Source organism: Garra rufa, chromosome 5 (assembly GCF_049309525.1).
Source record: "Garra rufa chromosome 5, GarRuf1.0, whole genome shotgun sequence".
NCBI classification, from domain to species: Eukaryota; Metazoa; Chordata; class Actinopteri; order Cypriniformes; family Cyprinidae; genus Garra; species Garra rufa.
In genome coordinates, this window is record NC_133365.1 from 19,307,705 (window position 1) to 19,451,883 (window position 144,179).

Genomic DNA, 144,179 nt, shown 5'->3' on the forward strand with positions numbered 1-144,179 from the left:
AAAAACTATGCACAAGTGCACCTAGGGCAAAAACTGCTTTAAACGCAAAGGATGGTCACACCAAATGTTGATTTAATTTAGTTTATGAAGTTAATTGATGAAGAAAATCTATTTATGACATTATTTTTGACAGCATCCTCATTTTACAGCATTTTTACACAAGTGCCTAAAACTTTTAACTCTACTGTAGCTTTGCAGGTAGGTTTCTTGAAGCATCTTGGAGACGTTGCCACAGTTCTTCTAGATTTAGTCTGCCTCAGTTTGTTGTGTTTCTTCATGTCATTCCAGACAGACTGGATGAGGATGCGATCAGATCTCCGTGTGGAGCACTGGCTGTTGTCAGATTCCTTGTGCAAACAAAAATCTCAATTCCCCCTCAAAATGAGAAGCATGGATTATGAAGTTATTTCCATGACATTTCCATGACCATTCTATGTTGTGAATAAAGTCAAAGAAGGAAAAAAAAGAAGAATTAGGGAAAACATATCAATTATGAATAATTTGCTGCCATTGTGTGAATAATATGTAATCATGTAATCCATAAAGAAGTAACTGTAATCTGATTCTTTGCATTTTAAAATGTAATGTCATCTAATTACGAGTACTTCATTTTTGAATCTGATTATGTAATCCAGATTACATGTAATCAGTTACTACCCAGTGCTATTTTTATTTATTCATTTATTGATTTGGGTATAACTGGAGTAAAAACAAGAGTCTTGTAATAAGCAGGTTTTGTTCTAAAAATATGATTAATATTTAACACTTTTGTTTGCCAAATCTGGTATAGATGACAAGAAAACAATAAAAATGAAATTAAAAACCCCTGTAAACCCACACAATGTACAATGACAGAAAATATTAAATCTGTACAATATTTATGTGTCAAGATAGGTAACCAAATTTTCTAAATTTATAAAAAAGTAAATTTGTGATTTTAAAAAATAGCTTTTTTTTTACTTTTACTCAACTTTATAACTAATTTTTGTCTTTAAATAATGAAATAAAATTGAGTATGAAACACTTATACAGAAATAAAATTTCTAAGCAAATGTGTTGTGTCACTGACCCTTATATTGTTCACTGTGTATCTCAAATCTAGTCTTGTTTCTCATCAAACATAATTCCTGAAATACGCAAACAAGCATAGCCTGTAACAGGAAAGATAATTAAGTCATATTCCTAATATTTAGGTCTTTACACACTATGACGGATAGGGACTGCAGCCCCTGATCATTTGATTTCTATTTGTAACAATTACATGTCACTTTCGGCATGTCAGGGCACAAGCGTGAGGTGGGTCCCCATGAAGCCCTTCTGGTCTGTCCTGCAGTGGCGCAGCTGTGGGGGGTTCAGTCAAACAGATGGGCTCAGACTGCCCTCCGCCCTTTATGGGTCCCTCCCACGCACGCATGTATACAAACTCTCTCCCTTTACCGTCCACACACAGCACACACTGACGTCCATACAAAGGACAGCTGCCCGTACCTGCCAACATTCAAGCCTGGACTAATTACTTCCCAGTCATCAGTTACCCAATGGGCCTTGGACAACAAAAGCACAGGGGTGGGAGATCATAACTTCACAGAGCTTCATTAGAAAGGGTCATTTATCAGGACTAACAAGCCAAGCTACACAATCAGGGTCTCTAGACCAGCTTCTTCACAAAAGTTTCACCATCAAGCACCAATGTTATGAGAGTACAATATTGCAAATGACTAGATATACTCTCTATACGTTTTAATAAATATGGTCATGACGTGAATGCATAAAGAATGAATGCATGAGTAAACGCATAACAGAAACAAAAAGATAGATGGATGATTTGTTCAAAAGGGCTTAATTTTGGTGGTGACTGAATAAAGAAAACAATTTTAATATGGCCAGGGTAGCTGGGGCAAGGTGCATGATGGAAAAATAGGACAAATATGGACATAGGATATATCTAGCTTTAATATACACTACTAGTCAAAGGTTTGGACACACTTCCCCATTCTCTTTGATGGGTAAGTGTGTTCAAACTTTTGACTAGTAGTGTATACAAAGAAAATTAAGTGTAAGTGAGACCGGGGGTAGTTGTTACATAAGGAAATTACCTCAAAAGTGTATTTTAGTAACTATAAAATTCTAAAATCTAAAGCTAAATCACACAAAGTGTATTTTCACTTACCAAATTGTGCATGTTGGTTCGAAAATCTAGTTTAAAATTTTCTTTCTCAAATCATTAAAAAATTTTTTATTATTTGTGTGCAGTGTTCACTCAAAAACTGAGGTGCATAAGTTCAGTGAGGCTTAATATGGTGGATATTTTGACTGGTCATGCTGTGAATGCATATAGAATGAATGCATGAGTAAATGCATAAAGGAAACAAAAAGATGGATGGATGATTTGTTTAGGAGGGCTCAATTATGGTGGCAACTGAATAAAGAAAATGAGTTTTAAATATGGTCAGGGCAGCTGGGGCAAGGTGCGTGATGGAAATATAGGACATTGGATACATCTAGCTTTATAATATACAAAGAAAAATAAGTGTAAGAGAGACCGGGGCTAGTTGTCACATAGGGAATTTAGCTCAAAAGTGTCTTAGTAACTATAAAGTTTGAAATTTAAAGTCAAATCAAATGCAAATGTATGTAAGTTTAATAATTATTATTATAATTATTTATTTAAAAAAATATTTATTTAAAAATGAAGTTCAGTGATATTTATGAGCAATCAGTTTCAAAAAGAAATAAAAAAAAAAAAAAATACAAAATAAAAAAAGCATGCATTCATTGAAAGAAAACAACCTAAAAGACTGAATAGGTAATTACATAGCATAAGAAGAATTTAGCAATTTTTTCTATAAACCGGTCTTTTTTGAACACCACTAGTGTAAGAAGGTGGAAAAAAATATCCTGAAAAAAGAAAAAAAAAAAATATATAAAAAAATGTTTTGGGGAGGAAGTTATACTCTGTGTTAACAAAGTCAAAGTTTTAGACCAATGTGATAAAATTTACTTCAAATTTCAGAGAAAAAAGATCCTCTCAAAATGATTGGAAAACAACATGAGGGTTTAAATAAATAAATAATTTATTTTATATTATTATAAATTATATAACAGCTTGTGTATTTGTTACTGCTGACTTTTTAAACACTATAATACTATATTAAATAGTATTAATAGCAGTTATTTTAAATAGTAAAAATATTTCAGAATTTTACAATTTAATTTGGGTTAAAAAAACTTTTGACTGGTAGTGTAAATATAATATTATCATCATTATCCTTGTCATTAAAAAGTAAATTAAAATGTATACACTTACAACCGAAGTGACATTGAGTGTTGAATGTTAAATTGTGCAATTTATGTGAAGTGACTATTAGAAAAAAACATTATAATCCAACAAAACAATAAAACAGAATTAGATTTCTATCGCAACTAACTGAGCCAGAGAGGGAGAAAGAGAAAAAATGGAGAGAGATATAAAAAGAGAAGGAGAGAGAAAGAGAAAGGGAGGGCTGGAGGTGGGGTGCTTACTAATGAGAGCAATGCCTAGATGGGCTGTAAATAGGAGTACCAATATATCAAAAGCTATTCTCTTCAGTGAAGGCTGTGAAATCTTGAGCAGACCCTTTCCTAATTGAATTTCATGCCTTGCTTTTGTCATGTGCCACTGCAGCTTCTGTCCCACCAGCTCTATACAGCAGCAGGGTCCGAAAAGGAGGGAGAGACCGTGCGCATGGGACAGAGAGATTAACACGGGGTGTGCACGTCATTCGGCTCGCCCGAAAAGTGTGCGCAGCCTTATGAAAAAAAAAAAAGAAGTGGATCCAAGATTCAAAGCGCGATAACGAGGACGGAAGGAACATGCGGAGAACTTCTGTCGGGATACGGATGCAGGAGCGATTCCCCCACCTGCACACATTCCGGCCCTCGTCTCGGCCCCACCACAAAGGCCCCTCCTCTGGCCAGATCAAGGGGCTGGATCCCATGAATTAATTACTGTCCGCCTCTCCGCCTCCGGGTTATTAATAGTATGAAATGAGCAATAAAAGGGCTTAGGAGTGGGAACAGGGGTGGCAGACTGCAGAGGTGATCCGGTGGGGGGGACGAGAGGGGGGATTTGCGGAGACAGAGAGAAACTTTTGTGGACGGGGAGAAAGAGAGCAGAAAACACTATGGAGCTAATCTTCAATCCATCTGGGGTTCATTAGCATTTAGTGTGTTTGCAGTTGCCAATCAAGCCTTAAAGGCGCCTTTCTCATCCTCTTTCAGGCCTCCAATGTAAGCCCTGTTAGAATGGCGCGTAAAAGACTTGACAAAATATTTTTGGACAAGTGCTTTTGTCAGCGGCCTCACCCCCCTGAGGATTGGCCTCTGTACCGGCGCTCTCAACGGCACAAGAGCTCAACCATACAATTCGCCTATTACAGCCGCAAAGCTTATTATCCTCCAAAATAGTTAATAATTAGATTAAAACTTCAAATAAATGAAGTGCTTCTGTGAATGAGCCAGGCGTAGTCTCCCTACACGCAATCTGTCTCGCAGTCTATCAATATGGATTGCCGGGATCTCTCTCTTTCACAACGTGCGCACAATGCCGCCGCAGATGCGGCTGTAAAGAAAATATTATAGCCATGTGTCCTTTCTTTGCAGCACGAGGAATTCATGGCCTTTGCGAGAGAGGCGGCAGAGGGAACGATGTAGCCATTTAAATGTGTTTGTGGTTAAACGCCGCTTCTTAGCTATTCACGTCGGTTTTATTTGCTGATTGTGATCGCCGTTGAGATTGAACGCAAAGAATGAAGAACAAAAATGCGGAGAGAGAATAAAACCACTTTTCAAAGTATATAAATAAATATTTTCCTGGGTTTCATTTGAGAAGGTTGATATTTACATTTACAACCTGTTTGTGTTTTTATACTTTGCTGCATTATACTTCATTTATTCATTTAGTTTTCTACATATTATGAAGTGTTTACTAAGGATAACCTTCAAACTTTCAATGCAATAAAGTGTCTAAATGACAGCTATAGAAACTGTAACAAACATAAGTCAGGCCAAAAAGTCTGAGATGTCTAGTGAAAATGCTTTCAAATTAAATAACTCACCTCACTCACAATTCCAGTGAAAAATCAGCACTTTCAAGGATATTTGTAACTTTTCTTACGTTATGGTGGGTAATTTATATGAATTTGTACAATCTTAGTTAGAGGTGAGCCTACATGATTTTTCTGGCAACATTTTAGATTAGGGAACGAAGAGTTTCCTCCAAACTCAAACTCTTATAGAGTTAGTTACTCTTAGCTTATTAATTGTAAGTAAGGTAGTTGTTTGTAACATTTATGTTTAGGAATTGGTTAGGGTTAAAGGGATAATTCACCCAAAAATGAAATTTCTTTATTAATTACTCACACTCATGTCATTCAAAAGACAAATGAAGATATTTTTGATGAAACAGCAATGCAACTGAAACGTTCCCAGACCCAGAAACTTAACATTAAATTACAGTTGTTGTCTATGGCGGGTCAGAAACCTCTTGGTTTTCATCAAAACTATCCTAATTTGTGCTCTGAAGATAAATGAAGGTCTTACGGGTCTGGAACTACACGAGGGTTAGTAATTAATGACAGAATTTTCATTTTTGGGTGAACTATCCCTTCTAGAATAAACTCACATAGAATACTAATAAACATCTAGTATACTAGTAATATGCATGCTAATAAGCAGCAGTAGAAAAATTTGCATTACTTTCACAATGGTTTAGTATTAGGTTTGTTTCTCTTCTGGTTTAATGAACAGCAGAACACAAAATGCAGAAAAACCAGATGATGTTCACCATCATGATTTGAGATGATCCAAAATGATTTTGAGCTTCAACATAAGAAAAACGGTAACACTTTACAATAAGCTTCATAATTAACTACATTAGTTAATATGAACTAAGAATGAACAATACCTCTACAGTGTTTATTAATCTTTGTTAATGTTAATTTCAGTATTTACTAATGCATTATTAAAATCAAAAGTTGTTCTTGTCAGGCTTCGTGTCAGGCTGCTGATAAATCTGTTGGGCTTTATTCTGCGATAACAACCGGCTGGGTGTACATTATCCCGGTTATTACATGGCTACTTGCCACAAAACTAAATAATGAGACACAAAATATTGGAGTTGAAATATTTGAATGCAAAGCTTCTCTGAAGAAAGCAGTTGCTAGCAAGTGGCTAATTCAAACTAGACGACATTTTACCACATGAATAATTATGGCAATAAAAGACAATGATTTGAGATTAAGCTGTTTTAAAATCTTACCATTGTGTTATTTATCTTACAATCCATTACAATCATCACAAAATGGCAGCAGATGCATTTTATAATTTTATCAGCCAACCAAACGCAAAAATTCCACAAAGAAAAAAAAAATTATTAACAAGCGAATAGTGCTGACTGTAGTTACCCAGATGAGCCTGTGTCATTAGTTATTACTGGTTGTTATCGGGGAATGACATCTAAATGTGGTGACTGACCAATCAGAATCGAGTATTCTGTATAGCCATGTAATAACATTAGTTAATGCACTGTGAATTAACATGAACTAACAATGAACAACTGTATTTTCATTAAAGGATTACTTCACTTCCAAAATAAAAAATTCCTGATAAGATGTTCAAGATGTTCATTTCTTTCTTTCTTCAGTCGCAAAAAAATATTTTTTTTTGAGGAAAACATTCCAGGATTTTTCGCCATATAGTGGACTTTAATGGTGCTCAACATATTGAAGGTTAAAAATGCAGTTTCAGTGAAACTTTAAAGGGCTCTACATGAACCCAGCCGAGGAATAAGAATCCTATCTAGCAAAACGATTGCTTTTTTTCTAAAAAAAATTGACAATTTATATTCTTTTTAACCTCAAATCCTCGTCATTGCGCATGTGTACTCTGTGCACTCCGGTTCAATACAATTACGGTATGTCGAAAAACTCCCACCTCATTTTCTCTTCCAACTTCAAATTGCCCTACATCGCTGCAGAAGTACCAACCCACTGTTTACATAGTGAACATGCAAAGAAGATCAAACGAAGATTTGAGGAGAAAATGAGATTGGATTTTTTTCCGACATACTCTAACTTTCTTGGACCAGAGTGCACAGAGTACACATATGCATCGCAGAGCTAGACAAGATGAGCATTTATGGTTCAAAAGTGTTAACTAGATAAGACCCTCATTCCTCATCTGGGATTGTTTAGATCTCTTCAAAACTGCATTGAAACTGAATTTTTAACCTTCAAGCCATTGAGCACCATTGAAGTCCACTACATAGAGAAAGATCCTGAAATTGTTTCCTCAAAAAACTTAATTTCTTTGCGACTGAAGAAAGAAAGACATGAATATCTTGGATGACAAGGTGGTGAGTAAATTATCAGGAATTTTTCACTCTGGAAGTGGAGTAATCCTTAACAAAGATTAATAAATACTGTAATAAATGTATTGTTCATTGTTTGTTCATGTTAGTTGTCAATGTCAATGTTTCTGTTTAATAAACAAGTTCCAAGTTTTGAATCTCAGGCTGTCTTCGTAGTCTCAGACTTGTGGCCTCCAGACTCTACTATTAGGCTGTAACAGTGAAGGAGAAACAGATCAGAAAGAAAGAAATAGAGTCACAGAAAATGGAATGGGGGGGGGGGGGGGGCAGCGAATCCAACGAGAATAGAAAGAAGAGAGCGCAATGATATTTTCTCATCTTGATGGTTTCACTCCACCTGAACAAACATTCACAGCTGGAGGCTTGAGAGAGAATAGAGAGAGCGAGAGACTCAGGGTGAGAAAGGGTAAATGAGAGCGAAAGAGTGCACGACATGTAGACAGAGACGGTCTATAGAGGTTAAATACTGCTTAGTTTGTGAGGTCACATATACTTGATCTGATGAGAACATGTAACAGTCGCACGAAGAAAAGTGCATTTCTATCTTGAATTAAAGGCATTGTTGGGAATAACGCTCATCAATAAATGAAATTCCAACTGCATTCAGCGTGCTGGAAAGAAAAGAAAAAGTCATTTCTGTTTGAAGATACTCGTCCCTGAAGCAGTTATAGAATGTTTCTGCTTGATACACAAGAGAGGAATCTATTTGAATGTGAAGAGAGATTCACAAGCACATGCACCTGTCACTTATTAAAAAAAAGAGACTCAAAAAAAAAAAACCCTCTGTTAGTCATTCTCAAAATTCAGAAAAGAAAATCATCAAAAATCGCACAAACTCTACACCCTGGTTGTCCAGTTGTCGGACGTGGTGGCGTAACCCCTTTCTCTCGGACAACCTTCTCAATCGTTCTCTCGCTTTCTCTCTCCCTGACTCTCTTTAAATCCTTGGAACAGTTCAAGAGACAAATTGCTTCTTGTGCCCGTATCAATGCATTTCATTTAAACCTCCTCAGCAGGGGGGTCCGGCCGAAAGATGTCATTCTGCAAGAGAGGAAAAGATAAAAAATATGCGGGGGAGAAAGAGGAGAGCATTGGAGGTAAATGGGCCGTGAACTGAACCATCATGTAGCCGCTAAGAACCTGCTTGCAGGCTTTATTCAATCGCTTCTCATTGTGGAGCGGCGGGCAGCTGAATGCTCTCTTTCAGAGAGGTCTGCAGCATGAACTTAAAGCAAGTAAATTTCTATCTTTCTGCGCATTAGCTGCCTCATTGCCCTTCAATTGAGTCCCTAAGAGCCTAGAGAAAAGAAACTGGTGGCGGTGGAAAGAGGGAGAGAATGGAGTGAAAAGTTAGCCACACAGGCAGAGAGGATGGGAAAAAAAGAAAAGTAGGAATAGAAAAGAACCGGAATAAACCGAGCAACCATTTCCATCTTCAAACTTCATACTACGTCGATACTAATGACGGTTATCATAAATTCCTTGCTTTTTCATCTATGCCTTGATTTAACCCGTGACCTCCAGAGAAATCTGAGGACGCAGCCGATGACCGTCCCTCGGGCTCTTGCCGTGGTGTCAATCAGACAACGGAAGACAATAGAAATCACCGGCAGATCGCTCACACTTCCTGTAGCACTGTGAGGCATAATCTACCCCTCCTTCTCTTTCCTCTCCTCCACCACAACATCAACAGGTTGCTCTTGCCATGATCAAAGAGGCTCTTGTGTTTATCCAACATGGACAATAAGAGCAAATGTTAGATTTCGTGTCAGGGATAAAGGGCTGTAGGAAGTGTGTCGAGAGCTGGGAGGGGTGGATGTTGACAGATCCCTCGAGACTGGAAGAGCACCTGATCACCTGAGAGCTGCGTGAGGGTCGAGGCAACAGGTGGATCTTAAGATGGCCTGAATTAAGCATGAAGGGGTTGCAACCTCTGTAGCTGTTACTATATTCACATTATAACACATCCCACGTGCTTTTATGAAAGTTGTACATTATTAAAGATTACACTGCATTTTAAGATGGTGTTATTACAGTGTAATTACATAGAGATGCTGAGGAATGTTAATAAGGTCATTTCTGTGCCACTAGCATCACCAATTATATAAATAATGAATGTTGCAAACAGGTTTCCCCAAAGACTCCCGTAGTCCTTTCTGCTTCTGCTTAGTCAAACTCCAGTGGTTGAGTTAAATTAATGGATCTCATGGTATTTAGCTGCTTTTTGACTCAAAGGCCCCCCGTTTGCCCAACACAATATTTAATATTGCCCCCTGGTATTCTCAGTATTTTTGCTGTAATTCTGACAAAGATGCTTTGTGTAATTGTGTTATTAATATATTGAATTAAATAACATGGTTAATTTATGCAATACATATTAAATTAGTTAACCACAATTTCTTTCTTTTCTTTTTTTAATCTCAGAAATGATGCTCTGCATTCCAGAACTGTTTGGACGAAAATGATTTTCTTTTCTTTTTATGTGTTTATTTTTTTCAGTATACACTACCAGTCAAGTTTTTTCTACTCACCAAGTCTCTTCTGCATTTATTTGCACAGCAAATACAGTAAATTAAAATAACTGTTTTCTATTTGAATATAATTTAAAATGTAATTTATTCCTGTGATCAAATCTAAAATTTTCAGCATCATTATTCCAGTCTTACGTGTCCTATGATTCTTCAGAAATCATTCTAATATGCTGATTTGCTGTTCAAGAAACATTTTTATTATACAATACAATATTTAAAACACTTGAGTACATTTTTCAGGATTCTTTGTTGAATAGACAGATCCAAAAATCAGCATTTATCTGAAATAAAAAGCTTTTGTAACATTATACACTACACAAAATGATAGAAATTCTTACTTTTATTTAGCAAGGATGCTTTAAATTGATCAAAAGCGATGATAAAGACATTTATAATGTTACAAAAGATTTTTATTTCAGGCAAATGCTGTTTATCTGAACTTTATTTTCATCAAAGAAACCTGAAAAATAATTAACATTATTCATTCAACATTTTTGAGCAGTAAATCAGAATATTAGAATGACTTCTGAAGGATCATGTGACTGGAGTAATGATGCTAAAAATTCAGCTTTGAAATCACAGCAATAAATTACATTTTAAAATATATTCAAATAGAAAGCAGTTCATTTAAATAGTAAAAATATTTCAAAATTATATTGTTTTCGCTGTACTTTGGATCAAATAAATGCAGGCTTGGTGGGCAGAAGAGACTTCTTTAAAAAAAACATTAAAAATCTTACTGTTCAAAAACTTTGGTACAGGTCTGATATTTTTGAAACACTAGAGAAACACACTGTGTCTCTATAATTAATGAATGCAGCGAATTCAATGTTGTTATATATATTTTTTATATTATATATTAGGTAAAATGGAGCATCTTATAGATAATAGAGGGACACAAGGAGAATCCTCCCCTAGACCCGGCTCATGTTCCCCTCATGGGAGTTTGTCCCCTATGTACAGTGTACTCTGCATACAGCAGTACTGGAACCACTGTTTAATTTTATTTAATTTTTACAACGTGGTCAATGTGGTCCTGTTTATTTAATGCATTTACCTATGTTTACACTGAAAGTTTGACTCATACATAAATACCTTTAAAAGGACAGTTCATGCAAAAGTGAAATTCTGTCATCATTTACTCACCCTCAAGTTGTTCTAAACCTGTAGGAGTTTTTGTTTACTTTATACTTTTTTTGCAAAATTTTGACATTTCCTTTTTTTTTTAAGCAAAGCAATGAGCTATGATCTTTTGCAAATCATAGCTCATAGCTGTGCTTAAAAAAAAAAAAAAAAAGGAAATGTCAACATTTTGCCATAGTACAAGATATAATTATAACAATTTTGGCTCATTTTCCAAGAATGAAAAGCATTTTTTAATGCATGATGTCTCGAATTTAAGAGTTCACTATCAAAAAGTTGACCTCAAAGCTAACCAAAATGGACTAAAAGTCATAAAACTCCTTCCATTACAGTCAGACTTGTCAACCTACCTAGTGCTAATGTAAAAGTTGGTCTCTAGGTATATCACCGTGATATACAGGTGAAGAGATGATTTGTAGCTGTAATGATGAATTGACCAATCAGCATCCGGGACAGGAGCCGTTTAGTGTCTTGGAGAAAGGAGATAATGTCTATGACAGAACAGAAAGAACATTCTTATATCAGACCAGATAGCAATCACAAATCAACTACTGATCAAATTATCTAACGATCTGTCAACAGTATTGCCGATTTCACAGTGCCAGCACTGAGAACAGACAACTGTTTAACTAGAGAATGTATCGGATGATTGACAGCACTAACAAGTGTGAGAAAGAAGCCACATTTCCACACACGTCACATCAAAGAGCAGAACAAGCATGACACCATTGAATCTGACTTGCTGAACTTGAGTCACCCTCACCGATGACCCCTTTTATGGCTTATGAGGAGCGTCGCTCATGAATGCCTCCGATTTTGCAGCGCATGGTTAATGGTGACATTTGGCTGTCGGGGCGCTCCGAGTAAAAGCGTCCCGCACACACAGTGGCCTGCGGCTGGGGCGCTAACAATGGCACGGCCCACAGTGGACACACATACTTCCAGCTGTTGCTGACCATCCTGGCCTCTTCTCCGGCTCCCATGAAATTGGAAATTATCAGGGCCGTTTCTGGTGACAAATCATTGTCTGTGTGTTCCTGCCACTTTCCGACGAAGAGAACAGACCCAAGGAGAGAAGAAACTCTTTTTGATGAGACTTGAAGGCTGACCTCGTCACCCTTATCCTTCAAAAATGCTGACCCCACAGAGATAGACTCAAAGTGTGGCCTGAGGTTGACTCTCTTAAAGTGCCACATTGATCTTTAACCATTCCCACATTTCCTGTAGAGACCTCCAAGATGCCAACGGGAAAGCTGTAAACTTCAATCTGCCCTTCTGTACCTTTAACTAAAGGCTTGTGAATGGGGTTTGTATGGCAAACTAAGGTATCTTCATTGACCTGCAGCTGAACTTTGCCGTACCCACAGCATCTTTTCAAACTCGTGCTACTGTGGCCAAAAAAGGAGGCAGTATTTGTTTATAAATAACGTTTCCTTTACAGAGCAATCGCTGCTTGGCTAAAGGCTGAGGAAGTGAGTCAGGCTCAAGGAGGAGGAAAACAAAAAGATAAAGGGAAAACAGTGACTGCTAGTTTTGTTGCCAGAGGGCCCGGTCTCAATATCAAACCTGATTCAGGGCCAGATACAATAAGCCTGTGAAAAGGAAATCAATCCTGAGATAAATTTCTTACAGTTACAGATTCATCAAGGAAAATCAATTGTGTAGACTGTAATAACTCTTGCAAAGTGGTACAGAATCATCATTACAATGGGAATAGGGCAAAATGTTGAAAAAGGCTATTATCTCATCAGCTAAGGGTTTTAAATCTAAGCCAAACCATGAAGGCTTCAAAGCCTTCTTTTATAATAGAATAATTGAAGTTTTAGTTTAAATTCCTGTAAACTTCAGTTCCAGTATCATACTATGTTTGTAATAACTTGTGAACACATGTTGTCACTTATCTTAAATATTAATGTAATAATCATTTGATGGGAAAAAAACAACTGTTTAACTTGTTTTCGTGATTGTTTACGCTTTAGATTTAGCTGAAAAGCATATAGTTGGTCAACTACATGCTATAACTTGCCAGTATTAGCATATGTTACCGTTTTTAGTGTCATGTCACATTTTTGTTTCCTGGCTAATAACAGTGAAAATGTTCAATAGTTGTTTAGCCAAACCATTAAGCTAGAAACTGACGTTAAAATACCTGACTAGTACCAGAAACTTACATTAAAAATAAGCCTAAAATAGAGCAGATAACTTACATGCTAGTTCGGTACCTTAAGAAAAACATACCAATTATTTTGAAAAAGCTTCATGGCATTTTTTTGGTAGCTAACGTTAAATTTAGAAGTCCACCGAAAGTCTGCTTTTTTAGATATTAGCTAAAAATACAAAATAACATCATGTAAGATATTTCTGGATTAATGAACGTTAAACCTTCCCATTCAGTATGAACATTGATTAACGTATTTTTGTACGTTGCGTTTTATACAGTATGTAATTAACAGAAACAGTAAAGGAAAACAACAACAATTACCTTACAATATTAGCAATAGCTTATCGGAAGACTTGAGTAGGTAATTAACTGAATCCAATGATGAGACTAAAATATCACATTTTAGAAAATGGCTTGAAGCAACTAGTCGCCATGTAGTCCCATAAACCATTAGAAACGGCTTTAGCGCCCTCTACTGCTTAACTTCACGAATAGCCTTGCTTTATGAAGTTAAGCCCCCACCCCTCCAAAAAAAATTCTATATTTAAACCAACTGCTTTCTATTTGAATACATTTTAAAATGTAATTTATTTCTGTGATCAAAGCTAAATTTTAGCATCATTACTCCAGTCTTTAGTGTCACATGATCCTTTAGAAATCATTCTAACGTGCTGATTTGCTGTTCAAGAAACATTATTTTTATCATTATCAGCAATATTTAAAACAGTTAAGCACATTTTTTCATGATTTGATGAATAGAGAGATTCAAAGGTCAGCATTTACCTGAAGTAAAAAGCTTATTGTTATAAAAAACATTATACACTATATCATTCAAAACTTTGAAGCCAGTATCATTTTTTTATTTTCGAAAATAAATTATAGAAATTAATACTTTTATTTAGCAAGGTTGCTTTTAATTGCTTAAAAGAGATAAGGACATTTATAATGTTAAAATATTTCTATTTCAGACAAATGCTGTTCTTCTGAACTTTCTATTCATCAAAGAAACCTGAAAAAAAAATCTCAGCTGTCTTCGACATCATAATTACTAATGTTTTTATTTATGTTTTTTAAAGCAGTAAATCAGTATATTAGAATGATTTCTAAAGAATAATTTGAGTAATGATGCTAAAAAAATCAGCTTTGAAATCAGGAATAAATGACATTTAAAAATATATATTAACATTTAATACAGTTATTTTAAACAGTACAAATATTCTTTAAAAATTTACTGTTTTTGCTGTACTTTGAATCAAATAAATGCAGGCTTGATGAACAGAAGAGACTTCTTTAGAAAACAAAAAAATCTTACTGTTCAAAACTTTTGACTGGTAGTGTGTGTGTATATATATAGATCTTACAAAATGAACATTGGTAACTGCCGAAAACCACAATGTAATTGTTGCTTTACATTAAAAATGTCTTAAAATGAAAAGGTTGTAGTTATTTCACCTCTCTCTCAACATACAAACAAAAGCAACATTATTGTGTGAACATGAATAAAAGCACCTTTATGCACTGCAGCCGATCACAAACCATTTAAGATCCTGGGATAGAATGGAAGTCCTGTGGTGATCCTGTAAGGTTTTTCTGGTGGTCTGCAAGACTTTCTCACATAAATTTTAACGAAAACATCAAATCATTGTCTAGAAGGAACAGCTAATTAGTGTTCTGTTGGTTAACAATTATACAAGAAGATAAAAAAAAAAAAACTATAATGCAAATATGAGGAAGCTTTACTTTTTTTACATTTTTGCTTTTGGGTTTTTTTGCAGGAGAAATCTGCAGACACACAAAACCATTTTTTTTTTTAAATCTTTTAAAAAAAATGTCTATATATTTGAAAATATAATTATAAATTTAGTACATTATTACTATATCAAACATTGTTTCAAGCAATGTTGGCTAATGAATCTGTAAAGATTAGGCCTACACAAAATCAAACCTCTTCACATTTGTGACCCTGGACAACAAAATCAGTCATAAAGGTCTGGCAAATTTTCTGAAAGCTGAATAAATAAGCTTTTATTGATGTATGGTTTGTTAGGACAATATTTGGCTGAGATACAACCATTTGAAAATCTAGAATCTGAGGGTGCAAAAAAAAAAAAAATCTAAATATTGAGAAAGTCTCCTTTAAAGTTGTCCAAATGAAGTTTTTAGCAATGCAAATGACCAATTTTACGGTAGGAAATTTACTAAATATGTTAATGGAACATGATCTTTACTTAATATTTCAATGATTTTTGGCATAAGAAAAATCTATAATTTTGACCCATACACTGTACTTTTGGCTATTGCTACAAATATACCTGTGCTTCTTACGACTGTTTTTGTGGTCCAGGGTCACATTTTATGTGCTAAATGTTTGAGAAGGTTTAGGAGACATTGACATGGTGACCACTTTTTTGAATATTACAGCTCAAACATTATTTCTGTTTATCTTCAGACAACCGACCATTCATCTGTTTTCATGTCATGTAGACCAAAAGGTTTGTTTGAATATCACTAGAGTTTTATTGTTGATTACTTAAAAAAAAGAAACCTATAAAGATTAAAAAAGAAAAATTAAACAACCAACGACATTTTTTCTTTTCCCTTTATATGTCAAAACAAATATTTAAAACACTTAGAAAACCAATATTTTTCTGTCATTTCTTTTTTGTACAAAGAGGATAAACACCGAGTCTGACAAACCCCAGGGTTTCAATATGATCATCTCACTCTCTGCTTGTTTCGAGAAACACTATAACTCACTTTTTGTAAACTTTAAAGTGACCTGACGACAGACAGCGAACACGCTAACTAACAGCTTCTTACACGGACATGAGATGCCAATGAATCTTTAGAATGGAATGAAACGCTGTTCAAAATGGCCGTTAAACTACTTCGAAACGGTAGAAAAAAAAATCATGAATAATATGCCTTTTTTTGCAAAATCTTCTGTGACCTGTTTGGCTTGTTGACGGGGAGAGCTCAACACATTTAAAACAACCAGTGTGCAATAGTTTTTTAACACAGCAACAATATTAGTGGAGGTCCAGCCCAGTGACAGCACATGGAACACGACTGACCGACCAATTAAAAGAAAAAAAAACAAAAAAAACATTTTCAATGATTTTGACTTTGCATTATACTTCAAATTCATTTTGTGATCGATTAAATGGCTTAAATGAACTTAAAAGGAGAATAACGTAAATATATCTGAAGGATATGTCTTTGGTTTGCTGACTTGCAGTTGGCACCAAAATAAAAAGGCAGAGAAAAATGACAATGGAAAATAATTTGTTATTCGTTCAACATGGTCGCAGCTTTTATAACACAGATGTTTCAGATTTTCAAGGGGGTTCTTAAATAACAGAATCGGACCCGAACCTTAGAAAATAAATATGATAAACTAATATGTCTAAAAGTGCTGGTAGAAATAACTCAGTAAGCACGCAAGATGAAACACACAGACAGTGCATGAGATGTGGAGAACGGGTCGTTCTGTTGGTCCTGGGGTGTTTGTGAGGCCACGTCTCAATTGGCTCGTTCCTCCCTAAGTAGTGTACCTGCTTTGCGTGAAAGCTGCTGCCAAAGGGCAAACTACAGAGTGAGCGAGTGAGCCGTTTGAGTTCAGTCCTGTCTCACCACTCTTTCTTCTTCTCGTCCATGGACACTCCACCTGGACCTAGCGCTACTACTAGCAGAAGGCCTCCGATCACTGATGTGGTCTGGAAGAAGTCGTACTTGAGGAAGTCGTGCATGGGCTTGTAGCCTGGTATGGTCCAGAAAGCGTTGAAGTACACGTTGATAGCCAGCAGCCAGACGACCAGGGTGAGGGCGGCTAGTTTAGTCTTGAAACCGATCGCCACTAGGACAATGAGAGCTGTGCCCACCAGGTTCTGCAAGATCTAAAGGCAAAGAAAAAGGAAGTCAGTGAGACATGCGACTAATGTGAAACTGTGACACAGGAAGCAGGAATTAACACCACTAACAAAAAAACTTGGTCATGTCTGCCCTCTAGTGGTGAAATCGCTGATTACAAATGGAGAAGACATCTTCAATGTCTGTTTTTTGAACCCATATTTCAAATTAAACATCATTAATTTAAACACTAAAATTATTATTATTGCTGTGAATTGGATAGGCTAAACAATACAGCAAATTATCAATGCTGGTTTCCAAATAAAGAGTTTTTGCAAAGACAGATAACAGATACATTTTAAATTTTTAAAAATCACATTTTTTTATGTAATCATGTTTTTATTGTTAGTTAGCTATATTTTTTTAGTTATTTTTACTTAATCAGAATAACCCAACTATGTCTGGTTTCCAAATAAACAGTTTATTTGCAAAAACAGATAACAGATACATTTTTAATTTTTAAAAATCACATTTTTTTTTGTGTTAGCTGTATTTTTTAGTTATTTTTACTTAAATAACCCAACTGCAGTTTGAGATTAACTGAAATGCACAATGAAAAAAAACACGATTTTTTTTATTGTTAAAATTTGTTTTTGCAAATGAACTCTTAAAATATCATACTTTCAAAATTTTGGAATTAATCTTTTTTTTTTTAAAGAAATGAATACTTTTCTTCAGCAAGGATGCATTAAATTGATCAAATGTAAAGACATTCCTAATGTTACAAAAGACTTCTATTACAAATAAATGCTGTTCTTTTAAACATTTATACAATATTGCTGATTTTATTGTATTTTTGATTAAATAAATATGTGACCCTGGACCACAAAACCAGTCTTAAGTCGCTGGGGTATATTTGTAGCAATAGCAAAAATACATTGTATGGGTCAAAATTATTGATTTTTCTTTTATGTCAAAAATCATTAGGAAATTAAGTAAAGATCATGTTCCATGAAGATTCTTTGTAAAATTCCTACTGTAAACCTATCAAAATGTAATTTTTGATTAGTAATATGCATTGCTAAGAACTTAATTTGGACAACTTTAAAGGTGATTTTCTCAGTATTTTGATTTTTTGCACCCTTAGATTTCAGATTTTCAAATAGATGTATCTCGGCCAAATATTGTCCTACCCTAACAAACCATATATCAATAGAAAGCTTATTTATTGAGCTTTCATATGATGTATACATCTCAGTTTTGTAAAATTTAACCTTATGGCTGGTTTTGTGGTCCAGGGTCACATATGGCATTGGTGATGAATTAATGAAAAAAAACGGCAAATGTCAACAACAAAAAAAGATATGCAAAGCATTTCTTTCCTGCCTTTTAAAGGTTTATAAGTCTAAGTATGTATTTTCCCATTCTAACAACTTCCAATCAAATGATTTTAACATTTTGTCCTTGCTATCCATAACTCTTATCAGAAGAGACTGCCACAGTGTTTGGCATAAGTGCTTGCCTTTATAGCTTGTATCAGGGTCAGAATTTAATGCGAGCTTAACAGGAAAAAAGCCCATATATTTAAGACAAAGGGGTAAAAAAAATTAAGCAATGTATCACGGCTGTCGCGATTAAAATGAAATTTGAAAATTAATGAAAAGAGTCAATTTAGATTCACTCTGCATCAGACTTTTACACACTTTTTGTGCAGCGTTGAGTCTTATAACCAAATCAAACACGTTTCTGTTGAACTAATGCACTGGTCACAAAACAACAAAACAAAAGCAACTGTAAAGAGCAATAATCTACAATAAGGATTTTGTCATAATATTGCAGCCCTATGAGCTCCTGTTTTTAACAAGTATAATTTAGATATCAGGCTATTGTTACTGACGACAGTTTAAAGTATTGATTAAAGTAATCGGGTAAATTTAAGTATTTGACATTAACGAGATTAAATGGCTTTAACAATATTAAAGGAGAAGTTCACTTTCAGAACAAAAATTTACAGATAATGTATATTATAGTAAAGAAATTATGTTCTTAGAGGAAAACTTTTCAGGATTTTTCTCCATATAGTGGACTTCTATGGTGCCCCGAGTTCGAACTTCCAAAAAGCAGTTTAAATGCGGCTTCAAATGATCCCAAATGAGGTTGTAAATGGGGCTGGGCCCATAAACGATATAACATCGAATTGCGATAAAATTTATGTTAATAACGATGATAAGCTCTAGACATTTTTTTGCTCGATATGGATTAATCTAAGAGCCAATCACACAGTAGAAATATGCGACAACAGTCAATCAGCGTGCAGCGTGCGTGTGCACGTCAAAGTACAAAGTTCATTTCCTACCGCACTTTGCGAAGCAAACTTAACACCAGGACGACAAAAAAAAAAAAAAGAGTGGAAGCAGCGATGAAACTGAATCTAACCTCGAGCTATTATCCAAAGATGTTGAAATTGTCGACAAAAAAGGTAGCACGAATTCCGTTATATAAGTGGTTAGGCTATCTGAAAAGTGACTCTCAGCTCAGAGTTTGGCGCGATTGTTAAAACTGAAAGCAAAACATGCACGCACATTCAAAAGCAATTTTGATCCCCCTTGTTTAGAGAGACTCCCCAATGCACGCAAATTAGGCTACATGACATATCTAGGCTGTTATTAGTATGTAGGCTAAAATAGATTGTGTATGTCTACAGCTCTGTATCATGCTTGAAATATTCGGTCTCTATTTGCACTTTGAATATTTAGAGAGTAGCCTACTTTGATTATGGCTGAATTGTCTGCACTTAATACGATTAAGAAAGAACTGTCTCATAATTTGTTATTTATACTGTATATTGTTTCAAAATGCAGTGGTTGCCTCTAATTTAAATAGCTGAACCTATAATAGAGAAAATAAACAATTGAGTTAATAATGAATAAATGTTACAAATTATGTTTTTACAATAATTTTATGTTTACATTTTGTACATTTACTCTCATTTACCATACTCTGTCACAACTTTTATTTTTTTTAAATTTATCTTAGTAAGTTGTTTTAATTTTTAAGGCCAAATCTGTAATCTGTTTTTGTTAATAAACTATACTTTAAAATGAAATTTAATGAACCCTTTAATTTTTGTGGCTTCAGTCATTGTTGGGATACTATTTTAAATCTCAACATCAACAGCTTATATCGAAATATATATCGTTATGGTTCAATATGGGAAAAAATTATCGAGATTACATTTTTGCCATATCGCCCAGCCCTAGTTGTAAACCTCAGGATCTTATCTTATCTAGCGAAAAATTACAATTAATTATATTTTTTTTAACCTCAAACGTTTGTCTTGTCTTGCTCTGCTTGAACTCATTTTTTTCTGGGTTCAAGACAGTTAGGGCATGTCAAAAAAACTCCAAACTAATTTTCTCTCTCAACTTCAAAAATGTGTTTGCAAAGTGAACACGCAAAGAACATCAAACACCCTTAACAAAAAAGATAAAACAGCAATGTAGGACGATTTTAAAGTTGAGGGAAAGAATGAGATAAGAGTTTTTCGACGTACCCTAACTGTCTTAAACTGGAAAAAACAGGCAGAGCAAGACTAGACGACCGTTTGAGGTTAGAAAGTATTAGGGCTGTAGCTATCGAATATTTTAGTAACCGAGTATTCTGCCGAAAATTCCATCGATTAATCGAGTAATCGGATAAAACATATTTTTACTTAATTAAAGAGCAATATTAAATATACAAGAGAAAATAAGAAAGGTTTCTTAAAATCTACATTTTTATTTATTTTTTAAATGCATAGTATGCAACAATATTTTCCATCAAAAACAAGCATTTAGTTATTACCCTTTTTTACTGTCTGTGCTTGTACTGTGAACAATAACAAAGTTGATGGGGTTTAAAATAAAGCATTTTTTTCATTATCAAAACTAAGGCATACAATAAAATAAATTATTAATAGTAATACAAAAACACTGCCTTTAAGTCTTGCAACTTAACTTTCAGAACTAAAAGTTTCAAAATCTACAGCTCAGGCATAACATAAGCCTTTACTGTCTTCTTCTTGGAATGCTTTGTGGCATTTAGGAGGCAAAACATAAGACCATGCATGGTTTCACTCGGAGTGCTTTAAGCCATTAAAACTATAAGTTTTAAAACTTATAACTTTTGCTATGGTTAATGTTGCGCATATCGTTTACACTACTCCGTCGATTTCAACCCTCGAAAACTGAGACTTTTGAAAACGCTGTAGACCCACTGATCTACAGATCTGGCCATTAAAAATGCGTCTATTTTCACGCGGCAGCCTGCAATTCGGCACGCGTGGGCACGCGTCCTGCCGCAGCGGCTTTTTTAGATTTTTTTACAACGTTGTTGCACTTCATATAATATCCACCAGGTGGCGCAAGGAACAACATTCTGTAGCCAAACACCATGGCCAGCTCTAGGGGGCGTTGGTCACAAATACCAGTACAATAGTTCAATGATTCCTCTTTCCTGAAATTATGGTTCAAACCAATAGCAAAAAGATAGCCTATTCATAAGCAGGTGCAGTTGTATTGTTATTTTGTTTTCTTTCTTTGTTTTCCTGACGAACATTTATTAGACTGCATCGGAAACAGAAATGTTAATTTCGGTTATTTTATTTCTCCAACCGACAACTGACGTAAACCGCTAAATTCGTTTTCAGGGATTAATTATACACAAGCAAGAAGCAGCATAAACATCAGAACCTCACGCGCAGAGCTTATGCACAGAGAAAAACCCAATAAACCTATATATAATAATAAATAAAATAGGCCCACATAAGAAATATATGTTTTTCTTTTCTGAATGAATAATAATTTAACAAATTAATAAGTAGCAAGCCTATATGCAGAATTTTAGGCAATTTCTGTGATGCACCCGTAAACCAGCAACTTGTTTCCATTTTTTTTTTACAAATAGCCTACACGTTTTTTTTTAAAATTTTATTTAATTTTTATTGTGATTGTACACAAATAACAGAAATATGTAAAATATCATAGTTTTAAGCAATGCCGTACTCTTGAACGAGTATTGTAAGCTGTATCCACTTTATTAAGGGAAAAAAAATCAAGTGATCCTGACGGCGCCGCAGGCAGTTAAATTACTCGACAACTTTCACCTTCAGAATAAAATACATTATATATTTCAGCGTTTTAAAGCAACATCAAATTAAGATATGCATGTTTAAGAGGTAGTTCGTCTTTTTCTTTTTCTAAGATACACAATTTTAGATACACTGACAATTAATTTGAGTAGAGACAGATAGAAATGGGAAGGATAAATATAAACTACAGTATTTTTGCGATTTTGGTGCTTAGAAATTTATTCTAAGCGGGCCGCGGGCGAATAATATAGTTAATATAGCGCGGAGCGGGTGGATGCGGAATAAAACCTCGTGGAAGCGGGACTGGAAAAGCACTTTGTTATATCCTATAGACTATTTAGATACTTCATCATCAAGCAAAAATTTATTCATAAGCAGGAGCAGTTTTATTATTATTTTCTTTTATTTTTTTCCTGTTGAACTTTTATTAGACTGCATTGAAAATAGAAATGTTAATTTCTGTTTTTTTTTTCCAAACGACAACCGACGCGTTTAGTTATTATTAACGACCAGATTGTGTTAAATTACATTTAAATTGAAACGTGGCTGTGACACATTAATAACAGTTAAATTCGTTTTGAGGGGTTAATTGTACACAAGCAAAAAGCAGCATAAACATCAGAACATCACGCGCAGATCTTATGCACAGAGAAAACCCAAAAAAGCTGTATGTAAAATAAAAAAAATGCCCATATGCGAAATATAAATTTCTTAATGAATAATAATTTAACAAAACGAAATAAAATAAAATTAATAAGTAGCAAGCCTATATGCAGAATTGTAGGCAATTTCTGTGACGCGCACTTGAACCAGCATCTTGTTTACATTTTTTTTTTTTTACAAATAGCATACACATCTGTTTTTTCGTTGTGATTGTACACAAATAACAGAAATATGTAAAATAGCATAGTTTTGAGCAATCCCTTACTCTTGAACGAGTATTGTAAGCTGTATCCTCTTAATTAAAAGGGGAAAAAACGTGATCCTGACGGCGCCGCAGGCAGTTAAATAACTGGACCACTTTCACCTTCAGAATAAAATACATTATATATTTCAGCGTTTTAAAGCAACATCAAATTAAGATATGCATGTTTAAGAGGTAGTTCCTCTTTTTCTTTTTCTAAGATACACAATTTTAGATACACTGACAATTAATTTGAGTAGAGAGGAATAGAAATGGAGAGGATAAATATAAACTACAGTTTTTATAGAGTTAAAAATTAATTAATTTATTTATTAGTATTATTACTATTATTATTTTGATTTGTTTTTGCGATTTTGGTGCTTAGAAATTTATTCTAAGCGGGCAGCGGGCGAATAATATAGTTAATATAGCGGGAGCGGGTGGATGCGGAATAAAACCTTGTGGAATCGGGATTGGAAAAGCACTTCATTGTTATATCCTGTAGACTATACTTCATCATCAAGCATGGGCGTCGGAAGCAAAATAAATCTGGGTGGGTCCTCCCCCAGAAAAATAAATACTTTAGTATATGCCATTTTCTGTAGTCTGGTGCCTTTTATTTAATGTTTTTACACAATGCATATACTCCATATTTACAAATATTACAAAAGACGGCTGGACTGCAACATTTTCAGTGGCGTAAGTGATAATACGAGTAACATATCGTTTTTGACGCGGGAGACCCGAGTTCGCATCCGCCTTTTGGTGAAATCATTTTCGAAATCGTCTCCCTTTTCACTTATATCATATCGGAAAGGCATTTGTTTATTAGTTAATTAATGAAATAATTGAAAAGTTGAAACAAAGTAACAACTAGGGTTAGGTCACCTACCGTAAGTGTATCTGAGCACTATACTGTACTTTTAGGAGTGTTAATAATTAATTTTATTATTATTATTGTTATTATTATTATTATTATTATTATTATTATTATTATTATTATTGTTGTCTTTAGATTTGTTCTTACATTTTGATGCCGTACATTATTATGACGCACTGCCCATGCAGTTTTTTTTTTCTTTTTTCTTAAAAACTAATTGAAGTGAAAGGGAAGAAACCCATGTAGATTTGGCCTAATGTCCATAAATACTATAGCCTAGTATTATATCCTAATATAGAAAATAATTTAGACAAATAAACAGAAGGCTCACTTTTCAAAACAATAAAGCTTAGCCTATATGACTGACAACGAATACAACAATTGTTAAGTATCAAATCGACCAGACACCGAAACAGTTTCTTTCCTCAGGCAATCCATCTCATGAACACTTGATCGTGCAACATACAACACTATACATTCTTTATTCATTTTTCCGTTATTTATTTAAAGCACATACTTACTTCTATTCAAATGTCTTTGCTATTTTTGCACATTGTCTGTCTTGTATACCTCTATATTGTTATTTTTATAATATGTATCGTCTTGTCACTGTCATTCTGTAGCACTGTGGAGCTCTGTCACAAAAACAAATTCCTAGTATGTGCAAACATACCTGGCAATAAAGCTCATTCTGATTCTGATTCTGATTCTGAAAAGTGCTCCAGTGAGTTATGCAATTTTTTTCCACCTTTTTTTCTTTTTCTTTTTTTTTTAAGTGGAAAAGTAGTTCTTCTATTTCGGAGAAGTTCATTAAGTCTGTCTCTTAACAGCTTCCAGTCACGAACTGCGGGTTGAATCTCCGACCAACGATCAGTAAAAGTTTTTTTTTTTTTTTTTTTTTTTTTTTATTATCTTTAAACAGCTCCGATTTACATCATTTTAGCCTGGAACTAGGCTTAAGTCTGTTCTGGGAAACCAAAGGGAAGTGTATTTTTTTTTTTTTTTTCTCAGTTTTCTGAAAAGTAGCCGTTAATGAGGCATCAGAGTTAAGCGGCATGCAGTATAAAGAGCGAAATGTTTATGAATGGCAGAGTGGGGGTGGGGTGGGGTGTTGAATGCTGTCTGTTGCCTTGTTGTAATCAACATTTGGAGACTATTTTGGGGGTGCTGGGGGCGGATTCCGACTGCATTCAGTTGCATTTCGAATTCAGCATTCAAATGCATGCCAGGGAGAAGGGGAAAGCTTTCCTCACACGCTCCACTTTTTTCAAAACATTAGTGTCCAACCTGACACGCGGGTCAGTGGATAAACAACCCGAACCCGACCGTTTTCAAATAACCCACCCGCAACTCGGACCGCAGAATAAAAAAAATAAATATTGTACCCGACCCGCCTCCTGACCCGTATGTTTAATACTAAAGTGATTAAGCTGTGGAGATGCAGTCTGAAATATCCGGACATCAGAAATCCATTGGTGTACAAGCTAAAAAATTAAATTAAAATAAAACAATTTGTCCTGTTGTAAAGTCATTGCCGTATTGTTGTGTATGAAGTTCGGATGTTATTTTTTTAAGAAATATATATGTTTTAGGATTCTCCTTATTTTTGTTTTAGACATCCATCAATTACGGTGAATAAAAAAAAATTCCGCGCTGGTGGAAACAAGACTTTCGCTTCTACTTTTGAGACCGGTGTTCGGACGTTTTTCTAAAAAAAAAAAATAAGAATTAAAAATTCAAAATTTATTGTCATAAAAACAGAAGGTGAATATAATTCAAAAATGTTAAGTATTTGCTGATTAAAGAAAACATGAAGGATGCCGCTTAATATTTGGCTTTTACGTGAACTTTAAAGCATATCCCTCATTCCATTTGTTTTCTTTGTTTTGTAATCTTTATATTATTTTCGTGAAATGTATTTTTGCTCAACATGCATTTCTCGTGGCCACGAGTTTAATGAATAAACCAACCTGCGTGACATTAGTAACCCAGAATTATTTGAGATATTTCGTTTTGAGTTAAGAAATTGTTTGCCTATATTAATTGTTATAGAAATTAATACAATATTAAATTATTATACAGGTGATGCTGTATATGCTAATGCTGTCTGTGCGCAATGTAGACAGCTTTCACAAGTGTTTACATGTATTACATGTTGGCCTACTTCAAATTAAATAGCCCTGCAAGAAACATTTCATGCATCCCACAATCTTGTCCATTGACTGACCTTCTTTTTTTCCCATTATATTTGTATTATTCGTTTGTATTCGTTATTTTTCCTTCATTTTGATCTCGTTACATAACATTCTGAATGTAAATGATACTGTAAAGGTGCTATGACTGGGGTTTTTACTGGAATGCAGTTTAAAGGTTAAATTTAACATATATTGTATTTTATTAAGTCTAACTAATAGACAAATAACTGAAGAGTGAATCATTCACGTAGTTTCATTTGGAAATAATTTATCGTCACACAGTAAAATAGGCCTACATTCCTTCTCTTAACTAAAGAATTGAACATATAAAATATGAATTGAACATATTTTATTTTGTTTAGTCTAATTAACAGACTAGACTATATAAATATTAAACTGTTTTACTGAGAAATGAATCATTCACGTAGTTTCATTTGTAAATGAAAACATCATGTATCGTCACACACGGGGATAAATACAATCAAAAAGTCAAAACGAAATTGGCATAATTGTCAGGCGTTAAAAATAAATAGCCCTAACCAGGTATTGAAATAATAATAACCTATAATAAGAATAAATAATAAGTGATTTAGAGCTATCTACTTTTTTCTTTATTGTGAATCGCTTAACCTTAATAACTTTATATATGCTATTTGGCATATATTTAGCAAATATTGTGAACTACAATTATGCCAATAAAGTTTTGACTTTATGATTGTATTAATGCCCGTGTGTGACCATACGATTTACAAATGGAACGTGAATGATTCACTCGACAATGAAACACTATATAGGTTATAATTAGACTAAAAATGAATATATGCCATATAGTATAATCAAAGCTTTCATGGCATGTCAGCATTTATCATTTAGATTCGGAATGTTAAGAGATCGAAATTAAGGGGGACATACTGAATATAAACGAATAATACATTTATTACAGAAAAAAGGATCAATTAATGGATAAGACTTAAGGATGCATAAAATGTTTCTTGCAGGGCTATTTAATTTGAAGTACTTATATGTAATAAATTCTTGATAAACTTTTGAATGCTGTCTACATCGCGCACAGACATTCGCATACAGCATTGCCTATTGTTAATATATAACTTAATATTGCATTAATTTCTATAACAATTAATAAAAACATTTCTTAACTCAAAATAAAAAATATTAATAAACCTATCTCTGACAATCCTGGGTTATGGTTACGCAGGTTTGTTTATGCATTAAACATAAGGATGTCGTTACCTCGACAAAATAATCTTGTGGCCACGACATAATATGACATTCCCAGGAATTAATATCTCGTGGCAATGACAAAAAGTAATATGACGTTCCTACGAATTCATTTGTGTGGCCACGACAAACATAAGTGAACCGAAGGTGTCCCCTCCAGGTTACCGTACCTTTTAGTTTGCAGCAATGTTTTCAGCCTGCTCCAGTCCAGTGCGTTACATGACTGCCCCCTACTGATCATGTCTTTCCTATGTCATTGTATTTTCCGTGTTCCTTTGGAATACACCGGCGTCACGCGAGACCACTTTACATCCCGCGCGCATTTTAAATGGCCAGATCTGTATATAGATCAGTGTGTAGACCCCATTTTAGATTGAAAACTCTGGTGTTGCATTTCAGTGTAAACGGACCAAAACGGAGACTTTTGTAAACGATGGCGTGGCTGCCCACATTCTCTCTGCGTATCCTTGACGACCGTGTAAACAATAACATCATGCTCGTTGCTGTAGCCATAGATATGGATAAGTAGATTCCCTTTTGACCGCTCCAAGCATGTCCTCCATCTTAACAATAGGGAATCTATCTATACATATCTATGGTTGTACATGCATGAATGGTCATATGGCGTGTAGACGGAGATCCGTCGTGCAGTAAATTATATTTTCACTCAATTGCACTGGCCAGCTTTTTTTTTTTTTTTTTACCAGCCTTCATCTCGACTAGCAATCACACTGATTTAACGCTAAGTTACACTGAATTTACCTGTCTCGGGGAACAGCCAGCACGGACGATATGCTGCTGTGGTATGCTAGCTTGATCTTGCAATGGACACACACACCACAGCGTTCTCTTTATTTTTCAATTTGAAATTATCCCAAACCTTGGACGTTTTCTCGTTTCAACTCCTTCCTTGGGATTCCTTTCACTTTGTGGGTGACGTAAGCACATTGTCACACAAACAAAATCATTGCGAAAAAACGAGACGTGAGCTTTAAAATAAATTAAAAGAGGCTTCGAGGCAGAGGAATTTGCCTCGATCAATTTTTGTAACCGAGTTACTCGAGGAATCGTTTCAACTCTAGAAAGTATATGAATTTTGAGTTTTCCTCAAATTATTTCTTTACGACTAAAGAAAGAAAGACATCTACATCTTGGATGACAATGGGATGAGTAAATTATCTTTAAATGTTTGTTCTGGAAGTGAACTTCTCCTTTAAAGTAATTATAAAAAAACTGCCCTCACAAATGTAAATCATTGGCCTTTAATTGAAAAGCTCATTTCTGACACTGGCTTGTATGTTTGCAAACCATGAGCCGTCTGAATGCCCTTTCTATTATAATGCAATATTTATATAGATAAACTGAACATAAACCGCGTGTTTCGGGCTTCATCATGACACAACTGACACAAAAAGTCCACCGCCAACCCACATCCTGAGCAACACAATCACAACATTATCTGTATGATTGCAAGCCTGCAACACTTATCTGCAGAAACAGCTGTACCTGGTGCAATAAACTTTTAGACCTTCTGCCAAGTCATAAGATGTGGTTTATGAGCACATTTTATAAAGCCAGAAAAGGCCAACTATAAACCATAATGACTCACATTTAGTCGTATGTAAACAGGGCTGTTTGAACCCAGTCTTTTACCCAGATCTAAGCTCGTTTCTAAAAAGTGTTTAAAGATAAGCAAAAATATTTATATAAAAAGGCGTTATTGACAAATTCTTGTAATATTCTAAATGCCATTTTCTGTTGCAATTTCAGTAGATAATTTTTATAAGCATTGACCTGATTAGTTTGTGATCCTATGGATGATGTCATGATGAAGGCATCAATGCAGAAAGCACTCGATTTTAAAATAATAAACAAAATATACACTCAGTAGAAAGCACTATTTAAAAGTAGGGGATCAGCAAGACTTTTTGGCAGAAATTAATATTCTATATTAAAATTTAAATAAAATTGAATGAATCAAAAGAGACAGTGATAAAAAAACAAAAATATTTATATTACAAAAAGTTTTTTTTTTTAAGTTTTTTATATAAATTTATTATTTGCCAATTTTATTATAGAAAACAATTATGTAAAATATTAAATAATTAATAACAATATTAATTCAAAATATATAATGGACATTCATTACTGTTACGTTATTTTTTATTTTCATAAAAGAAGAAAAGCATTTAAAAAAACAGTAATACATGGTTTCTACATATGCAGCTAAATTAAGCAAGTTAAAATATTGAATGTGACATTTTATAATCTTGACCTGCTAAAAAAAGTAAAAAAAAAAAAAAAACATTTTACTACAAAGCAAGACATTTTACTTAATTTATCACATATATTATTTAATATATTATTATTATTTAATTAAAAAACATTATTCAGACAATTTTCATGACTGCATTACAGTAATTAAAATGATATTTTCTAGAATTACAGAAAAGAGAACTTAGCGCTAAAGGTGCTTTATTGTCATGAAAATGATGTCAGAAATTTAAAAAAAAAAAATCTTCATGCTACAGATTTTGAATCCTAAAACAGGATATTCTTATGCACAACATGCACAACATATTTTTTTCTCATTTTTATTTCTGGATGATACAACATCAGTCAAAAGTTTTTTAAAATAAGTCTCTTCTACTCACCAAGCCTGCATTTCTTGATCCAAAGTACAGCAAACACAGTACAAGATTGAAATATTTTTACTATTTAAAATAGCTGTTATAGCTGGAATAAAATGCAATTTATTTCTGTGATTTCAAAGCTGATTTAGCATCATAACTCAAGTCACATGATCCTTCAGAAATCATTCTAATATTCTGATTTGCTGTTCAAAAAAACATTTATTATTATGGTAAAAACAGCTGAGCAGAATTTTTCAGGTTTCTTTGATGAATAGAACGTTCAGAACAACAGTATTTATCAAAGAATCCTGAAAAAATATATATTATTGATAATAATAAAAATGTTTCAGCATATTAGAATGATTTTTGAAGGATCATGTAACTCTGAAGACTGGAGTAATGATGCTAAAACATTTTTAGTCAGATGTTTTGATCACAGGAATAAATTACATTTTAAAAATATATTCAAATAGAAAAAGCTTATTTTAAATAGTACAAATATTTCAAAATTGTACAGTTTTTGCTGTATTTTGGATCAAATAAATGCAGGCATGGTGAGCAGAAAAACATTAAAACGCTGTATAATTAAAAAGTGTATAATTTGAGATTTCTTTGTGGTTCACCCATTCATCAGGTTAAGGAAATGTGCTTACCGCGAGGAAGCTTGTCTCAAAGTGCAGCAACGTCATAAACATAAGCACCAGCAGCACTCTGCCACCCAGCTGCATGTACTGTTTAGGAGAGCTCTCTCTCATAGTAGGAACCCCAGCAAACATACTCCTGCCCTCAGAGCGTGACTCTGCAAGCAACAGCAGCAGACCTCCACCCAGAGCCAAATTCCTGAAACACAGATGAGAGAAATCAAGAATGACAAAATCAGAGCATAAACACACAGGATGATCTAATCATTCCTAGCTTATCCTGCAGAACTTACCTCATCAAAAACTTCGGGTCCCAGAGAATGCTATAGGCAACAGTCTGGAAGAGATAAAGATCAGGACTGTAATTAAACAGTTTAACTCAATTATAGTCCCATCCACTGATAACATCTAATTACAATCTTAAAGAACACAAACAAAATGCTCACACCTGTAAGGCGATGATCCCAAATAATCCAAAGCAGGCATACTGCACAAAATTCCTACTCAGGATCAGTATACAACCACCTGTTTAACAGATATTAAAATGTTACATATAAAAAAAACCTAAGGTGTTCCAAGTCGCCAGAGATGTTTTTGCTAAACAAACTTACCCAGCTGTCCGAGCAAGTTGATTAAAACAAACAGCGTGGCCAGAAAGAAGCCACATCCCCACGTCGTCTCAATATATTCTTTCTGCTCACTCCACTGGAACCACATGCGAATGCCGTCCTCCAGGAACGTGCTAATCAGACATAGACGTGCTATGTGAGGCAGGTACTGCTTCGTCACTCGAAGGAACTAGAGATGAACAAAAAGACACAGTTATGAAAATCCCCAAATTTAAGTATGCAGCAGCAACAGTAATGCTTATCTTTGCAAACACAAATAATAAACGTAATGTCTATCCACCTTTTTTATTTCCATAAGAGTGGGTGCAGAGATTTGTAAACGTAAAAGGGTATGGATTCCAGTCTCATCTGCTTCCAGCTATGCAAACAGCTTGTTTTGCTGCTTGATATTGCAAATTAATTTGTCTCTTAACCATATTATTTTCCCTATAGTGCCTAACAAAGCGGAAGTCCTGCCCATAGGCTTACTTCCGCATTGAATAATAAATGTTTTATGGATTTTTCAATAATAACTGATGAAAAAGGCATAGCCTTATGTTAATTGTGTGCATAGACTACAATTAGAAAACACATACTATGTCAGCATAAAAAGAGCTTGTTGAGAGACACTACCAGTCAAAAGTTTTTGAACAGTAAGATTTTTAATGTGTTTTTTTTAAGAAGCCTGCATTTATTTGATCCAAAGTACAGCAAAGAGTCAAATCTTGATATTTAAAACATATTTCAATATATTTTAAAATGTAATTTATTTCTGTGATTTCAAAGCTGAATTTTTAGCACCATAACTCCAGTCACATGATCCTTAAGAAATCATTCTAATATTCTGATTTGCTGCTCAAACATGTATTATTATTATTATGTTGAAAACATCTGAGTAGACTTATAAAGTGTAGAAAAACAGCATTTATCTGAAACAGAAATCTTTTGTAACATTATAAATTTCTTTATTATCACTTCTGAACAATTTAAGCCATCCTTGCTTAAAAAAAAAAAAAAAAAGGTATTAATTTCTAAAATGTACCCCCGCAATAAATAAATAAAAATAAAAAATATATACTGACTTCAAGTTTTTAAATGGTAGAGTGTATAATATTACAAAAGCCTTTTATTTCAAACAAATGCTGATCTTTGGATCTTACTATTCAAAGAATCCTGAAAAAATGTTTTAAATATTGTTGATAATAATACAAATTACAAAATAATAAAAATGTTTCCTGAACAGCAAATCAGCATATTAGAATGATTTCTGAATGATCATGTGACACTGAAGACTGGTGTAATGATGCTGAAAATGTAGCTTTGATCACAGGAATAAATTACATTTTAAAACATAATTAAATAGAAAACAGTTATTTAAATAGTAAAAATATTTCAATATTTTACTGGTTTTGCTGTACTTTAAATCAATTAAATGCAGGCTTGGTGAGCAGAAGGGACTTCTTTAAAAAAACAATAAAATCTTACTGTTCAAAAACTTTTGATTGGTAGTACACTACCGCTCAAAAAATTTGGGGTCAACTTGATTTTTTTATTTAAAAATTAATACTTTTATTTAACAAGGATGCATTTAATTGATCTGAAGTGACTGTAAAGACATTTGTAATGTTACAAATGAATGTAATAATTTTAAATAATGCCATTTCAAACATTTTTGCACTCACAAAAATATTATGCAGCTGATATTATTAAGAAATGTTTCTAGAGCACCAAATCAACATTAAAATGATTTCTGATCATTTGACACTGAACACCAGAGTAATGCTCCTGAAAATGCTACTTTGCATTACAGAAATAAATGACTTTTTTAAATATATTGAACTAGAAATCAATTTTAAATTGTGATAATATTTCACAGTATTACAGTTTTTACTGTACTTTTGGTCAAATGAATGCAGCCTTGGTGAGCATTAGAGACTTGGTTCAAAAACATTTAAAAATATTTTGAACAGTAATTCAAGTCGACATAAAAAGAAAGGACATTTTTTATAGTCTAGCACAGATTTATGCTTTTAGAAAACTATTTTAATAGCTTCTTACAGACCACAAACAAGATGAAAAAAAAAAAGGAAATAAACAGCAAAAAAACTAAAAAATCCATTTACTTCCCACAAATGTCATATTACTTCCCGTAAGCGCTCAAGCAGCTCTTTAAATGAATACTCCTTAATGTTCAACCCCTGAGCTCCAATTACCCTTTTCACTTCTCCCCACATTTTCAGTCAACATCAGAGCACAGGTGGCCAAAAGCACATCCATTTGCAACCGATGACTCACAAGGGCTACGTCTCCAGCTTTTGAATATCATTATGGTGTACTAGTAATCAATCTTTTCCACTTCCTCACGCAACAGGTGTTAAACAGATATGTACAAGGAAGGATAAAGAAAGTGCAATTCACTCTTCCAGGAAGATAATAGGATAATACATGCTCATTGATGCTTAACCTGTAACATGAGCTAGCTTGTTAAATGAAAGTAGGAAAAGAATGAATAACATGCTTTTGAAGGACAACAGCAAGAGTATTTTGATATTTCAGAATGAAAATGATCAGATTGTATGATTGATTACTAAAATGTATATACGTGACCTTGGATGACAAAACCAGTCATAAGGGTCTTTTTTCTTATGCATCACCTGACAGCTGAATAAATAAACTTTGCATTGATATATGGTTTATTAGGATATGGAAATATTGAAAAGTTGTCCAAATGAAGTCCTTAGCAATGCATATTACTAATCAAAAATTAGGTTTTGATATATTTACAGTAGAACATTTACTGATTAATTGATCTTTACTTAATATCCTAATGATTTTTGACATACAAGAAAGATCTATGATTTTGAGCCATACAATATTGTTATATTGTTGGCCATTGCTACAAATATACCTGTGCAACTTATGACTGGTTTTGTGGTCCAGGATAACATATTTGGTCAACATGTCAGCGTTTCATAATTATCTCAGTACTCTAGTGAGCTTTGACACTGCTCTCTTCTAAGCCCCGCCTCCAAATGATCCACATCAGCACTAAGACGGGCCAATCAGCATTCAACAAGTACCACGCAAGACTAAATGAATGGGAAGAGATCTCAGGGCCAATGTCTGCCTGTGGGTCAACACTTTACTCGTAGTCTGGAAGGTATTTGACTGGTTTCCAAGCAGCACAAGAATATCGAAGAGTACAAGATTTGCTTTGTTACATATTAAAAAAGACAGGATTGCTGAGAGCCATATGAACCAAAAATGCTATTTTTTTCCTATTGTTCTTATTGCTGTGATAAAACTATGCTTATAAAATCAATAAAGAAGATAGATTTCATTGGCAGGGGTTTAATTAAATTACTATAATGGCTATAATGAAAATTAGGCTGTAAAATGAGAATATGATGGCCTTGCTTCGGCCTTGAAAACACAAAAGTGGTCAAAAATACACAACTACATCATACACCTAAAAAATAATGACATATTTATTAAGCTGATTTATAATATTTAACCCAAAAATTATCAGAAACAACACAGCATGCACAAAAGCCCCAACAATCGTGCAAAGTATGCACATTCTGCAACGTAAACAAGAAATGCTTTAGATTAATATCCTGCTGTCAATTTCCTGTTGCATATGGACAACAAAATCTCATCTTTTCCTTATCAGACATCTTTATAGGAGTAACACACACTCTTGCTTCATCATATGAACAGATGTTTGAGACACTGATGAAAACGATTCAAGGATAAAGTTTGTATGCTATTCAGCTATTCAAACATTTTGAGTTCGCGAAAATAGAGTATGTATTTATGTATCTTAAATATATATAATATAGCCAAATTACGCCAAAGCAAGCTTTGGCACAGTTTTTCTGAACAGTATTACTGGTAACGTAACTCCTTCCAGTCACAAGACTAGAAGTTAGTTAATAAACAAACCTCGTTTGCTGCCAAGCAAACATGACCCGATACAAGCAGACACGGACTTTCCTGAACTTAGCAAGAGTTTGTTTAGTAAATAAGTGTGGTCTCCGTGATTTACTGTGTAAGTTAGCTGGCAGGGCCTTCTGGTCTCTCACCTGATCCGCCACGTCCTCCGCGTTGCTCATCAAATCATTTTGAGCCATGACACCAGAATCCGAGAGACCGATTCCCGTCTGCAGGACACGTTTGCTTGTTTGTGTGCTTTTAGTCGATATCTATGTCCGCTCGCAGGTATGTCACAGGTCTCGTACTAGCCTTGCTATGCCGTCGTCTCTGTGTGTGTACTAGAATGCCATCTCCGCCCCATAATGCCCTGCAGTTCGTTCTGTCGCCCCCTGTAGGACACGCTTGTGTCTGCATGCCACGTGTACCGATGCATCCAGAATATAGAGCTCAAACGGTGACGTCTGTCTAACAGTCTATTCTAAGTCTTCACTGACATAGATTTTCACAAGACTGCCTTTTTTGCAAATAAATAAATAAATTCTATTGAGGTCATGGAGATTATATACCTTATTCAGAATGTCAACAACCTTGTCCAAATTGTATATGGAAACATTAGTCCTATATTTGTTATACTTTATTACTATTACTGGTCTATAATATTAGAAAGCTTTCTGATGATTTAAGGAAGAAAAAAATACATTGAAATGGACAATGGACACAAGGTCTGTGTCCATTTTTTAACCAAGAAATCTGTCTGCTTTTGGTGACTGAAAAATACCTAAAGTTAATATACACTGCCGTTCAAAGGTATGCTCATCAAGGCTGCATTTATATGATTAAAAATACAGAAATTTTGTGCAATATTATTGCAATTTAAAATAGTGCTTTTCTATTTCAATATACTTTAAAATCGAATTTATTCCTGTTATTTTTAATAAATGCTGTTCTTTTAAACTTTTTATTCTTCAAAAAAAAAAAAATCCTTAAAAAATATTAATATAATATTAAATAGTTTTCAACACTGATAATAAATCAGAATATTAGAATGATTTCTGAAGGATCATGTGACACAATATTAGTTTTTTTCTGTATTTTTACACTACTGTTTTCCACATTAAAAAAATAAATAAATTAGCATATTAGAATGATTTCTGAAGGATTGTGTGACACTAAAGACTGGAGTAATGGCTGATAAAAATTCAGCTTTGCATCACAGAAATGAATTACATTTTAAAATATATTAAAATAGAAAACTGTTATTTTAAATAACATTTCATGATATAACTTTTTTCTGTATTTTGATCAAATAAATGGAACTTTGATGAGCATAAGAGACTTCTTTAAAACACATAAAAAAATCTTACTGATCCCAAACTTTTGTACAGCAGTATATATTAACAAGAATGTATTATGATAAGTAAAAATGCTGTAAAAACAGTTGTTCAACAATTATTATTATGAAATGAGATATATTACAATATTTATGAATTTAAATAAACATTTATTTTACTTTTTTTAAGTAGTATTATTTTCTTTCAGGTTTTCCTTAACACGGAAACTCCTGATAAACTTATATGAACATGATTATTTTTGTGTTTGGTCTTTTCCCATTGCCTCTTTAACCTTGATTGTGTTCTCCTCTGAGTTCAACTGTGATGCATGATGCCAACTGCATGTGGGTGTTGTGTTCATATTTTCTGAGCAATGCACAAGGTCACAGGAAGTCTTGTCTTTTTCACTGGACACAGATTTTGTGTGCTGTAGTTGAGCACTTGAGTCAGTCCTATTGCTTTCTTGGCAGTGTGACTCTTGGCTTGACTCTGAGCCACGGTGTGGAGGACATATTAAGTGCTTCATGACCACGGCAGGCCTCTGTGGAACTACAGAGTTTTTTGACCGTACAGACTTGGATTTGTGAGGTCTTTTAAAAGGCTTAGGTGTTAGCTTCCTCAAGTGTAAGCGCTCTCTTGAGAAATTGATGCGTGGTCTGCTGAGATCTGCTTGGCTGCAGTCATTGGCACAGGAAGCAGTGAGCTCCAGGACTCGAGGGTCGCTGATCGGGCTGCTACATGATGCATCACTCTCACAGTCATCCTGAGGAGCCTTCTTCTGCATCTTCAGGGAGTTGTGTTTCTGAAAGCCAAATACAATTGTAGTATAGTATAATTTCAGATTTGCTCACATCTCAAAGAGATTCCTGGGTCTCATCTAAAATATCTTAATTTGTGTTCCGAAGACGAGCGAAGGTCTTACAGGTTTGGAACGACATGAGGGTGAGTAATTATTAACAGAACTTTCATTTTTGGGTGAACTGTCCCTTTAAATGGTACACACATGAAGAAATAACTGTAGTCACAATACCACTAAATTTTACATAGAACATTTAAAATTCCATCATTTTTCTCACCTGTAAGTTCTGGAAGTGCATTAGAGACCTGCAGTGAGTTTCCCGTGCAGAAGACTCAAAGTGGTAGAATTTATGACACAGCTTACAGAGGAAACCAGCGACAGGGACCACAAAACTAGTGCCTGAGGGTGAGAAAACAATCTGTTAAATTACAAACTATTCTTTGACAGTCTACTCTAGAGAAGTGGTTGAAGGCCAGCACTCACCATATTGTGCGTCTGGATCATATGCCTCATTATCAGTTGTCTCTTCAAGAGCCATATCCCTATGAGCAGGATGCTGTGAACAAAATTCATGTAAAAACTTAAGAGGACTCAACTGTAGAAGAGCACAAGAAGTCATGTAACTAACCTTCTCAAACGCCGCAACCTCTTCGTCATTTCTTTCCTCCTCATAATCATCCTCTCCTTCAAAGCAGCCAATAGCATCCACTGTTATGAGCTCCTCCATAACCTCTGGGCCACCCTCATTTCTTAACTGCAACAATGTTGAAAGAAATACAGTTGAGGTCAAAAGTGTACATATGCCTTGCAGAATCTGCAAAATGTTAATTATTTTACCAAAATAAGAGGGATCATACAAAATGCATGTATTTGTTATTTAGTTCTGACTTGAATAAGATATTTAACATAAAAGAATTTACATATAGTCCACAAGAGAAATTAATAGTTGGATTTATAAAAATGACCCTGTTCAAAGGTTTACATATGCTTGATTCTTAATACTGTGTTGTTACCTGAATTATCCACAACTGTGTTTTTTGTTTAGTGATAGTTTGTCCTGAACAGTTAAACTGTGTGTTTGAACCCTTTCCAAAAATCACTGTATAATTTTGAGATTAATCTTTTCACACTGAGGACAACTGAGAGACTCATATGCAACTATTACAGAAGGTTCAAACACTCACTGATGCTTCAGAAGGAAACACTATGCATTAAGAGCCGGGGGTGTAAACTTTTGAACAGAATGAAGAGGTGTACATTTTTCTTATTTTGCCTGAACATCTTTTTTTTTTTAATTTAGTATGGCACTTCAGAGGCTAGAGAAGATACATGTTCCCCAGAAGACACAATAAGTAAAATTTACCTTGATCTTCAAATTCCACAAGTTTTCACCCCCCACTCTTAATGCATTGTGTTTCATTCTGAAGCATCAGTGAGCACTTGAAGCTTCTGTAACAGTTGCATATGAGTCCCTCAGTTGTCCTCAGTGTGGAAAGATGGATCTCAAAACCATACAGTCATTGTTGGAAAGGGCTCAAATACGCAAAATGCTGAAAAACCAAATAATTTTCAGGACCTGAAAACAGCAGGCAGTTTAACTGTTAAGGCAAACAAGGGACTTTTGAACTCTTGCTGTGGATTATTCAGGTAACAACACAGTATTAAAGCATATGTAAACTTTTGAATAGGGTAATTTTTATAAATTTAACTACTATATGTAAACATCTTTTATGTGAAATATCTTATTCAGGACAGTAGTAAACAAAAAATAACATGCAATTTGTAGGATCCCTATTATTTTGGTCAAATAATTAACATTTTGCAGATTCTGAAAAGTGGATGTAAACTTTTGACCTCAACTGTACGTTACACTGATGTCACTTAATACATTTTCCATTAAAATATCTATAAAAAATACCCACACGAACCTCCTCAACCCTCTGTTTGTGTTCAGGAGACTTCATATGTTCAACAAACTTGCGAGGAGTCCTAAAGTGGCGCTCACACAGGGTACAGAAAGGTCTTGAGGACACTTTGGCCATCTAATAAAGAGATAAACATAGCATTTTCATACAGTTAGTGGTTCAATCTCTGCTCCTCAAGTATATGTGTTTATTTTTCTAGTGGTGGTTTTTGTTAATGTTAATGTTAATGTCACCTTGTGTTTCTTAGTTCTCCTGTGCTCGATGAGGTCACCAGAATAATGACACTGGCAGGTTGGACACCAGCGTTGATGACCCGTCCTCCTCTCTCTATTACAGAGCAAAAAACAAATGTGTTGTAAATATACAGCATTGTGCTGTCATTTTCCTTTAACATTAAGTAACGGAAGAGAAGAAACTGTTGAGTAAAGGCATTATTTTTGTTTTTGTTAGCTTCATAACATTATGGTTGAACCACTGATGTTACATGGACTATTTTAGCAATGTCCTTACTACCTTTCTGGGCATTGGAACGTGTCAGTTGCGTTGCTGTCTATGCAGGATCAAAAATCTCTTGGCTTTTATCAAAAATATCTTAATTCGTGTTCCAAAGCTGAATGAAGGTCTTACAGGTTTGGAACGACATGAGGGTAAGTATTTAATGACAGAATTTTCATTTTTTAGTGAACTATCCCTTTAAATGTACACACTACACCTTTAAAGTGTGAAGAGCATCATTTACCTGTTTGTGCCCTGCAGGGACTCCTGGGTGTGAGGTAACAGTGTGGCCAGATGGGTGTTGCTCAGACGCTGGATTTCCATCATTTGCTGCTGATGATCTAAACTCGTCATGTGAGTCTGGAAGCCCTGCCGATGCCAAACAATTCACTAAGCACCATGATCAACCGACTTATCTCCTCATTAACAAACAGTCAAGTCTCACTTGCTGGTCAGGACAGGTGACGTTGCAAATGTAGCAGGTGAATTTGACTGTGTGTTTGCTTTTCTCTTTCTCGCCCTCATGGCCTGCACCTGCTGCCATCTCTTCAGGCGAAGTGCTGAAGGCTCGACTCTCACTGCTACGCTGGATGGTCACCTTCAGAGACGTACCAACACCCTGCACCTGAAAGACACAGCTCTTATTAAACAAGCATTCCAGGTTCAATTCCACATAAGCTATTGCTAATTAAGTTGAGGAGGAGCTCCATTCAAAGTGGATAATGTCTTGTTATGATATAACCCCTATGGGTGGAGCTTCACGTAAACAGTGTTTTACAGATACAGTTACATCAGAAGCTGAAAGACCGGACACAGCTTTATGCAAACAAGGTTGGTAAGTGCTTCTGTAACACTAGTCTTATGCTAATACATACACTACCATGTCAAATTAATCCTTGTATTTGGCAAGGATGCATTAAATAGATTCACTTTTCTGAGGGTGATTTGAAAAGAAGTGTCAAATTATTATTTGAAGGGCATCTATGATGTCAAATTCACTTTTACAGTGAGAAAAAAATTGATCCCCTGATGATTTTGTATGTTTGCCCACTGACAAAGAAATGATCAGTCTATATTTTAATGGTAGATTTATTTGAACAGTGAGAGACAGAATAACAACAAAAAAACATTTCAGAAAAAAATGATTTGCATTTTAATGAGTGAAAAATGTATTTGACCCCTTCAAAAAACATGAATTAACAAAACCTTTGTTGACAATCACAGAGGTCAGACTATTCTTGTAGTTGGATATCAGGTTTGCGCACATATCAGGAGGGATTTTGTCTCACTCCTCTTTGCAGATCCTCTCCAAGTCATTAAGGTTTTGAGGCTCCCTTCTAGAGCCCTGCGCGGGACTGTTTTCTTCATCCCGCTCCCGCCCGCGCCCGCCGAATTTCTGACCATTACCGCCCGCTCCCACAACGTGTGTGTTACACTCCCGCCTGCTCCCGCAATATGTATGTCCACTCCCGCCCGCACCCGCAAAACTCTGTGAATTTATTCCTGCACGATAATAGAAATGCATTGATTTTGCCTCTTCTCCCGTCCCGCAGGGAAAAAAACGTATTTGTATTGCTGTTATTAAAGAGATCATGTTTGTTTCTTTCCCTGGCCTGCATGTATTCTGACACACTGGTAGGGAATAGTAGCCTGGGCTATCGGGGACATCTAAAACGCTTAGGCTACCGACTTCAAGTACTTTTTTTCACGTAATCGCCGTATGCAGCCAGAGGAGGGAGCGCCGCGCCACTCATTACAACACACAGACTAATCCAGCGCGTTGTGCCGTAGACAGGCCGTTAGAAGTACAGAACGGATTTGCATCGGGCGAGGGAAGAGGGAGGGCACTGCGGGGCAGCCCAAACAACGGGAAAAAGGCGAGTGGACGGAAGAAAACTGGACAGGTTTTCCCGAAACCCCCTCTCGAAATCCCCCTGCAGAACAAGTTAAGCTGTCCAATGAATGGAGTTGCACTTTACCTTATTGGAATACCTCCGTATCCTGAAAACGAAGTAAGTGCAAGACTTTTTTTCCTCACTAACGCAAAGCGAACTGAGCATCCCGATCCCACAGTGCTTTTTTTAGCCGCCCATTCCCACCCGCAGCAAAGTTCAAACCGCCCGCTCCCGCGAGATTTGCGTTGGGTCCCGCGGGACCCGGCGGGTCCCAATCCCAATGCAGCCCTCTATTTTTTTTTTCTATTTTCTGTGGGATTAAGGTGTGGAGACTAGGTAGGCCACTCCAGGACCTTAAAGGTTGTATCAGCGATTTCTAGCCTAAAACATAAAGTGTCAAATTCAGCTGACCTTTATTCACGATCCGCTCGCTGCCTGCCCCATAAATTGTCTGTGAAAAAACCGCGTCTCTCTGGTCAGCCTAGGGTCCGAGATATGCCAAACAAACCGTGTTCCAACCAATCAGCGTCAGGGGGTTCGTGTTGTGGACTTTCCTACTGGTGCAGGGATGTGAGGGAGGCGGAGCGAAAGTCCACAACACCAAACTCCTGACGCTGATTGGTTGGAACAATGTTTGTTTTTGCTGTGGAATGGTTGGTAGTGCCGATTGTTTTTTTTGGCATATCTCGGACCCTAGGCTGACCAGAGAGACGCGTTTTTTTCACAGACAATTTATGGGGCAGGCAGCGAGCGGATCGTGATGAAAGATCAGCTGAATTTTACACTTTATGTTTCAGGCTAGAAATCGCTGATACAACCTTTAATGTGCTTCTTCTTGAGCCACTCCTTTGTTGCCTTGACTGCGTGTTTTGGGTCATACCCATCTACGACCCATTTTCAATGCTATGGCTGGCTTTAATGCCCTGGCCCTGATGGTACATAGCCCTGTCCATCATCCCTTTGATGCAGTGCAGTTGTCCTTTCCCCTTAGCAGAAAAACACCCCCAAAGCATAATGTTTCCCCCTCCATGTTTGATGGTGGGGATGGTGTTCTTGAGTTCATAGGCAACATTCCTCCTCCAAACACAGCGAGTTGAGTCGATGCCAAAGAGCGTAACTTTGGTCTCATCTGACCACAACACGTCACAGTTCTCCTCTGAATCATTCAGATGTTCATTAGAAAACTTCAGACGGGCCTGTGCATGTGCTTTCTTGAGCAGGGGGGTCTTGCGGGCGCTGCAGGATTTCAGTCCTTCAAGTTGTAGTGTGTTACCAATTGTTTTCTTGGTGACTATGGTCCCAGCTGCCTTGAGATCATTGACAAGATCCTCCCGTGTAGTTCTGGGCTGATTCCTTACCTTTCTCATGATCATTGAAACTCCACGAGGTGAGATCTTGCATTCCAGATCGAGGAAGAATGGCAGTTCTTTTGTTTTTCTTTCATTTGAGTATTGCACCGACTGTTGTCACCTTCTCACCAAGCTGCCTGGTGATGGTCTTGTAGCCCATTCCAGCCTTGTGTAGGTCTACAATCTTGTCCCTGACATCCTTGAACAGCTCTTTTGTCTTGGCCATGGTGGAGAGTTTGGAATCTGATTGATTGACTGCTTTTTTGGGCAGGTGTCTTTTGTACAGGTAACAACGTGAGATTAGGAGCATTCCCTTTAAGAGAGTGCTCCTAATCTCAGCTCGTGACCTGTATAAAAGACACCTGGGAGCCAGAAATCTTGCTGACTGATAGGGGACCAAATACTTATTTCATTCATTAAAATGCAAATCAATTTATAACTTTTTTTGAAATGTGTTTTTCTGGATTTTTTGTTGTCATTCTGTCTCTCACTGTTCAAATAAATCTACCATTAAAATTATAGACCAGTACTTTGATCTATGATCAGTTCTTTCATCAGGGGATCAAATCATTTTTTTCCTCACTGAACATGTTGTTTGAACATAAATGTGTGTTGGCAGTGTGTAATGATAACCACAACCACTCTTTAATGATAAAAATCCTTAGCTCCTTTTTTTTAAATCCCCATAAATCATAAGAAGTGTCTCAGAACAAGCCGATCACATTATCGTAAAAGGTGGCATTACATTTTACAGTCCCCACCCACGACTGTTGACAGACACTGCTGTATTAGCAGAGAGACACACAATCCGCCATGTTCATCTTAACGCTAGAGCATTTAAAAGCAGCATTCAAGTAAGAAATATCCTCTTATTAGAGCTATAGAAGTTCTTCAGTCCAGAGCAGTGAGTGATTTTGGCCAATTTGCAGTATAGGCAGTGTATATTACACTGCTGCTCTAATATAAACATGCGATTAGTTTAGTTCTCACATGCCCTGTGACAGCTGCTTTCTGTGCGTTCAGAAAACTGTATATTAGAGGTTTAAACTTATATTGCTATGAAATGCATGATTTCACCGCGATAGCATGATAAATAAAACCCAAACTGATGTTTGAGGTACGTATCTGAGGTACCAGCTGTAAAGGCACAGCCCTATTCTGGAAAATGAAAACAGTGTGTTTCTGCTTCCACTTAAAATAGGCATTTTCAAAATGACATAACAAATGATCTTTGGGGTATTTTAAGCTGGACACCTGAGACTTATATTACATGTTCTAAAAAGGGGCATAATAGTCCTGAGGTAAAGATATGCTACTATTAAAAATATGTTACTGATGCTGGGATACTGCACCTCTGCTGCTCTGTTCTCATCCACACTGTTTTCTTCAAGCTGTGCATTGCCGTTATCATCATCTGCATCGTTTAGAGGGGAAATAAAAGCAATTTCAACTTTTTAACACAATACAAGAGTATAAATATGTTGAAGTTTGCAGATCTAGAGTTTGACAGCAGTGTAGAATGCTAATTCTAGAGTAAACACAGACATTTACACAGTGGATGTGTAGATTGCCTGAGGCTAAAGAAACAAACACAGAGTGCCGCACAGTCACCAAATACCTTCATGGTCTGAAATGTTTGCTGAGTTTTTGGTTGGTGGCTGCTGCATCTTATCTCCATTTGCTGAATCTTCCCCCAGGTCATTTGGTCTGTTCAAAAGAGGTGGGAAATTTTGAATGTCACATGAAATACAAACACTGCACTGATTCATTTCAGTCTGTCTGCTTTAATATTCCATTTATTAAAGATTACCTTTGAGCTCTGTGCTTTTTCAAAGGAGGCTCTCCTTGTTCTGGGACTGAAGAATGAATCTGTCCAACAGTACCTTTGGGATTATTAGCACACGAGAAAGAAGACACAATTTGTGTACTGAGGATCTTTACATACAATCTGAAAACACATTTTATAATGAATTTACCACTGGTTAATAGTCTAGTGTAAGTTAGTGCTGGGCGATATACTAGTGAAAACAGTAAACCGGTTTGAATTACACATGGAATCATGAGAGTTGTTGTCTTCATCCCCAAAGCCGATTCAATCCGACAGGACTCGGACAGAAATCATGTCCATGGATGAGCTAATGTTTTAAAGACTTCATCACCTGTCTAACTAAATGCATCATATATTAAAGTGTGTTTGGGAAAAACCCAGAAAAACAAGGGTGTATGACATCATTGGCAGGCCATGCAAGGACATGTTAAAAAAGTTAAAATTGTTAAAAATCTCTGGACTTAAAGGGGTCATCTGGTGCCACATGCACTTTTACAAGCAGTTTGAACTGAAATGTGTGTTGGGAGTGTGTGTACACAACCACCCTAGAATGACAAAGATCCACCCAGTAGTTTTCTTTTAATTAAGTAAAATAATTTGCCTCTTCTCATATCGAGCCGTTCTCAGATGCCTGTCGTTGTGGCGTAACACTGACAGAGGCCGCTGTTCTGAAATATTCGGTGTCTGAGATTTTCTGTGACAATGGGCGGAGCCAACATGAATATTCATGAGTTTCCTGTTTATGAGTTTCGTCTTAAAGTTGCACTCAAATATTAGTGCTCCTGATAAAAAAATACAGCTTTCTGTAACGTAATTTAATATCAGTTTCGAGCTAATATATATATACATATTTATTGTGCACAGACATTTATTAATTACATAAGAAATACAGTTTATTGTTAGAATATGCATCATATAGGCTAATCAAGCCAACAACTCTCGTCTTTTTGTCATTTACCCTACTTCGGTTTTACATTTGAGTGCGTTTTAAATGGCTTGATTTGATTTGAGTTGTACAGAATATACTTATGCATTTGATTTGGCATAATAAAGTTTGATTTGGGATCAAGTACAACATTCCTTAGTATTGCTGGTTCAGCTTTTAAATAAATTAAGATATTTTACTTGCTGATTTTTACTTTATTCACAGAGGAAAATTAACTAAAATGTTGCATGGGCTATATTAATTTGCACTTTAAAAAGTTGGCATTTAATACAATCAAGAAAGCAAATGATTATCATTTTCCATATATAAATATATATATATATATATATGTGTGTGTGAAGTTACTTTGAAGTAACGTAAGCTTTTACTGTAGAATAGGACTAAAACAATGTGAAATAAAAGCATGGATTCTGACTTCACCATTAATAAATTCATGAAAAAGAGAAACACAGAACTATTAATTTAATATTAAAGTCTGGTTGAAGTTATGTATGCTACCAACTAAGCCAAAAATAAGGAACAACAGAAATATCACAGCAGAAACTTTATTTTGCCATCAAAGATGCATTTTCCAGTTATCAACAGTTTTACAGACTGTCAAAGTAAAACATCAGCACAAAACAAAATGACTTAAATATACCACAGCGTTTTTTACGATGGCGTTTTAATGGCACGTAAAAAAAAAAAAAAAAAATTCTAAGATTACGAGATTAATATGTCGATAATATAGTCGAAATATTATGAGAATAAAGACGAAATATCACGATAATGTCAAAATATTACAAGAATAAAGTCAAAATATTATTTAATAAAAAAAATGCGGGGAATAAAAGATTGGACGCTGCGGACATTTTTGCAGAGCAGGTGGAGGAATTTTCACAAAGAATTTTGATAAGAATTTTCAAGGATTTTGAAAGATGAGACTTTATATTAGAAATGTTTTATATTACAAACAACGAATGCGATCGAAGACATTAAATGTCCCAGCATAGTGTCCGCGTTCGTCTCTGTACCACAGTAAACACATCGCGTTCGTATCTCTCTCAGTACTCTATCAGACATGTCCAGCATAAGCCCTAATTGCCGAACTTCTTTGCGGGTGTCATCTTGTTTCGGTTCCGGTTTTTAAATTAAATTTTAAATGGATGGGGTTGTACAGCGTCTTCAAAGCCCCCAAGTGCCATTTTTCGCCAAACTATACAACTATACCCCCAACTGTTGTCTAGGGCAGTGTTGCCAGATTGGAAATGTCCAAGTATCGTACCAGAAGCTCAAAATTATCGTATCTGGGAGAAAATTATCGTATTTGAGTCAAACGTTCAAAATAAAGATATTTATCTAGGTTTTACAGCTATTTCTCCTTTTCAACACTCATTTTCTATACCTTGTTGCAATGCTAAACTAATTATCTTACCCTAAACGTTCAAAATACAGCTATTAATCTAGATGTTACAGCTATTTATCCTTTTCAGCACTCATTGTCTATACTTTATGTTAAACTAACAACCTCAGTTTTGAGACAACTGACCTAGTTGCGACAGGAACGTTAACTTGTGCTCGTGAGAGAGAGCCATTCTCTATGATGATTGGTTGAGAAGACGTAAGATTGGATGAAAGACATGCGTAACGCCACGTTCACGTCTCCTCACAATCATGAAGGTAGACATAGGATCCACACAGCTAGATCTTTGAGAATATAAGCTCTATAATTACAACGACCATGGTGTCACAAAATTCTGAAATTATCGTACATTGTGGTATTATTGATCGTACATCGTACAGAGGTCAAAATTATGGTACAAATACGATAATTATCGTACGTCTGGCAACACTGGTCTAGGGCTAGGCAACACCCCATGTGCATTGTAATGACACGCCCCACAGAACTGAAGGGCGGGGTGAGCAGAGGTTCATAAAATTTAAAGGGCCAGGCAGGTACTGATATCGCTTGCTAAGAACAGAGGCATTTTTTACCAGGTAAAATGAGTGGTTTTTTTACACTACCATAGAGAATTTTTAATCAAAGTATATTACAAACTTTTCATTTTGACCCTAAAGCATCATATTAACTTTGGAAAATGGGCATCGGATGACCCCTTTAAACATTCCTCAAAACATTTTGGATAATGTAAGTACACAAGTCAGCAAAATATCCTGTTCTAGTGGAATTGGATATTTTCATCAAAAAATCTTACATATTCTGCCTTTATCTGGGCAAATAGACCAACTGTAAACAGAAAGGAAAAGAAAAGGATAAAACCAGAATCCCAGAATCCAAAAAATTTAAAATAAAACAGATAAATAAATAAAATCTGATACAAATTTTTGGACAAACCGCCCAGCACTAGTGAAAGTAGAGGCATCTCTACATGTGTTTAGTGTGTACTCACCTATTTTTCCCATTCTTAGTATTTGTTTTTCTTGTCTGTCGATTACTTTTCCCAGCTATGTTTAGCACATTCTCCTCCTTTCTGTCTAGGAAAGAAAGAAAGAAAGAAAGAAAGAAAGAAACAAACATACAAAGGTAAATGTGCGATCCTTCTTTACCTAAACTGACACTAATAAACATAAAAACATAAAACATAGAAAAAAATCCTCAATTATAAAACATTGTGTTCTTAATACTGCTTTATAAGCAATAATAGTAACATAACATTAAAGTCATTTTCAACAAAGGGTAGTAAATTTAACATACAATTTAATAACAAAGATTTGATCTGCTTCAATGCAGATTTAACTCGCTTTGATGGAAAATGTCTTCCGACAAAAATTTCACTCACTTTGATACATAATACAAGCCATGTGATTATACAAAGTTTATTCGCAGCAATATGGTGATAAAGACCTGGAGATATAGAAGAAAAAAGTCATATGGGTTTGGAATGACATGAGGGTAAGAAAATGATTCCTTATGAATGTCAATATGTTCCCGTTGTTAGTAATATATCTATAATGATTCAAATATGATTCTATAATGATATAAATGGATATGGTTATAAATAAGCCAAATCTAACACATAAGGTGGATGTGTAAAAAAAAAATAAAAAGTATCATGCAAAATAAATAATAATATTGCACATATTAACATATGTGACAGGTATATATGTAGCAATAGCCAAAAATCTAAAATCATTCGGATATTAAGTAAAGTTCCATGAAGATATTTTGTAAATTTCCTACTGTAAATATTTCAAAACTTTTTTTTATTAGTAATATGCATTGCCAAGAACTTCATTTAGACAACTTCAAAGGCGATTTTCTCAGTATTTTGATTTAGATTTTTTTTTTGCACCCTCAAAATTCCAGATTTTTTTTTAAATAGTCGTATCTCGCTCAAATATCGTCCTATCATAAGAAACCATACGGAAAGCTTTAAATCTCATTTTAAAAAAATGTACCCTTATGACTGGTTTTCTGGTCCTGGGTCACATATTTTAACTGGGACATATTCAAATTTGTTTAAAGACAATATTAGAATAAAAAATATTAGTTGGGAATTAGAATAATAGTTAAAACTTAAAATTAGAAAAATAGTTATTTCGAGATAGAAAGGACTTATATTCATCCCGTTGGAGTTTTTGCCATCATGTTAATTTTGCCATTGTTAAAAAAAGCAATATTACAGTTTTAATGGTTGAGCTTGGCCAGAGCATATTGCTGACATCCTTCTACCCTTTTAACAGAAAAACTATAATATAACTATAATATATATAATATGTTAAAATATATACATTTAAAGTTATACAGCTCAAAGGAGTTGCACAAAAGTGCACTCTACCTCCTGACAGCAGAGAGCGCAGGACAGCAAGAGCCAAAAACCCGTAATGTACAGAACACATTGCATGCCTGATTTGTGTTTAAATAACGTTATAGAAATATACGAAAACGCTAACCTTTTAATATAAAAACAAGCCTCACTCCATTAGTGTTTATGGTAGACGACACTTCTTCTAGTGCTGTGGTGTGGAGATTGCTGACAATTAATGTGCGCCCTCACTCGGCTCGGAAGAAAAATGTAATTCTCAAGAAAATAGCTTTGTGCAAAGTTACTGTTTGTGTACTGAAAACCTGTGCATTAAAATCCACCAGAGACAATTAAGTCAGGGATAATGCACAGTCGGCAAGTCACTATCACAAAAAACCCACCAAACTCCATGTAAGACAAGTCGTTTTAACATTTAGCTCATTAAAACTTGGAGGGATACTGTATCCCAAAAGGGTTTTGTAACAAGTTACAAGCCACATAAGGACTAAAACTGTTATCCAATTTAAAGTCTCTTCTGCTCACCAAGCCTGCATTTATTTGATCCAAAGTACAGCACAAGCTGTATTGTGAAATATTTTTATTTGAAATAACTGCTTTCTATTTTAATATATTTTAAAATGTCATTTATTTCTGTGATCAAAGCAGACTTTTTAGCATCATTACTCTAGTCTTTAGGGTCTCATGATCCTTCAGAAATCATTCTAATATGCTAATTGTTCAAAAAACATTTATTATTATTAAGGCCAATTTTTAAAACAGTTTAAGTAGTTTTTTAGGGTTATTTAATGAATATAAAGATCAGCATTTATCTGAAATAAAACACTATATTAATATATAAATTACACTATACCATTTAAAAGCTTGGAGTCAGTATCATTTTTTTGGAGGGAGAATCGATAGAAACTGATATTTTTATTTAGCAAGGATGCTTTAAATTGATCAAAAGTGATGATAAAGACATTTATAATGCTACAAATGATTTCTATTTCAGATAAATGCTGTTTTTCTGAACTTTCTATTCATTAAAGAAATAATAATTATAAATGTTTTTCAGGATTTTTTGATAAATAGAAAGACGCAAAAGATCAGCATTTATCTGACATTAAAAAGCTTTTGTAACATTATATACTACAGCATTCAAAAGCTTGAGTTAGTATATTTTTTTATTAAATTATAGAAAGTAATACTTTCATTTAGCAATGATGCTTTAAATTGATCAAAAGTGGTGATAATGATATTTATAATGTTAAAAGATAAAAGATTTCTATTTCAGATAAATGCTATTCTTCTGACCTTTCTATTCAACAAAGAAGCCTGAAAGAATTATTATTATTTTTTTTTTCAGAATATTAGAACGATTCTGAAGGATCATGTGACTGGAGTAATGATGCTAAAAATTCAGCTTTGAAATCACAGGAATAAATTACATTTTAAAATATATTCAAATAGAAAGCAGTTATTTTAAATAGTAAAAATATTTCAGATTTTACTGTTTTTGCTGTACTTTGAATCATATAAATGCAGGCTTGGTGAGCAGAAGTGACTTTAAACAACAGTAAAAATCTTACGGTTCAAAAACTTTTGATTGGTAGTGTAAGTGGAGGAATATTGTATCCAAGTTACAAGCTTCATAAGGACTAAAAATGTTATCCAATATAAAAAGATGCAAACCCGCACACTATCAATACTTGCTGGCAGGCCCGGACATAGGCATGGGCAAGGTGGGGCAATGCCCCCCTAAATGCTGTGACTGCCCCCCCAAACGTAAAGGCATGCAAAATTCCGAATTTCATAAAACAAACAAACTAAATTGCCTTATGTTATTTATCCTATTTACACGAAGGTACGTCATTTCTGTCTCTACATGATCGCGCGTTTACAATGTCTCCTCTGCGAAAACACGGACGGGATCGCGCACTCCATTCATAAAAACCGACTTTACTATAGCGCGGAATACCACAGAATTCGTCGATTTTTGGATTAATAAATCAAAAGTTGGTCTGTCACTTAATTCAAATCGCGATATGGACTAGTGTCTGTGAAAACTGAAATGCAAAAATACTGGAAAAGAATTTAAAAAGACTGATGATGATGGCAATGTAGAGTTTGAAGACCTCTCTACCGTTTGCAAATATCTACACGGGTATAAGAATGCATTTCCTCAGCTCCATCGCATGTATGTGACCTCCCTTGTGATTGGAATATCATCTGCATCATGCTAAAGCTCTTTCTCCACTTTGTCTCGTGTTCTTACTCCCTTCCGCCGCACTATTGCTACATGAAAGAAAGAGAAATGTAGTTATTCTGGCTCAGGAGAAGGGCATAACCACAGGCCTAGATATGCATGCATTTGTTAGTCTTTTTGCACAGAAAAGCAGACGACTGATGCTTTAAAAAAAAAATTTTTGTAAAAAAAAAATACACAAAAAAAGAAATAAAAAAATATATGAATAAAATAAAAAGACAAAAAAATGAAAAGATAGATAGATAGATAGATAGATAGATAGATAGATAGATAGATAGATAGATAGATAGATAGATAGATAGATAGATAGATAGATAGATAGATAGATAGATAGATTTAAAAAAGTAAAAAAAAAAAAAAAAAAAAAAAAAAAAAAAACATAAATGCAGCCTCAAAAGGGCACAAGCCAGTGTCCTATTTGTGCCGGTCCCAAGCCCGGGTAAATGCAGAGGGTAGGGCATCAAACATAAAACCTATAAGACAAATCAAATGGATCAAAGGAGAAGATAGAGATATGGATAGGTGGACTGATATGATGACAGCATAGTTAGTATAGTTTTCTTTGCGTAGATAATTAGAGAAGCTCACCCACACTTGCCCCCCCAATATTCTACATGCACACCCTAATGGGGCTGGCTAAATCCGGCCCTGCTTGCTGGATATTAAAACAAGCAATTTTTTCAAAGATACTACTTATTTATTCAATAGTTCGTATTTATTGAACACTAGAATTCATGTTATATAAGAACTATCCATCTAACAAAAATATTTTTAACAACGTTTTTTTTAACATTCATTCCCATTAAGTTCTGAAAATGGTATTTCTGAATTTTCTTTAAACATTCAAAATGTAGTTTCTTGGTTATGTGAACGTTAAAGAAAACATTAAATGGAACGTTACATTTAATTATTTTACAAACATTATTAGTATGTTACTTTGGAATTTTCTCTAAACTACCACCTTAGACAAATATGAACCGAATATGCTGTTTTTTAATCCTGCTGCTCAGGTTTGATTTGTTTATACAACAACAATTAACAGAAATATTGGAATGAAGAAGGGTGATTTGATTATGTTGTGCGCCCCCAGTGGCTAATGAAGGTAATGCAGACTCTAGCGCTTCATCACCGCATCGCCCCAGCAGCAGCAGATCTCATAGCGGTGGTGAACAGCCACGGAGCAGCGCGAAGGGAGGAGGACGTATGTCGATTAGCCAAGGTGCCTGGAAAATTGAAGGAAACGCTATAAGGGACAGCTTTTAGATATTTCGGGGCCTGCCAATTAGGGCTCCGTTTAGAGTCGATTACATCGCCTTTTCATTCACTGTGAAACAGAGCCTATTAGATATCCCACAAAATGGGCAATCGGGGAATGGAGGATTTGATTCCTCTGGTAAACAAACTGCAAGATGCCTTTTCTGCCATCGGTCAAAATGCCAACCTGGACCTTCCTCAGATTGCAGTGGTCGGTGGCCAGAGTGCTGGGAAAAGCTCGGTATTGGAGAACTTCGTTGGGAAGTAAGTGACCGATGTCAAAATAATGGGCAGCATCACCACCCTGTATCATTAATTGCTCTCCAGCACTGGACACAAGCAAATTCAGTAATTACTTACAATGCATGTGTACCAAAACCAATGCTTAGACTAAATATGATATCTAGTTAAGTTATTTATGACAATGAGAAGCTGCTCTGGTTTTCAGGCTGGTTATGCTTATAAATCAGGTGAATTTGTTAGGCATTGTCCGTTAACTGACAAAATAATGCAATTTTATAATTTATCTTTTATAATTAATTCTGGACAAGCAGCCCGCTAACCTTCCCTCGATCTCTTGACACACAGTACATTTGCTTTTAGCAGCAGCCTTGTGAAAAAGAGTGACAGAATGATGCTCATGGCTGACGTTTGTGTGTGTGTGTGTGTGTGTGTGTGTGTGTGTGTGTGTGTGTGTCCTTGCGAGGCGTCGTACTAGCGAGCTGCCAACCTACACCAGCATTTCTGTGCATTATATTCGCTATGTGTTAGAAAGAAAAGGTTCATTATGTGAAATGTTGTGTAATGTATTTTACATTTACAAACATAAATAACAGCTAATCACGTATTCATCAGAAAATGTTATGCTTCCATTCGATTGTTTTCAGGGTTTGGTAAATATATACGCAAGATCTAAAGGCAATTAGAGGCTGCTGAAATAAAAAGGATCTAAGTCAAGGGTTTAATGTTCAGCGGTTGCCATATCAGGTGTCGGTGGGTCATATGTGAGCCACAGGCCTATCGTCTTCCCTGCTGTCGTTTTCTGTTCACTCTAGTCAAAATCCTGAAATAATGCTAAAGGAATTTCGTGCATAAGTTGAAACTAATATAATTTCGACGATTTTATTTTTTAAAGGGTAAGGTCACTCAAAATCCTGGCATCATTTATTCACCCTTATGTTGTTCCAAACTCAATTCGATTGGGTGTTTTGTCCATACAATAAAAGTGAATGTTGACTGAGGCTGGCATTATGCCTTTTCTGGTCAATGGAAGGAAGTCAAACAGGTTTGAAACAACATTAGGTTCAATAAATGAGGACACAATTTGACTTGTAGGCTATGTGTTATATATACACTGCTAGTGTCACAAACGGGACGACCAAGAGTGAGGATCCAAATGCAAGGCTTTATTAAGCAGATCGTAGTCAGACAGACAGGGTCGAAAACACCAGCAAACATGAACAGTGAAGACAATCCAATAGCGTAATCCAATAAACAAGCGTAGGTCAAAATCCAGGTGGGCAGTCCAAATGAAACAATGAAATGAAAACAAGAAACTAGAAAACTAAGACTAAGACTGGGAAAACAAAAACAGAACTATGATTAGGGAACAACAAGGAGACTAGGAAACCTGGGAGCAATGGAAAACGCTTGGTAGAGTCCGCTGGAGCAAAACAATACTTCGCGATGTGTGTGTGTGATGAGCTGGCTTTTATGTCTGATAAACAGGAAGTAACCATAGAGGCAGCAGAGGGAGCAGCAACAGTCAGTGGGGGTAAGGGCTCCCTCTGCTGGCCTGGCGTGACATAGCCCCCCCCCAAGGAGCGGCTTCCAGACGCTCCAAAAAACAACAGGAGGAAACAGTCCAGGGGAGCGGTGGGGGGGCCAGGAGACTGAGGCAGAACAGGTTGGGCAAAGGCCCTCCAGAGCAGGGCAGGAGATTCAGGAGCCCTCCAGGGCAGGGCTGGAGGCAGAGCAGTCCTTTGAGGTGGAGCAAGAGTCTTAGGAGCCCTCCAGGGCGGAGCAGGAGGCTTAGCGACCCTCCGGGGCAGAGCAGGAAGCGTAGAAGCCCTCCAGGGCGGAGCCGAAGGCGGAGCAAGGGGTTTAGGAACCCTCCAGGGCGGAGCAGGAGGCGGAGCGGCCCTCCAGGGCAGAGCAGGAGGCGCAGGAGCCCTCCAGGGCGGAGCAGGAGGCGCAGGAACCCTCCAGGGCGGAGCAGAAGGCGCAGGAGCCCTCCAGGGCGGAGCAGGAGGCGCAGGAGCCCTCCAGGGCGGAACAGGAGGCGCAGGAGCCCTCCAGGGCAGAACAGGAGGCGCAGGAGCCCTCCAGGGCGGAGCAGGAGGCGCAGGAGCCCTCCAGGGCGAATCAGGAGGCGCAGGAGCCCTCCAGGGCGGAACAGGAGGCGCAGGAGCCCTCCAGGGCAGAACAGGAGGCGCAGGGGCCCTCCAGGGCGGAACAGGAGGCGTAGAAGCCCTCCAGGGCGGAACAGGAGGCCGCATTATGGACTGGGACCTGGGGAGAACAGAGATAGAGGAGGCAGACAGAGCAAGGAGAGAAGTAGAGAGTTCATGGGAGAACGTGGCCTCCATAGCCGTGACCAGGCAGACGAGAACTTCAGGAACGACTTTCGTGGCAGTTCCTGGGCAGACAGAGACTTCTGGAACGGCCCCAGACGCCAAGACAGAGATGACAGGGAACCTAGGCGGTGCAGGCAGAGCAGGGAGTCTTGGCGGGGCAGACAGAGCAAGGGACCTTGGCGGAGCAGACAGAGCAAGGAGTCTTGGCGGAACAGGCAGAGCAAGGAACCTTGGCGGAGCAGGTAGAGCAAGGAGTCCTGGCGGAGCAGATATAGCAGGGAACCCTGGCGGTGCTGGCAGAGCAGGGAGCACTGGCGGTGCTGGCAGAGCAGGGAGCACAGGCGATGCGGGCAGAGCGTGAAGCCTTGGCTGAGCGGGCAGAGCGTGAAGCCTTGGCGGAGCGGGCAGAGCGTGAAGCCTTGGCGGAGCGGGCAGAGCGTGAAGCCTTGGCGGAGCGGGCAGAGCGTGAAGCCTTGGCGGAGCGGGCAGAGCGTGAAGCCTTGGCGGAGCGGGCAGAGCGTGAAGCCTTGGCGGAGCGGGCAGAGCGTGAAGCCTTGGCGGAGCGGGCAGAGCGTGAAGCCTTGGCGGAGCGGGCAGAGCGTGAAGCCTTGGCGGAGCGGGCAGAGCGTGAAGCCTTGGCGGAGCGGGCAGAGCGTGAAGCCTTGGCGGAGCGGGCAGGGCGTGAAGCCTTGGCGGAGCGGGCAGAGCGTGAAGTTCCGCTATGTACGCCACCTCCGAAAGAGGTATAGGCGCAGCGGACATGCCTGTAGATGAGGTCTCCAGAACAAACTTGTGGGCAGACTCATGGGCCGAAGAGGCAACTGGGGCGCAGTGTGCAGCCCACACACTCAAAATGGCGATAGCCATAACAGGTAACACAGTTGGCAGAGGAATGCCCTCCGGGTCATTGGGCGTGGGGCTTGGGAGCGTTGGCTCTGTGTGACTTGGGAGCGTTGGTTCTGCATGGCTTGGCAGCGTTGGCTCTGCATGGCTTGGGAGCGTTGGCTCTGCATGGCTTGGGAGCGTTGGCTCTGCATGGCTTGGGAGTGAAGGCTCTGGATGCTCAGGGGAGATGTGACTTGGCAGTGAAGAAGTAGCTATGACCTGACTCGTCATGACAAGAGCAGCAGTGACTTGATTTGGCGTGAGAGGGACAGCTGTGGCTTGGCTTGGCTCGGAGGGAACAGCTGCTTGACTTGGCCTGACAGGAACAGCAGCTGTATCTTGACTTGTCCTGGCAGGGACAGTGACTGTGACGTGACTTGACTCGGCAGGGACAGCAGCTGTAACTTGACTTGACTTGGTAGGAACGGCAGCTGGTGCAGGTTCGAGAGAAGCAGATATGACGTTCACAGGCGATGGCTTGGTTGACGTGGCGTGAGCAGACGCTGGCTTGGTTGACGTGGCGCTAGCAGACGCTGGCTTGGCTGATGTGGCGCTAGCAGACGCTGGCTTGGCTGATGTGGGGTGAGCAGACGTTGGCTCGGCTGACAGTAAGGGACCAGCCGAACGAGCTGACAGCAGTGGTGGGTCCTCCAAGCTAGACATTAGTCTCTGATACGTCCTGGAAGGGTGAGAGTCTGACGCTGTAGCCACCCTGTTAATAACAGCCTCAGGTATGGCGGCCATTTTGTGTGCCAGCACGGGCGTGGCGGTCATCTTGGGTGCAGGCTCTGGCGTGGCGGCCCTCTTTGCAGCAGGCTCTGGCGTGGCGGCCATCTTTGCAGCAGGCTCTGGCGTGGCGGCCATCTTTGCAGCAGGCTCAGGCGTGGCGGCCATCTTAGCAGCAGGCTCTGGCGTGGCGACCATCTTAGCAGCAGGCTCTGGCGTGGCGGCCATCTTTGCAGCAGGCTCTGGCGTGGTGGCCATTCTGACCGGGAACTCAGGAACGGAAGCCATCTTATGAACGTGCTTTGGAACGGCGGCCATCTTGTGAGCAGGGTCTGGAAGAGCGGCCATTTTGCGAACAGGATCAGGAAGGGCGGCCATCTTGGGTGCAGTCTCAGGAAAGGCGGCCATCTTATGAGCTGACTCGGGAAGGACAGCCATCTTGGAAGCAGGCTTTGGGACGGCGGCCATCTTGTGAACTGGCTTGGGGGTGGCAGCCATCTTGTGAACAGGCTTGGGGATGGCGGCCATCTTGTGATCGGGCCTTGGGGTGGCAGCCATCTTGTGAGAGAAGTCAGACGTGGTAGATTTCTTGTGAGCTGGGTCCAATCGGGTGACCATCTTGAATGCGGACTCAGGAAGGATGGTCATTCCGAAAGCTGATTCGGGAAAGGCGGCCATTTTGTGAACAGGTTTAGGGAAGGTAGCCATCTTGTGAAGGGGCTCCTGAAAGGCAGACATCTTATGAACAGGCTTTGAACTAGCAGACATCTTGTGCTTTGGCTCTGGGCTAGTAGACATCTTGTGCTGTGGCTCGAAGCTAGCAGACGTCCTGTGCTGTGGCTCGAAGCTAGCAGACATCTTGTGCTGTGGCTCGAAGCTAGCAGACATCTTGTGCTGTGGCTTGAAGCTAGCAGACATCTTGTGCTGGGGCTCAACTAGAATACCCACAGTACATGGAGAGCCGCATAACGACAGTGCATAGTTCATATAATCCTTCAGTGAGCATAAGGATTTCCCCCCAGGCAACATTGATCTTGTTGGTTCATTCAGCCCCATACGGAATAAGTCCTTAAAGTATACCTCATCAAAAAATGATACTTTATGCAACAACTCACTGAAACGTTGAACATATTCCTTGATGGGGAGATCTCCTTGTCTGAGGAGCAGAAGTTGGTCGACTGGGTCCATGTTGTGATGCTGGTGGTGAGTAAAGCCGCTGGATCCGGGTGTGGCGAAGTATTCTGTCACAAACGGGACGACCAAGAGTGAGGATCCAAATGCAAGGCTTTATTAAGCAGATCGTAGTCAGACAGACAGGGTCGAAAACACCAGCAAACATGAACAGTGAAGACAATCCAATAGCGTAATCCAATAAACAAGCGTAGGTCAAAATCCAGGTGGGCAGTCCAAATGAAACAATGAAATGAAAACAAGAAACTAGAAAACTAAGACTAAGACTGGGAAAACAAAAACAGAACTATGATTAGGGAACAACAAGGAGACTAGGAAACCTGGGAGCAATGGAAAACGCTTGGTAGAGTCCGCTGGAGCAAAACAATACTTCGCGATGTGTGTGTGTGATGAGCTGGCTTTTATGTCTGATAAACAGGAAGTAACCATAGAGGCAGCAGAGGGAGCAGCAACAGTCAGTGGGGGTAAGGGCTCCCTCTGCTGGCCTGGCGTGACAGCTAGTCAGGTTTTTGAACATTTTAAGATTTTTAATGTTTTAAAGAAGTCGCTTCTGCTCACCAAACCTACATTTATTTGATCCAAAATACAGCAAAAGTGATAATATTGTGAAATATTTTTACTATTTTAAATAACTGCTTTCTATGTGAATATATTTTGAAATGTAATTTATTCCTGTGATCAAATTACTCTAGTCTTTATTGTCACATGATCCGTTAGAAGTCATTCTAATATGCTGATTTGTTGTTCAAGAAACATTTATTATTATTATTATTATTATTATTATTATTATTATTATTATTATTATTATTATTATTATTTTCAATATTTAAAACAGTTGAGTACTTTTTTTCTGGATTTTTTGATGAATAGAAAGACGCAAAGATCAGCATTTATCTGAAATTAAAAGCTTTTGTAATATTATGCACTATACCATTCAAAAGCTTAGAGTCAGAATGATAGAAAAATGAAAGAAATGATAGAAATGAATACTTTTAAGTAGCAAGGATGCTTTAAATTGATCAAAAGTGATGATAAAGATATTTATAATGTTACAAAAGATTTCTATTTTATATAGATGCTGTTGTCCTGAACTTTCCAATCAACAAAGAAACCTGAAAAAAAATCTACTCTTGCTGTTTTCAACATAATAATAATAATAATAATAATAATAATAATAATAATAATAATAATAATAATAATAATGATAATATTTTAAACAGCAAATCAGAATATTAGAATGATTTCTGAAGGATCATGTGACTGGAGTAATGATGCTAAAATTCAGTTTTGAAATCATAGGAATAAATTACATTTTAAAATATATTTAAATAGAAAACAGTCATTTTAAATAGTAAAAATGTTACTGTTTTAGCTGTACTTTGATGTACTCTGATAAATGCAGGCTTGGTGAGCAGAAGAGACTCATTTAAAAAGCATTAAAAATCTTATTGTTCAAAAACTATTATATACTAATCATATAACAAAACTGTATCTGTTTTGTTATATAATTCACTAAGACAGGTCAGCTCTTTGCTTTCACTGAAATTTAATTCTATTCCATTTTTCATTATTAAGCATAAAGTTAGTGGTACACAAGTAAATTCTGCTGTGGATGTACACTACTGCTGAAAAGTCTGAAGTAAGATAATTTCTTAATGTTTTTGAAAGTAGTATATAATAAGGATAGCTAACCCACAAATGTAATTTCTGTCATTATTTACTCACCGTCATTTTATTTTTCAAATCTGTATGAATTTCCTTCAGCTGTAATGAGTTTCTTTCTTCTGGTGAACACAAAAGAAGAGGATATTTGAACGTTGGTAACTTAGCAGTTGATGGTAGCCATTGACTTACATAGCAAAGAAAAATATACTGGACGTCAATAGCTAACTGTCAACTATTTGGTTACCAACATTCTTCAAAACATCTTTTGTGTTCAGCCGAAGAAAGAAACTAATACAGGCTTGGAACAAGCATAGGGTGAAAAAATAATGACAGAATTTTGATTGGTTCACTAAGATTATATTTATTTGATCACAAATACAACAATATCATCAATACTCTATAGCAACAAATATTATTACAATTCTAAATACCTGTATTCTTTAAAAATATATTGTAAAATGTAAATTATTCCTTTACTGGTAAAGCTGAATGTTCAGCAGCAATTACCTCAGTGAGTAAGTTGTTGATAAACTCTAAATTGCCTTATTTAATTCCTGTTGTTTTATTACACATATTTGATATGTTATAGGTCTATACCTGCCTTAGGTTTACAAATTAACATAATTGATCTCTTAACAGCATCGATGTTTTATGTCTGGCTCATAGCCAGTTGAGCTCTGCTGGTTTTCAGGACCAAGGACAGTTCTTTCAAAATCTGTGAAGGTGGCACTGTTTTGATCTAGTTAACGTTATATGAACCAAATAACCACACTATCATTTGTAAGAGACACTGATCTTATAATCAATTTAAAATTTGTGATTATGTCATTGTAATATATGCATATTTGCTTAAATTTATTTAATTTTATGCTGAATTGCACAGCCGTTAGAAAATAACATGTATCATGACAGCAACAATGCATGATGAGTACCTAAACCAATAGCACTGCTCTTTTGCCCCTTTGCAAGTGTTTTTATTCATTTCAGGAAGTTCAAATCTAATTATCTTATTAGATCTCTGCTAAGATATCTGATGAGGAAAACAGCTTAAAGCAACCTAATGTGTTTTGCTAGTCATCCCACTCTTCAATCTGGCCTGGTTTGATAGCTTTAGGCACTTTTAAGTTGCTCTAGCTGGTAGGCCATCTGGCCAACCTGCTAAACCAGCTGAACACTTGTGGAGAGACCAAGAAAACCACTTTAGGCTGGTTTAAGCTTGTATTTCAATCAGGGGTGTTTGTTTTATGGGTTAAAAAAAAGGAACCCAGTGTTTGTATTTGTAACACAGAGGGGCGTTTGAGTCAAAACATGCTTAGATCCTCATCACTGGCAGGTTGCTATTAAGTCTAATTAGTAACGTTGTGACGTTCGTCGCTGCCTCGTAGACCTTCATTGTTATTCAGCAGGGCCTTCACTCAGTGTTATTGGTCACGCTACAGTGTGAGCACTGTGGACACTAAAGTGTCTGTCAAGCTTGTCAGCCACAAACAGATCCACTGACTGGCAGTACAATGCTCACAGCTGTTACAAGGACAGACTTCACAATGCTGTACGAGGACAGCTGTTTGGCATTGAATGTGGTGTGCTGACTGGCTAGATTCACAGTTTTGACAACTGTAATACTATATATGTAGCCCTTAAAGGGACAGTTCACCCAAAAATCAATTTTTGGATGAAGTATCCTTTTAAACATCATTTACTCATCCTCAAGTTGTTTTAAACCTTTGAAATAGAGACATTTGGAAGATACACTACCAGTCAAAAGTTTTTAAACAGTAAGATTTTTTTTAATGTTTTTAAAGAAGTTTCTTCTGCTCACCAAGGCTGCATTTATTTGATCCAAAGTACTGCAAAACAGTGAAATATTTGTACTATTTAAAATAACAGTTTTCTATTTAAATATATTTTAAAATGTAATTTATTCCAGTGATTTCAAAACTGAATTTTTAGCATCATTACTCCAGTCACATGATCCTTCAGAAATCATTCTAATATTCTGATTTGCTGAAAACAGCTGAGTATAATTTTTTCAGGTTTCTTTGATGAATAGAAAGTTCAGAAGAACAGTATTTATCTGAAATAGAAATCTTTTGTAAGATTATCAATGTCTTTATCATCACTTTGATCCTTTTAAAGCAGCCTTGCTAAATAAAAGTAATAATTTCTATAATTTCTTTTCCAGAAAAAAAAAAGAAATTATACTGACTCCAAGTTTTTGAATGGTATAGTGTATAATGTTACGAAAGCTTTTCATTTCTGATCTTTGAATCTTTATATTCATCAAACCTGTTTTAAATATTGGGAATAATAATAATTAAAATGTTTCTTAAACAACAAAGGATCATGTGACACTGAAGACTGGAGTAATGATGCTGAAAATTTAGCTTTGATCCCAGGAATAAATTACATTTTAAAATATATTCAAATAGAAAAAGATAAAAGATAAACATGGTTTTAAAGATAAAAATATTTCAAAATCTTACTTTTTGCTGTATTTTGGATCAAATAAATGCAGGCTTGGTGAGCAGAAGAGACTTCTTTAAAAACATTACAAATCTTAAAAAACTTAAAAAACTTTTGACTGGTAGTGTATTTCAAAGGTTTGAGATGACATTAGAGTGAATAAGTAATGTTTAAAGAGATACTTCACCCATAAATAAATATTCTGTTATAATATACTTAGCGTCAAGTTGTTTTAAACCTGTATGAGTTTATTTCTTCTGTTAAACATAAAAGAAGATATTTTTAACAATGTGTGTAACCAAAGTCTCCCACATTACGGCGTCCAAAAGAAAGAAAATTCTTGCAGGTGACTAAATGATGACAGCATTTTCATTTATGAGTGAACTGTCTCTTTAAAGAAAGAAAAAGGCATTTTTTGTACAATATTCTTTTGGACCCCATCGTTGTATGGACAAGAGTTAAAACATTCTTTAAAATATCTTAGCTGTTGTTTCTTTTGTACTTAAATCATTTCCATGTGAATCAGTTGCGGTGTATCATACAGTTGAACGGACATGAGCTCATCCATGCTGACACTTATGGTACAATTTATCAGACAGATGTCATTATGAATGAGACATGGCCTTTAAAACGAAGGCACATGCTGATGTGGCCTATCACCATGATGACGTGACAATTAATTACATGTTGGTGCAGTCCGGCGGAAAACAGCAGGATATCGCAGCTGCTGTATGAATGTCATTAAACAGCCTGCAAGAGCTGATAAGACACTGTGTATGTGCGTGTCAGTACATGAAAAGTCCAGCATTAAGCTGGTCAGGGGTGCTTGGAAACGTTTGGTTTCAGACTGTTTTGTTTTTAAATAGAGTGCAACAAGACCACCTATTTTAAATTTATCAGCAGTCATGGTTCTTGAAATATTTATATATTTTTTCTGTTCACTTTCTCAAAAGAGATTTAAATAAATAATTACCCAACTCTGGAATGGTACTGTATGCTTAACAATTTTAGGCACTGTGATTGTTTTATGACAGCATTTTTATTTCCATTAATTTAATATGCAACAATAATATCTGGCATTAAATTGTTGTTAAATTGGAATTAAACTGTTACTGTAAATTGTAATAAGTATTTCACAATGTTTTGCTGTAATGTGACCCTGGACCACAAAACCAGTCTTAAGTAGCACGGGTATAGTAGCAATAGCCAAAAGATACATTGTATGGGCTAAAATTACTGTTCTTTAATTTATGCCAAAAATCATTAGGATTTTAAGTAAAGATCATGTTCCATGATGATATTTTGTACATTTCCTACTGTAAATATATCAAAACTTAATTTTTGATTAGTAACATGCATTGCTAAGAACTTCATTTGGACAACTTTAAAGGCAATTTTCTTAATATTTAGATTTTTTTTGCACCCTTAGATTCCAGATATTCCAATAGTTGTATCTGTTGTTGTACCAAATATTGTCCTTCACCTAAACCATACATCAGTGAAAAGCTTATTTATTTAGCTTTCAGATGATGTATAAATAAATATAAATTGACCTAAATGTTTTTTCTGGTCCAGGTTCACAAATAAGAGACTGCTTTCAAAAACACATATTTAGTACTTATATAGCATATAAAAAAGCATGAGAGAGAAGTGACTTGTTTATTCAATTACTAGCTTGATCACATCATTCACAGTGCTTCATTGGAGTCGGTGGTTGATGCTGAACAGCTGTTTTCATTTCCTGATTTATTTGCTGTGAATTTATCAATGAGGATCGTTCTCTTCAGGAATAATGTGTAGTGTAGTTCTTCACCAGAAATTTGGATATTAAAGTTGAAATTATGCTGACTGACAGTTTAAACAGAACCGTATGACATCATAACCTCAGAGCTCACAGAAAGTCTGTCTTAAGAGGATTCAACAAAATCCTTATAATTCAATTTCTCTATAAAAATATGAATGAAAAAATGCTGCCCTTTTTTAGCAGTGTAAAGATCCACTGCAGAAAACTAACTCCTCGTATAGAGACAGCAAGCTGCAGTTACTGTGACAATGAACAATGACTAGATTTTTGCTGCTTTTCTATGAACTTTTCTATGTCTGATTCCGATATGATGTTCTAGACCCTGTTCATTGTAAATATTGAGGTGTGCGATATCTATTGTCTATGATAATATCGTAATTGGTGTTTAAACGATATATGATTTGACATTATTGAGTATATCGCAAAAACCAAAAGAAAAACACACCCAGAGAGTACACGCATACACAGGTTAGACTAAAGCACATGCACATTATAGTTCATGCTTTTACTAAGTGAGATACCCCCGGTTTCACAGACAAGGCTTAAGCCTATTCCTAGACTAAAATGTAATTCTGAGCTGTTTCAACTAAAAGAAAATTGCACTGACCGATCTTAAAATTTATCAGTGTCTTTGTTTTGTCTAAAGATGCACACCAATATTGTTTTTTTCTAAGCACGTTTAAAAATTACTAATTGAACTATGGCCTAATTCTGGCTTAGTCTAAGCCCTGTCTGTGAAAGTCTAGTAAATTACATTTAGAATTCCTGCAAAATTCAAGGTAAGGGGGCAAAAATTCCCCTGTGTGCTCTATTTCATGAACGAAAATAGTTCCAAATAAAGCTACAGCAGAACTGTTTTGCTGTTACAGCACATGACAGTGTTTCGTTACTGAATCAATCAGCCATTTAAGTAAATTGTTTGAATGAATGACTCAATGACTCCACCATCTACTGGCAATTTAAGGTTTATTTTAAAAAAATACTTCTAAATAATTTCAAATACATAAAGGATTAGTTCACGTCCAGAATAAAATTTCTTGATACTCACCCCTATGTCATCCAAGATGTTCATGTCTTTCTTTCTTCAATCGAAAAGAAATTAGTTTTTTGAGGAAAACATTCCAGCATTTTTCTACATATAGTGGACTTCAATGGTGATCAACGGGTTGAAGGTCCAAATTGCAATTTCAATGCAGCTTCAAAGGGCTCTACAAGATCCCATATATAGTAAAATGATTGGTCTTTTTTTTAATTGTAAAATTTATATTCTTTGTAACCACAAATGCTCAAAATCACGTGTGTTTACAAAGTGAACGTGTAAAGAAAGTAAAATGCCCTCTACAAAAAAGATAAAACAACAATGTTGGACGACTTTTTTTCGCCCATCATACCTTTTTAAATCGTAGTACACAAATTTTTCCTAAGTGATTACACAATGCGAGAAGACGCTGTGCATCGCAGAGCTAGTGCAAGACAGATATTTGTGGTTAAAAAGTATAGCTAAGACCCTTATTCCTCAGCTGAAATCATGTAGACCTTCAACCCATTGATCTTCATTGAAGTCCACTATATGGAGAAAAATCCTGCAATGTTTTCCTCAAAAACCTTAATTTCTTTTCGACTGAAGAAAGAAAGACGACAAGGAGGTGAGTAAATTATCAGGAAATTTTTATTCTGGAAGTGAACTAATTCTCTAATTCACAGCAGTCCTAAAATAAAAATGTAATGGCCCTATTTATTAATCAATTCCTCATCAAGTGTTATTCTGCACATTACAGCGCTTTATTGGAGAATCAAAGAGGACGATAAGAGATGCTGATTATTTTAAGAGCCCATTATGATAAGACACCTGTATATAATCATCGTAATTGCTTTATTATGTTAACACAGTTGATGTGAATGACATAATAGCACTGTAAAAATAACACAAATTACATTAGCTACCTAAAAAAAAGAGAGATTAGATTGTGCAAAGGCTATTTTAAACATCCATTCTTTGAAATCCATAGAGGTGGTTAGTAGTGAAATGCAATTACTTGTTTTTTTTTCTTTCTGAACATATCTGCTAATGTTGGAAGCACTTCAGCCCAATGGCCAGAACTCATACAGCACTCTGTCACACTCCTTAGAGAGCTCTTTCTTCAACCCTATCTCCGAATCTCATTACTAAAAGTACGAATGTACTGGCAACAGACATGTATGAAAAATTGCACTAGTGCTACTTAAATCTAGAACAAGTAGAAAAATGTGTTATGCACTCGATTGCCAGAGAGCAGCCTTAGCGCTGACATATTTTTAATTAAGTCAATACATCTGTTTTTCAGGATGAGCTGCTTCAGTGTGAACATACACTGAGAGTCATCGTTAGATTAAAAAAAGAAGAGTTTTTAGTCACGGCATTTAACTGTGTTACGTTTTATTGACTTGTAAAAGCAGTTTTAAACATAGAAGCTTGAATTTGTAAAAATATTCATCTATATATATGTAATATTTGTATACTAGTAGTAATTCAGTTTTATCTACTTTGCATATAAAAGCAATGGTGACTCATAAAAGCTGATTTATTAATCTTTTTAGGGATTTTCTGCCTCGTGGCTCTGGTATTGTCACTCGGCGCCCCCTAGTGCTCCAGCTGATCAACTGCCCTACTGGTAAATATCTTGCTTTAGAAAGAAGCCGAAAAGCTCTGTAGTTTTTAAATGCATATTTTTAAAGGAATATGTTACCCAGGAGTTTTGGAGTCACTTGCTGACCAATGGATCTTCTGCAGTGAATGGGTGCCGTCAGAATAAGAGTCCAAACAGATGATAAAAACATCACAATAATCCACAAGTAATCCACACCATTCCAGTCCATCAGTTAACATCTTGTAAAGTGAAAAGCTGCATGTCTGTATCAAGCAAATAAATCATTAATGCAATTAAATTCTAAATTGTCACTTCTGAACAAAATATGAACCCATAGTCCATAATAATGTTTCCATCCCCTGTATGTGTTTAGAAGTGTTTTTACTTGTAAGTGGTTCTTAATTTGTGCATATTTCTCTTTCTGATTTAGATGCGATTACTTTTTCACTTGAGAAAGCAATATTATGGATAGAGGACTCTTATCAGTATTGAAGTTAAAAATATTTAATGATGCATTTGTTTCTTGCAAACACATAGCTGTTTACTTCACAAAATGCAAATTAATGAAATAAAGTGGATTATCTGTGGATTATTGTGATGTTTTTATCAGCTGTTTGAATGCACATTCTGACGGCACCCATTCACTGCAGAGTAACCATTGGTGAGCAAGTGATGTAATGCTACATTTCTCAAAATCTTTTCTCATGAAGAAAGAAGCTGATAAACTAAGCAAAGAAGGTTTTGCTAAAATGTCTTTCTAATTGCTTATTTCCAGAGTATGCAGAGTTTTTGCATTGCAAAGGAAAGAAGTTTACTGATTTTGATGAGGTTCGTCAGGAAATTGAGGGAGAGACAGATCGCATCACTGGCCAAAACAAAGGCATTTCACCGGTCCCTATTAATCTGCGTGTCTATTCGCCTCATGGTACTTACATTCATCCACATACAGAGGAAGTTAATTAAACATAATCAGATCTATATTATTTTATATGTGAAATATAATCTCACATATAATTCTATCACCCCTTGTTTTCATCACCAGTTTTGAATCTCACGCTTGTGGACTTGCCCGGTATGACCAAAGTGCCGGTAGGGGACCAGCCGCATGATATTGAGTTTCAGATCAGGGATATGCTGATGCAGTTTGTTACTAAGGAGAACTGCTTGTTGCTGGCTGTGTCTCCGGCTAACTCTGACCTGGCCAATTCAGATGCCCTCAAGATTGCCAAGGAGGTGGACCCTCAGGGTGGGTTTTCTTCCAGCAAAGACAAAAACATGTTCTTAAATAATTGCATGCTTGCAGGCATACCTTGAAGTGAGATTTCTAAAGCTCTTGTCTCTTAAAATTTGTGTGATTAAGCATCAATGTGTGTGTGTTTGTGTTGTAAATAGGTTTGAGAACAATAGGTGTGATCACTAAATTGGATCTAATGGATGAAGGAACTGATGCACGTGACATCCTGGAGAACAAGCTTCTTCCTTTACGTAGAGGTAAAGTCAGTGTTTTATTTGTATTATTTTTTTTTTATTTTTTTTACTTATGCTGTAAACATTTACTTGGCTAAATGTTGTACTTTCAGCAGTTCATGGAAATTCTTCAGTCATTAGATGCAAGATCTCTGTAAATTGGAAAAATTATATATATTTTTTTAAATTTTGTAATTATATGAACTTCTTTACCAAACTGGCAATTCTGAGAAAAAAAGTCACAATTGCAAGATATAAACTGGCAATTCTAAGAAAAAAAGGTCACAATTGCGAGATATAAACTGACAATTCTGAGAAATAAAGTCAGAATTGCAAAATATGAAAAAACTGCAATTGTGAGTTATAAAGTTAATAATAATAATTAATAATTTGTTACATTTATATAGCGCTTTTCTAGACACTCAAAGTGCTTTACAGTGTCAGGGTGTATCTCCTCATCCACCACCACCAGTGTGCAGCATCCACCTGGATGATGCGACGGCAGCCATAGTGTGCCAGAACGCCCACCACACACCACACACCAGCTTACTGGTGGAGAGGAGACAGAGTGATGAAGCCAATCGGAATATGGGGATGATTCGGAGGCCATGATGGTCAGAGGCCAATGGGCAAATTTGGCCAGGATGCCAAGGTCACACCTCTACTCTTTTCAAAAGACATCCTGGGATTTTTAATGACCACAGAGAGTCAGGACCTCGGTTTAACGTCTCACCCAAAGGACGGTGCTTTTTGGCAGTATAGTGTCCCCGTCACTATACTGGGGTGCTAGGACCCACACAGACCACAGGGTGAGCACCCCCTGCTGGCCTCACTAGCACCTATTCCAGCAGCAACCTAGTTTTCCTAGGAAGTCTCCCATCCAGGTACTGACCAGGCTCAACCCTGCTTAACTTCAGTGGGCAACCAGTCTTGGGCTACAAGGTGATATGGCTGCCAGCCAGTCACAATTCTGACTTTTTTTCTCAGAATTGTGAAATATAAACTCGCAAATCTAAGAAAAATTCTGAGAAAAAAGTCATAATTGCAAGATATAAACTGGCAATTTAAAAAAAGTCATAATTATGAGATATAAACTGGCAATTCTGAGAAAAAAAAATCACAATTGCAAGATATAAACTGGCAATTAAAAAAAAGTCATAATTATGAGATATAAACTGGCAATTCTGAGAAAAAAGTCACAATTGCGAGATATAAACTGGCAATTCTGAGAAAAAAGTCACAATTGCGAGATATAAACTGGCAATTCTGAGAGAAAAAAATCACAATTGCAAGATATAAACACAATTCTGAGAAAAAAATCACAATTGCAAGATATAAACTGGCAATTCTGAGAAAAAAGTCACAATTGCAAGATATAAACACAATTCTGAGAAAAAAACACAATTGCAAGATATAAACTGTAAATTCTGAGAAAAAAGCCATAATTGCGAGATATAAACTCGCAATTCTGAGAAAAAAGTCACAATTGCAAGATATAAACACAATTCTGAGAAAAAAAATCACAATTGCAAGATATAAACTGGCAATTCTGAGAAAAAAGTCACAATTGCAAGATATAAACACAATTCTGAGAAAAAAATCACAATTGCAAGATATAAACTGGCAATTCTGAGAAAAAAGTCACAATTGCAAGATATAAACACAATTCTGAGAAAAAAACACAATTGCAAGATATAAACTGTAAATTCTGAGAAAAAAGCCATAATTGCGAGATATAAACTCGCAATTCTGAGAAAAAAGTCACAATTGCAAGATATAAACACAATTCTGAGAAAAAAAATCACAATTGCAAGATATAAACTGGCAATTCTGAGAAAAAAGTCACAATTGCAAGATATAAACACAATTCTGAAAAAAAAACACAATTGCAAGATATAAACTGGCAATTTTTAGAAAAAAAGTCATAATTACGAGATATAAACTGGCAATTCTGAGAAAAAAATCACAATTGCAAGATATAAACTGGCAATTCTGAGAAAAAAGTCACAATTGCAAGATATAAACACAATTCTGAGAAAAAAAACACAATTGCAAGATATAAACTGGCAATTTTTAGAAAAAAAGTCATAATTACGAGATATAAACTGGCAATTCTGAGAAAAAAGTCACAATTGCAAGATATAAACTGGCAATTCTTAGAAAAAAAGCCATAATTGCGAGATATAAACTGGCAATTCTGAGAAAAAAGTCACAATTGCGAGATATAAACACTATTTTTGAGAAAAAATCACAATTACAAGATATAAACTGGCAATTCTGACAAAAAAAGTCACAATTACGAGATATAAATGGGCAATTATGAGGGAAAAAGTCACAATTGCAAGATATAAACACAATTCTGAGAAAAAAACACAATTGCAAGATATAAACTGGCAATTTTTAGAAAAAAAGTCATAATTACGAGATATAAACTGGCAATTCTGAGAAAAAAAATCACAATTGCAAGATATAAACTGGCAGTTCTTAGAAAAAAAGCCATAATTGCGAGATATAAACTGGCAATTCTGAGAAAAAGTCACAATTGCGAGATATAAACACTATTTTTGAGAAAAAATCACAATTACAAGATATAATCTGGCAATTCTGACAAAAAAAGTCACAATTGCGAGATATAAACTGGCAATTATGAGGGAAAAAGTCACAATTGCAAGATATAAACACAATTCTAAGAAAAAAACACAATTGCAAGATATAAACTGGCAATTTTTAGAAAAAAAGTCATAATTACGAGATATAAACTGGCAATTCTGAGAAAAAAAATCACAATTGCAAGATATAAACTGGCAGTTCTTAGAAAAAAAGCCATAATTGCGAGATATAAACTGGCAATTATGAGGGAAAAAGTCACAATTGCAAGATATAAACACAATTCTAAGAAAAAAACACAATTGCAAGATATAAACTGGCAATTTTTAGAAAAAAAGTCATAATTACGAGATATAAACTGGCAATTCTGAGAAAAAAGTCACAATTGCAAGATATAAACACAATTCTGAGAAAAAAAACACAATTGCAAGATATAAACTGGCAATTTTTAGAAAAAAAGTCATAATTACGAGATATAAACTGGCAATTCTGAGAAAAAAGTCACAATTGCAAGATATAAACTGGCAATTCTTAGAAAAAAAGCCATAATTGCGAGATATAAACTGGCAATTCTGAGAAAAAAGTCACAATTGCGAGATATAAACACTATTTTTGAGAAAAAATCACAATTACAAGATATAAACTGGCAATTCTGACAAAAAAAGTCACAATTACGAGATATAAATGGGCAATTATGAGGGAAAAAGTCACAATTGCAAGATATAAACACAATTCTGAGAAAAAAACACAATTGCAAGATATAAACTGGCAATTTTTAGAAAAAAAGTCATAATTACGAGATATAAACTGGCAATTCTGAGAAAAAAAATCACAATTGCAAGATATAAACTGGCAGTTCTTAGAAAAAAAGCCATAATTGCGAGATATAAACTGGCAATTCTGAGAAAAAGTCACAATTGCGAGATATAAACACTATTTTTGAGAAAAAATCACAATTACAAGATATAATCTGGCAATTCTGACAAAAAAAGTCACAATTGCGAGATATAAACTGGCAATTATGAGGGAAAAAGTCACAATTGCAAGATATAAACACAATTCTAAGAAAAAAACACAATTGCAAGATATAAACTGGCAATTTTTAGAAAAAAAGTCATAATTACGAGATATAAACTGGCAATTCTGAGAAAAAAAATCACAATTGCAAGATATAAACTGGCAGTTCTTAGAAAAAAAGCCATAATTGCGAGATATAAACTGGCAATTCTGAGAAAAAAGTCACAATTGCGAGATATAAACACTATTTTTGAGAAAAAATCACAATTACAAGATATAAACTGGCAATTCTGACAAAAAAAGTCACAATTGCGAGATATAAACTGGCAATTATGAGGGAAAAAGTCACAATTGCAAGATATAAACACAATTCTGAGAAAAAAACACAATTGCAAGATATAAACTGGCAATTTTTAGAAAAAAAGTCATAATTACGAGATATAAACTGGCAATTCTGAGAAAAAAAATCACAGTCGCTAGATATAAACTGTCAATTCTGAGAAAAAAGTCACAATTGCAAGATATAAACTGGCAGTTCTTAGAAAAAAAGCCATAATTGCGAGATATAAACTGGCAATTCTGAGAAAAAAGTCACAATTGCGAGATATAAACACTATTTTTGAGAAAAAAAATCACAATTACAAGATATAAACTGGCAATTCTGACAAAAAAAAGTCACAATTGCGAGATATAAACTGGCAATTCTGAGAAAAAAGTCACAATTGCGAGATATAAACACTATTTTTGAGAAAAAATCACAATTACAAGATATAAACTGGCAATTCTGACAAAAAAAGTCACAATTGCGAGATATAAACTGGCAATTATGAGGGAAAAAGTCACAATTGCAAGATATAAACACAATTCTGAGAAAAAAACACAATTGCAAGATATAAACTGGCAATTTTTAGAAAAAAAGTCATAATTACGAGATATAAACTGGCAATTCTGAGAAAAAAAATCACAGTCGCTAGATATAAACTGTCAATTCTGAGAAAAAAGTCACAATTGCAAGATATAAACTGGCAGTTCTTAGAAAAAAAGCCATAATTGCGAGATATAAACTGGCAATTCTGAGAAAAAAGTCACAATTGCGAGATATAAACACTATTTTTGAGAAAAAAAATCACAATTACAAGATATAAACTGGCAATTCTGACAAAAAAAAGTCACAATTGCGAGATATAAACTGGCAATTATGAGGGAAAAAGTCACAATTGTGAGACAATTGTCACTCTTATGTCTAATATGCTGAACACAACTTGTCTTGTCACCTTAATTACAAATTGAATTACTTAATCGGAAAAAAACATGCATTTTACATTTACAGTTTTTTCTGATTGCTTAAGCACATTTTTTGTAACTATTGGCTATTTTTGCAAAACTCTACACACAAATAAGAAAACCTTTCACCCAATTATCAAAACATTGTAGTTCTCTTGCAAAAGCGAACACAGCTAGATTAACTCTTCACACCTTCGTAAAAATGGTGTTTTCGTAACAAACAGTAAACACAAGCCATCATCTACTAAGCACACAATGTGCCAACTGCACACTGATGGTATGAATACAAAACACATCTGGCTTTTGCTTTCCCCGTGTACAGATGTCAATTTGAGGTCAAACATTTGTCATAGTGTCATGTAAACATACAAGGATCCAAACTTCAAGTATTGGTGTTTATTCACACTCATCAAAACCAAGACAAAGTCAGAACACAAAATAGTGTTAATGATAGCCATACATGTATATAATTTTGCTAGGAGTGTGTTGGAAATTTGGTAATTGAGTGTAAGCAGTGAGTTGTGTTTAAAGTTCTGCAAAATGTGTGTTACAAAATTGCAAACTGAGTGCAAAGCAGTGTTTGTGCTTTTAGTTTAGCAAACTCAGTGAGTGGTTTTGCTATACGTATTAATAGTTTTAGAAATTGTGCTACAAGAATCACGATTAGTGGTTATAAACCATATGCCTGATTATAAACCATTTCTTAACCATTAACAGAAACCTATCACTTGAAGCTGGTGAAGAAATATGTGTCTGGTCTCTTGAAAACAAAATATAGGTCAGGGAAAAAAATATACAAGTAGGTTAGGCATTTATTTATATATTTATTTGTCTATAAGAGCACTCAGACACAGAAACACTTCAAAGGACTCAGGAGAGCAAAAAATGGCTATTAAATCTGCAACACACTTGAAGGAGAAATCTTCTGTAGAGCACATTTGTGCTTTTGAAGCCTACCAGTGCATTTTAGCAGCTTCTTTTCTTTCTGCACTTCTAGATAACCTTTCTTCCCACTAACACTAACATTGATTATTACTTGTCACATAGCACATTCTTTTTAACTAGTTCCTTACTAGTTAACGCACATCGTGGTCATTATGTAGCCACCCATAATAACCAAACTTCATCATAACTGAACATTAAATGCTAACCAGTCTTTCTTTTCACTGTAAAACATAAAATTACACTTAATGTCACCATTTACTTTCCTAATGCAGTTTCTAATACATGTTTCCATTTATTTCCTCATAGCTTCACATTTAAAAGCTTATTTAGCCATAATGTTGGATAGTCCTTCTTGTGAAACAGCTATAGTTCTGCACTTCCTGGAACATAATGGCATCCGTTTTGTTGATTTTAGTTATGACTGTGTCTAATGTGTACTATGTTTGGTCATGCTGATTGCCTGTAACTATGTCAAACTATATGTTCCCTGTAGGCTACATTGGGGTTGTAAACCGCAGTCAGAAGGACATTGATGGCAAGAAGGACATTACTGCTGCAATGGCAGCGGAGAGGAAGTTCTTCCTCACCCATCCTGCCTACCGACACCTGGCTGATCGCATGGGGACTCCCTACCTGCAGAAAGTGCTTAACCAGGTAAAATGAGCCACTCATGCAAATGTTTTTTTTTTTTGTATTTTATACACCCCACTGCCATTTTGATATAGAAGTAGATCATCTCTGTAACACAAACCATGTTTACTTTAGAGGGGACATTAGATGCACATTTTCCACAAGTTAGTATGATTCTTTAGGGTCTTTGTGAAATGCCTGCAACATACTTTGGTTAAAATTCCTCAAAGGTTGTGTAAAACAGCACCCTTTTTACCTTGTCAAAAACAGCTCTATTCACAGCGAACCAATTCGGTGCATGGCTCTTTAAATGATAATGAGCTACTGCTCACTCCACTCCTTTTTACATTTTTTTGTGTATTTGGTGGCACGTTACCATCAAAAACTAAACTAATCCATTGCCTACTCAGTGGCTCTGATGTCGGGAGAAAATTAAGACTCTTATGTTCACTTTTACAGTGTCTTGCGAAATTATTCATACCCCTTCATTTTTTTCACATTTTGTTATGTTGCTGCCTTATGTTAAACTACTTTAAATTACTTTTTTTCCACGTCAATCTACACTCCCTACTCCATAATGGCAAAGGAAAAAATAGGTTTTTAACATTTGTGCAAATTTATTAAAAATAAAAAACTGAAAAGATCCCGTTGCATAAGTATTCATACCCTTTTCTGGGACACTCAAAAATGTAGCTCAGGAGCATTCATATTGCTTCTAGATGTTACTACACTTCGAGCGGAGTTAAACTGTGGCAAATTCATTTGAATGAGTATGATTTAGAAATGCATATCAGAGCAAAAACCAAGTCCTGAGGTCAAGATAACTGCCTGTAGAGCTCAGTGACAGACTTGCGTTAAGGCAATGATCTAGGGAAGAGTTCAGAAAAAAATCTGCTGCATTGAAGGTTCACAGAAGCGTGTAGCCTCCATTATCCATAATGGAAGACGATTGGAACAACTAGGACTCTAGAAAATGTCTGCCAGCCCCCATCCAAGCTGACAGAGCTTGAGAGGTGAAAAGGTGAGGCAAAGAATGGCAGATAATTGCCAAATGCAGATGTGCAAAGCTTGTCACATCATACCCAAAAAGACTTGAGGCTGTAAAGGTGCTTCAACTATGTACTGAGTTAAGGGTATGAATACTTATGCAATGTACTTATTTCAGTGTTTTATCTTTAATAAATTTGTAAAATTTGGTTTTTGCTTTGTCATTATTATGGTGTATGGAGTGTAAATTGATGTGGGGAAAAACTAATTTAAAGCAGTTTAACATAATGCTGCAACAAAACAAAATGTGAAAAAAATGAAGGGGTATGAATACTTTTGCAAGGCACTGTATATCCAAATACAAAACACCTGCATTGCTTATGAGGCATTGTTGTTGCTACAGCTGCTCGATCGCGGAGAAAATAACGGACAGCGTACAACTGACTGAGAGCGGAAATATGCTAATATGGGACAGTCCGTTAGAGGTAGTAGGCGGAGCCTGAACATTAAGACATCATACTTCTCCGAAAATCAAAACGGCTTGATAATTGTGACTGTTTAGCTTTTTTGGGGATTGAAAAACAGACAGGATTGAATGTATTTTTATAATTGTAGGGGGGTTGTGTCCACACACTACTAAGACACATTTACATGCAGACACCATGCAAGTGAATTTTGCATCCGATGTCCCCTTTAAGAGAGATGTTGACTAGTAACCAAGGGTTTCTATTCTTATCTAGCAATTAACTAACCACATCCGAGACACCCTGCCAGGATTGAGGAATAAACTTCAGAGCCAGCTACTGTCCATTGAGAAAGAGGTGGAGGAGTACAAGCACTTTCGCCCCGATGATCCTTCTCGCAAAACCAAGGCTTTGCTACAGTGAGTCTAATATGTAATGTTTGCAGCCCATGCACAAAACTACCATTCAAAAGGTTGGGGTCAGATTTTTTTTTTTACTTTGTTGCTATTGAAAGAAATTAAAGGGATAGTTCACCCCAAAATTAAAATTCTGTCATTAATTATTCACCCTCATTTCATTTCAACCTGTTAGAGCTTTGTTCATCTTCAGAACACAAATTAAAATATTTTTGATAAAACACAAGAGCTTTTTGACAAAAAAGTAATAAGGACATTGTTAAAATAGTCCATGAGGCATCAGTGGTGCCTTATATCTATGAAGATTAATTTGTGTTCCAAAGATGAACCAAAATCTTATGTGTTTGTTACGACATGACGGGTGAGTAATTAATGACAGAATTTTCATTTTTGGGTAAACTATTCCTTTTCATTAAACTGATCAATGAGAAAGAAGACATTTATGATATAAAAGAATTCTATTTTAAATAAATTATTTTTTCTTGAACTTTCCATTCATTAAAGAATCCTGGATAAATCATAGTTTTCACAGATTTTAAGCAGCATAACCATTTTCATAATTTTCATCAAAAACCTAGCAAAACATCAGCTAAATTTAGAACTGCTATCACTGAAATATAAACTACATTTTAAAATATATTAAAAGCTGTGTGAAGGTATGTATCTGTGACTCACACATGAAACTCACTGTTCTCTGGTTTAAAGGATGGTGCAGCAGTTTGCAGTGGATTTTGAGAAGTGCATTGAGGGTTCAGGAGATCAAGTGGACACAGTGGAGTTGTCTGGAGGCGCGAGGATTAATCGCATCTTCCATGAGCGCTTCCCCTTTGAGCTGGTTAAGGTAATTTTGTCATTCTGTTGTTTTCTAAGAGAAAAACAAATGCAGTGATCATACTGTACTTTCAGTAGGATTATTCAAATCACATCCTCTCAAATTATATAAAGTAAGTGTTTCTCTGTCTATTAATGATGACTAGATGGAGTTTGATGAGAAAGAGCTGCGTAAGGAGATCAGTTACGCCATCAAGAACATCCATGGCATCAGGTGTGCATCAGCCTCTACCTCAAACAGACAGAGTCCCACACATCCAACAGCTCTCCTGCTCTGAGATCAAACTCGCTTTGATGTCACTGTGACATTCTGAGCAACTGCTCACTAGATATGAAGTACTGTACAATGAGAAACATGGCATGAAATATGAACTTCAATGACAAAGAGATCAGTAACTGTAAAGCACATCATTTAGATCTTTGACTGCTCTGTTCATCTCTTTTACTTGTTAGGACCGGTCTGTTTACTCCAGACATGGCTTTCGAGACTATTGTTAAACGGCAGATAGCAAAGATCAAAGAGCCGTGTCAGAAATGTGTGGACCTTGTCATCACCGAGCTGGTCAATACGGTCAGGCAGTGCACCAAGAAGGTAAAACTCCATGTCTGTACAGCATACAGCTTCATATACACTACCATTCAAAGGTTTGGGGTCAGGAGATTTTTTTATACTTTTATTCTGCAAGGATGCATTACATTGATTAGTAGTGATAGTAAAGATATGTATAATGTTTAAAGATGTTTCTATTTTTAATCAATGTTGAAAATGAATCTATTACAGAAGGTTCAAACATTCACTGATGCTCCAGAAGGAAAAAACGATGCATTGAGAGCCAGGGGTGTAAACTTTTGAACTGAATGTTACATTTTTTTATTTTGCCTAAATATCATATTTTTTTCATCTAGTACTGCCCTTCAGAAGCTACAGAAGATACTTACATTTGTCCCAGAAGACAAAATAAGTTACATTTACACTGATATTCATATTCAAAGGCTCTTAATGCATCGTGTTTCCTTCTGGAGCATCAGTGAGTGTCCTCAGTTGTCCTCAGTGTGAAAAGATGGATCTCAAAATCATACAGTCATTGTTGGAAAGGGTTCAAATACACAAAATACTAAAAAACCACAGAACAACTATCACTAAAAAAAAAAACACAGCTTTGGATCATTCAGGTAACAACAGTATTAAGAATCAAGTGTAAACATTTGTAAACTTTTGAACAGGGTTTTTATAAATTCAACTATTATTTTCTCTTGTGGGCTATATGTAAACATCTTTTATGTGAAATATCGTGTTCAGGTCAGTACTAAATAAAAAATAACATGCATTTTATATGATTCCTCTTATTTTCCTCTTATGTCAAATAATTAACATATTGCAGATCCTGCAAGGTGTATGTAAACTTTTGACTTCAACCTTATATCTATATATATAATCCACTTTAGTGTGAATTTTATAAGAACATGTACAGGTCATATTTAACCCCCAAATAAAAATTTGTATTATTTTATTAATTAATTTAATTTTAATAAAGACAATATTTTTCACTGAAGAAAATGAATTCTTGGTTTGAATTATGGCATTATTTTGATTCACACACACACAAAAAAAATCTCAAAAAAGTATACATTGTTTAAATAGTAAAATAATGCATTTCGTTTATGCTTTATTTATGTAAATATATATATTTTTTATTTATTTCATTTTTGCATTATATCAGTCAGTGTGTACAGACAAAATTTCTCTCATTACTCTTAATTCAAAAATAAAACATCAAGACCCATTATAATAATGAGGGAATGGGTTGGGGGATGGTTGTTAATTGTCAGCAAAATAATGCAAAACTATTTTCCAGCAATTAAATGATTATTTTTTTTACATTAGGCTTCATTATGTTTATTCATATTCGAATTTCTTGTTTTAATGTAATTTTGGGGGTAAATATTATCCAGACATGTTTTTCCGTGAGCTTCATTCTTAAACTGATAATTACTGAAATCCCTTGTCCATTTGCTTGCGGTAATAAGATTTGCTTGAACAATAAGCCCTGATTATTGTCTCAGTGGTTGTAGCTGATCCAATATGTGAGTTTTTTTTTGGGGGACAGCTGGCTCAGTACCCCATGCTTAGAGAGGAAATGGAGAGGATTGTCACCCAGCACATCCGTGATCGAGAGAGTCGCACTAAGACTCAGGTACAGCCCGTCTACCACATGTCTGACAACCCTTTACTTATACAAACACATGTGGTAAAACCAAGCTATCCACCTTATTCTTAAAGTGAAAGTAAGACTTTGGGCGAGACTTCCTGTTTATTAGCCAATATAAGAAAATTAATGAGAAGAATAACAACGTGCAGTAAACTGTAAAACTGTTTGCACTACAAACCAGTATGTTCATAATTAAGATAACTCATTAAAATAATATGGTAAGACACTCATTTGCAAAAAAACAAGCTGTTTTGTACAGCTAAAAATAGCTGGATGTGGTTAAGACCAGTAATCAGTCCCATAAAATTTACAAATTGTCGTGCCCACTCTTACGACAAAAATAAGGTGGTTAGCTTCAACTGAAAAATAAGTAGTGACATGTATGCTTTTCTTGCCATCAGGTCATGTTGCTAATTGACATCGAGTTAGCCTACATGAACACCAATCATGAGGATTTCATCGGCTTTGCAAAGTAAGAACATTATTAACTAACATTATTTACTAACATTATTTGTCACTTAAAAACACAAACAGTTCATCAGGTTGAAGAGGTCGTCAGGTTCGTAGAAACTAATGCTGAATATGTCATTCAATGAATGCTTTCTGAAGAGCAGTTGAGTGGTTTAAAGAGCCGTCATTAAATGAGCTGAGGCTGAGAGCCTTGTTCAAAGATGCAGGGATGATAGACAGGGACGATGTCCCCTGTGATCTCAAGATATTCACAGTAGATCTACAGGCTGATTCATTAAGATTTTATAAGTGTGACTGTACAGTCATTTTGGAGTTTAAAAATTGTCTGTTCACCATACTTTAACTTTAGTTAAAGTGTTACGAAGTTAAAGTGCTCCTATTAAGCCATTTCAAATTTCACCTTTAAGCAGTGTGTAATGTAGCAGTATGTGAATAAAAACAATCTGCAAAGTTGTGAAGTTTAAAGTGAACGATAAATAGTTATTGTCTCCCAAAAAAAAGAATCGAACAGTATAAACGAATCGTCACTTGTGGCTATTAGATTTCTATAGGTTCCAATCATTCTGTGCTCTTTATAGGAAATTTCTTTTTTTCTGTTTATTGCTTTAGTGCCCAGCAGAGGAGCAGTCAGATGAATAAGAAAAAGGCTGCTGGCAATCAGGTAAGCACAAGTTATAATGAACAGATGCTGCATCTGCATTCATCACACTGCCTAGACAGATGTTTGCTGCCTCACTCAAACATTACTTATGTAGGAGCAGCAGACGCAGGTCTATAATTGGACACTGCATCACTCAGTGTCTGTCATTTTATGAGATTTTAATTATTGAGAACAGTGATGGGTGTTGTTTTGTAAAATGCTCTTTAAAGTAAGAAATAATTAGTAAGAGCTTGGTGAAAAAAGTGTTTTTACTTGAGTAGGCTGCAAGAAGAAGGAGAACGAGTAGCAGTGTGATATCGCTGTATATCGACACGGCTGTGATTCAGCCAGTGGTAATCACAGCGTGCCAATATACAGCCATATAGCCCAGCTACTCGTGTGATATTGCGTTTATACAATAGTTCAACAGCACGAGTGTGTAAATACATAAGAAACAACAATGGAGTGTTTTTAAAAACCCTCTTTTGTGCAGAACTACTTCCGCTACAAATTTCAAATCACCATCATGACCACACACCATTTCTTATACTAGTACTATTATTTATATTACATATTATTTGTGAAATAAAAATATTTAACAAATAACAACAGCCATCATAAAAGTTTCTAGGCAATTCAGTCAAAAGTACAAAGGCAGCGCTCTAATATACAGTATTAAATTTACATAAAATATAATGTGATGAGAATTTGCCCTCAGCCAAAACTATTTGCCCTGGAACAAATAATAGATTAATGAATGGCTGTGAACACCCTGGAGCTCACATCTCTAAAAACATCGAAGCAAATTTTCAAATAGACGTTATCTTTATTAACAAATTGCATATTTGAAGTCTAAACAAGTACATTCTTGCCTAAAAAACTCTTAAAAATACATTCTATGACACAAAAACAGTACTATTTATAAAATTATAGTGGATTTGGGAGTCCGCCATGAAACTCGCTGTGAAAAATACCACAAGCGCAGTGATACAAACAGTAAAAAACGGTTGGGGTTCCGATATCACTAGAATATCGCACTATTGCAAATTAATTAGAGAATTACTTGATTAGGCTGCAAGAAGAAGGAGAACGAGTAGCAGTGCGATATCGCTGTATATCGACACGGCTGTAATTTGGCCGTTGGTAATCACAGCGTGCCAATATACAGCCATATCGCACAGCTACTCATGTGATATTGCATTTATACAACAGTTCAACAGCACAAGTGTGTAAATACATAAGAAACAACAATGGTGTATCTTTAAAAACCCTCTTTTGTGCAGAACTACTTTCTTCCGCCACTTATTCAAATCACCATCATGACCACACACCGTTTCTTATACTAATACTATTATTAAATACTACTATTATTTATATTACATATTATTTGTTAAATAAAAATATTTAATAAACAACAACAGCCATCATAAAAGTATATAGGCAATTCAGTCAAAAGTACAAAGGCAGCGCTCTGATATACAGCATTAAATTTACAGAAAATATAGTGTGGTAAGATTTTGCTCTCAGCCAAAACTATTTGCTCTGGAACAAATAATAGATTAATGAATGGCTGTGAAACCCCTGGAGCTCACATCTCTAAAAAAATTGAAGCATATTTTCAAATAGACTTTATTATCAAATATATTTTTATTAACAAATTGCATATTTGAAGTCTAAACAATTATATTCTCGCCTAAAAAACTCTTAAAACTACATTCTGTGACACAAAAACAGTACTATTTATAAAATTATAGTGGATTTGGGCATGACACTCGCTGTGAAAAATATCACAAGTGCAGTGATACAAACAATGAAATGGTTGGAGTTCCAATATCACTAGAATATCACACTTCTCTCAGCCAATCAGATTTGAAGACCATCAAAGAACTATGTATATATATATATATATATATATATATATATATATATATATATATATATATATATATATATATATTAGTGGTGGGCCGTTATCGGCGTTAACGTGCTGCGTTAACGTGAAACTCTTATCGCGCGATAAAAAAAATATCGCCGTTAATCTATTCTCAAATTTGGGTTGGGAGCTGGGTCTAAACTACGCAAGCTATGATGACTTTCACCTTGATAGTTTAACGCGGATGTATACCGAAGACTATAGAATATGGTCGCGCGTTTAAGTCTCCTCCGCCAAAACACAGACGGGATCGCGTCGTCCTCCATTCATAAAAACCGAATCTACTATAGCGAAATGCCACGTAAATTCGTAGTTTTTTGGATTCATAAATCAAATGTTGGTCAGTCACTTAATTCAAATCGCGATATGGACTAATGTATGTGAAACCTGAAATGCAAAAAGACCGTTTTAATATGAATCTGATATGTTCCGTTTGCCTAGCTGTATGCATTGCGGAGACGAGCTTTTACTACACGCATACTGAAACACACGTGACGCTCCCGGTAATTTTTGGCATTTTCATCTCACATGAACAGATAAACTCAATCTCCCAAACTGCTGTGAGTGTCACTTTTAACGTTTCATTTGAGAAAACTAGCATCATATCATACTGTATGACACAGAAACTTCACGGCAACCTGTCAAAATAAAAGTACGGTGTAACATGTAATGGGCTGGGTAGGTGTTGACGTTAAAAAAAACACAATCTAATAGGTAGAAAAAATAATTTCATTGTTAGTTAGTTAGTAAACACAAGTACATCTAATTGAACATAATTTATTTTCATCAACAAATTATCATAGAACAGCTTTATGAGCTTTATGATCCATTCTCAAAGACTTTAAGTCATTATTTGGGTAGCACACATATTCTGAATGCCTTCAGCAGAATTCAAATTAGCCATTTTAATCTAGATTAATCTAGATTAATTCCAAGATTTAATCTAGATTAATCTAGATTAAAAAAATTAATCTATGCCCACCTCTAATATATATATATTTGAATTATCTTATAGCATGTTAACTTTTTTTCAAAAAATATTATGTCTTGTGTTAATGCTGTTTACTAGTTACTGAACTCTTTCTGCTACTTTTGTATTCTGCTCATCTTGTCTATTCTCACTGCTGCCTTTTCCAGTTTATAATTACCTATCTTAAACCCTGTCTTTGCTTTGCTACTGTTGCTATGGCAACGCGCCTCAGGATGAGATAATGGTAAGTGTGCACTGACTGTGGCCTCTTGTGTGTGATTTTGTGTGTGTCTGCTAATGCACTTTGGCCTTTTAATATAAAATGAATTTGAAAAATAGCATTACATGTTGATTATCATGGTCCTCATTATGGTGTATTTGTTTAAAACAAAAGCACAAATAGCTTTTTATGATCATTAATTAATCCTGACCTTTTCCGATAAAGTTGAGTGCTTCCACACAATGCCGCCGCACTGAAGAAGCTGCTGTGAAACTAAATAAGGTTTCAAGTGGGAACCCATTGCACTCATGAGAGATGTAGCTCATCTGCTAGAGACATGACGTTGATGGGTTCGTTCTCAGAGAACAAATGTACTGAACAAATATAGTACACCTTAAATGCACTCTAGGTTACTTTGGGTAAAAAGAAGACTTCCTGATGTAATAAAAGTAAAGCCTGAAAGGGAACACCAATCAATTACAGTAGAAAATTCAGACAAATGGATTTTTTACATTTATGCCTAAAAGTAAAGTGCCTTAAAAACATACCAAATGCTAAGAAATTCTGAAATTCATGTAGATTTCTAAGCTATTTTATTTAGATTGTAATGCTGATAATAATATTTGTCATCTTTATGTTTAATAATCAACTTTTGTCTATAAAAGCCCCTTTCCACCACTGAAAAAATTAAAAAAAGGTTATTGCATCTTTTTGCGTCTGGTATGAAAAAAGGTCTCAGCTTTAAAATGTTTTCATTTTTTTAAGAAATTCAAACGATAAATACCATTTCGTTGCTCTTTAATGTGTTTTGACAGATAGCTGTATTGCCTTATTAGATCAAAGACATATTAACTGATCGTCTTTTCTTCTTAACTTAAAGCTTAAAAAAAATGAATGAACATCAGAACGTATTTTATTTCAACCGCGGAAAGAAGTTTTTTTCAAGTTTAAGTCCACCGAAGTTAATCTACTCGCCTGTCTGATTTGTTTGTCAGACAAAATGGCGGATTCTGCGTTATGCAAGTTATCAAGTCAGAATTGCGTGATATAAACTCACAATTAGAAAAAATATGTTAGAATTGCTATCTCAGAATTCTGACTTTATTTCTTAGAATTGCAAGTTTATTTTTTTAGAATTGTGAGATAAAAACTTGCAATTATGAGTTATAAAGTCTATTTTGAGGGGAAAAAAGACTGATATGTTCTCAGAATTGAGAGTTTAAGTCTTGCAATTCTGACTTTAACTCGCAATTGAGTTAATATCACGCAATTCTGAGAAAAAAAGTCAGATTTGTGAGTTTATATAACGCAATTCTGACTTTAACTCGCAATTATGAGTTTATATCACACAATTTTGAGAGAAAAAGTCAGATTTGTGAGTTTATATCACGCAATTCTGACTTTAAAGCAACACTAAGTAACTTTTCCCTCAATGCTCCCTCTACAGGTTAGAAGCGGAATTGTCCATTACCGCTGTCGTAAATAATTTAGCCTACCGTCGTGTCACATGCACGTTATTTGTTTGAAAGGCTATCCAGGAGCGGCTTTGGAAATAACGATGTCCAGTGACAAGGTAGAGTATGTTGTATGACTTTATAAAAGTGTGAAAACCTTTTGTGAAGCCTGCCGTGAAGCAAGTCGCATTTGTAGTATCATTTGAACTACAAAACCGCGACCCGACGACCCAAACTTACATAGTGCTGTTATGGCTGATAGAGGGTCGCAAAGCGAATACGAAAGTGCCGTTTCACCCTGTTATGAGTTGATGAACCACTGACATGAGTTTGGAAACATTATTTTAAGGTAAAAAAAAGTTACTTAGTGTTGCTTTAACTCGCAATTATGAGTTTATATCACACAATTTGAAGAGAAAAAGTCAGATTTGTGAGTTTATATCACGCAATTCTGACTTTAACTCGCAATTATAAATTTATATCACAATTTTGAGAGAAAAAGTCAGATTTGTGAGTTTATATCACGCAATTCTGACTTTAACTCACAATTATGAGTTTATATCACACAATTTTGAGTCAGAATTGTCATAGAATTGCGAGTTTATGTTTTGCAATTCTGACTTTATAACTCGCAGTTGTGAGTTTATTTCAAGCAGTTTCAATAGTTTATATCTCACAATTCTAAGAAAAAAGTCAGAATTGCAGGATGTCAACTTGCAATTGCGAGAAAAAAGTCAGAATTGTGAGATAATCTTTTTTTATTTTTATTTTATTCATGGATGGAAAAGTGCTTCCATAATTATCTGATATGTATATGATATACACTTTATTTTACAGTCCTGTTCCTAATGTACATACTATGTACTTATTATAGCTATTACAATAAGTATGTAATAACTAGGTACTAACCCTGAAGATGTATACATCACATGAAAGCTCAATAAATAAGCTTTCTATTGATATATGGTTGGTTAGGATAGGACAATATTTGGCCGAGATACATCTATTTGAAAATCTGGAATCTGAGGGTGCAAAAAAATCAAAATACTAAGAAAATCACCTTTAAAGTTCTCCAAATTAAGTTCTTAACAATGCATATTACTAATCAAAAATTACATTTTGATATATTTATAGTAGGAATTTTACAAAAAATCTTCATGGAACATGATCTTTACTTAATTTCCTAATGATTTTTGGCATAAAAGAAAAATCAATAATTTTGACCCATACCATGTATTTTTGGCTATTGCTACAAATATACCCCAGCGACTTAAGACTGGCTTTGTGGTCCAGGGTCACATATTACCAGAACTTTCTTTGGTAGGTACACTGTAAGTAAAATGAAGTTCAAACGACTTTTCTGTATAAATGTTTTTTTTGTTTGTTTTTTTTTTACAAAATCTTACTCCTTCCCAAATTGTTTTTAAACTGTAAAGTTTAAACTGACTAGTGGTGCCAGGCCTTTGGACCCCACTGTATTTGCAATGTTCTTTTCATTTGTTCTTCTGTGAAATCCCACAATCATGTACACATCATTTTCAATTTATTACATTGGGTTCCGGAATACTTGATTCTGATTGGTCATTTACAGCATTCTGCATTCAGATTTTGCATTGCGACCACTAAACTGCATAATTGGTCATTGTCACAACTGATTTCCTGCATAGCAGTGCAATTTCATATCTCTAAAACTGTTTTGCCAGACCCAACTAATTTAAGCATCTTTGGACTTGTCTTTTCTACTTAATTTGACACTTTACAAAGTTATTAAAATGCAATATCTGGCAACACTGCTCTCATATCATTCCTCTTTATTCTCACACTAATTTCTTGTCCATTTATTTATATATTTGATAAGCATAACAAAGTCTGACGGCACATCATTCCCTACATCCCACATGTTTGCCTTTGTTCTAGGTGATCAGAAAGGGTTGGCTGACCATCAATAATATTGGCATCATGAAAGGAGGAGCGAAGGAATATTGGTTTGTTCTGACCGCCGAGAATATGTCATGGTACAAAGACGATGAGGTGAGTCCCCTCCGTTTCTTCTTGGTTGCTTTTCATTTAGCAATGCTTTTATCTGAAGCAACTCAGAGTCACCCTGGAGCGGCCTTGTTTTCTTTTCATACACTCTGGGCTCTGTATTTTAGTATTATTTCCACCAAAAGTAAGGCTATATTTAGGCTGTTTTACAATAAAAGCATCTTATCCTACTAGTAACCCATGCAGTAAATGCACCGCAACACTAGATCCAAGAAAAGAGAATTGAGACGGATGAGGTCATACAGTATAAATGAGTGAATTAGTTCTGTTTCTTATTTCCGTAATGACCGGGCATTTTGCCGTCTTAGCGGTCTGATCAAGCGCAGGTGTTACGGTACCGTCGTGACCCCCCACCCCACCCCCACTGTCAGTCCAGACTGGAGGCATGAGGAGAAGCAGACCAGGGGCTGGTGGGAGGGCTGCTCTGGGGGTTGGGAAGGTGGCATATGGTTTTCATTACCATACATACCAGATTTTGGTCCAACACTTCCCAAAAGCCCTCGCTCTAGTTAGTTTAAGCATGCAGAGAAAGTCCTTTTAAAACAAAGGAGTTCCAAGTCAAAAAACTTACTGTTTTAGGAAAAAAAAAAAGCATTTTGTATATAATTGTTTTTCATTTAATCTCCTTGTTTTTAAAAACCACAGTTATTTCCCACCCATGCCAAAACAAATTCCTTGTGGTCCAAGTGGATGAAATAAGACTCCAAACAATGACAATTATATACAGAGAAAAGTCTTTTATTTTCTATCAAATCAACATTTCATTTTCCATCAAGTAATTTTTTTTCTTCTTCTTTCTTTCTTTCTTTCTTTCTTTCTTTCTTTCTTTCTTTCTTTCTTTCTTTCTTTCTTTCTATTGTTTTATATATAACACCAATTTAATATAGACATATACATAAATGTGAGATATAAACTCACAATTTTTACTTTTTTCTCAGAATTGCGAGTTTATATCTTACAATGTGTATAAAGTAGTAATAAAATATTTATAACTCTTAGTATTATTTAGAATGAAAATCATACATGTACATACATGTGTGTGTGTGTGTATATATATATATATATATATATATAGACAGACATAGATAGATAAATGATAGACAGATAGATGTACATAGAGAGAGATATATGTGAATATGAAGAGTTTATTTGCAAACACGTTTTTTTTAATTTTCAAAAATCATGTTTTTTATTATGTTATGTTTTTATTGTGTTTTATTGTGTTAGTTCTGTATTTTTCGTTATTTTAACTCAATCAAAATAACTCAGCATTTAATTGTGATTAATTGGTATTCACAATGAAAAAACATAATTATAAGTTATCTGTTTTTCTAATATATATATATATATATATATATATATATATATATATATATATATATATATATATATAACAAAGAGAGAGAGAGAGATTTTTTTACATTTCAGAAAAAGGAAAAAAGGAAAAACCGTAATAGATTTTTCTGCAGAGGACGTTTCTGAGTGTCTCCAGGGAAAGCTTTGTCAGATTTCTCTAACTTAGCTGTGTAATCTGCTTCCCCAAAGACAACTGAATACACAGACATTACTTAACACATGAAGGCATGCATATTTCCATGGGTAGACGTACAGGGACATGACTGTTGATGAACACAACTAGTTGATGTGTGTGCACCCCCCACACAGCCTAACCAATGTGCAGACTACTGTACAATCTCTACGCCCTGAACAGGTAGTCTGAACACTGGGAAAGCGGCGCAGGCATGACGTGTTGCGAAGAGATGAGACGAGTCCAACAACACTAAGAAATAAATATGTACAAAACATTACAGATCATGACATACACCATGTACATACACACATTAAATCGTGCAACTGAACATAATTTTGGGTGAATACCACCACACCCTTTCACACAAGCAAATGTTCCATGTTCCGAATATTTTTTGGAAGTGAGCGTGGAAAAAACGAAAAGGACGTTGTTTTTTATTGACTGCTGATTACGATTTTGAAAATGCTGTATTACAGCAGGCCGTTTGTTGCGGTAATATCACATCTGTTATTTCAAATTCCTTCAGTTTGCCTAGCTGTTTGATCATATCTCTTTAGCCCATTGTCCAGTCTTAACCTCAAACTTTCAGATCTGTTTCTACCATACACAAATGATAAATACTTCAAAAGGACATGAAATACCTCAATGTCTGTGCGTCTGTGCCAATCGGATTTGGCATTAGATGGTCCGATTGTCCTCCGAAAACCTTCATCCATCCTTTTCTCCATCTCTGTCTCTTTTTCTCTGGCTCTGTTCAGCTGGACGTCCGAGTGTGTGAGATGTCAAAAGAGTGGTAGGTGAGTGGGGGAGGAGGAGGAGAGGAGGGTCCTTTAAAACCTCTGAGTGTTTGATGGTGGTATGAGAAGGCGAAGAATGTGGGTGGCAAGAAGCTTTGGGTTTCCTGGCCCTTTCACCCCCGTCGACTCTTAAATTTCATCTCGGATCTACATTAAAGTCTTTGAAAGCATATATACGAAATGATAAGATATGCAGAAATTAGTTTGTACGACATGGCGTCTTTCAAATGTGGATTTTTCATAATCGACGTGGCAGACTTTTGACTCCTGGAAGAGCAGAAAAGAGAGAGAGGGAGAGAAGGAGGTGGAGCTCTTTTCCTTTTTTTCCCCCCGCCTTAAGTTTATGTTTCTTTTCTCGTTAAACAGGAAGTGAGAGGTCAGAGGTCACCAAAGAGTAAGACGAGGAAAGCTGGTACTGATGAAGACCTGTCAGACTCAACGTTTGCTTTGAGATGTATTTCTGACATCTGTGTGTGTTTATGTGTGTGTGTGTGTGTGTGTGTAGGTGTGTGTGTGTGTAGGTGTGGGTGGTGTTGCTGACTGAGTTTCTTGGCATGGAGACGGAATTGTAATATCTCCAGATGTGTAGTCCTGCGGTCTGTACCTCTCTTCAAGCTGCTATTTATTCTGAAGCTCACTTCCTCTGTTCGTACTGGATAAAGGGCTCTTTATACTGGCTGACGGCCCCCCTAACGATCACACATATTCGAGTTTTAAAACATGCCTGTAGACGAGGTGCTTCAGAAGTTAGTTCACATCAGGGCTGAAGTTTATGCTCACCGCAGAATGTTCCTCTGACATGCAGGAGGGTTTTTATTAAATGTGGAGACGGTGACAGAGTTGTGACCTATAAACAAGAGGCATTAATCATCCTCACACCGTTTGATCTGTCCTTGGGGTCAGGGGCCTCCTTTACATTGGTTTTTGTGGATGTTAATCTCTGAAGCTGGCAGTTTGGATGGAAAGTTTATTGTCATAAGATGACACCGTCTGCTCGGTCAGCGGTTCTGAAGCCTTGTGTTTGAAAATCAGTCTGAATTTCTGAGGTTCTTAAAGGGATGTTCTGGGTTCAAGATGGGGTCAGCTCAATTGACAGCATCTTTGGCAAGCTGGTGATTACCACAGACCATCATTTAGGCTCGTTCATTAGTTTGTAAAAACAAGCAAATTTGTGTTCACAGCAACGCAGTTACAATTTGTATAAGTATGATTCATCATTATATGTGTTAACCTACCTAATCTCATTATGATAACATACCTGTTTTTGTGAGACACTGAATATTTACCAATAAGTACATATCAATGTCGTTTCTAACAGAAATGGACACTAGAGGCGGTAAAACACTTGTAATCGTTTTCATGCACAGTTATGATTACAGCTTCATATGTTCACTTTCCGGACATAACAAGCTTGGCGCAGAATTGGTTTTAGGTTGAGGAATCTTTGGGAACGAATCCTGTGAAAAACTAGCCTGGCGAGCCAGACTTACATCAAGATGTTTAGTCTGGAAACTCTCCATAGACGCGGCTTACTCCGAGGGGCGGGATAAACGGTTGTCTCTCAAAATCCCTATGCACGCAATAGGATAGCGCTTCAACCAATCAGAGCAACGAAGGACTCCCGTATAGCAACTGACATCGGCCGCTTCGAATGTCCCCCTGGTCGCCTTTGCCAAGTTGCATGGCCTTAAGTCCAAATTTTGTAGCCTCCTTTACCTGGTCCTCTATAAGCGCTATCAATGGTGAAACAACAATCACAAGCGGGTTGTGGCTGAGTCCCATGCGTTTTCCCACCAGCGGAGCTAATTGGTATATTAAGCTTTTTCCGTATCCAGTCGGCAAAACTCCAAACACATCTTCCTTTTTTAAAAATGACTTAAGTGCCGTTCTTTGCTCGTTTCTTAAAGAAAAACTTAACTCCAAGTCCTCCAGAGTCGCGGCCAAAGCCGATTCGAAAGACCGCTGTTCGACAGCTGCAGCCGCCATTCTTTGTTTTTCAAGTGGCAGCCGTCGCAACTCTGTCGTCATATGTTAAGCCCGCCCCGCCTACTCTATACGCGTTGTGATTAGCCTGACCCAATTTGGGTTTTTGCAGCTAGAAGGTCTATTGAGAGTGTCTAGACCCACCTGGCTGCAAAATAATTTTTGCTGCCGCTAGGGTGCGTCTAGATTTCTAGGCTAGTGAAAAACATGTCTCATGATAAAAGAGCTGAAAGATCGGAAAACAAGCTAAAATGTCATGTTTGTGATTGCGTTTTACGTCACATTCGATTTTGTTCATACTATCAGGTAGGTTTAGGTGTAGTTTCGTGGAAAAAAAAAACACTCTTTTAGCGGCAGTGTTCATTTCTGTTGGAAAATGCAGTGATATGTACTTATTGGTCTTGTGAAAACGTCTCGCGAAAACGTCTCACGAAAACGTTCCCACAGGTAAGTTTTGGTCATGAGACCAGGTTGGTGTTAACATGAGACTAATGTAATAAAATGACTTACTTTCTTCGGTCTTGATAGTCTTGTTCAGTTTAAAGTTAGTTAAACCTAGTATTTTTCTCACACTGTGTGTGCGGTTAGCAATTTACATATAGACCGATCAACCTGCCTCCATTAATATTATTTCTTATTAATTCTTAAGTGAATTTAGGTGTCAAAACATTAATGTACAGCATAAAAATAGATATTAATATAAGTAATTTGTTCTCAACCAAGGTGCTGGGAACCACCAGAAGGCCTCTCAAACTTCCATTGGCGACGCAAGATGACTTAAATTGATTTTGATTTATAATATTATTATTATTATTATTATTAATCAGTGTTGGGAAGTTACTTTAGGCAATGTAATAGGTTACCTATGACAAGTTACTCTATTTAAAATGTAATAAGTATAGTCTAATTGTTTCTTTTCTTTATTACTTTAAGTAATCTAACTGAATTACATTTGGTTACTTTTTGACTGCTTTTCTAAATTTCTAACGAATGTTTTCAACTGTTAATCATTTTGAAACATTTAAACCAGGCAAGGTTAAAGGGTTACTTCACCCCAAAATGAAAATTTTGTCATTAATTACTTACCCCCATGTCGTTCCAAACCCGTAAAAGCTTTGTTTGTCTTCGGAACACAATTTAAGATATTTTGGTGGTTGTTACTGTCCCATTGACTGCCAGGTAAATTCCACTGTCAAGGCCCAGAAAAGTAAGAAGGACGTCATCAAAATAGTCCATCTGCTATTAGTGGTTCAACCATAATTTTACGAAGCTACGAGAATACTTTTTGTATGGAAAGAAAACAAAAATAACGACTTTATTCAACAATTCGTCTCCTCCGCGCCACCATATTTTCCATATAGTGGACTTCAATGGGATCCAAAGGGTTAAAGGTCCAAATTCCAGTTTCAGTGCAGCTTCAAAGGATTGTACACGATCCCAGCCGAGGAAAAAAGGTCTGTTCTAGAATTTTTCTAAAAAACAAATTAGTGGTTTAACCGCTTTTTAACCACTAATCCTTGTCTTGCACTAGCTCGACCTCACGCATTATGTAGTTAAGTTGGAAAGGTCACGTTTGATATACCAACCCAGTGTTTACAAAGCAAACCTGCAAATAATGCCCTTTACAAAAAAAGGTAAAACAACAATGTTGAATGATATTGAAGTTTGATGAGAAAATGATATGGAATTTTTCGCTGGGATTGTGTCGAGCCCTTTGACCTGTTGGCCACCATTGAAGTCCACTATATGAAGAAAAATCCTGGAATGTTTTTTTCGACTGAAAAAAGAAAGACATGGACACCTTTGATGACTTGGGGTGAGCAAATTATCAGGAAATTTTTATTCTGGAAGTGAACTAATCCTTTAAATGAATCATAGCCTTACAGACAACTTGTTCATTTAAAGTTTGGTGACCATTTGCCAAACATGTCTAATAATTATTCACTAAAAAAGCAAATACATCAGTTCTGTTCCTGAATTTTACATACACAGGCATCTTCTGTGATTTTATGAGACTGTGCCATGTGATTCAACGTTTTTGTTTCCCCAGACTTGGGAGTCTCTCTAAAGTCTGTTATTTCTGGATAGCGTGCAGTGGAGGAAAATTATCATAAATTACAGGGTAAATTATTGAACCATAGAATATGAATACTGGTCTAAGAGAGGCACTGCCTTCTTTTTCAGTTTTTTGTGGGGTAACTAGGACCAGTTGAGAGTAGATTCAATGAAGAAAAGAGATGAGGAATGGGAATTTAGCACTTAGCACCTTGCATGTAACTGCTAGCAGTATTGGAGACTTTACTTTGAAACTGTAACTTACCAAGCTACAAGTTACTGATAATTGAAAATGGTTATAATAGAGTACAGTTTCCATTTTAAACAAAAGTGATTTGCATCAAGCGACTAAGAACAAGTTTCTACTATTACAGCTACTACGAAGCTATTTAAAGGAACAAGTGTGGAAGAACTTGACTGGTCTACAAAAAGCCAAATCCTAATCCCAGCTAAACACCTCTGGTGTGACTTTAAATCAAAGTCCTTTTAAGACAAGTCATGTCACTCGGCGGCCATCTTTGAAACGCCTCTCGGGCATACAAGTGCAGCTCCTATCTCTTTGAATGGGGAAACATCAAATTCTCCAAAACTGTTTGCCAAACTTATGATTAAATTTCATATTTGAAATCTCCAAAGAAATCCAACAAGAACTGCCTCATAAATATAGTTCCTTGTGCTTTAATAGCGTAAAAAAAAACGCTTATTTTTCCGGCTAGATGAGCCAGTGCGCATGCGCAGTACTGAACGCACGTCTGGCGCCGACTGTTTCTATAGCAACCGGAACTTCTCACGGTAGCTACAGTGACGCGCTGACTTTACTAATCAACGATTGGCTCTTTCACTAAGAAGGCGGAGCTTCGCGGCCATGATGACCGTTGCATTTTTCCCCATTCAAAACTACACGAGTGACATGTCTTTGGTATTCTATAGTCTTTGCTTTAAATGCAGACCTTGAGCCAAAAACTCATCACCAAACTCCAATGACTTGTAGGTATGTGTCACGGTGCATGTAGCAAGGCGCAACATGAAGTTGAAGCAAATGCAAAGTCTTTAATAATAATCCACAGGCAGGTCAATTCACAAACAGCCAACGGAGGTGTTTAGCTGGGATTAGGACTTGGCTTTATGCAGAGCAGTCAAGTTCTTCCACACTGACTGTAGAGAATTTTGGTTAGCTCAAAGAATTTAAGATGATCAATATATGTGTGTATATGTATGAGACTGTTCCTCTCATCACATATACACTGCAAACTCCACCAGGTCTTACGACCAATGAATAGGATGAAATGAGTTATTTAAAACATACATTTCAGTCAGGGAAAGTAGTTCAACTCACAGGAAATCGTGTATAATAATCGTCATTAAATATACGCAATTTCCAGTTTCTGATCAGTAACAGTAATAACGATATCGACTGGTTTCTTTGTCCAGCAAATTATTCAGCGATACCCATTACTCTGACGTTGGCCCGTCGTCACGGCAACGCGTTTTTACTAACCAGAACGGAGTTAAAACAATTGAACAGAATAGGGCTTAAGGTAGCAATATGAGATCGAACAGTTTAAGTGACTTTGTAATGTAAGCATTCAGCACAGAGAATCATTATATGTGAATATATGGTTGTTTATTAAACTATTCTACTTACAAACGATCGCACATAGACAAACGTACATAAAACACAAATAGACAGAAAACGCGTGAGAGAGAGAGAGTAAGAGAGAGAGAGAGAGAGAGAATTGAATTTTACAAAAACTTTAATACACTTTTCAAGAATTAAATTACAATCATAAACATTTATCAATCAGATCATAAAGTTCACAAAAAGAAAAATACTACTTCATTTTCAAACAGACAACACAGGGCACTATTGCAACACCAAATATTAACAAAAGTATCGAGATCATCAACAAATTTATAATAATTAAAATCAATCAAGATTCTTGCCTGTACCATATTAAAAAGAAGTTCAACTACATTTTGTTCTACATTATCTTCAATTTTTTTCTTTCTACTCAGATAAATTGCTAGTTTAGCCTTACCTATGATAAAATTCAACAACTGACAATGAAATCTTTTCTCTCTAGCATATTTAAAACCAAAAATAAACAATTCCACAGAAAAGGTTTCACCACATCTTTCAAAAATATTGCTTAATGACAAAAATAGAGGTTTTAACCTGTAACACTTTGCAAAAGCATGGAAGACAGTTTCTCTTTCATTACAAAAAGGACATTTGTCACTACTTTCAGGGTTTATAACAGATACAAAGGAATTAACCGCAATGGCTCCATAAAGGATTTTCCATTGCAAATCTCCAGTTTTCATTATCAATGGTGGTTTATAGAGTGACCTCCACTGAGGTTTTATATCTGCACTCAAATTGAAAAAGGTACGCCACGGGGTGTCAACTTTCCCATCCAACATCTTTTTGTTAAAACTAAGCACACAGTATTTATATAATTTTTTTCCAACACAGGATAAAAAATCAATATACACAGTGCAAGACTCCAAAAAAACTCCAGAAAAATTTTCCACATTCACAGCAAAGACTAAATTTGGAAAAGGATCCACTGGGTTGGGTTCGATAAGCCCATCTCGGAACCTAGACAACAGAGTTAACTCAGTTGGTTCAAGTGTAGATTTCCATTTTGATAAAAGCTTTGTGATGATGCGAACAGACTTGAAGCCCAACTTTTGAGCAATTGTACCATTGTTCGTTAAGTCACGGCCTGTTTCCTTCAATAAAAGGCCCAAGGTTAGGATCTTGCTATCAATAAGGGCTTTATTAAGTCCTGGAAATAAACCATTTCTTTCACGAGGAAAAGATTTTTGTCCAATCCTAGACCTTTGAACTTGTGTAGAATGACATGAGCAACAGCACACCACTTCACATCAGAAGAACTAACCAACAGTTTCTGAATACGCTGAAGCCGAAAAGTTGCCACTCTGCTCTGCAGATGTACCAAACCTTGACCCCCTTCTTCTTTAGATAGAAAGAGCAAACTTTGAGGAATCCAATGTATATTGTCCCAAAAAAAATCAACTAAGATGGCTTGAACTTTCTTCAACAAAAGAGAGGGGGGATCAATACATGCAAATTTATGCCATAAAGAGGACGCAACCAAGTTATTAATTATTAGGATACGACCCCTATACGACATTGCTGGAGTCAGAAATTTCCATCTTTCTAAGCGTCCTTTAATTTTTTCTACAACATTTTCCCAATTCATTTGTAAGGTAGAATCGTCTCCCAAAAAAACACCTAAGTATTTAAGACCTGTTCTTCCCCAAAAAAGACCTTCTGGTAACTTTGGCTTTCCTCTCAACCATTTACCTAATAAAAGAGTTTCACTTTTTCCCCAGTTTACATTTGCAGATGATAACTTCTTAAAATGGGATAATATCTTCGATAATTTTTCAATGTCATCTTGATCATTAATCATTATGAGGACATCATCAGCATAGGCTGATAAAATAAAATTATCTTTGCAATTTGGCAAACATACACCTTTTAACTGAACTCTAAATTGCTGTAAAAGGGGCTCAATTGCTAAGGAATAAAGCATTCCAGATAATGAGCATCCCTGTCGAACACCTCTATTCACTTTAAAAGGAGCACATAAACCACCATTGATTTTAATAAGACTCTCAATATCACAATAAAGAACCTTTATAAGATCTATAAACTTTGGGCAAAAGCCGAATGATTTTAAAACTTTCCAAAGGTAACAATGTTCCACACGGTCAAAAGCTTTTTCTTGGTCTAAAGAGATTAAGCCACAATCCAAATTAAGCATCTTGGAGACCTCTAACATATCACGAACCAACGAAATATTATCAATTATCGTTCTGCCAGGGACACAATAAGTTTGATCAGAATGGATGACATTATCCATTACTTCTGCTAATCGAGTTGCCAGAATTTTGGAGAGCAGTTTATAATCACTACAAAGCAGAGATATGGGACGCCAGCATCTTATATCAGTGAGGTCGCCTTTCTTAGGCAAGAGGGTTAATACTGCTCTCCGGCAGCTTAGAGGAAGCCGGCCCTCAGCCAGGCTTTCATTTAACACCTCTAACACATCCTCTTCCAGGACAGCCCAGAAAGTCTTATACCACTCAATTGGTAGACCATCAACTCCTGGAGCTTTTCCTGACTCCATTCCTTGAAGTGCTTTAGACAACTCAGCTCTTCCAAGAGCACCTGAGATCTTTGCATTGTCTTCTTCTGATAATTGAGGTAGATCATCAAAAAAGGCATCCTCCCTCTCATATTCTGCTCCGAGTTCATTCGTGTACAGTTTTTCATAAAAACTGATTGCTCTCTTTCTAATTTCTTTGGGATTAGACAAAAGCTTACCAGACTCCGAACGTAGAGCATGGATAACTCTGCTCTGTCCATTTTTCCTTTCCAAGCCGAAAAAGAAACTGGAGGGAGCATCCATATGATTTAATTTTTGGAATCGTGATCTGACCAAAGCTCCTTGTGTTTTAACCTGCAGTAAATCATTCAGCTGTGTCTTCTTTTTTGCTAGAATATCAAAATAGTTTTGGGTTCTAGTTGATTCAGCCAATTCTTGTAATTTTAGGATATCAGCCTCCAAGATACTTACATTTAAAAAGGTCTCAGCAGTGATATTAAGAGTATATTGTGTACAAAATTGCTTTATTTGGACTTTTCCATAGTCCCACCATTGCCTTACAGAGTTAAAAGTTTCCTTCTTTGTCTTAAAATCATCCCAAAAAATTTTAAACATTTTTTGAAAATATTTATCATTTAATAAATTAGCATTTAATTGCCAATAGGCACTCTTTGGTTTAATTGAATTAACGAACACATGACACTGTACCATACAATGGTCAGAGAAACCTAATGGAGTGATTAAACATTTTTTAATGATGTTGCAGTGATGATTAAAAATATAAAACCTATCTAGCCTAGCTAAAGAAATCGTATTGTCACGAACATGTGTCCAAGTATACTGTCTTTGGGTTCCTTCTAAATGCCTCCACACATCACATAACTCATAGGTTTTAACAAGTTGAATAAGGCCTTTGCGAGAAGGTGCGTGCGGTTCGATGTGATTTCTATCCAAGTTCGATACAGTACAATTGAAATCACCACCTAAAAAAAGATATTCTTCTCCATGACAGTTTTGTATAATAGAACTAAGTATGTCTAGAAAAGCCATTCTTTCAACAGCAGAGGTAGGGACGTATACACAAATCAGAACAAAAGTACACTTTTCAAAAGTAACCCTTACTTTCAAGAGTCTTCCTTTAATGACTTCGTCAATCTGATATGTATGGGGAGACATTTTTTTTGTAAAAAGGATAGCAACTCCTCCACTGAGTGAGGTATTATGACTCAAGATTGAGAGCCCACTCCACTCTACTGCCCATTCAGGGGCATTTCTAATGTCACTATGCGTCTCTTGTAGCATAGCAATATCTATTTTCTTTAGTTTAATTTCTTCAAACAAACCAGCTCTTTTTTTTATATCTCTCAATCCATTAACATTAATTGTTGCTATGTTTACCTCACAAATAATTAAAGAAAAAAAGAGAAAAATAAACAAAAACAGAGGTGAACACACATACTCTTTCATGGTTTTAAAGTTAGGTCTTTCCACTGTCAACATTGTTATCCTCTAATGAAAGCTTTCTCACAATTTTTTTCAACCGGTAAACCTCCTTGTTTGTGAACAAACCCTCAGACATAGAAAACCTGACCTTGTCAGCAAATTTTCTTGTGTCTGGGAAAAATTCAGCTACACACACACCTCTTCTATTTTTTGTTGCTCTTAAAAAGAGTTTAATATCCTCAACTTCATAGCCGCTGCTAGTAAAGTCACTTTGAGACAAACAAATGCTGGAATCAGAAGATTCACTGTCACTTTCTATGTCTTCATCAATATGTGTACTTCCAATGTCTATCTTTATGGCCTTTGCAATTTGAGGAGAATCAGTATTTTTCCTTTTATTTGGGACTTTGAAATGAATTTGCTCTGTTTCTGTCTCATTTTTATCCAGATGTTGATGAGACTGTGGCATATTAGACTCATCATCACCTACTTGCATTTCTGTCTGTACACTAGGATCATATGTTTCAGTGTTAACAAGATCATTTTTACCCGCCATAGTAACAGAGCCAACTTCCTGAGATTCTAAACTCACTCTCTCAGATACAACGTCTTCGATCCTCTTATCGGTATTCACGGTTTCACTCGCAGAAATTCCCGATGGTCCCGCTTTAACAGTCTCATTCACATTTTTCTCACTATCAACATTGACTTTGTTAGGACAAGAACGAATTAAATGTGTTGTTTCTCCACACCTAAAACACTTCATTTTCTCTGTTGTGACATAAATAATATAATCACAATCCTCTACTTTGAGGCGAAGTGACAAATCAATCTCTTCATCATCTTTTAAGATCATGAACAGATAGCGTCTAAAAGACACCACATGTTTCAACAACGGAGACTTGCATCCAACTGGAATCATCTTAATCGGTGATACAACTTTACCGTACCGTGACATAATATTAACTAGAGTTTCATCACTGACAAACGGAGGAACGTTCGATAGTAACACTTTCTTAGACGGCATAGAAAGCGGGAGTACCGGAGTAAAATTCTCACCCACAACAATGCCGGTTTCAACTAGCTCGTTAGCTTTTTCAACTGAACTAAGAAAGATTACTACGGCACTGTTCATTCTAGAGGCCGACAATACATGCTCATGCCCCACCATTTCACCTGCAGCCAAACAACATTCCTCTACGGTCACCGCGGACGCCACTTTCACTCCGTGACGCCGTGTGAGGGAACTTAAAGTTTGCGATCGCGGGGCCGCCATGCTGCCAATAGCAACAGCAGCACACACGGCCCAACTCAATAATAACAACACGAAAAACTCCAATTACTAAACTAATCCTACAAAGCAGAGAGAAAAAAAAGAAAGAAAAGTACTCACATTCACTTCTCACACTCAAGCCACTCAGCCTCACACACCTGTCCACTCGCACCGGAAACGGAAACGAGAGAGAGAGAGAGAGAGAGAGAGAGAGAGAGAGAGAGAGAGAGTAAGAGAGAGAGAGAGACAGAAAGTGAGTTTGCAAAGGGACAGGAATGAAACGGTTCTGAACATCCTGAAATCGTTTCTTTTATAAAACGCCTTAAACGCAGCTATCTACGTTTGTAGAAAGGACGGATACTTGCAAGCTTGTTGTTGTTGTGTATTGGTTCCGTACGTGTTCAGTTCAGAAAGTCCTTTCCAGTTCCTTGAGAGTATTGCAGGCCTCATCATCTCCTCCGCTAGGTGAGATCCCCCACCCCCCCCCCCCATGGATCTGGGGGGAGGTGCGGGTGACGTGTCCTTGTGTCCCGAAGGCAAGAGCAAGAAAATGAGAGAGATGAGGGAAGGTTTATAAACCTGTAGGTCGTTCACGCCCACAGTTGGACCTTGACCAATCCGGTTGATCTGAGTTTTGGAGGGAAGATTGAAAGTCTTTGTCTCTCACAATGGGGTTTCGCATGTGGAAGCTGATTGGTTGTTTGGCCACAAAACTTTCAAAAGTTCAATAATACATATAAAGCAATGAGTTATTAAGATGCCACAAACATTAACATTTAGGGAATAATAAATGCTGCTCATAGACACCAAACATGATCTATGTATCTTCTCGTTTGACTGAGTGATTCTAAATGTGAGAGTCTTAGCATGCACAATAATTCACCTATTGCGGATTAATGTTTGAGGCCGACATACATAACAGAAACAACAATATAAGAAAAGGTAACACATTGATACGTGTACATTTCTATATAACTGTATGTGGGACTGCATGTCTGAATAAGGAAAGTCTATCTTTCCCTGCATTTCTGGTAGGAGTCTTATCTTGATGGTGGGGGGATGAGCTGGATAGTGAACAAAGGACTGGCTCATAGCACATAGGTGTTAATCATGGGGGAGAAGTCATTTAAGGAATATAACTAGTTATTTCATGTCTGATTGGCTCCATGCACTACACTGACTGAATCAATCATTTCTTTTTGAACCTTGCTTTATACACAGAGGCATTGTCATGTTAGAATAGAAAGGGTCCTGTCTAAACTGCTACTATAAAATTAGAAGCACACAATTCCCTAGAATATGATTATATGCTTAAACTTCAAGATTTGTACTCATGGAAATGACTACGGTAGTCAAACCTGTTCATTAGAAGGGGGTGTCCCAATACTTTTTGCAATATAGTGTATCTTGTTTATAAAAGCTAAAAAAAAAGTTAAGCTGGACTATCAGTGAAATTTATTCTGCTATAAATTTGAATATTGTTGATACTTTATAGTTTTTAAGTATAGCTCATATACAGATCATTTTGTGTTGATGCTGAAATGCATTCCTTTGGTGGTTTGTAAGTAGGTTACTCTTCTAATATGTGGATGGTTCACACTGTTAACATGCAAGTGTTTTCATCCTCACTCCCCCTCCTCCTCCTACACGCTTCATTGTGTCATCTCTCTGCTCTCACTTTTATATTCAATAGAAATAAGCATTAATCAGAATGTCAAATCAGCCTCTTTCTGTCCCCTTTAGGTATATGAGAAAAACACATACTTTAATCTCTAAGAGCTGAGTTTAATTCAGTTTATACAGGATTTCCATCTCCAGCTTGTGTGTTGCTGATTAAGTGTATGAGTCATAAAGCATGATAATCGGTGTACCATTGCAGGCTTCCAGCGTGCAGTCAATACTTACAAGTGCTTGTTGACCCTTTAGAGTTGTAGCTGATGGGGCTCACGTGTAAGCACTAGCGTTGTATAATTCTTCTGAATTTGTAATGTGTCTATACAGATTTATGCTAGATCATAATAGAGTGCTAGCTTAAACATTTAAGTATTGTATTCTGCTTTTGCCATATAGTTACAGTAAATACAGGTTCAGATCAGCGATTTTACTCCATGATAACTCTTCAGTCAGTCCCTGATCTGGTAATGTACTTTTTTGCTTTGCTTTGTTTTAATAACTTTTTAATTGTGCTTATTGTCCCCTGCAGGAGAAGGAGAAGAAGTACATGCTGCCATTGGACAACCTGAAGCTCAGAGATATAGAGAAGAGTTTCATGTCCAGCAAGCATGTGTTTGCTCTCTTTAACACTGAACAAAGGTTAGAGACAATATTTTACTCAATGCAGGGTTCTCAAAAAAAGACATTAATATACATAATTAAATATACACACGTTCAAAATGTGGGGTCAGTTTTGAACGAAATGCTCACAAAAGCTGCATTTATTTGATTAGAAATACAGTAAAAACATTATTGCTGTGAAATATTATTACAATTTAAAATAAATCTTTTCTATCTGAATATATTTTATAATGTATTCTTATGATGGCAAATCTGAATTTTCAGCTTCTTTATTTCAGTCTTCAGTGTCACATAATCCTTCAGAAGTCATTCTAATATGCTGATTAGGTGCATATATAATTAACACATATAATAAACATATATAATGCAAAAAATATAGTAATACATCACATATTACATTATTGTCTGGTCATTTTTATTTTGTAAGCACAATATGATTCATTGCTCATACATGTTGTTGGACTGTTGTCTCAGGAACGTGTATAAAGACTACAGGCAGCTTGAGTTGGCTTGCGACACCCAGGAGGAGGTGGACAGCTGGAAGGCATCCTTCCTCCGAGCTGGAGTTTACCCAGAGCGCATCACTGTACGTGAATGCTTCCACTGATCATCTCTCAGTCATATTAACTTATTAACTCATTCTTGTAACTATGTGAGCTTTTTTCCACCAAGTAAAACATAAAAAAGGTTACTACGATTTTTTATCTCGCAATTCTGACTTTTGAATTGTGTGATATAAACTCAATTGTGAGAAATAAAGTCAGAATTGCGAGATATAAACTCAAAATTCAGACTTTTTTTCTCAGAATTGCGTGATATAAACTCACGTTTGCGAGAAATAAAGTCATAATTGTGATATAAACTCATAACTCTAACTTTTTACTCAGAATTGCAAGATATAAACTCACTATTTTGACCTTTTTCTCAGAATTGTATGATTTAAACAAATAAAGTCAAAAATTGCAAGATATAAACGCGTAATTCTGACTTTTTTAGTCAGAATTGCGTGATATAAAGTCAATTGTGGGAAATAAAGTCAGAATTGCAAGATATAAACTCAAAATTCAGACTTTTTTTCTCAGAATTGGGTGATATAAACTCAATTGTGAGAAATAAAGTCAGAATTGCGAGATATAAACTCAAAATTCGGACTTTTTTCCTCAGAATTGCGTGATATAAAGTCAATTGTGAGAAATAAAGTCAGAATTGCGAGATATAAACTGAAAATTCTGACATTTTTCCTCAGAATTGTGTGATATAAACGCAATTGTGAGAAATAAAGTTAGAATTGCGAGACATAAACTCATAATTTTGACTTTTTTTCCCAGAATTGCGTGATATAAACTCAATTGTGAGAAATAAAGTCATAATTGCAAGATATAAAGTGCAAATTCTGACTTTTTTTTCTCAAAATTTGTGATATAAAGTCAATTGGGAGAAATAAAGTCAGAATTGTGTGATATAAACTTGCAATTATGAGTTATAAAGTTAGAATTGCCAGATATAAACTCATAATTCTGACTTTTTTTCTCAGAATTGTGATATATAAACTTGCTATTGCGAGTAATAAAGTCCAATTTTGAGGGGGGGAATGATATGTTCCCAGAATTGCGAGTTTATATCTCACAATTCTGACTTGACTTTATTTCTCAGAATTCTGAGTTTATATCAGGCAGTTCTGAGAAAAAAAAATCTGATTTGCAAGTTTATATCCTACAATTCTGACTTTATAACTCACAATTGCGAGTTTATATCACTATTCTGAGAATAAAAACTGACATGAAGTTTTTTATTTTTTTATTCAGTGCTGGAAACGGGCTTCCATATGTAACAACTACCACATATATAACCAAACATTAATGCAATTCCAACAAACATTAATAGCTTACTAACATAACTTGTGCTTTCTTTGCTACATCTGCAGGATAAAGAGAAGGTAAGATTTTCTCTGACAGATTTTGCTCTCCTTCAAGCATCTATAATATGCAAACATACTCCTCTGAATATCACTATGTGTTGTATTTAGCAATGCTTTGAAATGATGGTGTAAAACCCACCACTGGCTGGTTGAGGATGAAGATCAATACCTGGAAACTAATATTCAAATGAACTGTGATCTAGTGGTTGGATTACACATGATAGGATTTAATTTGCTTCATTATTCCACCTCAGTGTGCCCCTATTTTTTTAGTGCCATTAATATGCAAGTATTAATGTGTATTGCTGGTCCTCAGCAGAGTGATGCTAGTGAGGAGAACGGCTCAGATGGCTTCATGCACTCCATGGATCCTCAGCTTGAAAGGCAGGTGGAGACCATCAGGAACCTTGTGGATTCTTACATGGCCATTGTCAACAAGACTGTGCGGGACCTCATGCCCAAGACCATCATGCATCTCATGATCAACAACGTAAGCTGTTTTTTCCATGATGTTTTGATAAGTTAGGATCTCATTGATGCTTCTTAGATCTGCAGTTCCAGGAAAATGCTGCGAATGCTTAGTCTTCTTCCTTGCTTCCACTTCCCTTAGACTAAGGAATTCATCCATGCTGAGTTGCTGGCTAACTTGTACTCATGTGGAGACCAGAACTCCTTGATGGAGGAGTCAGCAGAACAGGCTCAGCACAGGGAGGAGATGCTGCGCATGTACCACGCTCTGAAAGAGGCCCTCAACATCATTGGGGACATCAGCACCACCACCGTCACCACTGCCATGCCCCCGCCGGTGGATGACTCCTGGCTCCAGGTGCAAGGAGGACCTTCAGGGCGCAGGTACTGTGTCATCATTTTAATCAATCAACATTTACACTTACATTTAAATTCAGATTCAGAATTTGAATGATATGGCCTTTTATTTGTTAGGTATTTCAACAGGAAATTGCGGTGAAATATGTCAAAGATCATTTTTAAAGGATTAGTTCACTCTTGAATTAACATTTCCTGATAATTTACTCACCCCAATGTCATCCAAGATGTTCATGTCTTTCTTTCTTCAGTCGAAAAGAAATCAAGGTTTCTGATGAAAACTTTCCAGGATTTTCCAGGACTTCAATGGGAGCCAAGGTCCAAATTGCAGTTTCAATTCAGCTTCAAAGGGCTCTACACTATCCCTACCTGTGGGAACGTTTTTGTAAGATGCGAAATATGTAGCTCCATGTACGCCTACATTTATATTTATTCCAGGATATAGTTGACTTCAATAGGAAATCAATTGGTTGAAGGTCCAAATTGCAGTTTTAATGCAGCTTCAAAGGGCTCTACACAATCCCAGCCAAGGAATAAATGTCTTATCTAGTGAAACGATCATTCATTTTCTAAAAAAAAAAAAAAAAAAAAACACAAATAATTGTCTTACACTAGCTCTGCAATGTGTTTGCGACTTCACGTATTGTGTAATCATGTTGGAAAGGTCAGGAGTGGTTATTTCTTTGTCTGTGTACTTCGGTTCAAAAATGTAGGGTAGGGCGAAAAACTCCATCTCATCTTCTCCTACTTTAAAATCATCCAACATCTTTTTATTTACTGTGCGTTTGACTTTGTAAAGTGACTGTGTAAAAGGTGCTTTGTAAACACTGGGTCGGTACTTCCGTCTGCATCACGCTTGACATTTCCAACATGACTACAGTGAAGTCGAGCTAGTCCAAGATGAGCATTTGTGGTTAAAATGTATATAAATTTGTATTTTTTTTTTTTTAAATGACCAATCGTTTTTCTAGATAATACCCTTATTGTACCTGATATCAGGACTTAGGTGCGAATCCTGTGAAAATCATGACTCACGATGAAATAGCTGAAAGATGAGAGATTGAAAAACAAGCTAAAACGGAATGCTTGCGATTTCGTTTTTACGTCACATTTGCTTTTGTTCATACTATCATATAGGTTTTTAGGTGTAGTTTAGAGGATACATTATTTTAAAACCTCACGGAGCATTAGAGTTATAGCACCACTCAATGGACATTTTAAGTCAGAACTGCGGTGACACATACAAAACCAACATATGTCTCTTCATCAGTTTTGGGGAAAAAAAAAAATGATGGTCCGGTCCACTCAATGGACATTTCACATCAAATATGTCATACATGGTCCTACGTATTTTGCATCTCATGAAAACGTTCCCACAGGTATATTTTTGTCATGAGATCAGGTTGCCCTTATTCCTCAGCTGGGATCGTGTAGAGCCCTTTGAAGCTGAATTTAAACTGCAATTTGGACCTTCAACCCATTGGCTCCCATTGAAGTCCTGGAAAATCCTTCTCAAAGACCTTAATTTCTTTTCGACTGAAGCAAGTAAGACATGAACATCTTGGATGACATGGGAGTGAGTAAATTATCAGGAAATTTTAATCCTGGAGTGAACTAATCCTTTAAATAGGCAATTACATTACATTATTAGGGGTTCAAGCGTGTGGCCAAGAAATCAGCAATCTCCATGTAAAACTAATCATGCAGACCAAACTGTAAGTCGTGGAGACTTGAAACATGGAGGGATGGTAGTACTCACACCGTCTACAACGTCACCAAGGCCCGCCCCCATCGCCCTGACAGGGGCGCTACAGCGATCAAAAGTACAAAATCGCTAAACTGACTCCTAAACTGTCAGTCACAGGCTCAAGTGTCGTTGGAATCCTCGGCTCATGCTGGACAAAACATATGCGGAGCCTGCAAAAATTTGGGGTATTTTGGATTTTTTGAAAAACAACAAAAGTTGTGAACTTGTCCTAGGTTTTTTGCCTGGTTGGAACCAAACCAGTGCAGGAAGATTTTCTGGAGAGTGAATATCAATAATTATCAAAAAAAAAAAGTTTAATTTTCTACTCACCGTCGCAAAGGGATGTCAAAAAGTTTGAAAGGGGCAGGGCCACTTTTGGTGAAATGTCTATAAATCCTGAACGGAATGAGATATCTCTGCCAAACTAAGAACACTTACGTAAGAGCTCAATCTGAGGTCACAGGACAAAAACCACAGAGCTTGGCCACTTGGTGGCATGCTATAAGGAAAAAAACATAAGTACGGCTATACCTACACAACCATTTGTCCTATCAACATGAATCTTGGTCCAAAGTGTCACAGATGTCTATAAGGACATTTGTGTATCTCAAAAAAACATGGCCACCATTGGCCTATGAAGTTTGAGCACCTGTTAGACAAGGTTAAAGGTTGTATCAGCGATTTCTAGCCTAAAACATAAAGTGTCAATTTCAGCTGACCTTTCTTCACGATCCGCTCGCTGCCTGCCCCATAAATTGTCTGTGAAAAAAAACTGTTGTTGTGGTGTTGTGGACTTTCCTACTGGTGCTGGGATGTGAGGGAGGCGGAGCGAAAGTCCACAACACCAAACCCCTGACGCTGATTGGTTGGAACACTGTTTGTTTATGTGTAGAAAGGTTGGTAGTGCCGATTGTTTTTTTTGGCATATCTCGGACCCTAGGATGACCAGAGAGACGCGTTTTTTTCACAGAAAATTTATGGGGCAGGCAGCGAGCGGATCGTGATGAAAGGTCAGCTGAATTTGACACTTTATGTTTCAGGCTAGAAATCGCTGATACAACCTTTAACAGAGGCCGATCAGAACAAAACTTGGTAAGCCTGTTTGACTCATGACCCCAAAGGCCTCTGAGAAATTTGAAAGAAATCAGCATTTTTAATTTTTCAAGAGCATAAACAATTGTACATTGTGCAGATTTTAGCACATACCCACAGTATTTGTATCATATAACAGAACTCCTCATTCCGGACAACTTTTCCTCTAGAACCACTGCTGGCAATCAAACCATTTGTTAAATAATTGAGAAGATGTAAAAAACCTACTTTAGCAAACTAGTCCTAGATTTTTCACTCAATCTGGAAAAAAAACACTACAGTACAATTCTGTGGACTCTCTAGGTCAGGGGTTTTCAAACCTGTCCTGGAGCCTCCCCTGCCCTGCACATTTTGCTTGTCTCTCTCATCTAATACACCTGATTCAAATCATCAGCTCATTAGTAGAGACTGCAAGACCTGAATTGGGTGTGCCTAATAAGGGAGACATACAAAATGTGCAGGGCAGGGGAGGCTCCAGGACAGGTTTGAAAACCCCTGCTCTAGGTCAATGGTCACCAAACTTGATCCTGGAGGGCCGGTGCCCTGCAGAGTTTAGCTTCAACTTGCCTCAACACAACAGCCTGGAAGTTTCAAGTATACCTATTAAGACCTTGATTAGCTGGTTCAGGTGTGTTTAATTAGGGTTGGAGCTAAACTCTGTAGGGACACCGGCCCTCCAGGACCGAGTGTAGTGACCCCTGCTCTAGGTCAATAATTATCAAAGAATATTGAAATGTATCCTTTGGGAAGCTGAAATGGTGTCGTTTAGAAAAGGGGCTTGTTCAAATTTATCCAAAATCCTATAAAGCCTTAAGGAAAACTCAAAACTTCACAAAACCTAGTAAGCACATCCGACAGGTGATTTTAAACAAGCATGCAAAGTTTAAAAGAGATCGGCCACAGCTGGTGCTATAACAGTCATAAACCTTAGCTGGATTTGCCAAAAATGCTCTTTTTATATTTTGTACTTGATATTGCTACAAAAGCCCAATTTTGATTTCATGGAGTCTTTAATGTTTGTTTGGTATTGTATTGTCCTAATAAGCCTGTTTAAGGTTTAACAGATGGGCAGAAAGAATGAAAGATGATGTATAAGATATATTAGTAATCGTTTTATTTTCTCATCAGGTCTCCAATGTCTAGTCCCACTCCCCAGCGTCGGGCCCCACCTGGGCCCCCTCGTCCAGGTGGACGCAGCGCTCCAGGACCCCCTACTGCTGGAGCACCTCCTGTGCCATCCAGACCTGGAGCCTCTCCTGACCCCTTCAGCGGCCCTCCGCCCCAGGTCCCCTCTCGTCCCAACCGTGCCCCACCAGGCGTCCCAAGGTGAGTCCAATTCATACAGTAGTTATGCAAAACATGATTACCATCCTGATATAAGTGAAGTAATAATGTTCCAGTGTTATTGTAAATGAAAGAGGCCTTTGAAATGTTTAATTTAATGAATTACAGTCTCTGTTTTGTCTACTGTGGGGAGTAATACAAGTGCTAAAGGTGTTGAGAGCAATGATCTACAAACTACCCTCCATTTACACTCTTTACAGCCCTTCCGCCCTGACCTGATCCCTGGTCTTTAACACGAGAAAGACAGATCAGTAACACTCTTCCTGCTATTTTTACTTCTCTCGCTTGTCACTATCCATTCTTTTTTTCTCAGCTCACACACTCCTACACACAGACCTGCACTAACAAGCCACTCACACATTATTTTCAACTCCGCTGGTTTTGATTTTCCATCTCCTTGACATGAATCCATGTGCATATTCATTCAAATCCTGTTTTAAATCATTGAGTTCATGCATTGTTTGTATATAATGTAAGTAACATCAGTGCATTAGCTTTGTGAGATCATTCTCTCATGATATACATGTTTAGGAGGAAAATATAAGGGTAATAGACTAATTAAATGGGACAAACCATGGAGATGATACGTTTTTGCTTCATCCCATTGCCTCTTTTCTGTCGACTGGTGTTCTCCTCAAACTCAGTCCCACTAAATCCCTTCCACAATGATTCCGGTTATTCTTTCAGAATTTCTATCAGTGACCAATGAGGAATTACGCAAATGGTATGTCTGACATATCGTCCGTATATCACCACGTCTTTGCATGGTTCCATTTTTAAATGTGTTTAACATCTGATGTTCTCTAACACCTCTCATTCACTAGATATGAGTAGACCACACTTCTTACTATTGTTAATAGTATTTTATTTTTCTAATGTCCTAATTTCAACTATGCTTAGAACTGAAATAAGGAAGAGATGCCAGAACAACTCAGTCTTAAATGTATGTTATGCATTTAGTTTTGTAGCAATAATTGTATTTAAGTTACCGTAATGATTTTATAACAATACTAATGGAATAATATTTAATTCTTTACTAATATTTAATTGAATTAATAAAATATAATTTAATTAATTTGGCAATAGTTGTATTTAAGTTATACCATAAATTAACTTTAATTTAAAAAGTTTTATTCTTTGTCTTTTTAAATGAGATGAAATTACAAAATTGTATTTATCATTTTGCCAGTATTTTTAAATTAAATTTAGTTTAATTTGGCAGTAGTTGTATTTAACTTATACCATGAATTAACATTTTTTTATATTAAAAACAAATGTGATTGAATCTAATTACAAAACAACAAGGAATAAAACTTTTTTAATTAATGTTAATTTATGATGATTTAATTGTCTATTTTTGAATTAAATGGCATTACAATAAATTGTACTATTGCTAAATTAAATTAAATTAAATATTGATAAAACAATTAATGTTAATTTATGACATAACATATATTCATTTAATTAAAATCAATTATTAAATTAAATTATTTTTTGACAAAGAAATCAAAAATAAAATAAAAACAATATAAAAACTTAAAAAATTGTGATTTAATCTTTGTTTTTATATTGTAATTCTTTGTCAAAATTGAATTTAATTTAATTACAGTACTTTATGTAATTATGTTTTTTTAATTTGCCAATAGTACAAATTAAAAACAAATTATTTAATCTCATTAAAAAAGACAGAATAAAACATTTTAAATTAGTTACTTATGATGATTTAAATATACATTTTTGAATTTAAATTACATTGCAATAAATTACAATTGCTAAATTGTAAATTAAATTAAATATAAAAATACAATAAAAAATAAAATTCATGTTAAATTATGGTATAACTTAAATACAAATTGTGGAATAATTAAATTAAATTAAATTACATTTTGACAAAGACATTTAAAACAAAATAATAACAAATTAATAATTGTAATTTAATCTGTTTTATTTTTTATTTCTTTGTAAAAAAATCAATTTAATTTAATAGCTAATTAAAAAAGACAAATATTATTTATTAAATTAATTAAATTACATTACAATACATTTCTATTGCTAAATTAAATAAATTAAAAAAATAAAATAAAAATTAGAAAAATTTTAAAGTATTTTTTTGTGAGCCTTAACATGCCAAATGTTCAGTAATGGCTCTGTTAACTTGCATCTAGTTTACTTCTGATACTAAATATCAACCCCGAATTTCTTGGAAGTGAGTTGGATTAAACACTTTTAATAATAGTTTTATTATTATTTTTAAACTAAATTATAAATGATTTTAATTTATATAATAATCATCAATAATTAGTTTAACATCACAGATTTTGTAGTTCATTAATTCTCTTGTGTATCATACAGTATCTGTTCATTTTCAGTGTTCATTGTTACTGCCTTAGTCTTCACGTTCTTTGTGTCATTCCTAATTGTGTGTCTTTTCCCCTGTTGTCTGTCTGTCCTTCTGTCTGTCTGTCTGCCTGTCCATCAATCTGTCTGTTGTCATCTTTGAAGTCGGAGAGCACCAGACCTTCCCCAACAGAGACTTGCTCATTGAGCATTAACACACACTGGCCATCAGCAGACAGAGGAAAACCACTGACCCCTCTGCATGCACACAAGCACAGTCCACATACAGTACATATCACATGTTTACTTGAAAGAGTACTTACTCTTCCACAAATATACACCAGGAATGAATTAGTAATATTATAAACTGATCTAATAATTGTACCATTCATATGAGTGCAGATGTGGTGCCATTCTATTCCATCACCAGCATATATCCTATATTTAGGAATGAAGAACACTAGTTATAAAAATACACAGGGATTGTCCATGTAAACCAGCCTATTTCACTGTTTGCTTCGACATTTATGCACACGAATGCTAAATGACACTAACATGTTTTGCCTTTACTTGCAACAACTAAGCCTTAACCAGCATCTGACCAGATCTTAACCCCTAAATAAAACTGACCTGCATGGTTTTCTTAAAAAATACACTGTTATTAAATTCCATGTTGCAGTTATATTTTAAGTTTTATCAAATTTAATTTAGTGTGTTCACACTTGTCAAGTTTGGTTTGATTAAAACAAACTCTGGTGCGATTGCTCTGTTAGTGCGGTTCATTTGAGTAAGTGTGAACACTGCCATCCGAACCCTGGTGCGCACCAAACAGGTGGACCGAGACCAATAAAAAGGTCTTGGTCCGCTTCCAAACAAAATAAAATATGAACGCAACACGGACCAAATACTTCTAAACGAACCAAAAACAGGAAGTAATGACAAGATGCGACGCTATGCGACATGATTTCACGAAGGGAACAAACTGTGCATCCAAAACAAAATGAGCAGAGGGCAAACGTGGAGGTAAAGTGCCTTTTTTGAGCTCTTTGTGGTGAAAATAAAACCATATACATACAACAATGAGCACACTTAATCAAGCAGATGGCATTAATGGTATATTAGACTTAAAGCGAACACACCTTTGCCTTTAGTTTCGGTATCTTTAGGTTTGCTGTCAAAAGTGCCAGTGTGAACGCTAAGCGGACCAGGACCAAATGTATCATTTTCCTTTTTGGTCTGGACCAAATGAACCAAATGAACCGAACTACAAGTGTGAACACACCCAAAGTTGCATCCTACTCTGGATTTTTAGTTTGCTTCCTATTAAACATTTTTTAAATTTAATTTATTAATTTAATACTTTATTTTATTTGTTAATAATCACCAGGACAGAATTTCAAATCTGACATGTAATTCTACACTACCAAAAGTGTTTGAACAGTGAGATTCTTAGAGTTTTTTGAAGAATTAATGCATTTATTTGATCTAAAGTACAGCAAAAACAGTAGAATTTTTAAATATTTTTACTATTTAAAATAGCTGTTTTCTATTTAAATATATTTTGACTTATAATTTATTCCTGTAATCAAAGCAAAATTTTCAGCATTTCAGCAATTTTCAGCATCATTACTCCAGTCTTCAGTGTCACATGATCCTTCTAATATGCTGATTTGCTGTTTAAGGAAAAAGAATATTATTTTTATTATTATCAAAATTTAAAACACTTGAGTACATTTTTTCAGGATTCTTTGATAAATAGAAAAATCCAGATATCATCATTTATCTAAAATAATAAGCCTTTGTAACATTATACACTATACCATTCAAAAGTTTGGAATCAGCATAATTTTGGGAAATAAATTATAGAAATTAATACTTTTATTTAGCAAGGATGCTTTAAATTGCTCAAAAGTTAAGATGAAGACATTTATAATGTTACAAAGGATTTCTATTTCAGATAAATACTGTTCTTATGAACTTTCTATTCATCAAAGAAACCTGAAAAAATTCTACTCAGCTGTTTTCAACATAATAATAATAATAAATGTTTGAGCAGCAAATCAGAATATTAAAATGATTTCTGAAGGATCATGTGACTGGAGTAATAATGATATAAATTCAGCTTTGAAATCACAGGAATAAATGACATTTTAAAATATATTCAAATACAAAACAGTTATTTTGAATAGTAAAAATATTTTAAAATTTTACTGTTTTTGCTGTACTTTGGATCAAATAAATACAGGCTTGGTGAGCAGAAGAGACGTCTTTAAAAACATTAAAAATCGTACTGTTCAAAAACTTTTGACTGGTAGTGTATGCTGCAGTCATATTTTCTTGCTTCACAATTATTCATGATTTATATGGCTTTCTATGAAATGTTTAATTTATTTTATTTTATTTCATTTGATGTATTTTATATATTATGTAATTCTCTGTTTCAGTCATATTTTCTTTCTTCACGATAAAGTTTCATCTTACTCTAGATTTTTATATTGAAAAGCTTGAAACGTTGATATGATGTAAAAAGTTTATTTTATTTTATTTATTTATTTATTTTGTTAATAAATACCAGGACAGAATTACAAGTTTGAAATGTAATTCTATATGGCAGTCATATTTTCTTTCTTCATGATGAACAAGTTACATCTTACTCTCACTTGATTAAACTTTTTTTATTGTATTTTATTTTAGTTTATTTTATACTAATCACCAGGACAGAATTACAAATCTGACACTTTTTAACAAGTTTTTGGGATTCTCTGATTTAATATAGTCCCTATTAATGTTTGAATGTTATATTGCACCTTTCTAAAACCTGATTTATATAAAAAGAATAAACATTAGATCAAACAAATAAATGTAAGCAAGAATAATTTCATATTCAGTACAGATTTCAATTTCCGCAGATGAAAAACACTAAATATAAAATATGTTACAAGACACAAGTTCTTTATTCGAAACCATAAAAGCCTACAAATGTAGTCTAAACAAATTAATTTTAGTCAATCAGACACACACAGCATACTGTGGGCTTGCGAGAGATAAATCAGTAGTTAAAATATATATCATTTGTAGTAGTATTTTCTATATAAAAAAAAAGGAATTAATTAAATGGATTTTTGGATAACACCATTTTTTTCAAATCCAAATTAAAAAAGTAAAATAATTGCTAATGGAAATGTTACAGAATTAAAATCAGTTAGAAGAATCACAGCATATATCTGAAAAGAGGAAAAAGTAATACTCTTCAGATTTTTCATAGCCACCACATTGACTTAAGCCATCATACCACATTTGACTTGACATTAACAAACCCATTTTCGTTCTTACAATCCATGCTGCCATTTCTCAAGCTTTTTATTTGTTTTTTTTGCTTTATTTGCTGTTGTTTTTTGTCTTATAGCCGTCCAAGCAAAGGAAGCCCTTCTCACAGTGAGAATCCACATCCTTCATTTGACTCTTAGAGCCAAATCGGCCTTCCTCCTCCCCTTCCTCCTCCTCTCTCTCTCTGTCTCTCCACCGTCTCTCTTTCTCTGTGCTTTTCCTCTGACCAAGTGCATCCTGGGATTGCTGAACGCCTAGCATTACTGCACCAGCAAGTACGGATAAAGCGGTTGAAAGAAAAGGCAAAAAGATGAAGAATGCGAGAGAGCTCACTCCCTCCGTCTGTACTATATACACTAATCACATTGTAATGGGCATCTGAATAATACGCCCAGTGTGGACTTGTGTCAACATTGAAGTCACTGCAATGTTAATTATACTGCAGATGCTGTGTGGTGTTTGTGTTTACACACTAGACAATGTCGACTTAATCTATATAGAGGTGTCACTCGAGCTAAAGGTGTATCTGCCGCACATAAGCTCACTGAGTATACAGGATAGCGAATACACAAAGTAAACTTCACGATTTTTGCACTTGTTATTACGTGGTACTGTGTGTGAATGTATTGTTCTTCCTGAACGTTTGAATGTTATTTGATTTCACAATGTTTGTTTTTTGGCCACAATGTCTCGTATTTTCCTTATAGCAAACTAATAAGTAATGTCTGAATGAAATGTAAATAAATATATATATATATTATGAAGTGTCTGGTATGCAAAAAATGTCACAGAATTATGTTTATGTGATACTGGTACAATTAATTTATTTGTTGATGCAGCAGTGGAAAATGTCCAACCAAAGAGAACGGTTGGTGAATCAATCTGTCTGTGAATGAAATATAACTGATTAATAAATTCAAGGATACTTAAAACCCTGACATGAGTTGAAATGAATAATATACCATCTGTTCTGACTGATTATATGGTGAACAGAATCTGTTACTGTGTTGATGTATATTTGTTGTGCATCTCTGGGAGTTGTGCTTCTGTTGCCTTGTGTCGACATGTACATTTACTAAGTATTGATAATGAAGTCATTGTATTGAAAACAAGCTGATTGTAAAATATAAGTTTATGGTTAGTATGTGTGTGGATATGCATACTGCATACTGAAGGGGTCTGTGAGCAACACCAAAATCTCCACTCTATAATGGAACGGGTGTGTGTGCACCTGGTATTCATCACGTTGTGGGGACCAAATGTCCCCACAAGGATAGGAATACCAGTAGATTTTGACCTTGTGGGGACATTTCTCAGGTCCCCATGAGGAAACAGGCTTATAAATCATGCACAATGAGTTTTTTTGACAAAGTAAAAGTGTGCACAATCTCCTGTGAGGGCTAGGTTTAGGTGTAGGATAGGTGTAGGGCGATAGAAAGTACGGTTTGTACAGTATAAAAACCATTACGCCTATGGAATGTCCCCATAAAACATGTAAACCCAACATGTGTGTGTGTGTGTGTGTGTGTGTGTGTGTGTGTGTGTGTGTGTGTACCTGGTATTCATCACGTTGTGGGGACCAAATGTCCCCACAAGGATAGGAATACCAGTAGATTTTGACCTTGTGGGGACATTTCTCAGGTCCCCATGAGGAAATAGGCTTATAAATCATGCACAATGAGTTTTTTTGATGAAGTAAAAGTATGCACAATCTCCTGTGAGGGCTAGGTTTAGGTGTAGGGTAGGTGTAGGGCGATAGAAAGTACGGTTTGTACAGTGTAAAAACCATTACGCCTATGGAATGTCCCCATAAAACATGTAAACCCAACATGTGTGTGTGTGTGTGTGTGTGTGTGTGTGTGTGTGTGTGTGTGTGTGTGTGTGTGTGTGTGTGTGAATCTTACTGCTGCCATGTGTATCTTATTGTGGTCTGGTCTGTCATAAACTGGCCAATGCTTTGTGATGAAATTAAAGTGTCTTTGTGTGAAAGATAAGTCTGAGTTGTGTTCCCATAATTTTTATGAACTATCTGACTTTTTCCCATGTTTAAAGGTTGTATCAGCGATTTCAAGCCTGAAACATAAAGTGTCAAATTCAGCTGACCTTTCTTCACGATCCGCTCGCTGCCTGCCCCATAAATCAGCTGTCTCTCTGGTCAGCCTAGGGTCCGAGATATGCCAAAAAAACAATCGGTGCTATCAACCTTTCCACAGCAAAACAAACAGTGTTCCAACCAATCAGCGTCAGGGGTTTGGTGTTGTGGACTTTCGCTCTGCCTCCCTCACATCCCTGCACCAGTACGAAAGTCCACAACACCAACCCTCCCTGACGGTGATTGGTTGGAACACGGTTTGTTTTGCTGTGGAATCGTTGGTAGCACCGATTGTTTTTTTTTGGCATATCTCGGACCCTAGGCTGACCAGAGAGACACGTTTTTTTTACAGCCAATTTATGGGGCAGGCAGCGAGCGGATCATGAAGAAAGGTCAGCTGAATTTGACACTTTATGTTTCAGCCTAAAATCGCTGATACAACCTTTAAGTGCTTTTCTCAGAAAGCATGTGAAAAACGAGCCGCTTAGATTCACTCACCCTGTGACGTAGGAAAGGGATCTAATTATAATATTAACACTCCTTAATATGCTTAAGATGCTTAGTCCCACCCTTGTGCTCAGATTGGTTCAAACTGTTATCTATTCAACCAATAAACATAGGTTTTGGTCTTTCCATCCACCGATTAGCATGTTTCTTTGGAAATCTGAACAAACGCAAAGTGAAAGTAAAGCGTGTCTTGCGTGCATGAAAACAAACTCAAAATAACACATTTGCATGACAGCATTCTTTGAAAAAGCACAGTAATACTCACGACAGAGCCCTTTGATATAACACAAACCAAAAACAAGGATGAATCAGCAGTACAATTCGGATGAGGCACTGGAATTTAGGTTTTCGGGACACTAGGCGATGTAAAATAGATTCTGACGCAGACTACAGCCAGCGGATCGATCTGTTTGGTTGTTATATTATGTAACTAATTCTTTTATAGTTTGTAAAGATTATTTGCACTATTTTTTTTCTGTTGCACTCGGTATATTTCTCTCTCATTTTGTGTGTAGTTTGTGCTTGGGGAATGTTATATATAGACAAAATTTTGTTTGGAAGTGTAAATCACCTAAATACAAATTTCTAAAGAAAACAAATCCAAAGTTCAGGAGTTTTTGTTTGAGTACACAGTAAAAAACACCCAATTGTTGCTAGCGTTTTCCTAAAATCCTGGAAATTTACTCATTTTTAGAGAAAACAAAAGGAAAATTGTAATTTTAAATTAGCTAGACATAGAGTTCAAGTTCTTATGTTTATAATGATATATGACATATGATATATGATTAATGCGGACTGCTAGAATAGGTCTAAAAAAAAACTAAGAAATGTACAGGTGTCTCAGGTGCCCCAAAAATGTTCTAGGTCTTTAAGGGTTAATCGGCACATTTTCACCCATGGTCCGCCATTTTGTTTTCACAAGCAACAATGCCATGTTCTAACGCCATGGCAAAAGTTTGAGCAAAGCATGCTTACTGTTCTGTCGTTGGCTGCACAGATGAGCACAGAACACTATTTAGAGTCCCAGTCCCAGCCTCAGAGGAGGCAAGAGAGCAGTGGATTTATTGATTTATGTACTGTATATTACGCTGCTACCACACAGAATTAATATAAACATGCGATTTCTTTCCCAGCTATTTACTTTCACTAACATAATCGACTGCTTCTGCAACTCATGTGCGTTTTTAACATAAACACAATAAGACATGAAAGATAACTTAGTTTTGTACTCACATCACATGCCATGTGACCGCTGCTTTCTGTGAGCGTGCTTCAGATGTGTGCGTTTAGAAACCCCTATATTAGAAGTTTAAACCATATATTTATATTACAATCAAACAGATGTTTTTTTTGGCAGAGTATCTGATATATGCGCTGTAAAGGCACGATTCCATTTGGAGAAGGGGGCGGGAAGCAGCAGCTCATTTGCATTAAAAGAGCCTTGCATGAAAACAGCGTGTTTTGCAGATAGGTTTCTTTATGCATCTTGGAGACATTGCCACAGTTCTTCTGGATTTAGTCTGTCTCAGTTTGTTCTGTTTCTTCATGTCATTCCAGACAGACTGGATGAGGATGAGATCAGATCTATGTGTGGAGCACTGGCTGTTGTCAGACTCCTTGTGCAAACAAAAATCTCACTGGATTATTACAATTAATGGCAAAATGAATGTTTGGAAATTTAAACTGATATTTCCTACTGACACAATACAGCAAAATATGGAAATAACTGACTTATAACCATTTTTTAGGTCTTGAAAATATTGGTGCTATAATAATTTTGGCCACCACAGTATAAGTACAATTAAAATTACATATATCCTTGTAAACCAATGTATAGTTATATATTTGAAATTAAATATTGATTAAAGCGCTTTAGCTAAACAGTTATTAAATTCTCAAAAATATAGCATTCAAAAGTTAGGGGTTAGAAAGATTTTTGTTTTTGATCAAAAGTAGAGTAAAACTGTAATAATGTTAGAATTTTAAAATAACTTACATTTTAATCATTTTAGAAGTAATTGTAATATGCTAATTTGGTGCTTAATAAAGATTTCAGTGTTAAAAACAAATATATTCTTTTTAGAATTCTTTGAGAATGCAAACCTAAATGTCTACTATCACTTTTGATCAATTTAATGCAATAAAAGTATTGATTTCTTTTAAGAAGTATTTAAAAATCATACTGACTCTTTTATTCCCTTATTTTAACTTTTATTCTTTGTGAAACACATTGCAAATATGAATCTGCTTTACGAATGAATCTCTGCTGAGCAAAGCTGACCCACTTAGAAGTTCAAAACCAGTTTATTTGCCTTTAGTTGAGGAAATTACATGTTGATGGGAATTCCCTAATTACCAATAAATACTCTTTGCAGTTGATGTAGACTACAGATATCCTTGTAAACCACAGATTTCCTTTCTAAAGGCCAGAAGGCTTTTGAAAATGCATTGCATAGGAAAAGGAAATATGTGAAGAAACAAATTTTGAGTTTTTCTTTAGTTATTTTAGTCATGTTCTCAGCCTTTTGGCTGTTTCACAATATTCTTTACAGCATTCAATTTTGATCTGAATTTAGCTGCACTGATATGAATTGCTAATCAGGGAGCAGAAAGTACTGTACAGCCTCACTGGACATCAATGTGAAGTAGTTCTCATTCACCTCCAGTCTCTGCTGGAGTCAGATGAGTGTATGCTGTTTGTGGTATTGTGCTTGACTCACAGTGTGTGGCTTTGTTTATGTTAAGTAGGTTAACACTACATAATGCTAGTTGTTTCACCAATAGAAATACAGCAATAATACAGTGCTTTGGAACGAGAGACGAGGTGTGCAGTACATTACAGTAAAAACTTGCTCTTTCCTGTATAATACTGTTAGCCAAGTACATTGTTTGTCAATGGAAGTTTTCAGAAGTTTTCTTTGCTTGCCTGCAGCATATTTTGTTGTTCTTTTTGTGTTTTTAACAATTGCATTGGTTTCTCCTGTTGTACCACTAAAGTAAGCTTATATAATTTAAAATGTGATCTTTTAATCTTACAGGATGAGCTGAAATAATTGTACTTATAATACCATTTTTTTCAGTACGTACAATAACTTGTTGTCCTATGCCACTTTGGATTAGCAATGGAAAACATTGCTTTGTAAAAACAATCTCATTTCACTATTCCAGAACAAAGTAGACACATTACATTTTTTTTTATTAAAACATTTTAAGAGGTTTATTCTTTTATGGAAATCATTCCCAAGTGAAGATCTTTCTGACTACTGTTGTGCTGATGGTCAGAGGTTTTCAAACTGTTTAACACAAATGAGTGCTTTCACATTATAATGGGGCACATCCCATGCGTCGTTAGGTCCTTGTTTAGCGACAAGTCCTTCTTTTGTTTAGCCTTTTTTTGAGGTGTCACTTAATTGTGTAGGACTGTTAATAGCTGAACAAGAACTATCACTATACAAAAAGTGTCAATATTGTTGGAGTAACTTTTTCCAGTGTAACCACGTTAAGCCCATTTTTAGGTAACTGAAAACCTTTTACTGTTTAATTGTCTCTTTACTATGGAAGCCAGTTCCACCATATAGTAAAAATAAAAAGTAATCCAGTTTAAAAAGGTAATAAAAATCGTGACGTATAAAATCATACTGTGAGATTAAAAGATTGGGAAAAAGTTACCAGACAAACAAGGAAAACCATTTTTGTGAGGGAAAACTGTACTGTGTCTTCCAGTGACATACACTACAGTGTACTTGGCCAACAATCCAGAGGGAGGATGAAAAAAGTTAAATTCTTTCTGGACACCTGGCAACTAACGTCTTCAGTAGCAGTTAAAGACACTACTGTGCCTCACTGGAAAAACATAACCCAGTCTGTTAGTGAAGGAAAATAAGAACCACAGTTAAACACTTAACTGATGTAATACTGTACACACATTGAGCTAAAATTAAAATGTCATACACTAAGCATGCGTTTAAATAAAAAAGTACACAAAAATATGTTGGATGACTGGAACCCAGCAAAAGTAATGTGGATGAGGGGATATATAACTACTGTAAAGAGAACAGTTACTCCCTTGGGGCAAATACTTTTGCAGTCGTCTTGAGTTTTGGACATTTCTGAAAATGCAGTCAAACGCCGTGCGTTTCAAATGCAGCTCTCGGATTGGTGGAGAGATGCATACAGCGCGTCTGCAGCGCTCCACACACACTTCCTCTCGGGAGCGGGATGGGGGGAGTTTCTGCAGTTTGAATGTCCCACTCAGAGCTGGTAAAAATAAACATAATAGCTGGGAATTTGTGTTTGTAAAGAAGATGGATTATAGCAGACAACACGTGCAGAATATGGACGTCAGAGAAAGGTAAGTTAAAATAAATGGCATTCGGTTGCGGAATATGTTTGGGTCCGTTTGGAAACGCCTACCTAAAATACACACTTAACTTAGTTGACAAAATTCCTATAATATATAGTGAAATGTAAGTTGGTGCTGGTTTAGGATTTGGAAAAGGTGTAAGATGCAAAATTGTGCTGATTTAAGATTTACCTCTAAACAATGACCGTACCTTGAAGTGATCGTAACCTAATTTGTAACTATACTTTATTTCTTAATACTGCTGCTTGAAATGCTGCCAGTTTTTTTCGGGTTGAGTAAAACAGATCTTTTGTAATCTTAAGCAGTACAATAGTGTTTTACACAGCCCATTGTGAGGAACCGAATGGGTGTAGAGGTTCAGCCGCTCGTCTATGATCACTGAAGCGCTCAAGCTGCAAGTTCATGATTACACGATAAAGCTGTGAAGCTTATACTGGCAAAACAACACCATTCGACAGCAAAACAACCAATTCAATATTATTTGGAAAGCTAAATGCTATATATCAACATAATAATATACAGTGGCACTAAAAATACAATTGTATGAATGCCACTGCTTTAAGTTTAGATAACAAAACAAGGCATGGTCTATGTTTACATCCACAACAGTACCACCATTCATAGCATAGGAATAGTTTACCTATCTATCTATCTATCTATCTATCTATCTATCTATCTATCTATCTATCTATCTATCTATCTATCTATCTATCTATCTATCTATCTATCTATCTATCTATCTATCTATCTATCTGTAAAGAAATGATGCTTAACTTTTCTGAACCATTTATTTTGCAGTAACAATAAATAATCTATCAACTGATATGCAGTAATGTATAAAGTTTATACAAGTGTCCTAGCATAGTAACCATTGTTTATATCAGTGTATAAAAATATAGATATTTTTATAATTTAAAACCTAACAAACTTCTTTCTTTAGAAATGTTTAGGATGAAAAATGAGCATGTGCAACACTGCAATCTTTTTTTTTTTAAATATTGCTTTTCTTTTTTCTATCTAGTGAAATTTACTGAGGAAGGCCGAGAAATGTTTGATGACCCTGATGATCCATTTGTGCTTTTTTTGTACAATAAAAAAATAAATAAGAGGGATGATACAAAATGCATGCTATTTTTTTATTAAGTACTGATCTGAATAAGATAGTTCACATAAAATACGTTTACATATAGTCCACAAGAGAAAGTAATGGTTACATTAAAAAAAAAAAAAAAAAACCTGTTCAAAAGTTTACATACACTGAACAGTTAAACTGCCCACTGTTCTTTTTGTTGTTTCTTTCTGTCCTCTTTTCACACTGAGGACAACTGAGGGACTCATGCAACTATTACAGAAGGTTCAAATGCTCACTGATGCTCCAGAAAGAAAAATGATACATTAAGAGCCAGGGGTGTAAACTTTTGAACAGAATAAAGATGTGTACATTTTTTATATGTTGCCCAAGTATCATATTTTTTTCATTTAGTACTGCCCTTCAGAAGCTACAGAAGATGCCTGCATGTTTCCTAGAAGACAAAATCAGTTAAATTTACCCTGATCTTCAAATTCAAAAAGTTTTCACCTCCCGGCTTAATGTATTGTGTTTTCTTCTGAAGCATCAGTGAGCGTTTGAACCTTCTGTAATAGTTGCAGATGAGTCCCTCAGTTGTCCTCAGTGTGAAAATATGGATCTCAAAATTATACAGTCATCGTTGAAAAGGAAAATCAAAGAATTTGTGGGAGCTAAATGATTGTTCTGAAGAACATCAGGCAGTTTAACTGTTTAGGACAAACAAGGGACTCATGAACAACTATCACTAAACAAACAAAGAAACAAACACAAACAGCTGTGGATCATTCAGGTAACAACACAGTATTAACAATGAAGTGTATGTAAACTTTTGAACAGGGTCACTCATTGTTATAAATTCAACTATTATTTTCTCTTGTGGACTATATGTAAACATCTTTAATGTGAGATATCTTAATCAGGTCAGTACTAAATAAAAACCAACATGATTTTTTTATGATCCCTCTTTTTTTTTTGGTAAAAAAAAAAAAGATTCTGCGAGGTGTATGTAAACTTTTGACCTAAAACTGTAATTTGTATTAGAAATATTTTTGTGTAAGTAATAAAAAGTAACTTCTGAGTACGATTTCAACTTAGTAAGATGCAGTTTTGTGTGTTGAACTGTGACCTCCCACTGCTTCAGGCACCTGATTTCCTGCTGGGCTGTCAGAAGTGATTCCCTTCAGCATGTTCAGAAAACCTTAATTAAACCTAATCATTAACGCACTTTGTTTAAATTTCAAAAATGTTATTAAATCATTACAGCCAAAGAAAAACACCAGCCTGATAGATCAAATTCATGTTAAAATAGTGTGACATTTCTGTCAGTTTAGCTCTGGCAACTTTTGACAGGACTTCTTCATTGTTGGAGTTAATCAGCTTTTTTGAGTAGATTAAGATCATTTGAGAGCCTCCTGCCGGGTTCGCTTGTCTATCACTCTGTCATCAGAATTCATGTCAGAAGCGAGTGCACTAACCATATCACACCTCTGGCTGTGCCCATAGGAAGAGACTTCACAGGGAATCTCTTCGGCTACAGGATCCATTCCTCCCCAAGGGGCCGTCAACAAAGAAGCCGTGTAGAGAAGGAATCAGGCCTACAGACAGCAGAGAGAGGAGATCTTCAGTGGCACACATCAGATCTGTCAGGGACAAAAGGCCATTGGCTGCGAGCCAGCAGGCAAAGTAAAGAACCTCTGTGTCTTGTGACATAAACACATAAAATGCACATGAATGGAACGCTTCTGTTTAATGCTGCGTGACCGTATCAAAACAAACCACACAACCTTACCCACTGTCTACTGATTAGCTCTGTTACACCAGAACAGAGAAATAATGTTTGATGCAGGTGTTAGTATTCATGTTAGCAATAATTAATAACTATATTAACAGTCACATAGTATTATTATACAAAAAAAAAGAATATTAGAATTGTGAACAAATACAAAAAGAATCTTGTTTGAAACAACGACAAATGGGAATGTGCACTACCAGTCAAAAGTTTTTTAACAGTAAGATTTCTAATGTTTTTAAAGAAGTCTCATCCGCTAACCAAGCCTGCATTTATTTGATCCAAAGTACAGCAAAAACATTAAAATATTTTTTACTATTTAAAATAACTGTTTTCTATCTGAATATATTTTAAAATGTCATTTATACCTGTGATTTCAAAGCTTTTTAGCATCTTTACTCCAGTCACATGATCCTTCAGAAATCATTCTAAGATTCTGATTTGCTGCTCAAAAATTATTATTAAATTATCATTTATTATTTTTATTTTGTTAAAAACATCTGAGTAGAATTATTAGGTAGCTTTAATGAATAGAAAGTTTAGAAGAACATAATTTATTAATTATTAAAATTATTAATTTATTAATTATTAAAAAAATGTAACATCATAATTGTCTTTATTATTACTTTTGATTAATTTAAAGCATCTCTGCTAAATAAAAGTATTAATTTCTATTAAACAATATTATTGTACAATATTTTGTACCCCCCCCCCCCCAAAAAAAAAAAAATTGACTCTAAGCTTTTATATGATATAGTGTATAATGTTACAAAAGCTTTTTATTTCAGATAAATTTTGAACTTTTGATCTTTCTATTCATAAAAAAATAGAGGATAAATAAATATTGCTAATAATAATAATATGAAAAATGTTTCTGGAACAGCAAATCAGTATATTTGGCTGATTTCTGGAGGATCATGTGACACTGAAGACTGGAGTAATGATGCTGAAAATTGAAGCTTTGATCAAAGGAATTGATTACATTTTATTTATTAAAATAGAAAACACTTATTTTAAATACAGGGTTTCCGCGGGGTCTTAAAAAGTCTTAAAAAGTCTAAAATTTAAAAATCTAAATTTTAGGCCTTAAAAAGTCTTAAATTCGCTGTTCTAGGTCTTAAATAATTTTACACAGGTCTTATTTTTCCGATGTCCATGTAACGCTACCTCTAATGCTCATTTAAATTCTCTTTTTGTTGTTTCCGTGGTGTTGTAGTTCTTTATTTCACTATTCCAAATATAATTTGCTGTATTTAAAATACAAATGAGACCAGCATGCAATAGCCAATCAGCTTTCTGTTATTGCCGCGAGTCTCTCTCGGATTGTACCGGAGAAGTAAAATGGATTTAACTTTTTAGCTATGGGGAAGTGCAAGTTTAGCCATACTTAGCTTGAAAAAAACTGAATATAGAGCTTGGCTAAGGCCAGTTGCTAACAACTAGATTTTTTTCTCCCTCTGTGGAAGTTACTGCGTCTTCAGAATCGCAGTAGCAGAATACAGGTCAAACTACCTTTTTCTGTATATAATGTTATCAATAATAATAAGAAATATAGGTCAAGCTAGCTGACCGCCAGCCTTCGAAATACTTTTAAAATGTTTTTTTTTGTTACTTGCCCGACCGAACAAACCGCCTGATTAAAACTGAAGTGACAAAAACAACTAGTGAAGCATCCAACGGCAAGAAAGATTCATATTTTAATACATTAAATGTAAACAGAAATTGATAATGGATAGTGTATTTCTGGTCTATTTGTGACATACTTTAAAACAAATGAATGTAACAGCACTCTAAAGAAACACACTGAGGTAAAAATTTAAAATGTATAGTTTATTTATAACATGATATAGTTCAGTAATATACCAAGTGAGCTTTTTGCTAAAAATTCTCACAATTACAAATGTTACATTAATTTTAGCTCAATAAAAAAGTAGTTAGTCAAGTAGTTACTTACATATTAGACAATATGCAACATTAGCAGAAGCATTCTCCTAGCAACGTTCTGCTATGATTCAGCGTTTTGCTCGAAACAGTTGAAATAACTCGCTCATGAAGTGACTTACTGCCACCTGCTGGTAGTTTAGTGTGTTTAAAAGTATGCCTCCACACCCAACATTTCTAATGTATATATTTATAAATCAATAAATGTATTTAAAACATTAATCTCACTTTTAATTTTGCAGTGTAAATTATGTAATCTCACTGTTAACAGCCATTTAGAATTTATTGATAAATTCATAAAATAAATTTCAAAGGTAATGCATACATTTCAAAAGTAAAAAAAAAAGGCATTTATAAAGGTAAATCAAATATGCAGATTTACGATGTAAAAGCAAATTTTTTTTTTTTACATCAGATATTTCTAGTGGTACTTTTATGGGGATATTTTGTGTGGAATAGTATCTGCTGATATGAAAAGTTCACTGTATATCGTAGTAATAAATTTAATTTATGACAGCCATGAAATTGTTTACTTTTTACATTAAACACATTAAATATTACATATATGCATGTAATATAATATCTATTTCCATTACAGGTTTCGGTCTTAAATTTCATATAAGGTGGTATTAAAAAGGTCTTAAAAAGTCTTAAATTTCACTTGTTCATATCTGCAGAAACCCTGTAAATAGTAATTAAAATAGTATAAAATAGTAATTAAACAAAATAATTGCAGGCTTGGTGAGCAGAAGAGACCTCTTTAAAAACATTAAAAATCCTACTGTTCAAAAACTTTTGACTGGTAGTGTATTAAATATTAAATACATATTTTTCAATATTTTCCAATATGTGCATGAGCCATGTATGGCTATATATTAACACATATAAAATATATAGTAATGAAAAAATGCACTACATTTTTTTCCATATGCCACTGAAACACTCAAATAATTAACTTCTCTTTTATGAATGAACACATGAGTTTACATAAAGCTAAACACAAATCCATAAACTTTTATGAAAATATGTGTGGTGTGGTTCTGATGTGAAAAAAAAAATAAGAGTGCTGAAGTAAAACCAGTTTAGAATTGCTTATGTAGACATGCACTTTTCTCAATTTCATCCTGTGATTCCTGCAGTCTCAGTGCTGGTAGACCTGCTGAGAGGAACTGGGGGAAAGCTGTCAGCCAAAGTTCATCTGTTCAAGTTAAAGTGGCCTCAGTGGTCAAAACTACTGTAAAGAACAATACAGAACCTGCACCCAAAAAAAGGAGGAAAATTCACCCGTCTGGTTTTAGAGGAAAAGGTTAGTGATTGTTCATCTGATTACACATAAGTATTAAGGTCCATTCTGGTAGAGATTCAAAGAAATTGAAACATTCATTGATACCGTGCACCGTTTGCCACTAGATGGCAGTGTTGAAATACTTAGACCAATCTAATCTCTCTGTAAAGTACCGGTTTCCTTCTGCACAAGTAAGAAATTCATGGGGGTTTCATCCTTTTAACATACTCAGAGACTCCCAGACTGTAAAATTGTACAACTTCAATTAATGGTTCTATGATGACACATTTATTTAAAATCAGCTCACATAAAGAACTCTTTACCTGTTTTTAAGTATATTCTGTGGTTATATATATACATACAGGAAGCATTCAATTGTTTAAAAATTGGTTAAAAGTTATTATTATCATTACTATCAATATTATTATTATTATTATTATTATTATTATTATTATTATCAAATAAAAGTTACTATTATCAAATAAATAAATAAATGTACATTACCATTCAAATATTTGAGGTTTATTCAGCAAGGGTGTATTACAATTAATAAAAATATTATTAAAAATAAATACATAGAAATTATCAGTATTTTGTTTCCCAAAATCAATACAAATAACTATTTTTTTTAATTCATACACTACCAGTCAAAAGTTTTAAAACAGGAAGATTTTTAATGTTTTGTAAAGAAGTATCTTCTGCTCACCAAGCCTGCTTTTATTTGATGCAAAGTACAGCAAAAACAGTAACGTTTAGAAATATTTTTTTCTATTTAAAAGAACTTTTTTTTACTTGAATATATTTTAAAATGTAATTTATTCCTGTGATTTCAAAGCGGAATTTTCAGCGTCATTACTCCAGACTTCAGTGTCACATGGTCCTTCAGAAATTTTAATGAATTGATCCAAAGATTAGCATTTATCTAAAATAAAAAGCTTTTGTAACATTACACACTTTTGGGAAAGAAATTATAGAAATTAATACTTTTACTTAGCAAGGATGGTTTAAATTTATTAAAGTAAAGACATTTATAATGTTATAAAATTTCAGGTAAATGCTGTTCTTCTGAACTTTTGATTTGTCAAAGAAACCTGAAAAAATTTAACTCTGTTTTCTGTTTTCAACATAATAATAATAATAATAATAATAATAATAATAATAATAATAATAATAATAATAAATGTTTTTAGAGCAGCAAATCAGAATATTAGAATGATTTCTGAAGGATCATGTGACTGGAGTAATAATGTTAAAAATGCAGCTTTGAAATTAGGAATAAATCACATTCGAAAATATATTCAATAGAAAACAGTTATTTTAAATGGTAAAATAACTTTTACTGATTTTGCTGTATTTTGGATCAAATAAATGCAGGCTTGAGCAGAAGATACGTCTTTAAAAGACATTAAAAATCTTACTGTTCAAAAACTTTTGACTGGTAGTATATGTCACACATAGAAAAACATCTCAAAAATCAAAAAAGAATTTATTATTTTTACTGTCAGTAAAGATAGTGGCTGAATTAATTTGACTGAAAAACTCTGCATGCTCTGCACCAGCTATTTATTGTTATTTTTATCTGTGTGGATGTAGAGTTGCATGCATTTTCCATGGCTGTCCCAAAGGAGGCCAGGAAACAGAGCTTAACACAATGCTTTATGCATTCAACATGGTTTCGCTTTTGCAGGGGGATGTATTACCATCTGATGGATTCTTAATGGAGTTAGTTAGCATTGTTATACAGCAGCACCAAATCAGTGAAACCTGTGAAGTAAAGTAAAGATGTAACCTCTAGAGAGGGGTAGCTTTATCCTGGTATTAATGAGGCAGTGACTGTTTGATTTCCTGTTGTGTCAATGAATGACTCACACAGATTAAAGTCCTTTAACGGACAAGAACAAAGGATCGCGTTGTGACTTCTTTTAATATCTTTTTTCCAAGAACAATCGTGTATTTTCAGAATGTATTCTTAGAAAGTGTCTTTCTGTCATTGAAAAAAAAAAAAAGAACAAGCCAGGGAAAGCACATTAGTTTTTGTTTTTTTGTAGCTGGAGTTTTAAAAATATCTACTTTTATGTTTTTGTTGTTGTTGATCCAATTTTATATATTAAGAGAAATAATGTAACTGATCTCAGATCAACACAAAGGGCACTCTCAGTCAAAGGTTCTGTTTATTATGGGTATAGCAGGTGGACTTTCCCTCCCTCCCTCTCTTCACACACACCCCCTTTCACTCTTTCAGTGCTGCTCTCTGACCAATCACAGCTCCTCTTGTCTTATCAACTATTCAAAATGCAAGGCGGTTGAAATTTATGCTTGTTTTCTCCTGCTGTCCTTTATCCTCCAGTGGCAACATATGCATAGTGGCAGTTAAGCTCTTGAATAGCTGTGAGGCATCACATCTGAATTCATTTACTACATTTCTGAGAATTTATGTGTGATGCGTGCAATTTGGGACATTTTTAAAATCAGTCTATACCATGGACTGTCGGAAAGCACAGAAAGTGGCACTGAGCTATTTCAGGCAATGGCAAAGATCATCTTTTCTTTTACAAACTCATGGTGAGTCTTTATTGAGCTACTGTATGTGTTGACAATTGATGCTTCGATTATGATCAAAAATGTTTAAACAATTACCTACAGTTCTAAATATTGTATTCTAAGTTTATACCCATCTGAAATAACCTCACTTTTACCGATTCATAATTTTTTCTAGACTCTTATTTAATTGAAATTAGCTATAACTTGTCCTGAACAGTTAAACTGCCCGCTGTTCTTCTGAAAAAAATCCTTCAGGTCCCAGAAATGTGGTTTTTCAGCATTTCTTTGATTTTGAGATCCATCTTTTCACACTGAGGGACTCATATGCAACTATTACAGAAGGTTTAAATGCTCACTGATGCTCCAGAAGGAAACACGATGCATTAAGAGCCTTTTGAACAGAATGAAGATGTGTACATTTTTCTTATTTTGTCTAAATATCTTTTCATTTAGTACTGCTCTTTATCAGCGACAGAAGATGCTTACATGCTTCCCATAAGACAAAATAAGTTGAATCTACTCTGAACTTTAAATTCAAAAAGTTTTCACCCCCCGGCTCTTAATACATTGTGTTTCCGTCTGAAGCATCAGTGAGTGTTTAAACCTTCTGTAATAGTTGCATATGAGTCCCTCAGTTATCCTCAGTGTGAAAAGATGGGTCAGTTATTTTTGGAAAGGGTTCAAATATACAAAAATGCTGAAAAACCAAAGAATTTGTGGGACCTGAAGGATTTTTCTGAAGAACAGTGAGCAGTTTAACTATTCAGCACAAACAAAGGACTCATAAACAACTATCACTGAAAAAAAAAAAAAAAAAACCCAGCTGTGGATCATTCAGGTAACAACACAGTATTAAGAATCAAGTGTATGTAAACTTTTAAATGGGGTCATTTTTATAAATTCAACTACTATTTTTTCTTGTAAACGATATTGTATGTAAACGTTTTTTATGTGAAATATCTTATTCAGGTCAGTACTAAATGAAAAATAACATGCATTTTTTTATGATCCCCCTTTTTTTGGTAAAATAATTAACAGTTTGCAGATTCAGCAAGGTGTATGTAAACTTTTGACCTCAACTGTATATTACAATTTATTGCTATTTTCTACTTTATTATATTTTAAAGTGTAGTTTATTTCTGTGATGCAAATCAGCTATTATTAAAGTCTTCAGTGTCACGTGATCTTTCAAAAATCATTGTAATATGCTGATTTGCTCTTAAAGTAGTATTTCTTATTATTATCAGTGTTGAAAATGGTTGTTCTTCTTCATATTTTTTAATGTTAGTGTATAACTGATGTACTAAAATAAGCACTCAAGTTCATGTTTATACAATCATTCATTGGTCATTTGTGGACCACTTAAAGTTGTTCACTGACCCCCATGTGGTCCACACACCACAGTTTGAGAACCACTGATCTAGATGAAAAGACTTCAACTTTCATTTGTTTGACTGCACATGTCACAGCGTTGTGGCTGAAAATGATCTAATGACCAGGCTTTGCTGCAGGTCCGGAGGAAATATGTGTGTGTCAGTGCACATATTATTGAAACACCAGTTGCTGAGTCAGGTTTTTGTTATGCTCTAATAATTTGGACTCTCCATTACACCTGTGAGTCCATGACTGGTTTTCAGGTCCACATGCGTGGGTGTTTCCATGAAAATAAATACACAAAATCAGCAAATCAGAATGATTTCTGAAGGATCATGTGACATTGAAGACTGGAGTAATGATGCTGAAAACACAGCTGTGCCATCATATTTTTTGTTAGTTTAGTTTTAACGAATTACAAATGACATTTTTAAAAAGATTGTTTACCCAAAAATGAAAATCGTGTCATTAATTACTCACTTACTTCAGAACACAAATTAAAATATTTTTGATGAAATCCAACAGCTTTCTGACCCTCCATAGACAGCAACACAATTAATAATGGTGGCAGAATTTTCATTTTTGGGTGAACTATCCCTTTAAAATGAAGTCAAATAGAAAACATTTTAAATTGCAAAAATGTTTCACAATAGTAGTGTTTTGATCAAATAAAATGCAGCCTTGGTGAGCATTAAAGACTTTTTGCTGTGACATTAAAATAATATACTGACCCTAAACCTTTTGGAATATGGAAACTGGATATTAAATTAAATGAAAAAGTCAAATCATGGAAATTCATGTGGCATGGAAATTCATTTAGCATGAGGGAACCCTGTATCTGTGATCGTTATTTGTTTTTGTGTCATTGCTGTGTGTATAATTTAATTTTTTTCTCCTCTGACCACAGGTCAACTCAAACTGACAGTTACTCCGGGCAGCGGGTGGCTCTATGTTCAAAGTAAGCATTTCTGTAAACATTTCAGAGTTTAAGAGTTTGTTTATGAAATAAGACTGCTTCTCATATATTAATATCAAATTTTAATAAACCGGTTGTACTTGCGCTTAATTCATACAGGAAATCTTACATTCATAATTCATTAAATAAGGATTTAATCACTCAGGCAAGATTTTTTGCTTATGATCTCATGTTTTTATTCACAGTTTTGGAGGCCAGGGGACTCATGGGAAGAGAATACAAACCATGTGACTCATATGTAAAGGTGGGCATCTTGACACGTGCAGATAAGGTCTGGAACAGACGATATTTAGACAACACAACATATGAGGTCATGTGACTTTGAGCCTCATAAAACAACTCAAACCGATTTTTCTCTTAGTGGAGAGACAGCAGTAACTTTCCCAGTCACTGTTGGTGATGATGTGCTATTATTTTTGTCATTATTTGACGCTTAATCCTCTCTGGACGTCTGCCCTTGAAATGAACCCGTTTTCATGTCAGCCTGAGCAGGTTTTAGGCATGAGAAAGCATCAGTTGTGTTGGCAGCTGTCCACTCAATTCCAGATTCAAGTGTTGATTGATTTTCCCTCAGAATATGATGAATATATCCTCTAACAATGTTAAACTAGTGGACTTAATAGCAACCACAAACACATGTTTATTTATTCCAGATAAGTATTGCTCCAGATGTTGACCACAGCAAGCGGTGGAAGACCAGGACCGTTCTAGACTGCAAGAGTCCTGTTTTTAACGAGCCGTTTATGATGTGAGTGATTATTTTATAGTTTTATTGCTCGCTACAGACAGAGCACTTGTATTATGGTGTTTAAAAGGAGGAAGTGAGGAGTGTCGTGTTATCTTATAGTTATGTTAAACATTATGTGCTCTTTAACCTCTCGTCTGACAGCTTCTGTATCTCGATCAGTCTTTCCGAAAGAGACGTTAGGGCTGAGTCTGCTGTCTCTCTTTTGTTAGCTGAAAAAGAGGCTGTCTTTTTGAAGTCTTTGGAGGAGAAGGCCATTGTGTTTTTGGATGAAGCTGGACATTGATGAATGAGCTTTTGAAGCATTGCATTTGTGTTGCAGAGATGTGGATGAAGACGATCAGAAGAAGAGGCTGTTGTTAACAGTGTGGAATCGCAATCGAACTTCCAGGTAGGACTTTATTATCCTTATTCAGTCTTCTTCATGAATACAGTTTTAGATAAAGGCTATTTGTATATCCATAAGTACAATTACTCTAGTATGCATTTTATCTTCATGCTGCAAAGGACATTCAGCAGTGTCACAATCGCTCTGTACAAAATCAATACATTATTGGCTGTTTATTTTTACACCAGCAGCGTCATTGGACAGTAAGCATGATCTAAATGGGGTTAACTGATATGAATGTGACATGACTTTATCAGGAGTTCAAAAATTCCCGCCTGTTGTTGTGTTTATAGTGTTCGATTTTACCCACAGGCGTAGTGACTTCCTGGGCTGTATGAGTTTTGGTGTCCACTCCCTCATCACCTCATCTAAGGTAAATATCCTGTTGTTAACATTTGCACATACCGCTTTTACCCTGCAATGCTTTGATAGCCATTTCGATTTGTGTTTTTATCAGTATGACTGAAAAATATACAGTAGTGTATCTCCCAAAAAATGCATATATACACTGCCGTTCAAAAGTTTGGGATCAGTAAAAAAAAAAAAAAAAAAAACTGTAATATTGTGAAATATTATTTTAGTGTAAAATAACTGTTTTTATGTATATATATTTTTAAATGAAATGTATTCCGGGGATGCAAAGCTGATTTTTTAGCATCATTGCTTCAGTCTTCAGTGTCACATGATCCTTCAGAACTCATTTTAATATGCTGATTTATTATCAGTGTTGAAAAGTTGTGCTGCTTAATACTTTTTGGAACCTGTGATACTATTTTCTTCAGGTTTCTTAAATAAATAAGAAGTTAAAAAGAACATGATTTAAAATAAAAATATTTTGTAATAGTATAAACTACCATTTAAAAGTTTGTGGTCAATAATTTTATCGTGTTTTTTTTGGGAGAAATGATTACTTTATTAAGTTATTACTTTTATTTACCAAGGATGTGTTAAAATAATAAATAATAGTAGTAATATTATTGGACTTTAATGTAAAATGTAATAAACAAAATAATAAAGTGTGATTATATTTTAAAATAACAAGTGAGTATTAAATAATAATAAAAAAAAAACACAAAAAAAACATGCTAATATTTACATTTTCCCCCTTTTTTTATTTGTTTTTTTATAAGTGATAGCAAAGGCTTATATTATTAGAAAAGTTATAAAATATATAAAACTTTTTATTTATCAAAGAATCCTGAAAAAAGAATGACAGGTACCAAAAAAATATTAAGCAGTACAACTGTTTCCAACATTGATAATAAATCAGCATATTAGAATAATTTCTGAAGAATCATGTGACACTGAAGACTGGGGTAATGATGCTGATGAAAATTCAGCTTTGCATCACAGAAATAAAATTAATTTATTTTTCTGTATTTTGATTAAGTAAATGCAGCCTTGATGAGCATAAGAGAATTCTTAAAAAAACATTAAAAACTTACTGATCACAAACTTTTGAATGACAGTGTACATAATCATAGTTTATATTCAATGTTATTTTATGTCAGTGTTTTTGAAACTCTCTTATGCTCACCAAGGCTGCATTTGTTTGATCAAAATATGGTAAGACAGCAATATTGTGAAATAATATTAAATTTTAAAATGACCACTTATTTTATTCTCTTTTAAAAATTATTTTATTTCTATGAGGGCAAACCTGAATCTTTATGATCCTCTAAAAATCATTCTGATTTGGTGCTCAAAAAATATTTCTTATTATTATCAATGTTGAAAATGGTTCCCTCCTTCAGGGAACGAGGGTTACCTTCGTAACCTAGACATTCCCCTTCAGTCGTTTCACTACGATGTTACATGGGAACAGAACCATGGAACAGGCCACGACCCTGATGCCGCGTTACGCACAACACCACGTGCTGACAGGCGGACGTGTCAGCAGATGGTTATTGAATACGTATCCTTCCCAACGCCCTGAGGACCAATAGAGGGGGCACCACAGGGATGCCAGTTGTACTGAAGCAGAGGTCGGGGGGGCGGAGCACATGAAATCTTTACATGTGGAATAAAAGTAATTCAATATATCCATAAATTTTTAGGGATATACGAGGGAAACAGCGGCCTTCTGGCTGACCACTGGAAAAATACTGAGAAATATTGCCACAACCTGCGGGGCGTAGGAGACCCGGCAGGAGCACAGTCAGTGACTACTCCGCATCTAGGCCTGACTGCGGGGCATGGAGGACCCAGGGTTCGCCGGAGGGAACATTCTGGGAAATAGATCTTATGTTAAGACATGGGAGGATACGGCCTCTACACGGAGGTTGTAAAACCTGGCGAAGGTATTAGGTATCGCCCAGCTGGTAGCTCTGCAGATGTCTGCTAGTGAGGCACCATGAGCCAACGCATAGAATGAGGCAACACTCCGTGTGGAGTGGGCACGAACACCTAAGGGGCATGGCTCTCCCTGGTATAAATAAGACAGGGAGATGGCATCTACCACCCAATGGGCCAACCTCTGTTTGGAGACAGCATTCCCTTTCACCTTCCCTTGCAGGTTCACCACCTGATCACGGAAAGGCGTGGTGGGAACCTTGGGCACATAACCAGGCCGGGGTTTCAGGATAACGTGAGAATCGCCGGGCCCGAACTCAAGGCACACTTCGTTGACAGAGAAGGCTTGTAGGTCCCCTACCCTCTTGATGGAGGCCAGTGCAATCAGGAGCGCTGTCTTAAGTGACAGGAATTTTAGCTCAACTGATGCAAGTGGCTCGAATGGGGCTTCCCGCAGGCCCTGAAGGGCGACGGAGAGATCCCAAGAGGGCACGAGGTGCGGTCTAGGAGGATTAATATGATATGCTGCGATGGGGACAGCCTGCGCTCCAACTTCTCTTGCAGGAAGGAAAGCACTACTGCAATCGTGCATCTCTGGGGGTCCTCTCCTCGAGAGGAACACCAGTCAACGAACAGACCCCACCTCAGTGCATAAGCCTGCCTTGTAGAGGGGGCTCTGGACTGAGTGATAGTTTCTATCACGGCCTGTGGAAGGCTGGAGAGGTCTGACGCGTCCCGTCCAGGAGCCAGACGTGCAGGTTCCACAGGTCGGGGCGCGGGTGCCAAATTGTGCCCATCCCCTGAGAAAGAAGGTTCTTCCTCAAGGGGATTTTCCAGGGAGGGGCTGCCGCGAGGGAAATGAGTTCTGGGAACCAGGTACGGGTGGGCCAGTGCGGCGCAACCAGCAGAACCTGCTCCTCGTCCTCTCGGATCTTGCACAGGGTCTGTGCAAGGAGGCTCACTGGGGGAAAGGCGTACTTGGGCCCCGGAGGCCAGCTGTGAGCCAGTGCATCCCTGCCGAGGGGAGCCTCGGTGAGGGAGTAAAACAGCTGGCAGTGGGAGGATTCGGGGGAGGCAAACAGATCTATCTGGGCCTCGCCGAAATGACTCCAAATCAGCTGGACTGTCTCGGGGTGGAGTCGCCATTCTCCAGGGTGGGTGGACTGCCGTGAGAGCTGATCGGCTGCACGGTTGAGTTCCCCTGGTATGTGAACGGCACGTAGCGATTTCAGCCACGTTTGACTCCAAAGGAACAGACGGCGGGCGAGTTGTGACATGCGACGAGAGCGGAGACTGCCTTGGCGATTGATGTAAGCCACAGTCGCAGTGCTGTCGGTATGAACAAGCACGTGCTTCTGACGCAACGTCGGTCGGAAGCGACGTAGGGCCAGAAGCACAGTCAACAACTCGAGGCAATTGATATGCCACTGCAGTCGAGGTCCTGTCCAGGAGCCTGATGCTGCTTGCCCGTTGCACACGGCACCCCAACCCGTGGTGGAGGCATCCGTGTAAACCACAACATGCCTGAACACCTGTCCCAGGGACACTCCGGCCCATAGGAAGACAGGGTCTGACCACGGGCTGAATAGGCATCGACACTGCAGGGAAACGCCAATCCGGAGTGTGCCACGGTGCCATGCCCGTCTCGGGACTTGGTTGTGTAACCAGCGCTGAAGTGGTCTCATATGAAGCAAGCCCAGCGGTGTGACAGCGGCTGCAGCTGCCATACGCCCCAGGAGCCTCTGAAATGTTTTGAGAGGAACCGCTATCTTGTGTCTGAATAGTTCCAGACACTTCAGCACTGACTGCGCACGCTCGTTCGTGAGGCGGGCTGTCATATTGACCGAGTCCAGCTCCACACCGAGAAAAAAAGATCCTCTGCACTGGGGAGAGTTTGCTCTTTTCTCGGTTGACCTGAAGGCCCAGATGGCTGTTGTGTTGGAGCACCAGGTCCCTCTGTTCCCACAACAGACCTCGCAAGTGAGCTATGAGAAGCCAGTCGTCTAGATAGTTGAGAATGCGAATGCCTGTCTGCCAAAGAGGGGACAGGACAGCTTCCACGACTTTGGTGAAGACGCGGGGAGAGAGGGACAGGCCAAATGGGAGAACCTTGTACTGATACGCTCGACCCTCGAAAGCAAACCGAAGAAAGGGTCTGTGTTGAGGAAGAATCGAGACGTGAAAATACGTGTCCTTCAGGTCGATGGCTGCAAACCAATCCTGGGGACGGATGCAAGTTTACATGCGCTTCGTCGTGAGCATCTTGAACGGCAGCCTGAGAAGGGACCGATTCAGGGCTCTGAGATCCAGGATGGGTCTTAACCCACCGCTCTTTTTGGGCACGATGAAGTAGAGACTGTAGAACCCAGACTTCATCTCGGCTGGAGGGACAGGCTCGATTGCATCCTTCGCCAGTAGGACTGCAACCTCTGCACGCAGGACAGCGGCATGCGTGTCCGTATGGACAGTAGTGTGTAAAACGCCTCTGTACCTGGGCGGACGCCTGGCGAACTGAATCGCGTAGCCGAGACGTACCGTCCGTATCAACCACCGCGAGGGGCTGGGAAGCTGAAGCCAGGCTCCCAGCTGAGTCGCCAGGGGTATCAAGGGAACGTTGACCGACGTGACCGCGGTGGGGCAGCATGGGGGGGAAAGGGAAGGGGACTGAACCCAGAAGGATAAACGTCCTGGAGAAAAGTCTGACTGCGGTAAGCAGTGCTTACCTTCTTCCCTGGTTTCCCTCGCTGGCGATATCGGGCTCCGAGTCCAGTTCCGAGTAGTGGAATAAATGCACCGCGACAGCGCGCTCAACCTGAGGGATCGATACGTACCCCCGGGCTGCCCCGCCATCGAGGGTGGAGAGGGGAAGAGGAGCTGGAGTGTGGGCGAGATGAAAAAGGCACCCGCCATGTTTTAGTCAGCTCCTCATGCACCTACGGAAAGAATGGGCCCTCCCCAGGAACCAATCGTCCAGCCTAGAAGGATCGGCCAGAGGCACCTGGGGTACCTCCAGACCGATGCCCCTGGTGGCCCGGAGGAGCATAGCCGAGAGTTCGGCATCACGTTCTGCACAGTGACTCGTAAGTCCCCCTCGTGTCTCGCCACGGCGGCCGAAAAGCATTGACGGCTTAACAACGTGCCGCGGGACGACGAGGGGAGCAAACAAGCGGCGATTCTTCAGCGTGATCATGGTCATGCGTTCGCAATGAATGCACGAACCATCCGTGAACGCTGCCTCAGCATGATCTCGGCCCAGACATGTGAGGCAGCATTCATGTCCGTCCAGCGAGGTGAGGAAACTGCCACACCCAGAAGCGCACGGCCGGAAAGCCATTCTGAAAAGAACGTCTTTACACAGCCGCGAGAAATTACTCTTTTAGTCCCGGTCTGCCCAGGGAGGAAACCGCGGCACCACTGTGCACTCAAAGGGCTTGCTCGCTGGAGAGCAGGAGGCTTGTTTTGGCCGTGAAAACGGCCGCCCGCAGGATCCTGCTGGTGGCTGTCAAACACTCTTTTAGAAATTACTCTTTTAGTCAGGCAGCACACCAGCGGGGAGAGAGTAAAGAACTCGCAGGAACAATCGTAGTGTGTTGGCTCGACCATAGAGAGGTTCTGAAGTGAAAGTCTGAATGAGTGGTATATACCCATATGTACGGGGGAGTGGCTTGGCATGCAAATACCACTCGCCAATGTTCATTGGCCTTTTGAATAAGGCTCAGAGATGATTGGTCTCTCAAGTGAGTTCCCATGTAACGTCGTAGTGAAACGACTGAAGGGGAACAGTTGTGTTATGTGCTGGAAACCGATATATTTTTTCAGGATTCTTTGATGTGTAGAGAGAAATATAACAGCAAATAACACATTTTTTTTATTATTATGTTCTGTGATGAATAAAAGTTAAAAAGAAAATAATGTATTCAAAAGAGAAATCTTCAGATTCTTTGCTCTCACTTGTTATCATTTTAACACATCCTTGGTGAATAAAAGTATTAATTTCTCTCAAAAAAAAGAATGAAAATGTACTGACCACAAACGTTTAAATGCTAGTTTATATAACGTTTAAATGCTAGTTTTTAAAAGATTTTTATTTTCAAATAAAAGCTGTTCTTTTTACAAGTACTCCTCGCTGCAGACTGTAGCGCGGTGACTTCAGGTACCTACGTCAGGTATGTGTTTACCGCGCATGCGCAAAGTGACGTATGGTATGCCTGTGTAATTTGCATTGCGTGGTGACGTTAGGCGTTTTCGCGTCGTTTGTGACGTAACGCGTCATTAAAACGCATGTGCATACTTAACATAATACTCTTATAAAATGTAAAAGTATTAAAAAAAGCTAAGGTGAAAAAAAGGGGAAAAAACAGTAATATGTAGTACAGCACAAATCCATGATTTTAACCATGTCTGAGGTAAAATTATATGGAATTACAGAGTTTATTCTGTAATATTTGTGTAGTATTATATACAAGGTATTAACATTGTTGCACTTTATTTCACTGTGTATATTGTAACATTACTCTGCACCTTATATGTTTCTTATTTTAACCTTTCCTCTGTCATGATTCTTGTTTATTTAGTATAATTATGGACATTTTTCTGTTGCTTTGGCAATTCTGCCTGTGGAATATTTAAGCCAATAAAGTAGTATTAAGTTAAATAGACTACATACAGTATATTTTCAGTGTCTACATCCCATTTTATGCATGGTGCCTCCAAAAAACCAAACTGATAACAGTGATCTTTTATTGCAAACAACAAAACAAAATATAATTGTATACACTGTGACGAGTCGGCTGCCTCCCCCCTAATTATCATCACCACCCCGTCCCTTATTCGCCGCCCTTCTCCAGGCTCCCAACGGGAGTGGGTGTGTATGGGAGAGGAGAGTCGCGAAAACATCCCGGGCTGGCGGTGTGTGATGAGGAGCACGTGAACTGAATGAAGCCTCATCACCGCCGCTGCGGGTCCGGATGAGGACCGCACCCGTGACGGCTGACGGGCCAGGATGCCGGGCCGTTTCATCCCCCAGAAGTGCCGCGTAGGCGGAGGAGGAAGATGCCGCTGAAGAAGCCGCCGCCCCTCGCGCCCCGGACCTGAGCAGGCGCCTTCACGACGAGGACACCAGATTCCCCGTTTATTTGGACACATTTACCCCCTTGGAAACTTGTTTTCTTTTACTTTCTGTTTAATAAAAGCCTCTCCGAGGCCTGACGCCACACCCACTGTGTCTGTCGTTTGCTCCTCCCGCCACAATACATTTTTATATATAAGAATTAAAACTATAAACATGACACATGAGGACAAGAGAAAACAACAACAAAAATAGTTTAAAAAAAGTTAATGAACATGCACATGCGCACATTGCGCAGTAACGCCAGTAAGAATAGCGCGCATGCGTGTTATATACATACCATACGTCACTTTGCGCATGCGCGGTAAACACATACGTGACGTAGGTACCTGACGTCACCGCGCTACAGTCTGCAGCGAGGGGTGTCTCTCTTTTTAACTTTTCACTCTTCACATGTTACAAAAAATATTAAACTGTATTATAGTTTTTCAGTCAAAAGCAGTGATTGATTTTTTCTTTGTGTTTTATTAGCCTACGGTCACCCAAAAATGACAATTCTGTCATCAATTACTCACTCTTGATTTTTTTGACATATTTTGAAGAGTATGGGTAACCAAACAGTTGCTGGGTCCCCAGCTACTTCCATAGTATTTTTTCCCACTATCAAAGTCAGTGGGGACCAGCTACTGTACTGTTATCCACATTCTTCAGAATGTATTATTTTGTTTCACACAAGGAAAAAAAAAAAAATAATAATAATAGAGGTTTGGGACAAATCAGTGAGATTTTTTTTTTTTGGTGAACTGTCACTTGTTTGGTACTGTCGCTTTAAGAGCTGCACGCATCTAATGTCTACAGGCGCGCATTCGTTTTTCTCTCAACTGCTTACTTTCACTTTAGACATAACCAACTTTGTTTATATGTAATCCTTTTGTGGTTTTGACAGTATTAGCGAATCAGACGCTAAAGATAGCTTAGTCCACTAATCAGGCGTGCTTAGTCCACTTTTAGCGTGCACGCTACAGGTGTACGCGCTCATGAAGCACATGCCAGAACATCACGGACGAAATAGTACGGAGCCCCTTACGTCACCTGTAGAAGAAAAATAATTAATCCGTGGGGACGGTTTTGCAATTCGTTCCCTCAGTTTATAAACCGTACTCACGAATTCTTAAACTGTTCCCTCGGTTTAACAATTTGTGCCCACGGATTAACAAACCGTACCCACGAATTTCCAATCCGTGCGCTCAGATTTTGTAAACCGTACCCTCGGATTTTGAATCCGTACCCACAAAATCATAATCCGTGCGCACGCTTTCGCAATCCGTTCCCACAGTTTGTAAACTGGATTTGTGATTATGATAAGCTTTTCACCCAGAGTTAGATGCATGCTACGGAGCCCCTTACGTCACCTGTAGAAGAAAAATAATTAATCCGTGGGGACGGTTTTGCAATTCGTTCCCTCAGTTTATAAACCGTTCTCACGAATTCTTAAACTGTTCCCTCAGTTTAACAATTCGTGCCCACGGATTAACAAACCGTGCGCTCAGATTTTGTAAACCGTACCCTCGGATTTTGAATCCGTACCCACAAATTCATAATCCGTGCGCACGCTTTCGCAATCCGTTCCCACAGTTTGTAAACTGCTCTCACGGATTTGTGGCCCCGCCCCCAAATTCAACCAGGACACCTGTTTATATGCTGGATGCATATATGAGACTATGCAACACTGACAAAACAGAGTTTTTAGCTTTATTTTATATTAATCACCAATAGATTAGCTGCCAAAACATCATGTGTTTTAACCTATTGGTTATAATGTAAAATAAACGATAAAAAGAAGCCTGTTTTGTAAGTGCGGTCATGGTACCAAAATAAAATAATAAGTGAAGAGCGCTGTTCAAACGGCTTTGTTTTATATAATATTTTTCAAAATATAAAATTACCTGAATTAAAAAAAAAAAACGAGTTTTGGAGAGGAGAAGGTAAAAAGTAATGTAGCCTAATATATTTCATATTTA

At 36.2% G+C, this 144,179-nt stretch overlaps 4 protein-coding genes across 5 annotated transcripts in view; 2 read left to right on the forward strand and 2 right to left on the reverse strand.

Moving 5' to 3' along the window:
* Window positions 1–15,736: 15,736 nt before the first annotated feature.
* On the reverse strand, window positions 15,737–35,629 carry surf4l (surfeit 4, like). Its single transcript, XM_073840408.1, has 6 exons — window positions 35,406–35,629; window positions 31,324–31,510; window positions 31,161–31,237; window positions 31,006–31,049; window positions 30,725–30,911; window positions 15,737–17,139 (listed from the first exon to the last, which is right to left on the reverse strand). Exons 1-6 carry the CDS (start codon window positions 35,451–35,453, stop codon window positions 16,873–16,875), a joined length of 810 nt encoding a protein of 269 aa, XP_073696509.1. The 5' UTR covers window positions 35,454–35,629; the 3' UTR covers window positions 15,737–16,872.
* Window positions 35,630–36,744: 1,115 nt separating this feature from the next.
* Window positions 36,745–49,792, reverse strand: ciz1b (cdkn1a interacting zinc finger protein 1b). Of its 2 annotated transcripts, XM_073841170.1 has the most exons (13): window positions 49,719–49,792; window positions 48,215–48,295; window positions 44,861–44,933; window positions 44,669–44,757; window positions 44,403–44,464; window positions 40,252–40,431; window positions 40,051–40,175; window positions 39,545–39,638; window positions 39,315–39,428; window positions 38,015–38,140; window positions 37,870–37,942; window positions 37,664–37,785; window positions 36,745–37,389 (listed from the first exon to the last, which is right to left on the reverse strand). In XM_073841170.1, the coding sequence occupies exons 2-13, from the start codon at window positions 48,225–48,227 to the stop codon at window positions 36,841–36,843; spliced, it is 1,620 nt and encodes a 539-aa protein (XP_073697271.1). In that variant the 5' UTR covers window positions 48,228–48,295; window positions 49,719–49,792; the 3' UTR covers window positions 36,745–36,840. The 2 variants fall into 2 exon arrangements, with proteins under 2 accessions (XP_073697271.1, XP_073697270.1); XM_073841169.1 differs by having other exon boundaries at window positions 37,870–38,140.
* Window positions 49,793–52,973: 3,181 nt separating this feature from the next.
* On the forward strand, window positions 52,974–116,666 carry dnm1b (dynamin 1b). Its single transcript, XM_073839594.1, has 22 exons — window positions 52,974–53,354; window positions 66,978–67,051; window positions 67,803–67,952; window positions 68,070–68,273; window positions 68,420–68,518; window positions 74,841–75,001; window positions 76,705–76,847; window positions 77,550–77,685; window positions 77,822–77,889; window positions 78,129–78,267; window positions 79,784–79,870; window positions 80,287–80,357; window positions 80,966–81,017; window positions 84,132–84,143; window positions 87,491–87,604; window positions 103,047–103,156; window positions 103,613–103,724; window positions 105,063–105,074; window positions 105,373–105,546; window positions 105,667–105,908; window positions 109,849–110,046; window positions 115,808–116,666. The coding sequence occupies exons 1-22, from the start codon at window positions 53,194–53,196 to the stop codon at window positions 115,866–115,868; spliced, it is 2,580 nt and encodes an 859-aa protein (XP_073695695.1). The 5' UTR covers window positions 52,974–53,193; the 3' UTR covers window positions 115,869–116,666.
* Window positions 116,667–133,864: 17,198 nt separating this feature from the next.
* Window positions 133,865–144,179, forward strand: part of rgs3b (regulator of G protein signaling 3b) — a 53,445-nt gene continuing 43,130 nt past the window's right edge. Inside the window, exons 1-4 of the mRNA XM_073839837.1 lie at window positions 133,865–133,909; window positions 134,319–134,413; window positions 134,733–134,801; window positions 135,111–135,171. Of these exons, the coding sequence (XP_073695938.1) occupies window positions 133,871–133,909; window positions 134,319–134,413; window positions 134,733–134,801; window positions 135,111–135,171 (264 nt within the window). The 5' untranslated portion in view covers window positions 133,865–133,870. The remainder of the gene's footprint in view (window positions 133,910–134,318; window positions 134,414–134,732; window positions 134,802–135,110; window positions 135,172–144,179) is intronic.

Bases quoted from the DNA above. Each gene is read 5' to 3' on its own strand.
- dnm1b (XM_073839594.1), top strand. From the start codon at position 53,194: ATGGGCAATCGGGGAATGGAGGATTTGATTCCTCTGGTAAACAAACTG. The intron at 105,547-105,666 runs GTAAGCTGTTTT...CACTTCCCTTAG, and splicing joins TGCATCTCATGATCAACAAC to ACTAAGGAATTCATCCATGC. The intron at 105,909-109,848 runs GTACTGTGTCAT...TTTTCTCATCAG, and splicing joins GGAGGACCTTCAGGGCGCAG to GTCTCCAATGTCTAGTCCCA.
- ciz1b (XM_073841169.1), bottom strand. The intron at 40,176-40,251 runs GTGAGACTTGAC...TGGCATCGGCAG, and splicing joins TCACCTGTCCTGACCAGCAA to GGCTTCCAGACTCACATGAC. The intron at 37,390-37,663 runs GTGAGAAAAATG...TTTGGCTTTCAG, and splicing joins TGCACTTCCAGAACTTACAG to AAACACAACTCCCTGAAGAT.
- surf4l (XM_073840408.1), bottom strand. From the start codon at position 35,453: ATGGCTCAAAATGATTTGATGAGCAACGCGGAGGACGTGGCGGATCAG. The intron at 31,511-35,405 runs GTGAGAGACCAG...GTTCATCTCTAG, and splicing joins CGGAGGACGTGGCGGATCAG to TTCCTTCGAGTGACGAAGCA. The intron at 31,238-31,323 runs GTAAGTTTGTTT...TCTGTTAAACAG, and splicing joins CAACTTGCTCGGACAGCTGG to GTGGTTGTATACTGATCCTG.